This window comes from Bos mutus, chromosome 18 (genome assembly GCF_027580195.1).
Source record: "Bos mutus isolate GX-2022 chromosome 18, NWIPB_WYAK_1.1, whole genome shotgun sequence".
Taxonomy (NCBI): Eukaryota; Metazoa; Chordata; class Mammalia; order Artiodactyla; family Bovidae; genus Bos; species Bos mutus.
The window spans coordinates 8831904-8974317 of record NC_091634.1 but is presented as its reverse complement, the minus strand read 5'-3'; the positions used below and the strand labels follow the sequence as shown (position 1 = coordinate 8974317).

General features: G+C 47.6%; 2 protein-coding genes across 2 annotated transcripts; one reads left to right on the top strand and one right to left on the bottom strand.

The window, feature by feature from the left end:
• Positions 1–1785: 1785 nt before the first annotated feature.
• AP2S1 (adaptor related protein complex 2 subunit sigma 1) lies at positions 1786–11517 on the bottom strand. Its single transcript, XM_005900935.2, has 5 exons — positions 11337–11517; positions 8791–8940; positions 2861–2974; positions 2352–2411; positions 1786–2161 (listed from the first exon to the last, which is right to left on the bottom strand). Exons 1-5 carry the CDS (start codon positions 11337–11339, stop codon positions 2060–2062), a joined length of 429 nt encoding a protein of 142 aa, XP_005900997.1. The 5' UTR covers positions 11340–11517; the 3' UTR covers positions 1786–2059.
• An 11699-nt stretch (positions 11518–23216) lies between these two features.
• ARHGAP35 (Rho GTPase activating protein 35) lies at positions 23217–138327 on the top strand. Its single transcript, XM_070387459.1, has 7 exons — positions 23217–23490; positions 62693–66569; positions 79170–79314; positions 124912–124989; positions 126500–126631; positions 133193–133298; positions 133925–138327. The coding sequence occupies exons 2-7, from the start codon at positions 62886–62888 to the stop codon at positions 134280–134282; spliced, it is 4503 nt and encodes a 1500-aa protein (XP_070243560.1). The 5' UTR covers positions 23217–23490; positions 62693–62885; the 3' UTR covers positions 134283–138327.
• The last annotated feature ends 4087 nt before the right edge of the window (positions 138328–142414 follow it).

Genomic DNA, 142414 nt, shown 5'->3' with positions numbered 1-142414 from the left:
AAGGGGTGATAGCTAAGGGTACGGGTTTCTTTTGGGGGTGATGAAATGTTCTGGAAAATATTTTTATTATTCATTTATGTAGGCTGTGCTGGGTCTTCCGTTGTGGCACGTGGAAATGACCTCACCTCCCACCCTGTATCACCCAGCTGCAGATCCAAGCCTCAGCTGGCTGGCCCCCACCCATGGTCTCACTCCTCACGAGTGATCAGAGTCCTGTTGGTTTAAGCCACTCAGCTTGAGATAACATTACAGCAGCAACAAGAAACAAATACACTGTTGGAACAATTTATCTATAAAAAGAATTCACCTCCCCAAGCCTCAGTGTCCCAAGTTAAATGAGGATGATTATGTGCTCACCGTCCATGTCTACAGGCATCTTGTCTCTCATAGGGCTGTGCACACAGAAGGCACTTAATGTCTGTGCAGTGAATGCATGCCGACCAATGCTAGGTACTACCCAGCATTCATTCATTTACTCCTCAGGGACACTCCATGAGAGTAAAAACTATAGTCGACCCACTTGCTAGATGAAGAAACAGAGGCAAGAGGGCTTAAGTGACTGACCCTGAGGTTGTACAGTGTGCCTCTGACTGAGCTGGGACATGCCCGTCCCCTGCAGGGGGTAGGATGACACGAAGCTGGATCACATTAGTAGGAGCGGATGCCGCATGCCTGGCGTTCTCAGCTCTGCCAAGGGTGCCAGCCAGGGCTGCAGCTGGCGGCCACCACTCTGTTCTCAATGGGCATGGGGGGAGGGGGCACAGCCACTCCAGAGGGCACTAGAAACATGCGCGGGGGATTCCCTGGTGATCCGGTGGTTAGGACTTGGCACTTTCACCGTCACGGTCCTGAGTTTAATTCCTGGTCGGGGAACCAGGATCCTGCAAGCTGAGCGAGGTGGCCAAAAACAAAGAAAACACGCAAGAGTGTTTCCTGTTGCCAGAAGGGCTGAGGGCCACTTGGTGCTGGCACCTGGCAGACGGCAGCGGGCAGGCAGGCCACGCCCGGGACAGCCTCACACAGTGAAGACCTGAGGGCTGGCAGTGCCGCGGCTGGGAACCACTGAACGTGGGGCCCAAGCCTGCACCTCGGGCCTCGTGTCTGAGAACTAGCACTCTGGAGCCGCCTGCCTGGGCTCAAAACCACCCTGGTTCAGGACTTCCCTGGTGGTCTAGTGGTTAAGAATCCACCTGCCAACGCAGGGGACACAGGTTCGATCCCTGGTCTGGGAAGATCCCACGTGCCACGGGGCAACTAACGCTGTATCATGACGACTGAGCCTGAGCCCCACAGCAAGAGAAGCCACTGCAGTGAGAAGCTGGTGCCCCCCCACTCGCTGCAAGTCCCTGCGTAGCCACGAAGACCTAGCACAGCCAAAAATAAACAATTAAAAAAAAAAAAAGAAAAAAAACCTGGTTCAGCTGCAGACTCACTCTGTGACTGTCTGAGCTGAGTGAGCCCCTCTAACCATCCCTTCTGCAACCTCTCGTGAGGGTTAACAAAGGTACATGTCATGGCTTAGAACGGCCTGAGAGATGTCGGCATTGGCTCTGAGTGTCATTATTTTAGGAGTGAGAGCTCAGTGTCTAAATCTGTCACCCTTCCCAGTCCCCTGGGGCCGTCTGCGGGCAGCAGCAGGTATGAATGCCCCTGCCCCCCCATCGCTCCCTCACTCAGCCCGAGGTGTGCTTGTTGACCGACTACCCGATGCACCAACAGCAGGGCCCCTGGAGCTGCCTGTGGTTCCCAGGGAGGACAGGCAGAGGCGCAAGGAGATGAGGCCAGGCGGGGACCACAGGTTTATTGGGGGCTCCACGCACACGCTCACGGCATCACACGAGGACAGCACGGTTACTCGGTACACTCGAGGTGGCCTCCGCCTACAGCTGGGGCCCCGAGGCCGTGGGGTGTGGCCTCCTCCCTGGTGGCCCAGACCCAGCTGGGTGCCTTCCTCCTGGGCAGCTGAGGGAGGGGGCCGCTGGGGTGGACCCTGGGCCCGGAAAGGGGAAGCGAGCAGGCTAGTCCGGGAAGGGACCGGGGTGGGAGGGGCCGGCCGCCCTCACTCCAGGGACTGCAACATCAGCAACTGTTTGAGCACCTTCGTCTGGCTGGTCTCACGGATCTCGCCGGCCAGGAACATCTCATCCACGACCGTGTAAACCTGAGGGAAGGGAGGGCGTGGGGAGACTCTGGGGTGAGCAGTGGAGGGGACCCCCGGGGAGCTGGGAAATTCTGATGCCCAAGAACCAGCAAACAGACCCCAGCGGAGGCACCAGGGTGGCTGTGGGCTTCTGGCCCCTCACAGACCCCCTCCTCTGGCTCCCTCCTCCTCATCTTCCCCAGGAGCCCACCTTGTAGAAGTTGAATACCAGGTCCAGTTCACAGACGTTGTGGAAATATTCATTTAAGACCTAGGAGAAGAAGACAGAGGTGGTGCGAGATGGGCAAGGAGAAACACACACACGCACAGACAGGAGCAGAGGCGTCAGAAAGAGGTGGCACAACATCAAGGCCGAGGGGACTGCCCTGGTCCCGTGGCTAAGACGCCGTGCTCCCAAGGCAGGGGGCCCGGGTTCGATCCCTGGTCAGGGAATCAGCGGCCACACGCCACAACTAGGGATCCTGCGTGCTGCAATGAAGAGCGAAGATCCCAAGCACTGCGACTAGGACCCGGTGCAGGCAAAATAAATAAGTAAATAAAGAAACAAGGCAGAGAGAAACTGAAGGGAAACAGAGACCGGAGGAAACATCAAGGTGGGCAGAGAAAGACAGTGTCCCCTCCCGCAGGCTGAGGGCCCCGCACCCTAACAGAGGGCATCCAGACGGCGCCCGCCGCCCTCCTGGCCCCCGGCCCGCGCACCTCCACAAAGTTGTGGATGGCCTCCAGGTAGGCCAGGTTGTTGTCATTGACGTCCACGCAGATGCAGAAGTAGAGGCCGGCATAGCGTCGGTAAATGATCTTGAAATTCCGGAACTGCGGGGCAGAGAGGCAGGCGGTCAGCCGCAGGGCGTGCCCAGGACCCCGCATACTGGGCAGGATGGCACCAACACGTGCAGTCCTGCGTTCCACACGTGGTCCCGGAGGCCCTGCTCTGTTGCCTGACTCTGCGCTGGGGACAGAGGGGTGGCCTGGCTCTCCCTGCCTCGGGCTCACAGTCCAATGAAGCGTCATCCTTAGTCACCCCCTAAGTGGGCAGCGAGGGGCTGTGGGTGCTCAGAGGGGACAAGAGGCTGACCCACCCTTGCAGTCCGGGAGGGCTTCCTGGAAGAGGGGGCATCTGCACTGAAATCTGGAGGATGAGCAGGAGTGATCAGGCAGGAGTGCTTTAGGCAGAGGGAATAGTATCGGGCAAAAGCCCAGAGCCGAGAGGTGGGGGTGCTCCAGGGTATCCATCTCCCCCTTTCTGTGACTTGCTGTTGCCTCTGGAAGGAGTCAAACTCCTCATCCTGGAACTAAGCTAGCAAATTCTTCCACAAACACTGCCGGAGTACATGCTGTGTGGCAGGCTTTGTGCTGAGCAGTCCAGGCTCACTGCCTCCTGTAACCAAGACAATCCTAGTCCTGCCCTTAACTGAACCGTAATATAAATATTCCTACCATAACACATAAATACAACCCAGGAATAAATATTCATGAGCCAGGGACGCAGACTCTAATTTTACACCATGTGTAAGTAGATAAAGCCATAGACAGAGATCCATGATGTACTAGCTGGCAAAGCAGCTGAAAAATCCAGGCCAGTGTTGTGTGTGTGGCGCCATCTGCTGGCTACTTCAAAAGTCAACTCAAGCCCCTGATTTTTCTTCATTTTTCCCCCACCTAGCTTATCTTTGAGAATGCCTATACTTTTGATCTTCAAGATAATCACAATGGTGTGATCACTCACCTAGAGCCAGACATCCTGGAATGTGAAGTCAAGTGGGCCTTAGAAAGCATCACTACGAACAAAGCTAGTGGAAGTGATGGAATTCCAGTTGAGCTATTTCAAATCTTGAAAGATGATGCTGTGAAAGTGCTGCACTCAATATGCCAGCAAATTTGGAAAACTCAGCAGTGGCCACAGGACTGGAAAACGGCAGTTTTCATTCCAATCCCAAAAAAAGGCAATGCCAAAGAATGCTCAAACTATAGTACAATTGCACTCATCTCACACGCTAGTAAAGTAATGCTCAAAATTCTCCAAGCCAGGCTTCAGCAATATATGAACCATGAACTTCCTGATGTTCAAGCTGGTTTTAGACAAGGCAGAGGAACCAGAGATCAAATTGCCAACATCCGCTGGATCATGGAAAAAGCAAGAGAGTTTCAGAAAAACATCTATTTCTGCTTTATTGACTATGCCAAAGCCTTTGACTGTGTGGATCACAATAAACTGTGGAAAATTCTGAAAGAGATGGGAATACCAGACCACCTGACCTGCCTCTTGAGAAACCTGTATGCAGGTCAGAAGCAACAGTTAGAACTGGACATGGAACAACAGACTGGTTTCAAATAGGAAAAGGAGTTCGTCAAGGCTGTATATTGTCACCCTGCTTATTTAACTTATATGCAGAGTACATCATGAGAAACACTGGGCTGGAAGAAGTACAAGCTGGAATCAAGATTGCTGGGAGAAATATCAATAACCTCAGATGTGCAGATGACACCACCCTTATGGCAGAAAGTGAAGAGGAACTAAAAAGCCTCTTGATGCAAGTGAAAGAGGACAGTGAAAAAGTTGGCTTAAAGCTCAACATTCAGAAAACGAAGATCATGGCATTTGGTCCCATCACTTCATGGGAAATAGATGGGGAAACAGTGGAAACAGTGTCAGACTTTATTTTTGGGGGCTCCAAAATCACTGCAGATGGTGATTTCAGCCATGAAATTAAAAGATGCTTACTCCTTGGAAGGAAAGTTATGACCAACCTAGATAGCATATTCAAAAGTAGAGATATTACTTTGCCAACAAAGGTCCGTCTAGTCAAGGCTATGGTTTTTCTAGTGGTCATGTATGGATGTAAGTTGGACTGTGAAGAAAGCTGAGCGCCAAAGAATTGATACTTTTGAACTGTGGTGTTGGAGAAGACTCTGGAGAGTCCCTTGGACTGCAAGGAGATCCAACCAGTCCATTCTAAAGGAGATCAGTCCTGGGTGTTCATTGGAAGGACTGACGCTAAAGCTGAAACTCCAATACTTTGGCCACCTCATGCGAAGAGTTGACTCATTGGAAAAGACTGATGCTGGAAGGGATTGGAGGTAGGCGAAGGGGACAGAGGATGAGATGGCTAGATGGCATCACCGACTTGATGGACATGAGTTTGAGTGAACTCCAGGAGTTGGTGATGGACAGGGAGGCCTGGTGTGCTGCGATTCATGGAGTCGCAAAGAGTTGGACACGACTGACCGACTGAACTGAACTGACTGAACTGATACTTTTGTGGAGAAGGCAATAGCAACCCACTCCAGTACTCTTGCCTGGAAAATCCCATGGGCGGAGGAGCCTGGTAGGCTGCAGTCCATAGGGGCGGGAAGAGTTGGACACGACTGACTGACTTCCCTTTCACTTTTCACTTTCATGCATTAGAGAAGGAAATGGCAACCCACTCCAGTGTTCTTGCCTGGAGAATCCCGGGGACGGGGAAGCCTGGTGAGCTTCCATCTATGGGGTCGCACAGAGTCAGACACGACTGAAGCGACTTAGCAGCAGCAGCAGCAGCAGCATACTTTTTCGGAGAAGGCAATGGCAACCCACTCCAATACTCTTGCCTGGAAAATCCCAAGGACGGAGGAGCCTGGTAGGCTGCAGTCCATGGGGTCGCTAAGAGTCGGGCACAACTGAGCGACTTCACTTTCACTTTTAACTTTCATGCACTGGAGAAGGAAATGGCAACCCACTCCAGTATTCTTGCCTGGAGAATCCCAGGGACAGAGGAGCCTAGTGGGCTGTCATCTATGGGGTTGCACAGAGTCAGATACGACTGAAGCGACTTAGCAGCAGCAGCAGCATACTTTTGAGCTGTTGTTTAGTCCTTTAGTCCCTAAGTGTGTCCGATTCTTTTGAGACCCCAGGGACTGCAGCCCGCCGGGCTGAATACTGGAGCAGGTTGCCATTTCCTTTTCCAGGGGATATTCTCTGCCCAGCGATCGAACCCACATCTCCTACATTGGCAGGCAGATTCTTTACCGCTGAGTCACCAGGGAAGCCCAATGTTATTACAGTAGCTCCTGCACATAATCCATGGATTAGTAAGAATATATCAGGATGTTAACTCTACTTAAAAAAAAAAAAAAAATACACGATCAAATGATTGAAGGTCCCTGCTCTGGAGGGGCGGGATCGAGACAAGAAGCCACGAGGGCAGAAAGACTTGAGCTGGAGAAGTTACCCACTGACTGTCACCGCCGGTGTGGCCTTGGCTGGCTCTGACCCTGAATGGCGCTCTTCTTTTCTTTCCTGCTGTCGTCTGCCTGGGTCCTTCCTGTCACCGCTGTGTCACCAGTGATGCCCTGCATAGGGCTCCAGTCTGGAGCGGGCCTGGGTCGGGAGGGACCTAAGATGGTCCGGCCGCCCTGTGACATTCTCACCTGGCATCAAACCTTTCTGGCTCCTCGTAATCCGCCTCCCTGCCCACTCCGGGTCCCTCAGCTGCTGTCGTTTCCAGCACTCAGCATGGGGCCGGCCCTGCGCCGGCAGCATGGTGCCCCAGGAGAGCCGACATCCCTTATGCTCCAGCTCCCCTCCCTTCATCATCCCGCCCCCCACATCTCCACTGGGTTGGGAATGGACACCCCACTGCTGATCTTCCCCTCCACCTGTTCTTTGCTAAGTCAGCCCATCTGGAGAAATGACAGCACCCCCTACTGGTGGCTCCATTCTCTTTCCCACACCTCCTCCAATCCTCGGCCCTTCAGTTGGCTCTCCTTTCAAAATGCTTCTCGCCACCCCCACTGTTTCCATGACTGTGAAAGTCACCAGCATCTCTCACCTGGGCCGCAGTGGTCATCTCCTGAGCAGTCCCCTGGTTCTGCTCCTGCCCCTTAGAGAGGGATCCCTAAAGCCTAAGCTAGCCTACCTCCCTCCTCAGCTCAAAAGCCTCATGTAAGGGCCCAAGTCCTCATGACTGGTCACAAGGCCCCGAACCTCCTGCTTCTGTTACATCTTCAATCTCATCTGCTCCCACCTTCCTCCCTGGCTTACCCCACCTCAGATACACTGGCTTTCTTGCTATTTCAGGAATGCCCTTGTACGCCCTGCTGCCTCAGGGTCTTTGCACTTGTTGTTCCCTGGGCTTGGAACATTCCTTTCTCAGATATCATCTCCTTCCACTTCTCCATTCCTTCAGGTCTGGGTTCAAATGTCCCCTGTTCAATGAAGACTTCCTGATCAAACCATTTAAACCTACGTTCCACTCCCCACCCCCCACTGTATACATCCCAGCCATTCCATCCCCCACAGCTGCTTCCTTTTTCTCCCTAGCATCTATCATACCTGATACACTATATCTTCATTATAATAACAACCTCCCATCGACTAAAACTAAAAACTTCAGCGGTCAGCTCTCTGAGAGAAGGGACTGGGTCTGTTTCATTTCCTGCTGTATCACCAGTGCCTAGAACAGTACTCGGCACATAGTGAGCTGCCAATAAATATGTGTTGAACTCTACATGGACAGAGGAGCCTGGCGGGCCACAGTCAACAGGGTCACAGAGAGTCAGACATGACTAAGCGCGCATAAACACACACAGACAGGACAATCAGCCTGGTCTCTTAACAGGCTAATACCGTGGGAATTAAAGCTAGAAGCATCTCAATAAAGAGCCCAAAACCAACGCCAAGATCCTTGACTGGCTCTGGACAATCAGTTTTGATGCTAAGTTGCTTCAGTCGTGTTTGACTCTTTGTGACCCATGGACCGTAGCATGCCAGGCTCCTCAGTCCATGGGATTCTTCAGGCAAGAATGCTGGAGCAGGTTGCCATGCCCTCCTCCAGGGGATCTTCCTCACCTAGGGATCGAGCTTGCATCTCTTATGTCTCCTGCATTGGCAGGTGGGTTCTTTACCACTAGGGCCACCTGGGAAGCCCTCTGATGACCTGGGGGAAATTTAAATATTGATTGGCTTGAGACTAATATTAGTAAGGAAATATGACTCCTTTGATCAGGCCTGATGATACTGTGGTCACGGAAGGCAGTGTCTTTATTTTCTGAGATGTACCCTGTCATATTTAGAGATGTACTGTCATTATCTCTATACCTTTTTTTTGACTGCAATACATGGCTTACGCAATCTTAGTTCCTCAACCAGGGACTGAACCCGCACCTTTGGCAGTGACAGCATGCAATCCTACCCTCCAGACCGCCAGGGGATCCCCCCATGATCTCTCTAGCGTAATTGAAAACACGCCAGCCAGGGATGGTTCGTTATACCATTCTCTATGCTTATGTGTTTGAGCATTTTTGTAGTGAGTTTTTAAAAGGCACCAGGAAAAAAAAAAAAAAGGTTATTTGGCCAAAAAAATAAGAAGAGAGAAAAAGAGAAAAAAAATGCAAACTCTTAATACTGATGAAATCTGGGGGAATTTTCAGTTGACTTCTCATTGTACTAACCTGTATGTCTGAAAATGTTCACCCTGAAAAGTAACCCACCCTCCTCAAAAAGGAAAGAAGACGGCAGGCAAGTTGATAAATGAATGAGGGGGGAGGAAGGAGAGTCTGAGGGGTTATTGCCATCTGAGGCTGGGAAGGGGGCCATCAAAAGAAAGCAGGGGAGTGTGGGAGGCACTGGCAGGGGTGGGGGTAGCTGTCACCTCCACAAAGTTGGTGTGTTTGGCGTCTCGGACAGTGACCACGGCGTGCACCTCCTCGATCAGCTTCTGTTTCTCGTCATCATCGAACTGCATGTACCACTTGGCCAGGCGAGTCTTGCCTGCTCGGTTCTGGATGAGGATGAAGCGGATCTGGGGATGGCAAGAGGAGGAGGCAGGGAGAGAGGTGGGGTGGGCGAGCCAGTGCAGGGCGGCCCTGCCCAACAGCCCCACCCTGCCCCATGGGGAAGATAGGGTCCACGTGTCCCAGCTGCCTGCCTTCCAAGGGTCTCGGCCACTCCCCTGAGCCCAGCCAGGCTGACCTGGCCACATGCTCCGGTCCCAGGTCCCTCCAACACCCCGTGGAGTGATCTCTCGTCCACTGGCCAACTCTGCAGTCGTTTCTAGGGCGCTGAGTCCCAAGCTCCACCAAGTCTTGTCTCCCTGACCTTGGACAAAAGATCCGCCCTTCTACGCCTCAGTTTCCCCATGGTGAAACCAGTTTTCCTTAGAAGACTCACCTTGTCAGGATGTTTTGAAGGTTAAATAAGTTTATAAATTTAGTCAGTGGCTGGCACTAACAGGCAAGCCAGGTATCAGCTGCAATTACCATCAGTGATGTGTGGGAGACCTAAGGTGTTTTTAAGATTTTGAAAAGCCAGCTCAACTGTCACAGGGCTACTGTGAACACCGAACAAGTTGATCTCGGAAGCGTTTTGTAAAGTCCCATTTACATACTGAGTGTTCAATAAAATTAACTATTATGACTGACGCCATTTGACCAAATGCCTAAAAACACAGACTCTAGAGCCCGAATGAATCCTGGCACTGTTGGCTGTGAGTCTGTAGGCAAGTTACTTGACCTCTTTGGACCTCAGTTTCACTGTCCACGCAATGGGCATAATGAGAGCACCTCCCTCATGAGACCACTGCACGAGTTCATGAGCACAACAGGGATAAAACAGTGACTAGCACATACTAAGCGTTATACAAATATCAGTTCTTAGTGATATAATTCATTGTCATTTGACTTTAAGAAAATCATGGGCCAAGTGCATGCAGCTAGGAAGCCTGTCTTTGAGCCCAGTTCTGTGTGCTCATGTCCAGTTTATAGATGAAGAAATCGAGGCTCAGAGAATGGAAGTCTCACAGCCAGAAAGCAGAGCTGGGAATCCAAAGGCTTTGCTCTGAATCCCCTTATCCTGACTTGTGGAAGCCTCCACTGGGTTATGAGAGGCCGCTCTCTTTCGTAAGCCTCATTCTCTACACACTCCATCCCTCCTCCCCCAACTCATCTGAGCTGGACGGGAACAGGATATTACACTCTCCTTCGAAGAACCCCTTCTGCTGAGCCAGGGAAAACCACTTCCTAGCAAGGCAGGGGTCCTGGCAGGCAGGCAAAGGACATGGGGTGGGGGGTGGGGGGTGGGGGTGGGACCCACACCAGGCAGCCACAGCCTGGGGGCCAGAGCCAGAGACAGATGGAGGAGATAGGGAGGAGAGACGGGAGCAGGGCTACAGAACTAAGGGAGAGCTCTGTCTCTGACTCCTGAATTCCCTCATACACCTCTTCCTGTTTCTCCTCCCAACTAGAGTCTCTCCATCTCAGGGAATCCACACTGAGAAGTCCCATCCTTTCTATATCCTCACCCCTCTGATGTCCCCTCTCAGTGCCCGCCCCCCACCCCCAGCCTTCTCTACCTCCAAGTTCCCCGGCCCCGCTGGAGTTGCTCTCTTTTGACTCCTGCTTTCCCAGTTTCAGGGCTCTCTGTCAGGGTGCCCCATCCCTGGGGACTGGTGCCAGCTCCAATGCCCAGTCCTTGTTCCCCAAACCCCCTCCCCACTTCTCACTTCCATGCTTACTCCCTACCCTCTGAGACCCCTCCTCTTGCAGAGACCTGTTCTATTGCTCCCCATTCATGTGTAGTATTCACTGCCTACTCCAAGCCTTCTTCCCTCTTACAGTACACTTTTCCTAACTCTAAAGCCCTATTCCCTACAGTACTTCCTGTCTCCAGGGTCCAGTCTCTTACCCTTGAGACTCTCTCACACCAGCAGTATCCCACCCAGTTCCAACACCCCCTCTCCGCCTGCAACATCAGCTTCCTGCCCCAAGAGACCCCTCTCTCCTATCCCAACGTCTCCCATTCTTCTCCAGCTCTCCTGACGCACTCCCGAAAGCCCTCCGCTTGGGACGCCCCCTCCAGTTCCTTCTCCCCGCTTCTGAGATCCTGCCTCGTGAGCTGTTTCCCCGTTTCAAAACCCTCCAACCATCTCGAATGTCTCCCTCCCGCACAGCCCTCTCCCCTGGCACCTGGTCTTCAAAAGCTCCCCCTAGCCTCGATAACCCCAGTAACACACTCGCGCCCAGAACCACCCCCAGTTGCCTCCTTCGCCGGCCTTTGGATCGACCCCAATCCCGAGAGCCCGCGCCCGGCCCAGACCATCGCACCGCAGCAGAGGTGGCCTGTCAATATCCCACCGAGCCTGGAGTACCTGCACGTGGACCCACCCTTCGCCCTTCCCCAGCGTAGGCGCGCCCTCGTTACCATGGCGACCCCCGTCCGGACCCCAGCGGCCACGGTCCCGCGGCTTCTGGGTGGCTCCGGCTCCGGCAGCTGTTGGGGGACCCAAGGGTAGAGCGGACTTCCGGCAGAAGAACTCACCCGCCCTCTCGCGCACAGCCCGCTGGGAATTGTAGTCCTGAAAAAAATAGGCTTGCTCGTCCGGGAGGCAAGCCGGGAAAAGAGCCTGTCCCGCTTCCCAGCATGCCGCGCGACTGGACTTTTCCTACGGCAAGGTTCAGGCTCCAAATGCATGTTGGGAGCCATGGGTTATTATCTTCTCGGAGGACTACAGTTCCCGACATGCTTGACAGCCAGCGAGACGAGAGTTGCATCCTGGGAAAAGTAGTTCCATCAGCCCTCCCACCACCTCCCAGCCTAGGCGAGAAGGACATGATGGGAATAACTGTCTTAAATAAAACAGCGTTGGGAAATGTAATTATGTTTTCGTGCTTACCTAGTGCTCTGTCTAAAATGTGTTGAGTGTTTTCTCTGGGAGACAGACAGTGATTTAATAGCATCATTTTGGAAGTCAGAACTGTGTGCAAATCCTGCCGTCGCATTCCCTAACTCTGTGACTTTGGGCGAGCAATTTCACCTCTTAACTCAATTTCTTCCTCTGTTAAAGAGAAAGTGATCAAGGGGTCACCTCAGTGGGGTGGTTTTAAAGCTTCGGCCAGTTTCCCAAGTACTTAGCACAGTGCTCGACACATGGTAAGCGTTCAATAAATATGAGTTAAAATCATGAATGTTCACTGTTTATATCAGGTAATAAGGGTCTTCTTGCTTCCTATTCACAGGTACACCTGTCTTCTTATATGGCCCGGCTGTTGGGAACCCCTTACTAGAACACGGTGGCACATAGTAAGCACTCGATAAAGATATTGCTACTGAGGGCAGACTTGCCATAATAAAACCAAAACATACCCTGGATGTAAATTAAAAGTGTGGTTTTAGCAGAAGAACTAACACATAGGTCGGAGAAGGCAATGGCACCCCACTCCAGTACTCTTGTCTGGAAAATCCCATGGACGGAGGAACCTGGTAGGCTGCAGTCCATGGGGTCTCGAAGAGTCGGACACAACTGAGCTACTTCACTTTTACTTTTCACTTTCATGCATTGGAGAAGGAAATGGCAACCCACTCCAGTGTTCTTGCCTGGAGAATCCCAGGGATGGGGGAGCTTGGTGGGCTGCCGTCTATGGGGTCGCACAGAGTCGGACATGACTGAAGTGACTTGGCATTAGCAACACATAGGTGTTGAGTAACTGTAGGGGCAAAAAGAGGTAGATCATTTTCAGTTCTTGCACTCCTCTATCACCTACAGGGTTGGGACCAGGATAAAGTAAGCAATGTGCCCAGGGTACAAAATTTTAAAAGGCACTCAGTCTTAGATGTTGACCCCATCCTTGCAAGAGCCTGAAAGTGAGCAGCTGGCTTGCCTCCCCTTAGTCCCAGGCCTGATCTCTAGCACTCAGCTAAGTGCCTGGCACAAGTCTGGTGTTTGACAAGTTTCCTGAATGAATGAATAGGAATCAGGGAAACAGACACCCTTAAGGCTAAGTAGAAGTTTTACAGGAATGAGTAGTTAGTATGTAATTTGTTTGAATAACCATGAAGACTAAAGTTGGTAAAACTGATCCATGATGTAAAACCAGGAGCAGTGATTATCTCTGTGGACAGGGGGCTAGGAGGCAAGGGTTATGCTGGATTTGGCATAGTAATATTCTATATCTTGAAAGAGGTTTTAGTTACATAGATGTAGATTCACGCCAAAAATCAACAAACAATACACAGGATTTGTGCATTTCATATTACATAAAATTTACCTAAGGGGTTTCCATGGACTGCGCCCCCACCCCAAAATGTTTTTTAACTGAACAAAAAAAGTCAAAAATATTGAACCCTAGTTGATGATATGCATACTGTTTTGTTTTTTGTATTTTGGCTGTGCTGCACAGCATGTGGGATCTTAGTTCTCAGACCAGGAATCGGAACTGTAGACCCCCACAGTGCAAGCGCAGATTCTTAACCACTGAGGGTTGGGGGTCCTAAAAAAAAAAAAAAGATTCTTAACCACTGAACTGCCAGGAAAGTCTCTGAAGTTAACCTTAAAATACATCAGAAAAAGAAGTTAGATTAGTGGATAGAGAGATTAAAAGATAGAGAGGTGAAAAATAACCAAAATTATAGACTCTAGACGCTGAGTATATGGGTATACACTGTGTAAAGCTTCTTGGAAGGAAAGTTATGACCAACCTAGACAGCATATTAAAAAGCAGAGACATTACTTTGTCAACAAAGGTCCACCTAGTCAAGGCTATGGTTTTCCCAGTAGTCATGTATGGATGTGAGAGTTGGACTATAAAGAAAGCTGAGCACAGAAGAATTGATGCTTTTGAACTGTGGTGTTGCAGATGACTCTTGAGAGTCCCTTGGACTGCAAAGAGATCCAACCAGTCCATCCTAAAAGAGATCAGTCCTGGGTGTTCATTGGAGGGACTGATGTTGAAACTGAAACTCCAATACTTTGGCCACCTGATGCAGAGAGCTGACTCATTTGAAAAGACCCTGATGCTGGGAAAGATTGAGGGCAAGAGGAGAAGGGGACAACAGAGGAGGAGATGGTTGGATGGCATCACCGACACAATGGACATAGGTTTGGGTGAACTCTGGGAGGTGGTGATGGACAGGGAGGCCTGGCATGCTGCCGTTCATGGGGTCGCAAAGAGTCGGACGCGACTGAGCAACTGAACTGAACTGAACTGTGTAAGGCTTTCAAACTTTATGCTTGGATATTGCCATAATAAAAGAAAAAAGAAAGAAAAGAAAACAGACACTGTCCCCACCCCAACAGCATTCATGGTCTAGCAGAGGAAATAGACATATGCGATAGACTTATGCATATAGACTTAAATGACATATGCAAATAACAAATTGCTTAGCAAACAACGATAAATATTTCTTATCTTCCATGGATTGGGAATTTGGAAGCTGCTTACCTAGGTGATTCCGGGCGGTGTCTCTCCCAAGGTTGCAGTCACGATGTCAGCTGGGTTTGCAGTCATTTGAAGACTCGATTGGCACTGAAGGATCTCCCTCCCAGGGGCTCCCTAACAGCATTGGCTGATTGATGCTGGCTGTTGGCAGGAGGCCTCAGTTCCTCGCCAGGTGGCCCTCTCCACTAGGACACGTGAGTGTCCTCACGTGACAGTGGTTTTCCGCCAGAGTGAATGAGCCAAGAAGGGGCAGGTCAATAGCTGCCCTATTTTTTATGACCTGGCCTCAAAGTCACACCCTGTGATTTCCACAATATCTTATCAGTACACGGAACTGCCCTATCCAATGTAAAAGGGGACCTGAATACCAGTGAGAATCAGTGGGGTCCGTCTCGGAGGCCCGGCTACCACAGTTGCTTCAAGTAGAAGCACCTGGCCCAGATGAGGCATTAGGGACAAAGCCAGGTAGAGTGTGCAGGCAGGGAACAGACTTTGTCTCTGCTCTCAAGAATCTCATGGCTTGGGTGGTTTGGCATGTGAGTCTGTCTATATCTGTATAATATGTGTGTATGTGTGTATATATATGTATACATACGTATACATTTATATATACATAACAATATATGGGGGCTTCCCTGATGGCTCAGTCAGTAAAGAATCCACCTGCAATGCAGAAGACACCTGAGATTTGGGTTCGATCCCTGGGTCAGGAAGATCCCCTGGAGAAGGAAATGGTAACCTGCTCCAGTATTCTTGCCTGGAAAATCCCATGGACAGAGGGGCCTGGTGGGCTATAGTCCATGGGGTTGCAAAGAGCCGGACACAACTGAATGACTAATCACAAGCACGTAACAATATATATATATATATATATATATGTATATGTTACAATATATATAACAGATATCTGACAATATATCTATGTATTCTATAAATAGAGACAAATCTATCTAGAATATATATCTATATTCTATTTTTTAATCTTTTTTTTTTTGACTGTACCTCACAGCATCTGACATCCTAGTTCCCCAACCAAGGGTTGAACGAGCACCCCCTGCAGTGGAAGCATGCAGTCTTAACCACTGGGCCGCCTGGGAAGTCCCTATCTATTTTCTATAGCCATAGACAGAAAGGGCCAGCCCCAGCACTTCCTCTTTAGAGCCTAGAAGGATCCTCTCCTTTCAATCCCATTACAACATGCTTGTCATAGAGAAAAATTGGAAAGAGACCAAATGGACATTGATGGGGGAGAATCAACTAGTGCATATGTAGTCACAACAAAATACTTGCATTCAGGCAAATATAGAGAGAAGTTGAGAAGAAAACACATTTCGGGAGAGGCAAGAGGATGGGGTTGGGTTGTCCAAGGAGCTTCCATCTTAGCTGGAGTATTTTTTTCAAGGATGAGAAATTCATGTATTATTAGGTATTAAAAATAATTAAGAGTTTACAGCAACAGTAAAACGGGCAACGATTTGAATAGCATTTCACAAAAGCTACTATTAAGAAGGTTCGTGTATATATGAAATGATGTTCATTAATCACTGGGGAAAGACAAATTAAGATCACAATGACATACCACTACACAGTCATTAGAATGGCCAACATTAAAAAGATTGGACAGTATCAAGTGTTTGGGAAAACATGGAGCAGCTGAAGTTTTTCTAAATGTCTCTAGGAATATAAATAACATCCACTTTGGGAAACTGGTTGGAGTACTCATGTATACCCTGTGACTCGAAATTCCACTCTTCGGTACATACCTAGCAGGAATGAGTACACATATTTACCAAAAGATATGTTCTAGACTGTCCATAGTAGCACTATTCATAATAGCCAAAAAGTGGAAACTACTCACCAACAGTAGAATGAGTAAGTACATTTTGTGTGCATGTGTGTGTGTGTGTGTGTGTGTGCGTGCGCGCACACATGTGCTCATGCTCAGTCATGTCTGACTCTGCGACCCCATGGACTGTATGGCCCGCCAGGCACCTCTGCCCATGGAATTTTCCAGTCAAGAATACTGGAGTAGGTTGCCATTTCCTTCTCCAGGAGATCTTCCTGACCCACGGTTTGAACCCATGTCTCTTGTGTCTCCTGCATTGGCAGGTGGATTCTTTACTAGCTGAGCTACCGGGGAAGCAAATACATACTGGAGCCTTCATTCTGTGGAATACTACACAGCACCAAGAACGAACAATCTCCATTTATTTAAAATAGTATGGGTAAACCCAACAAACTATGTTGATCAAAAGAGGGTCACTTAATTCACTTTATGTAAAATATTAAAACAGGCAAAACTAAAAAAAGACATAGAAATCAATGACTGGAGAGGGACATGGAGGGAGGTCTTCTCAGAGATTGGTCATATTCTGTTTCTTTTTACCTGGTTTCTGGTTACAGGGGTGTGTTCTTTTGGAATATTCATTGAACTGTACACTTGTGATTTGTGTTCTTCTTAGTATGCGTGTTATCAGTTCAGTTGCTCAGTCGTGTCCAACTCTGCAAGCCCATGAACTACAGCATGCCAGGACTCCCTGTCCATCACTAACTCCCAGAGTCCACCCAAACTCATGTCCATTGTGTCGGTGATGCCATCCAACCATCTCCTCCTCTGTTGTCCCCTTCTCCTCCTGCCTTCAATCTTTCCCAACATCAGGGTCTTTTCAAATGAGTCAGCTCTTCGCATCAGGTGGCCAAAGTATTGGAGTTTTAGCTTCAACATCAGTCCTTCCAATGAACATCCAGCACTGATTTCCTTTCGGATGGACTGGTTGGATCTCCTTGTAGTCCAAGGGACTCTCAAGTCTTCTGCAACACCACAGTTCAAAAGCATCAATTCTTCTGTGCTCAGCTTTCTTTATAGTCCAACTCTCACATCCGTACATGACCACTGGAAAAACCATAGTCTTGACTAGATGGACCTTTGTTGACAAAGTAATGTCTCTGCTTTTTAATATGCTATCTAGGTTGGTCATAAGTTTCCTTCCAAGGAGTAAGCGTCTTTTAATTTCATGGCTGCAGTCACCATCCGCAGTGATTTTGGAGCCCCCCAAAATAAAGTCAGCCACTGTTTCCACTGTTTCCCCCTCTATTTGCCATGAAGTGATGGGATCGGATGCCATGATGTTAGTTTTCTGAGTGTTGAGCTTTAAGCCAACTTTTTCACTCTCCTCTTTCACTTTCATTGAGAGGCTCTTTAGTTCTTCTTCACTTTCTGCCATAAGGGTGGTGTCATCTGCATATCTGAGGTTATTGATAGTCTCCAGGCAATCTTGATTCCAGGTTGTGCTTCATCTAGCCCAGCGTTTCTCATGATGTACTCTGAGTATAAGTTAAATAAGCAGGGTGACAATATACAGCCTTGACGTATTCCCTTTCCTATTTGGAACCAGTCTGTTGTTCCATACGTGTTATATTTCCATTTTAAAATACAGGATCCATCAGGACTTTCCTGGTAGAGATATCAAGATTTTCCCTGCAGGGTGTGCTGGTCTGGAACATGCTAGGCCTCAGGACTAAAATAAATAAATTAGTTAATTAAAAGAGAAAGACTTTTTAAAAAGAAAAAAATAGGATCAATCTTTTCTTTCTATTTTTTGGCCACGCTGTGTGGCATGTGGTATCTTAGTTCTCTGACCAGAGATCGAACCGGTGCCCCCTGTAGTGAAAGCGTGGAGTCTTAACCACTGGACTGACAGGAAAGTCCAGGATCTGTCTCTTTTTAAATTTATTTTTTTAAGTTTTAAAAACTTATTTTATTTTATTTTTTTGGTCCAGCGGAATGGCTTGTGGGATCTTAGTTCCCTTATTAGGGATTGAGAGCGCCAGGGAATTCCCTCCATTGTAAAGCTGATAGAAATTGGGAGGTTCATCATCGATCTTTCCATCAGACGTTTATCTTGTACCCACCATGCTGGGATTTTGCAGTGATCCCATGCCTCCCCGCTTCCTGATCCTTCCTCGTTATTGGCTGCTCTTCCGGCCAATGGCAGAAGAGTTCACCCCTCTCGGACATCCCCAGAAGCATCAGCTAGCTGCAGCTTCCCCAGTTCGGTTTGTAGGCGGCGCTGTGAGCTCACTGACTATTTGGTCAATCTGAGACCTGGTCCCCGCCCTTTGGTTCTTTCAGACTCGAATGGAGAGAGAATATGCCCTGGCATTTACACCCTCTGCGCAAAATTCTTTTGCAGACTTTTCTATCTGTGCATCTCTTGAATGCGGATCTAGATTCTCAGGTCCTTCTTCTGACCTACTCCAGCTCCACGATTAGTGGGAAATCCAGTCCCAGCTATTTGGGCCTCTAGGGCCATGCTGGGGAAATTTTGACAACTTGACAACGGCCTGCGTTGACAGGCGGCACCTCTGTCAGCTAATTGTTTTCTCACTTACCTATTTATCCCGCAGTGGAGGTTAGCTGGGTGCGCGGGAGGCGGCTGCCCCCAGGGAAACCTGCTTCCGGTGGTTGGCTTGCTCAGCTAACACCCGCTCTCTTGTACATTGGAAAGAAATGCAGAGCTGGGAAGGCCCTCCTTGATGGTTCCCTTCGTTCATCCAGGGAAACACTGCCTGAGCCCCTGCCTTGTGCCTGGACAGGTGCTAGGAACATTAGCATCAATTGAGACAGCCTCAATTGAGTCCCGTCCTCATGGGGCTCACAGTTTGGTGGGAAAGACCTATCAGTATATGGGAAACCCAGGGTGGTCAGGGCTTGGTTGGAGGACCCAAAGGTGCTGTGGAAGCCTAGTTCATTCCCTCAGTCGTGTCTGATTCTTTGCGACCCCATGGACTACATACAGCATGCCAGTTTACCCTGTCCATCACCAACTCCCAGAGACTGCTCAAACTCAGCCACCCAACTATCTCATCCTCTGTCATCCCCTTCTCCTCCTGCCTTCAATATTTCCCAGCATCAGGGTCTTTTCTAATGAGTCAGTTCTTCACATCCAGGGGGCCAAAGTATTGGAGCTTCAGCATCAGCATCAGTCCTTCCAATGAATATTCAAGACTGATTTCCTCTAGGATTGACTGGTTTGATCTCCTTGCAGTCCAAGGGACTCTCAAGAGACTTCTCAAACTAGAGCCTATTATACAGAGTGAAGTAAGCCAGAAAGAAAAACACCAATACAGTATACTAACGCATATATATGGAATTTAGAAAGATGGTAATGATAACCCGGTATGCGAGACAGCAAAAGAGACACAGATGTATAGAACAGTCTTTTGGACTCTGTGGGAGAGGGAGAGGGTGGGATGATGGCATTGAAACATGTATAATATCATATAAGAAACGAATCGCCAGTCCATGTTCGATGCAGGATACAGGATGCTTGGGGCTGGTGCACTAGGATGACCCAGAGGGAAGGTACGGGGAGGGAGGTGGGAGGGGGGTTCAGGATGGGGAAGACATGTACACCCGTGGTGGATTCATGTTGATATATGGCAAAACCAATACAATATTGTAAAGTAATTAGCCTCCAATCAAAATAAATAAATTTATATTAAAAAAAAAAGAAAAAAAAGAGAGACTTCTCCAACACCACAGTTCAAAAGCATCATTATTCGGCGCTCGGCTTTCTTTATGATCCAACTTGCACATCCATACACGACTACTGGAAAAACCATAGCTTTGACTAGATGGACCTTTGTTGGCAAAGTAATATCTCTTTCTTTTTTTTCAGTAAACAACTTAGTCTTTTATTCGCCCAAGGCCAGTTGTTGCAGGCACTGAGGCCCCAAGATTTCCAGGAGGGATGGGGGAGGGGGCGGGCCATCCTGCCTCCCAGGTGCTGCCTGCCCCATCCTGCTTCCTGCAGGAGATGGGAGGGTAGAAAAGTGTACCCTTGCATCATCAAGCATCTCAACTTTGTGTATGTGTCAGTCACTCAGCTGTGTCTGACTCTGTGACCCCATGGACTGTAGCCCACCAGGCTCCTCTGTCCAAGGTATTCTCCAGCCAAGAGTACTGGAGTGGGTTGCCATTTCCTTCTCCAATGTCTCTGCTTTTTAATATGCTGTCAAGGTTTGTCATAGCTTTTCTTCCAAGGAGAAAGCATCTTTTAATTTAATGGCTGCAGTCACCATCTGCAGTGATTTCAGAGCCCAAGAAAATAAAGTCTCTCTCTTCCAGTGTTTCCCCATCTATTTGCCATGAAGTGATGTGACCTGATGCCATGATCTTAGTTTTTTGAATGTTGAGTTTCAAGCCAGCTTTTTCCACTCTCCTCTTTTTCACTTTCATCAAGAGACTCTTCAGTTCCTCTTCGCTTTCTGCCATAAGGGTGGTATCATCTGAATATCTGAGGTTATTGGTATTTCTCCTGCCAATCCTAATTCCAGCTTGTGCTTCATCCAGCCAGCATTTTGCATGATGTAGTCTGCATATAAGTTAAATAAGCAGGGTGACAATATACAACCTTGACTACTCCTTTCCCAATTTGGAAACAGCCTGTGGGAGGGCCTCTTGGAAGAGGGGACATCTGAACTAGTATCTGAAAGAGGATTAGAGTTAGTTATAAAACAAGGATTGTGTCTTGGCTACCATGCCCTCAATGCCAGCCATCACTCCCTTTGTTCACCATTGGATTAATTCATTTATTCATTAGCAAGTATTTAGTGTGGGTCATCTTTCAGACTGAGGATCTAGCCAGAGTTCCTGGCTTCGAAGGGTTCCCACATAATATGGTGATGCCAGTACAGAACTTTAACCCCTGATGGAGTGCTATGAAAAAGAACAAAGTGTGTGACTATCTGACCCCTGTTGTCTGGGTTTAAATCTCACATTTGCCACTCACTAGCTGTGTAACCTCTCTGTGCCTTAGTTTAGTAGAATAATAACAACCCCAACCTACTTGTAAGGTGTGAGGATTAAGTGAGTTAATATGTTTGAAGTGCTTTGGAATGTTGCCTAGCATAAAGTGCCCATTTTTATAAAGTATGAGGGGTCAGGTCAAATCTGGGAGGCCACCCAGAGGAAGTGACCTCAAACAAGACTTGAATAAGGCAGAGTTGATAGGCTCCAAAAGAAGGGGAGAGGGGCATCTGGATCCAGAGTGAGCCCAGGCTTTTCTCTTCTCTAGGTGCTGCCAGTTCAAAAATTTCCCAATATTCAAAGGACCTAGAACACTGCATTGGAGTTATAAGCACATATTAATTTGAGGTAGGGGAATCCGATGTCCCTTCTCCCCAGGTTTTTCTGGTTTTCTCAAGTGATAGATTTCAAAATCGCTTACAAATTAGGGCTTGCAGTGACATGTAGAGAAAATCTGGCCCAGGCACTGGATTTGTTTCGCCCACAATGCTACAAAACAAACTTCCAATAATCAGAAAATCTTTATTTAGTGGGATGCTTTAAAATTTGAGCGCATCTAGCACAACATTGTAAATTAACTATACTTAAATTTTTAAAAAGCAATAAGACCTCCAAAAAAAAAAAAAAAAAAACCCACCAAAAAACAAAATTTGAGCGCATGTAATTTTCAATGTTTATAGGGCAAGGCATGATTTTCAGCGCTTTACAAGTATAATTCATTTAATTCTCCCAACAAATCTTACTAAGAGATAAGATTATCATTCCACTTTTAAGATGAAGAGACTGAGCAAAGAAAACGAAAAATGCAATAAGAAACATAGCTTTTCTTCATGCATTCCTTAAATATTGACTGGGTTCCCAGAACACTCATCTTCCACGATCCGTACTTCCGGAGGGCTCCCAGAGGAACCCCTCTTCAGTTCAGAGGAAGGAACTCAGGGGTTACAGCGGTGCCCCTTCCCATCACTACTATTTCCCCTCTGGGCGCCCAAACTGACATTTGATTTGCAGTCATTGGCACAATGCTGACTTGGAGGCCAGGGATGTATGCGGGACCAGGCCCTCTCCCGTCTCCCGAGATTTGGCGATCACGGAACCCAAAGCAATTTGTAATAATGCGCGCGTTGCCTGCAAATTTTCTTCGCTGCCAGGGAATAGAGCACGCGCTTCGCAGCCCCGCCCCTTCTTCCGGAACGACGAATTTCGAGGCTCCTATTGGGCTGGGGCGGGCCACGCCTCCCCGTGTCCCCCAATCAACTCCCCACTGGGTGCACTCCCTCCTCCTCAGCCCCGCCCCACCGCCCCACGTTACGTCGATCCTTCTCTCCTCCTCCGTTATCCCGGGGGCTGCGCTCGCGCGGCAAACCCACCTCCCCTTGCCTCTTATTGGCTGGTCAGGTCCCGCGCGAGCGGGATCGCGCCCTTCGCCCCCGCCCCCAAAGCCCAGCCATGCCTCTCCCCTCCCGCTTTCTCCGAGAGCCGACGCGAGAAAGGTTTTAGTTGCTTCTTGTGCGCGCAAGGGTGCGCGCGCCTCTCGAGGACCACTCCCTCCGCCTCGCGCGAGTAGCCGCAGAGGCTGGCAGCCCTTCCCGCGCACGCGCTCTTGTTCACCCCAGCCCTCTGCCCAGTCGCAGGTCTCCTCGCGCTCTGTCTGGCGCTGCAGCCACCGCAGTAGCGGCATTTTGTGTGTCTGTGTGTGTGTGTTTCTGTGTGTGTGTGTGTGTGTGTGTGTGTGTGTGTGTGTGTGTGTGGTGGGGGGGGGTGGGTGGGGGGAGAGCGCACGCGCACTGCGCCCTCCGCGCCCGTTCCCTGGACGCGGCCGCTGTGGTGGCAGTGAGTCCCTCGGGCGCGCACGCGCTCTCGCTTCTCCCCGCCACGCGCCGGTTATACCCTCGCGGCGCGCGCTTCAGGGGCCGTTATCCCCCTGCAACGGTCCCCGCGCCACGCACGCGCGGTAGCGAGGGTGAGCGCGCGCGGGAGCGGCGGCCGCAGGAAGGAGGCGCCGCCGCCGCCATTGCGAGGGAGGGAGGGAGGGAGCGAGCGAGCGAGAGAGGCTGGTCCGCCCTCCCCCTGGTTCCCGCCCCTCCCCCCTTCCCCTCCCCGCCCCCCCGCCCCGAGGGAGAGCAGCGGAGCGGCGGGAGGAGGAGGTGGAGGAGGCGGAGGAGGGAGCCCGCGAGGGAGGGTCCGCCCGGCCCCCCGCCGCCGGAGCTGCCGCCGCCGCCGCCGCCTCAGCCGCCGCTGGACGAGGAGCAGCAGAACATGGCGCCGGGGCCGCCGTCGCCGCTGCCGGGATCCCGAAGGCCAGGGCCGCGCTGAGGGCGCCCAGCTGGTGAGTGCGCGAGCTCGCGGGCCCGGGCGGCGAGGCCGGGCGCCGCCCCGCTGCGGGGTCCAGGGGGAGGCGGGGACGGCGGGGCCCGGAGCCCGCGAACAATGGAGGAGCCGGAGGGGGAGGGGAGGGAGCGGCCCCCCAGCCCCCCGGGCTCAGCCGGCCCCGCCGCCTCGCGCTGCGGCCCGGCCCGCCGGGGCCCGCCTGCCCTTCGGACTTGCCCCTGCCGGCCGCAGCCCTGCTGTCGCCGCGTCTGCCCCCACCCTCCAGTCCGTTGAGATCTCCGTGTCTGCCTCGGCTCCCCCCACCCCCCGGCTTCAAGCCACTCTGCTCCCAATTCTGCGCCTCCGCCTTCTCTCTTCCGCCCCTCAGTAATGCCCTTCGCCCCACCCCCCACCCCCCACCCCTAGACTCTGCAGTGCTCTTGGGACCCTTCCGCATCCCTGAATTCGGGACCCCCACGTTCAGATTCGTGACCCTTCTGCCTTCTCCGATTCCGCTCTCACCACCCTGGGTCCGTCCCCTTCTTTGACCATGTCCTGTTCCCCTCCGCTGCTGCACCCCCAGGAGCTGTCCGTCTAGGACCTGCGGTTCCACCTCCTCGGTGATTCATTCGAGACCCTGTTCGTCTTGGCACTACTGCCCCCAGGTCTTCTCCTTGGGCTTAATTCCACGTCCCTCTTGGGCCCTACTGCCCACTGACAAAACCTGCCGCCTCCCCCCGGCCCGCTCCCCACGGGATACCCCTGGACTCTGACCCCTGCCGATCTCGATGCAGTCCCCTGCCCCCTCTTGGACTCCGACGCGCCATGCTCGCCTCCTCCCCTCCGATCTTACTCCATTTTTTGCCATTCAGATCCTTGCCTCTCTTCCAGACCTTTTTGCCTCCCCACTCTGCCCCTCGTCCAGTTTCCGATCTTGCGGTGCCCTCCAGCCTGCTTGCTTTCTGACTTGGCCTTGATTGAAGCAGCCTCCACCCCCTTCTCTGACCCTGCAGCTCTCTCGTTCCTGCCGTTCAGTTCTCTGACCTTTCTCCCTAACTCAGCCTCGCCGCAGCCTGACGCCCTGCAGTCCCCGGTTGAGGTTTCTTCTCTCCCCCACCGCCTTATTGGCCCTCTTCTGAGCCGTTGCATTCATTTGTTCCCGCTTCCTTTGCCCTGTCTCCCCTTCATTTCTTCTTTGCTGAAGACTTGCTTCCAGCCTGTTTCTCCAAGGCCGGTCCTTTCCATTTGGCCCTTACTGGAAGACTGGGAATTTCTCTCTGATCCATCACCCCCCTTCCCTTCCCATTCTGCACCCCAGACCTGCCCCAGATCCTTTTTGCATCTGCTCTTGGCACTTGTTCAATTCCACCCCATCCTCTCTAATGTTTTCCTCCCAGCTCTGCCCCTTTGGGAGCTGTCCACAGTTGTCCACCTATGTTTTGGACCCATTTTAATTTTCCTACTGCTGTCTCCTCTTGGAGTGGTCCTCTTTAACTCTGGTCATCTTATGACTGCCTCGCCTCTCTGTTGCCTCTCAATTCTAAGTTTTCCCCCTGTTCTTCTCCCCCCACCCCATTTTTATTCAACCCTCAATCACAGCTCTCTCCTTTCTTGAATGGGTCCTCCCCCTTTTGCCTTGCCTCTTACCTCCTTTTTTGAGTCTCCTTTCTCTGGGTCTGCTCAGTATAGAGATGTTTCCCCAAGCCTTCCTACATGTCACTCCCCCCAGCCCAGCTTCCTCTTGAAGCTGTCTCAGTTCTTGTCTAGAGTCTCCGTCCCTTTTGTGATCCCTTTCGCAGTTCTGGTCTTCATTGCCTGGTTTTCTCCCTCATCTTTTCTTTCCTGTTGTATCTTGCTAGACTGCTTCTCTTCCCTTGTAGTTCCTATCAGATTTGCTTCTCCCAGCTCCCCTCTTGACCTGCCTATTCCCCACCGGGTTACTTCACCTCTTCAGGTATGCCTTTCTCTAGTCTCCATCTCACAGCTTTGGGGAGGAAGGGACTGGGTTGGGCCTAGGATGCTTATGTTCACATTTAGACTTAAGATTCGCTCAGCACTCTGAGGGTTTTATCTCCAGGGATCCTGTGAGATCTGGGTAAATAGCTGGGGTTGGTTGATTAACTACTGCTCTCTCGAGTCGCGGAGTGTCGCCCCTATTTCCCCCACTTTTACCAAGCGTAGTGATGGTGGAGGTAGTTCTCTTTCCATTGCCCCGCTTTTCTTTCCCACTCCCATTTTGCTTCCCCGCCCCTTTGAGTCCTGAGGCTTTGCAGTTTTGTGTCCTTTGGAAAAGGAGAATGCAGCTGCTCACAGGTCTGTCTTCTCTCTCTCACTTTCCCTCCCTCCTCCTCTCAGCTATCATAAAGAGGCAGTTGTACCCTCTCCCCCTTTCACCTCCAAGCCAGCATCTTTGGGGAGAAATTAGGGGTGTGTTTTTTTGTTTGTTTGTGTTTTCCAGCTGACAAGTCCTATTTTTGTTTCGCCTTTAGCTGGAGAAATGCCAGTTCTCAACTTCTCCCCAGCCCCACAGGGGTTATGGCCACGCTTGGTGTTTACTGTTCTGGGTCTGCAGAAGCTGCCAGTCTTGCTTGGCTTCCTTGATGGCCTTTGGTTTGCTGTGTGACCTTTGGGAAGGGTTGAAGGAAGGTGGGCTTGTTTCTTTTTCACCTCTGCCCCAGGAAGGATTCAGCTTCCTAGTCTTCAAAATGGTGAGGGCCTGGCTTTGGAAAGCTCTTTGCGGTTGTTTGTTGAAACAAAGAGTGCCAAGTGTCACTCAGATTTCTGCCCTCTGGTATTGCAGGCGCTTCCAACTGCAGAAGCTGAATTTCTCTAGGTAGCTCCATGCTTGGGGAGAAGGAGGGAACTCATTGGTGAACCAGGAGTATGTGGGTGGGCCCTGACACTCCCAGGCCTTTTGACTGCCCTGATTTGATAGAGAAATGAGTGCCAGGAACGGGCTGATATGATTGGGTTTTTGGTTTATTACCTGAAAAATGTGCCTTTGCTGCCTTTCCCTGAGCTGTTTTCTCCAGTGATCTTCTGTTGGAGGTGGAATATAGGAAATTCATCCAGAGGAAGAGGTGGTTTCACAGAAAACCGTCCAAGCATTCTCCTTCCTTAACTTGGGAGAGGGAACCTTTTGCATGTTCTAGGTTTATTTATTTTATTTCTTAAGTAGATCAAAAGCCGGATTATTTTTTCCCCCCTGTGGCCTAGGGCAATTGCATATTAAAGCAGCCATCCAGCTGTGAAGGAGCATTTACTGGAAAGACTTTCTTAACTGAGCTATGATCAAACTTTGTTTACTTCACCACTTAAATTTAGAAATAGTTCTGTATGAATACATGTGAAATAAAAACCATTCGTTGTCATCTACAGAATTAGACCACTGACTCATCAAACATTAGGGCATTTGTATATGAGACAGTGAGAGGGAATGAACAGAAGATCCTTATGGCTCCTTTCGCCTAAGTTCTCAGGACTTTAAATTTTGTGACAAGCAGAATCTGGTAAATTATCTTTGACATTTGTTTTCACCATTATTGACTTTAAGGTTTTGGTTCCTTTTTGTTCATTTCTGTTCATTTGATGAAAAGAATTCTGATGAATTCTCTGAATTTATTTGAGTTTTTATGTTGCCTGCTGCTGCCGCTGCTGCTGGTAAGTCGCTTCAGTCGTGTCCGACTGTGTGCGACCCCATAGACAGCAGCCCACCAGGCTCCCCCGTCCCTGGGATTCTCCAGGCAAGAACACTGGAGTGGGTTGCCATTTCCTTCTCCAATGCAGGAAAGTGAAAAGTGAAAGTGAAGTTACTCAGTCGTGTCTGACTCTGTGCGACCCCATAGATGGCAGCCCACCAGGCTTCTCCGTCCATGGGATTTTCCAGGCAAGAGTACTGGAGTGGGGTGCCATCGCCTTCTCTGTTTATGTTGCCTACGTTGGTATAAATAGTTGTTTTGGTTTTTATTCCTAATGTGCAAGTGACAGCTAATTAAGAATAAAAACAACTGTGTATTCAGTACTGCTTAAATTTGTGTTCCAGGTTTTTCACATCACTGGCAGCATAGGAAGTTTCTGCGTGCCCAAAGCCTAAGTTTACATAATAGGAGGAGAGGAGACAGAAGAACAAAGAGCTGTTTTTCTTCTGAGACTGGGAACTGATGTTCCAGAGATTGTCAGATTTCTCTGATGGTGACAGAGGCTCCAACCCCTGTATCAACATTTGTTTTCATGATGGAATTGGGTGCTGCAGAAATCTGAGGTGACAGCCTTGGCCTTCTGGAGCATTTAATGTGCCAGTTGGGGGTGGGGTGTGGAGTAGGGGAAGGCAGTAGATGACTGTTTTCAACCTAGTAATGTGTCTTCAAGGGTTCTTGCCCTGGTTAGAAAATCTTTATTACTGGCCTGATTAGAATTCTGTCTTCATTTTTTATACTAGCCTTTACTTTTGGCTACGTCCGCCCTCCCTTATATGTTGCCCCTTTTTTCTTGCCATGATGAAGGCCAAAGATTTAGGACAATAAAAGGATCAGAAAATAGTCATTCCTGGGATTCCCTGGCAGTCCAGGGGTTGGGATTTGACACTTCCACTGCAGAGGGGTGCAGACCCCTGGTGGGGGTCTAAGATTTCATATGCTGTAAGGCATGTGGCCACATACCAAAAAATAGTCATTTTTCTTGATACTGGACACATGGAAGGAGTTATCCTTGTGCATATCCATGGACCTGAAGGTGACTTTCTGACAAAGGACAGTCTGGGGAGAGTGAGGGTTGTATAGGTGACTGTGACCTACAGCCTCATAGGTGTGGTCAGTCTGTATATAAGGAGGAAATGCATTGGGCCAATACAGTTGGAGATCGAAAAGGTGAGCTTGGTTGTTTCCCTCTAGTCTTGCCTGCTTTCCCCTCCTCCATCTGCTGTGCTGTTCTGAGAGGGGTTGGGCCTCTTGTAGGCCTTTTGGTGGTAATGTGCTCTAACTATTGTCATTCATCCACTGACAGTCTAAACAGTGTGTTAATATACCCAGTCCCTGTGATAGTTCATTGACCATCTAGTTCAGTCACTGAAAATTTCTTTTTCACACTATATGAAATAAACTTGGAGAGTCTCCGTTTGAAGAGGGAAAGTGACCAGCAGAAATCCCTTGGCTTTGAAACAGCAGTTTGAAGATCAGTGCCTAGTCTAGCCTCCTCCGTTATAGTTGGGGGAATGGAAAGCTTGCAAGGGGCATAATGACAAGGCTTCCTGTCGTAGCTGAAAGAGTGTTGGACATACAGGTAGGAGACCTGGTCTAGGCTCTAACCTAATTAGATGGACTCTTGGACAAAATGCTTTACCTCTCTGGGCTTCTCATTCCCAGCCTGAAGTCTTGTGTGCCATCAAGCTCTAATTGTAGATTCTTGTTCTGGATCACAGATGACAGGACACTTGAGATTAGCCACTTGGTACTACTCTTAACCCCCCCCCACCACCCACCCCGTCCTCCCCCCATCAAATCCTGTGACCCAGAATGGGCCAGGCAGTGGTGGGACAGGGGCCTCTTTCCCCAGGGGATGCAGTAAAATGAATTGCATTACCTCTGTTGTATGCTTTTTCTTTTCTTTTTTTTTAAATATTTATTTGTTTTTGTTTATTTATTTGGGTGCATTGGGTCTTAGTCACGACATATGGGATCTAGTTCCCTGACCAGGAATTGAACCTCTGGCCCCCTGCATTCAGAGCTTGGAATCTTAGCCACTGGACCACCAGAGAAGTCCCCTGTTGTATGTTTTTTCAAGTATAAAATAAACACTTGCCTCTTTTTCAGCCATTCACATGAAGATAGTTTATAATTTCGGGAGAAAGGAGCATCCAGATTGTATTAACTACATAACTAAAACCATATACCTCCTAAAAAACAGTATGAAATTTTTCAAGCTGAGTCATTGTTGACCTAGGCTCTCAAATAGCAGTGGTTTGAATAGCACTTGAATTGCTGGTATTAAGAAATGCAAACAAATCTTTCATGTTCATCTTCCCCCAAATTTATTTCTATTTAATTTTTGATACAACACTTTATCAGACTTCGTCTATGAAGAGTTCTTGAAAATAGTATTTGGCATCTGTCAGCCTCACCTTCATTGCTTTGCTTTGCTAATGTTAAGAGACACCATTACTTTGATGTACTAGCAGAGAACCAGCCATGAAGCATCCTCACAGGAAAGTAATATTTGTTTTAGTCAAAAGTGGCCAGACTTGCCTGTCTGCTTTATCTTCCTTTGTTGAAATGGACACATTGTCATCTTATGAAATTTGCAGCAGCTGTGATGTTGCATCTGCATCTATAGGTACTTCAGACTGTTTCTGCTTTCTTAGTGTCTGCATTCTTTTTTGGAAACTGTTCTCTTGCTGGTCACTATTGTAATACTTGTGCTTGGTAATCAAACTTGAATAATTGAGAGACAGCTTCCTATGGTAAAGAATGTTGACTTCATCATGAAGAAACTTGGGTCCTAGCCCTGGCTCTGCTGCTTACCAGCTGTGTGATTGTGGCCAAGTCATTTCACTTCTGGGCTGCAGTTTCTTCATGAGAAAAATGAAGGGATTATATCAGTTGGTTTCCATTATTTCCAGTCATACCTAAATACTTTATGTGTAGTAGGCCCTCACTACTGCTAACTGAAACCACGCTGGTGCCAAAGACTTTTTCCTTTTTTGGGGGGCATGTCTGCTGCTTAAGAGTTTCAAGCCTAAAAGTGGCCGTTATGGTTAGTGCACACATCTCCCCGACGTTTTTGACATGCCCTCCTGCTCAGCATTTAATCCCTATACATACACACACAGCCACACACATGCACACATATCATAAATGTCTTGACCAGGGCTACGCAACTAATATATGAGCTAATTTATGGTAAGCTCATGTTACGAATCCATATCTGTCTGACTGTAAAATCTGTCTTTATTTTATTAGACTGCCTTGCCTCTCTGGGCTATAAGAATAAGCTGTAGTTTAATTCCTTAAGGAATTGTAGTCAGTTATAAACAATTAACTATATATGTAATATGGGGTGTGGTGAGGGAAGTAAATGTTGAATAGACTATTCTTACTAATTTCTGCTGTTCCGGAGGCAGTCCTATAGTAAACTGAAAGATTCTCATATTCAGAGACTCAGCACACATCAGGTTCCATATTCCAGTATTTTAAAAGGAATCCACAGCCACGTGTACCAGCTTATCTTTGTAGTCAGTATTGAAGAAGTTGAGCATTTTATTTCTGACCTGGATTCAAACCTGAGGTAGCAAAACTATAAGTAAATTTATCTAACAGAAATAAGGTAGAAATGTTTGGTTATGGAGTGGCCTTAAATCTGTCTTTTCTTTGGCAAGTAGAAAAGTGTCTGAATAGCTCCTAACTGAGAGATTTTATTCTGAGAAAACTCTCTGTGCAGCTAGAAATGTATAAATAAAAATATACTTTGCCCCTTGACTTATTTGTATGGAGCTCCCTATAATATATTTTTTTAAAAATCGCAGTTCAAAAAGTTCTTAAACAATGTTGGGGTGCAAGAATGTTTCCCAGCTACAGCTAGTAGCCTCCTGAAGTGTAAAATACTATTGTTGTGTGGTACTTCTTCCTATCTCCATTTAGAGATAGAAAGGTCAAAACCAAGGCTTCTGTATTTCGGCCTGCTCTACTTGAGAGTAAGATAAAGGAAAATGATTACTGTTAATTGCCACGGGCAATTAAAAAGGATTCTTTGTTCAGTACCAAATTGATTGTGTACAAATGAAAGTCAGCACTGCATTAATACAAGATTATTAGATTCTTGAAATCAACATCTTCAGCCAGAATGGCTTTCACTTCAAGGGAATTGTTTCACTGGGAATAGTGTACCTAAATGCTTGGTGATTAAAAGTATCACTATGTCTTTAGTTTTCAAAAATGCTTATTAAGTTTGTAGGTGGAAGACTGGTGGGTGCCTCTTTTGTAATACTATTTTAAATGGACTGATAACATTGAATACTTTAATGCTGCTGACATATAGGGAATTTATTCCACTTTGGTCAGCCAGTTGAAGAATGCAGATAAAACCTTTGGTAAATGAGGAAAAGGGCCTCAGCGCTGTGGGAGTGGGCTGCTGGCGTCTGCCTGGTGTCGGTCAGTAGACACAAAGGCTTAAAAATGGCCACTTTAGCTAAAGTAGTTATAGTTTGATGTGTATACAAGGAAGATGTATTTTCTTACATACATGTTATACAGATTCCTTTTTCATATGCTGGGGCATAATTTTCTTTTTCACATATGTTTTTTTCCCCCTATTCAGTTCTTCTTTTTTAATTTTATTTTCTCCCACACAGTTCTTAATAAATTGAAAACTGGTAATAAATTTGAGAGTCTCTATCTATAAGGTACTTCTCAGGATTTCACAAATGTGAATGTGTGGGATCATATTTTTAACTTTTACAAGTTTGTTCAAAGTCACATACCTGATGATGAATGGGTTAATAGTGATCTCATACAAATTACAAGTGTCAGAAGCATCTTATACTTACAGATATTTTCTATTTGTGTTATAATTGCAGATTTTTGGGGTCTCTGTTTACTTGGAATTAAAATAGGTATGGTCACTGCTCTGACTTCATGATGGGACTGTCAGGCAGACTGGGGCAAACTTTCTGGAAAACAGTTTGGCAAGAGATACAGTCCTTGGTCTGGTTATAGGTATCTGTATGGACCAAGAACTGGAGATGAGGACCAGAATTTGATATGAATATGTTAATTATAGTGGTGTGTATTGGGGAAAAAAAGAAACAATCTAAATGTTTTAACTTTATGGGAATGGTCACTTTATGGAAAAGTCTGGAGTCATAAAAAAAGATGATTTTGGAGAATTCTTGACATGGGAAAGTACACACAAAATGAAGTTAAGTATGAGAAAAAAGCAGAATATAGAACTATAAACAGTATGATTCCAGTTATTTTAAAATATATATGGGAAAAAGTGGAAGAAATATGCCTACGTGCTATTAGTATTTGTCTCTGTTGCAGAAATTTGAGTGATTGATTTTTTTCTGAGTTTTCCCAACTTTTCTAAAATGATTTGCTATTTTTGATTCAGAGAAAAAATATTAAAAATATTTTTTTGCAGTGTGGTTGTATTATGTTTGGTTTTTTCTTGAAAACATGAAGGAAAAATTGAGCTGAAAAGCAGGAACTTAGTAATCATGAGATCTGTTGGAGTTTAGTGCCTTTGAAGGTAAAGGCAGTCACACTTCTTAGAGCAGTAGTTGAATTAATGACAGCAGTGTAGCCTTCCTGGGTGGCACTGGTGTTGAAGAACCCACCTGCCAAGGCAAGAGATGCGGGTTTGATCCCCAGGTCAGGAGGATCCCCTGGAGGAGAAAATGGCAACCCACGCCAGTATTCTTGCCTGGGAAATCCTGTGAACAGAGGAGCCTGGCGGACTACGGTCCATAGGGTCACAAAGAGTTGGACATGACTGAAGCAACTCAGCACACATGCATGCATGGCAGTATTACCACGCAATAGCAGCAGTTGCTTCTTGAGTGCCAGGAGATTCCAGTGTGTTCCCTCACATCCTCCTCACCATAATCCTTGCCCTGAGGTGGGTGGTACAGCAGTGCGGGGACTGAGGCTCCCTAAGGGCGCTTAAGGCCACCAGGCTGACAGGTCAGCAGTCTGGTTCAGAGCCTTTGCTTGGAGCCTTTACATTCTAGCACTTTCTCTGGTGTGCCATATACTTTACAGAACTGATTTCACCCCAGAGATGAGAAGAATAAAAGTCTTACTTCCTTACTGATAGCTGTACCCTAGTCACTCAGTCGTGTCCACCTCTTTGCAACCCCATGAACTATAGCCTGCCAGGCTTCTCTGTCCATGGAATTCCCCAGGTAAGAATACTGGAGTGGGTTGCCATTTCCTCCTCCAAGAGATCTTCTTGACCCAAGGAGCTAATCAAGGTCTCCAGCGTTGCAGGCAGACTCTTTACCATCTGAGCCACCAGGGAAGCTCTGTTCTCTTCAGCATGATATCCCCCTGCCCTCAACCGTGCTTATTTTAAAGGAGCCATAGTGTATCGCTTTTTTCTTTCTTGGTCACAATCAGGAATGGACATGGAGCTAGTTATGTCTTCCCTTTTATGGGCCAAAAATCTTTAAGAGTTAAATTATTTCACATTTGATTAACTTTACTATTAAAATAAATTAAGGACTGTACAGCAGAAAAGGAAAAGAAGGGAAACATACTAATTCTTTGTAGCTCCAGAGGATAGAGGTGTAGGGAGAGAAGTGTTTTTCCTTTTTCCTCCACGTTCAGCCAGCGTTCAGGGGAGGATCTATGCCATGTAGAGTACCAGCTGTACAGAACAAGCCTTTTCTCTGAGAGTTGACACACCGTTTATAAAACAAAAGCAGTTTTTCCCTTAGAGGTAACACAAGGAACACCCTGTTTCTGTACCAGAAAGTAAAAAATTTAGAAGACCAGTGGCCTGATTTTTTTTTTTTTTTTTTGATCTTGCCTTAAGGAATTAAGTGTGACTGAACATTCAAACACAAGAATGTGTTGACCAGGGAGGTAGATGTCATCTTATTATGAGAAAGAAAGTGGTCTGAGTTCATGTTTTGTTTTGAATAAGGAATAATTCGGAAATTTAAGTTTTCACCTTCTTTGTATTGTTGTTACCAACAAGACATTTGCACACATGTGTACCTGTTCTTTTACTCGCCCTTCTTTGTTTCACCGGGGAGAGCGCTGAAGACCTGATGTGCGTTTGTAGTAGGGGGTTGACAGGTATCAGGAAGAAATTGGAAAACGGCTCAGAAGCGCCACAGGACTTTTCGTTTTGTTCTCCCATTTATCCTGTGAACCCATCGCTTTTATCCTAGAACAAACACGTCAATAGGAGCACGGTATTTGTTGAATTAAAGATAGGACTAATGAGAGAAACCAGGAGAAATAAAGCCTCTGAAGCCTTTCAGTGCTTAGACTCTTGGGTTTCCTCTAGTGACGTAAAGAACCCTTTCTTTGCGTTTTGCTTCTTAGCAGCTTTTGACCTTGGACGTCATTTATCTCGAGTTCTTATGTGTAAAATGGGCCTCAGTACTGTTCTGCCTGCTGCAGAGGCTTTTTGTGTCCAGATTTTTTCTTTTTTTTTTTTTGAGTGCTAAATGACAGCAGTGGATGTGGACATTCTGTCACATTGGACAGCCTTTCAGTTTTCTGGGAGGATGAAAAGGAGCAGTGTGATTAATGAAGCTGCTTAGGTAAGCCAGCACGTTAGATGCCTCACGAGAGCCTGGAGACGTTTTTGGATTCGTGGAGCAGCAGTGCTGTTGATTGGGCATCTTGTCGTTAACGACGGCAGCAGCCGGTTTTCGGGTCTTCCCAGGGTCTCACCCATCCCGGTGCTGTAGGTCACAGGCTGCAGAGCAGCGTTAGGACTGAAGCTGCGGTTGCTCCCCCCGTGCTGACCCCAGTCCCGCCCCTGCGCCCCAGTCTTGCACCCTACACCCCAGTCCCGCCCCCTGGCAGCTCTGCCCCCTCACGTTGTTGCCTTCAGGCGCCTTGTCCGTAAGAAGGGGGAGCAGTGTCTGCTCACAGGCTCACTGTGCAAGTGAAACAGCGCCTGGCCACGGTAGATGCTTGTAATGTCATTATTTGTGCCGTGCTCTTAACTTTTACAGGTCAGTTGACAATATGGTGGTGGGGCAGAAAAAGTGTTAATTTACCAATTTTTAGTTTCGCCAAGGAGGATATTTTAAAAACGGGGCAGAGGGGAACTACTCACTATATTCTGTTAAAATAAAAGGGTCCACTATCAGAGTAAAAGATTGCCATTTTCCTTTTTTGTCGGGAGGCGCACTTCTGGCTTGCAGGATCTTAGTTCCCCGACCAGGGATCAAACCCTGGTCTCCCTGCAGTGGAAGCGTGGACCTCTATCCACTGGACCACCAAGAATTCCCAAAAGGTAGCCTTTTTCAAGGAAGTTGGCAGCTTTACGCGGACATACATAAGTGTATGTTTCTAATTCTCATTTTTACATAGACTGGGGAAAACTACCACAGGCCAGCACCAGTTGTATGTAGACAGGCATTGAGTAGATTCCTGTCCTAGTTTGTCCATTTATTGTCACCTTAAATAAGCTCTTTGACTTCTCTGAGCCTTCTTTTTCTTGTGTAAAATAAAGATGCTAATTGCTATCTCACAGGGTTGTGAGAAACCAGGGGAACTTAAGAAGAATGTTTGGCATGTAGTAAGTGTTCAGTTGATAGAGACCATCACTCTCAGATGGTTGGTTAAGTATTAAGCCAGGTAAGCGAAATCCCTTGTGCTTTGTGCCACTTGGAATTCCAAGAAGTAGGGTGTCAGGCTCGATTGCAGAAATGTCCTACGGAGGTGTCCGTCTCTCCATTCTTCCCTCGTTTATTCTCAGCAAGCCGCTGGAGACACTAAGCAGAACCTGACTGTCGCTCCCCCTCTTTAAAACTCGAGTGCTTTTCCGTGGCCTGTAAGGTTAAGTCCAGATCACTGGTGTGGTCTTGTGTATTCCTCTATGGTTTGGCCCATCCTGCCTTCCCAGCCTGGTCACTCCTGGTCTCCAGAACACGCTCTGTTCTTTCTCTGCCTCTGATTTTGGTGAAGCTGGTTCCTCTTGAGAGTTCCTTTACCTTTACTCCGATTGGTGAATTTCCTGCTCACCCTTCCACATCCTCTCAAGTGTCCACTATTCTGAGGCCTTTCTTCCAGGGGTTTTCCTCAGCTCTGTTCCTTTAGCACTTTGCTGGTGACGTTAGACACATCCCTTGCTTCGTGTAGTGATATGTTTGTGCAGTTCTGAGTCAGCAGCCACAGAACACCTCTGTTTCCTTATCCCTGCGCCACCCCCCAGCCCAGCCATACAGTTGTTATCTTTGGAGACATCAGTTTTCTACCAGGGTTTTTTTTTCCTTCCAGAGTTGCTTTTTGCACACATAAACAAGCAAATAGAAATGATATATGCATTCCAACAGAAGCATACTGTAATTACTGTTCTGCGTCTTTCTTTTTTTCACTTAATATTTTGGGAGATGGTCAGTGTTAACACAAAGGAAGCTTCCTTGTTCTTTTTCAACAGCTCATGGTACTCCACCATACAGATACACTGTAATTAGCTAATCTCCTAGTGATGGACATTGGATTTGTTTCCAGTTCTTTGTTTTGCAATCAGTGCCGTAGGGGAAACTTGAAAATAATTTGCACAAGTGAGATTATTCCTGGAGGTGAAATTCCTAGAAGTAGAAAAGTTCTTCTTTTTTGGCTGAATGGCTTGTGGGATCTTAGTTCCCTGACCAGTGATTGAACCCGGGCCACCGCAGTGAAAGCGCTGAGTCTTAAACACTAGACCGCCTGGGAATTCCCGTCTCCTACTTCTTCTTTTTTTAAAAAACATCTATTCTTGGCGGTGTCGGGTCCTCGTTGCTGTTGCTGCGCGGGCTTCTCTAGTCGCGGTGAGTGGGGGCTTCTCATTGCGGTTGCTTCTCTTGTTGTGCAGCACGGTCTCTAGGGTAGTTGCTGGTAAGCCAAGATGGGTTTTTGAAAAACATTTTGATACCCTGAGTCCTGATATCAGGGGTCCGTGGCTAGATCCTAAAGCTTGCTGAAGTTCTGGCAGCAGTCCCCCATGGCTTTGGGTATTTTGATGGCCCATAGGACATGGTTGGAAGATGTCTGTGTAGCTCACTCAGCTTGGGACAGATTGGACTTTTCAAAAGCCCCCACCTGACATGACAGTCAGTACAAAATCCCTTTCCCCTGTGAGCTCACTCCTGGGGAAATCCTTTTACCCTTCACCAAGTGAACTAGGTCCTCAGAGACTCCTGCACTAATAATAGCCGTACTTCCTTAGTCTTCTGTATCCTAAGCACTGTCTTATGCATTTTACATGTGTTAACTCAAGGAATCCACCTAACAACTCTCAGAAATAGGTGCTGGTACTATCCCTGTGCCCATTTTACCGATGAGGGAACTGAGGCATCTTGTGTTTAGGTAATGCAGGTAGATTCAGAGAGAAGAGAGGAAAATGCCTGCCTTTTAGAAAGTGCCCAGTTGCACTTCAGTTTTGCTGGACTGGTTTTGTGTGTGTGCTGTTTCCTCTGTCTCTGCAGTTTCACCTTAATTGTTGACCTTGATTATTGGGAAATGTTTCTCCCACTGAAGGGTATTTGGATGAGCATAGTGCGTTCTTTTGTTTGTCCCCTTGATCCCTAGTTTAGCTTACCTGTTAAAGATTTCCAGAATGATCTAGCAGTTAATTTCATTTCTGTTTCCCACTCCTTTTTAGTGAGGTCCTAATTGAACTTTATAATCCAGTTTTTTCACCAAAGCTTCTCTTAGCAAACTACAGCCAAAGCTTGTTATTACTCAATTCTTTCCGTAATGCCGTCTTGAAACACTTTGCTTTTGGTTTTGGGGGAATAGCCCTGGAGATTCTGATATTGCGCGATGCTCAAGGGCAGGGCCAGTGGCATGTGTTGTGTGTCATCAGCCAGCCTGGAGTGCTCACTTCAGTAGCCACGTCAGATGCCTGTCTCCCCAGAAACCTTCCCCGGTCCTTCTCTGCTTCCAAGGTCTGAATTCGCGTCAGGTTGTCGTTTAGATCAGCCCCGTCTAGTCAGCTCAGTCCTTTACAACAGCTACTAGCCCCATGTGTCTACTTGACGTGTAACCAGGGGGACCAGGAAACTGAATTTTTAATTTCACTTAATTTTGATTAAACTTTAAATAGAAAAGTATCAGGGAGTGCAGATGTAGACAGTAGCCTCCACAAGGGAGAGGGTTTTCTTTTTCTACTTTTAATTCTGACACAGGGCCATCCATGCTTATGTGTTTGACGAACGTTTGATCAATAGCCCTCAGTGGCTGAAATACACAAGGGAAGTTAAAATATTCCTTAAATACTACTTCCTAGGGATAGCCATTTTTACAAATTGTGTTTTAGTTGTATAAAAAATTGCCAGTTTTCATTGACATTTCAGTGATTTTTGCACAGGATTCATCCTTCTATGAATTGACATTAATCAGGGTTGTTGTAGGTTTAGGAATTTTAGGAGATGCAGGCTTAGAATAAATGTAATAGAATGGGTCATAAGTTTAATAGAAGTATGACTAACATTGGTCAGGTAGCTTTATGAAGATTATTGTGACATAATGGAATTCTGTCCTCAGAATTCTGTGATTCAGGTCCTTAGTGAAAGTCATAAGAGGATAAATCATCATTCATCTTTCCACTTCCACTTTCCACATGATTTTGCTGGCATTTTGTTTTAAGGATAAATTGGATGTTTAGGTGTTTTGGCTTGGCTACTTGGGGTGGTTGGGCTCTTTAGAGAAAGAGGTTAAAGGATTCATGACTTGGTAGCAAGACTAAAGAAGCAGAAGTGGATCTGCTAGAATTTCTTTGGTCTTTCATAGTGGAAGCAGCACCGTAGGCCAAGTTCTGTTTGTAAAGGCGAGGATGGGATGTGCTTCTTGCCCATGTAAAGCTGTCACTGATTTAGTTTTCATTACATTTCTTTGAATTCCTAATAGTTTTCTCTAAATCATTTGTTTTTGAGAACTTCTGTTCTGAAACGATGTTGTATTTACATTCTAAGTGGGCTGGTGATGTTCTGGCATAGGGAGGCATAGATAAGAGAGAGTGATGAAAAATGGCAAACTGTGGTGCTCAGAAGGAAAGGAAGGAATTTTACAAAAGTCTTTGAATTAATGGAATATGGCATTGAATCCTGGAACAGAAAAGAGAATTAATGGAAAACTGAAATCCAAATAAAGTCTGCAATTTAATTTTTTTGTACCAAAGATGATTTCTTTGTTTTGACACGTGTACCTTGGTTATATTAACATTAGGGGAAGCTGGGCAAGGGCATATGAGAACTCTGTAATATCTGAAGCTTTTCTGTAAGTCTAAAATTATTCCAGACTAAGTTTTTTTGTTTTTTTTTTTAAGAAGCCTGGAAGAGCATGAGCATTTAGGGCTGTGACTTCATTAAGGGGGTGGGGTCTGTATAAATTTAGATTATATAAGGGCCCTCTGGGAGCTCTGCTTCTCTCCCACTTCCCTCCTTAAACTCAGTGTTGCAGCCATGTCGGATGACTGCAGCTCTCCCAGAGATCCTTGCTTCTGACTCTTTATGTACTGTTTTCTCTTTTATGGTATGTTTTCCTGCTACCCCCAACCCAACCAAAAATAAAATAATAAAAACAACTCCTAAAAACAACCCCCCCCCCAAAAACAACCCACATAACTAATTCCTGTTAATTCTTTAGATCTGCCTTAGATTTTACTTTTCTCAGAAAGCTGCCCCTGACCTGCAGTGGTCAGCCTCTTGCCTGAATTTATTCCTAATGTGGTACTTACCATTCTGTATTCTAATTGCCTCTTTTCTTTTCTCTTTATCCAGCTACATTTTAAACACCTTAAAAAGACAGGGGCTGGTATGACCCAGGAATATAGGCATCATTGATGTTCAGGAAATATTTCTTGAATAAATGTCTTTACAGCGAGAAGCAAGACACCTGCCCACACCCCCTCAGACCTCTTCAGTGAGGCAGTTTCCCTCGCTCCCTTAGGGAATGGTGGCTATAGTTGGCTGTATGCTGGCATGTATACCATAGATGGCTAGATCCCTGCCAGAAAGAAAAATCAGGACTATGGAGATGAGAAAGTCCTTGTTTAACAAACTTAGTCTTTTATTTCAAGCTCCCAGGAGTCCAATTTAGGAAAATATTTTGTTCTAAAATCTGCTAGTTATGTACCAAGTTATCTTTTCCTGTAGTACATTAATTTATATCTCACTTTACGATAAATAACGTGTAGGTTATTTTAAATCTGTTCTTTAAGTAAACCATTATCTAGATAGTTAAGACTGTCAGATACGGACCCTGCTCTTGAATTTCTTACATTCTATTTGGAGGAGAATAGCGTGCTTATCTCACAGTTTATTGCTGTGGCGTAATAACGTGACTCGGGTAGTGAGATGAGCAGGGCCCTCCGTCGTGATGGGCAGTGAGACAGTGCCAGTGTAAGCTGTTGCCTCTGTCTTCAGTTGCCTTTATGTTGGTATGACATCTAACGAACAAAAGGTTGATGAATTTAGGTTGCCTCTAGCACAACTTCCCTGGTGGCTTCCCTGGTGGCTCAGACAGTGAAGCGTCTGCCTGCAATTCTGGAGACCTTGGTTTGATCCCTGGGTTGGGAAGATCCCCTGGAGGAGGAAATGGCAACCCACTCCAGTACTCTTGCCTGGAAAATCCCTTGGATGGAGGAGTCTGGTAGGCTACAGTCCATGGGGTCACAAAGAGTCAGACACGACTGAGCAACTTCATTTTTCTAGCACAACAGGGATTAGACATGCAGATTCTAAGGAAAAGTTATGAACTCAAGGGTCTGTGGACCCTTAAGTGATTGAAATGGGGGAGTGGCCATGATAATGTCAAGAGTATGTGCTGAATTTGGTTCTGTTTATTTTCTGTGGAGAGAGGATCTGTAGCTTTCATTTAATTCTCAAAGGAATCCATGACCCAAAAAAGATTAAAACCCTCACTAGTTTAGAGTAACACTGAGACCCATGACCTCATTTTGTCTCTCTTTTGTTTGACCATTTTAGTTGGAGCACTGCATTTTGTTTTTCCCTGATAGTTATTTGGAGGAGTCAACTGTTGAACATCTAAGGGAGGTGTGTGTCAATTTTCTTTTTGGAAGCTTGGCTTATGGCTCTTAAGCCTTCATCTGTTCTCTCATTGTTTAGTAAAAATGGCTTTGTATTTGAAATATGAGCACTACTTTCCCGGGTCTGAGTAGCTGAGCAGTGGTCATATAAAGATGAAAATGATTAGGCTCTGACCTTAACTAGGCTTTCAGAGATACACAGTGTAAGAGCTCTGAAATGGGAGCTGAGAGTCTCAAGGGAACAACTATCACGCAGTGTCAAGGCCACAGTCTTGGAAGATGTGCAGGGTAGAATGGGAACATGGGGAAAGGTTATCTTGGCTTTGTTTCATTGAAATTTCACTGTTGATTTATTTCATTACCTCACTGGTATTTTGCAAACCTTTGCATGCGAGGCTGTAACATAGCTGAGGTGCACAGGCTCATTGACAAGCCGAAGAGGCCCAGCTGGAAATAAAACAGTGACTGAGGTCCATGCTGTAACACACGCATTCATGTGGGACTCAAGTCTGTTGACACCATTTCCCCTTCTGTGGACAGGGTTCTCACTGCCCTTAGTCACTCAGCAGGTGTTTATTGGCCAGCCATAGGGTGTGTAGTACTGGACTGGAGCCTTGGGCTGGGCTATTTACTTACGAGGAGAGGGCAGTGTCTTCCGGTTGCTCCCCATAATCAACATGGTGACAAGGCCCTTTTTGCTGGGAAGCAATATAGATGGACTTTGGAAGTCAAAATGCCAGAGTTCTAAGCCCGATTTTGCCATTTTTCAGTTAAGTAGCCTTGAATCGGGTCAGTTGACCCCTCTGCGCTTCTGTTTCCTCATGTGTATACAGAGATAACTATTATATAGGATTTTTTATTATATACTGCATATCAACTGTTATACAGAAGACCTGTCATATATCTGGGCCCAATAAGTGGAAGATATATTGTTGGCTGATGGGCATTGTAAAACTGGAGAAATTCTCTCATTTTATTTAGTCAGTAAGGAAAATTACTATGTCATTCGAAAGAAAGATTCTGCATATGTGAATAGGGAGAATTGGATACTCCTGGTTAGTATTAGAAACAGTGGTGATGTCCTTTTTTTTTTTTTTTTTTTGGTTGGTCTTGTTTATTCTGTTATTTTTACTAGGGAAAGGTTCTGGATTTGGGTTCCTGAATTTTTTTGTGTTAAGTGCAATTTTCTGAGAAAGGGTCCATATTTTCATCAGATTGTCAAAGAGATCCTTAACTGTCAAATGATTAAGAATTAGTTAATTGACCTAAGTCACAGTTAATACCCTTGATCTGAAATTATCCATTAAAGTAAGAACTGAGAACTTTTCCACATAAAAAGAATGTAATGAGGCTATATAGTGAATATGCAAAAGCTTTTATGTGCTGCTCTTTTTTATTTTTTAGGCTGGGAGGAAGTGGGACAAGTAGGGAGGGAAGAGAGGTGTCAGAGGGAGTAGTGAGGAACCCCCTGAGTAATTAAATGCCAGCTTCTTGCCCGCATATTCCCCAGATTGATTCTAGGTTATCGCTCAGCCTCCTCTCCCTGTACTCTAACTTCCGATCAGACTGGATCACTTGTTTTCTTCTGAACAGGCTTTAAAGTTTTATTATTTTATGCTGGTCCCTCTGTCTAGACTCTCCCTTCTCCTATAATTCGCTGGTCCAGTTCTCTGGGCTTCAGAGCCTCTTTCTGATGCTGCCTTTCTTAATTGTCATCAGCTTATAAATCCCTTAAAAGCACTCACTCACTCATCTTTTGTCCGTCTGAGGCACAGTTCTTTGCCTAGAGTTAGGCACTTAATAAAAGGTTGTGGAACTAAAATGAAGAATGATGCCTAAGATGCAACTAAGTTTGTGACTCCACGGCCTGTAGCCGTGATAGGCTCCTCTGTCCATGGGATTCTCCAGGCAAAAATACTGGAGTGGGTTGCCACTTCCTTCTCCAGGGGATCTTCCCGACACAGGGATCAAACCCGGGTCTCCTGAGATTCTTTACCATCTGAGCCACCAGGGAAGCCCATAGGTTAAAATGATTGAAAACAAACAAACAAAAAATGATCAGATGCCAGTGTGAGTTCTGAGTTCTGGGAGAGAGTTTGGGGAACCTTTTTATAGTTTCAGTGACAGTCTGGCTACCTTGAATTAGGAAGCAGGAGTGTGGGGAACTAGTAGCCAGCATTGTAGCTTGGCCAGGTGGTATTTTTGTACTGGGGTTATCTTCCTGGAAGGTGGGTTGGACTTTTTGAGTATGTAATAGCGATGGTATTGATGAGCATCTGCTGTGTGCCAGGTGCTGTGAGAGTGTCGTAGGGAACAACCAGGCAAGACCCCTGCTTCTATTCCAGTAGGGGATATTGGGTAGGCTATTCCTTCATCAGCCTTTAAATTCTGTGATCTGGAGAATGGGGCACCAGTCCCTGTTTGGGATTGTTGTGAGGATTAAACGAGAAAGTGCTTTGAAGATTATATAAAGTGCTCTTATTTATTTTGAGTACCCTCCACCCCCCCATCTTTGAGTTATAACTTAAACAGATTAAAAATGTTTAAAATGTGTATGAAGGTCACTGGCAGCATTTTTGCATTCGCCAATCCCCAGTGAGGTTTTCATGCCATATTGTAAGCACATTAGCATAGGAAGATTGGTAGAAGCTTCTTGCACCAGTAGGAGTATGAACTAATGATCCCAGGGTTTAAGTAGATTCAGGCACTTAATTCTTTCCGTTATAAGTGAATCCCTTAACAGGATTGGGGCATAGATTTGTAATACCATCTTCCCCCAACTCTGAGGAGTACATTTATTTATGAATGTTTTTGGCTGTCTCTTAAATTCTTAAATGCAGTTTCATGCTGGTGAAGGCTGCATGTTGGGGAAAACCGAACTTCTTTACTGATTTGGGGCTTTTTTTGACCATAAATGGGAGATACAGTTATTCTGCTTCCATTTTGTGATTAGGATGAAAATTTTAAAATACACCTCCCTTGTCCCCAGAACCCTTATAACAAAGAGCAAATGATGCAATTAGGATGCAATCCATTGCCTGTGGATTTCAAGGGAAATTATTTTTCTACATAACTCGGAAGCTCATGGGTAAAGTCACGCTTCCTTTTAGATCTGGTGAGTTTTGTCAAAACTGACCTGATAAGGTGAGATTCCTACCTTGAGGTTAGAGTTTTTGAGTGTTAAGCAGTGCTGTGAAATTCCTAAGGTAGCTTTGATTTATGAATAAAGTGTCACTTCTGATTCCTTCTTTGAATTATTTTTATTCTTTTTTCCTTGAAACTATAAATGGAATTGACTTTGTTCACACTGTATTCTGGTGTTTTTCGTTTTCGGTAAAAGCAAAGACTTCGCTCCCTTCTGCCTGTCTCCTGTGTTAGGTCTACTCTGCTGTTCTGTGAGTTCTTGGGATTGAGATAAAAGATGAATTTTTACCTACCCACTCATTTTTAGTACAGGTATTTTAATTTCTTTAAATTTGAGACTGACTTTCTTTCCATAGAATTTAATTTGATGATTGTCTCTATTTGTGGCCAAACCCCTCAGGATCCATATGAACACTCCTCTCTGATCAGTAAGAGATACTTTTTCCAGAGTCTTGAAGGAGTATTTCTGTAATAGTGGAGTCACAATATTACTTTTTTTGGTGATTTTTCAGGTGTATTTTCTGTATGAGTAGAATTGAATTTTTGCAGTGGGTTGAGGGAAAAAATGAGGTTAAATTTAAGGGCAGAAACTTAAAGCATCTTCTTCCTTCTATTGTTTGAGAACTGGAGAAAGGTAGAAATTTGTGTTTTTTCACAATTTAATACTCAGTTTACTGAAGTCATAGTAATTCTTAATTGCAAATTACTTAAGTTTTAAAGACAACCATTTTCCATCAAATTTCATTTTGGAAATGGTCTTTGTGGTTAAAACCAAAGGAGACACTCTGTTTCTGCTGTGTCTTGGGTGACATCTATGTGCCCTTTAAGGAGACAGCATATTGAATCCTGACCTACTTCCCCTTCCCAGGTGGGTTTGAAAAGCTTCAAGACAAGATATGTAATAGTACTTTGAGCAGCATAAGGCACACACACATTTTTATGGGGAGTGTATTATTAAAGTTTTGCCTTTAGGCAAATAAGTGACTGCCCCCCTTACAATGGCGAGCTCTGCTGAAAGAGGCCTGGGATTATAGGGCGAGTCGCTTCTGTTTTCTCCAGAAAACCCATGCTGCACCACTGGTTTTGTTCATTCTGTCTTTGCTGAGGGCAGAATTGGGGTTAAGCCATGGGCTTAGGTTTTAGAAGCAGGCAGCTAGGGCCACATGAAGCCTGGGTGATCTAGAATGAGTCACTTGGCCTCTCAGAGCCTGTTTTTTTCCTTATCTATAAAATGAGGATTATAATAATACCTGACTTGGGTTATTGTGAAAAATGAAATGAAATCACATATGCATATTGTTTATTTGGTACCGTGCCTGACTCATGAATATTTGCTATTATTACTTACATAAAAGAGATGACTAAATGGGAAAACAGCTAGTGTAGGCGTGTGTGTGTGTGTGTGTGTGTGTTTAAAGCCAGTTCTAGGGCATCTTCTGTCCGGTCATTTACTTACTGTGCGGTGGGAAGACTTTACGTTGGCATGGAACTCCTGCTCTGATGGTCCTCTCATTTCTCATCTGGCCCCAAGAAGGCCTTCAGTAAATGTTAAATAAGGGATATACTTGAAGCCCTTCATTGAAAAGTGCTGGCTTATTTATCAGAGAAAGGTGTGGTTTTCTATGCTAAGTGCTAGATATATTTTTGTTTATTCCGGTTTGTTGAGAGTTGATTATCTATGAAGCATTCAGCAAACCCCATCTTACCAGACCTTTTCATTTTGCAGTCTCTGAATTTATTGTGCCTGACACTTGGAAATGCTTCGCTTGGGTTGTACAGCATGGTTTCCTGTGGTAGCGTTGTGAGAAGTAGGAATGGACTAGCTAACAGTGTTCAAGCACTTACCTGTGAGGTATGTTGGCAGATGCAGAATGAAAATGACAACAGCTGGATGGCCCAGTTGCATCAGGCAGCCTGGAAATCAGTGAGAATCAAGCTTCTCTGTGCTCTGGTTGGAGGTTATATCTTCTCTAAGGTTTCCATTTCATGGAACATTTTTTTGTTGTTGTTAATGGAAATCTGGGTCCCCAGATGATGTGATGAAGCGCCATAGGTATGGTTTTCGTAATTGTTAACCTCTGGAGTTACTGGGTTTTTCTTTAGCCTTTTAAAAAGTTTATACTCTCCAGCCCTTCTTAGCCTTATTTAGGTTTAAAATAATACCTGAATTTGAATTTAAGAGAAGACTTAGAGATGTTTAAGTGATCTCTGAGCAGGTTGGAAACACACACACTTTCAGGAGCCAGAGATTTGCATCTGTTCTAGATTGATTCAGTTCTTCTTCTTTCTAAGAAAGGTGTTTTCAGGATAGATGTTTAACCAAAAAAAAAAATAGAGACCCTCATCAGAAATATAGGTTCAAGGGTGGCTTCAGCAAGGAAGAGGTGAAAAATCCTGCCTCATCTGCTAGTTGAATTCCTCACCTCCCCTCCTTAGTGGCTACATTTCAGGACTTGAAAGAGCTTTGGAATCCTTTGTTGAGTGCTTCAGATGAGATTTGCATTCAAGTTGCTTCTTAGAACTAGGCTGACTGTTTGCTTGGCCTTCATCCCCAGTCTCTATGAATTCCAACACTACATAACAGACATCAGTTTTAGACACCAGATACCTAATAAGTACCTCCTGTGTGCGAGGTTCTGGGAAAACAGAAGCAAACACACAGAATAATTCTATTCCCTAGAAACTCAATGAGTCAAAGAGAAGCAATACTGACTTCCTTTAAAAAAAAAAAAAGGCACAGCTAAACTACACTATAAATATACACCTGAATAAACTAGCATGTTAATCTTGAGAACTCAAAAATGATGTTGTGTAATACCCCTTAGGACACATTTTCTAGGGTTTCATTTTATGAAATTAAAAAAAAATGGTGGTCTTCATTCTTCTGCTGTTTTATACTTTGATTTTTGTTTAGTTGCTATTACCATTATTATTTCCTCATTATCTGCTGTTGTATCAGCTGTTGTCCAGTCAGGTGCACAGTAATTGGTGGTCCAAGCAGAAATCACTCTAGATACTTCAAGGAGAGAGGGATTTAAATGCAAGAGATTTGTGCAGAAATAGAGACACAGACAAACGTATGGATACCAAGGGGGAAAGGAGGGGTGGAAGGAATTGGAAGATTGGGATTGACATATATACACTATTGATACTGTGTATAAAATAGATAATTAATGAGAGCCTGTTGTATAGCATGGGAAATTCTGTGGTTCTCGGTTCTCTGTGGTGACCTAAATAGGAAGGAGATCCAAAAAAGAGGGGATGTATGTATATGTATGCTGCTGCTACTGCTGCTAAGTCGCTTCAGTCGTGTCCGACTCTGTGTGAGCCCATGGACTGCAGGCCACCAGGCTCCCCCGTCCCTGGGATTCTCTAGGCAAGAACACTGCAGTGGGTCGCCATTTCCTTCTCCAATGCATGAAAGTGGAAAGTGAAAGTGAAGTCGCTCAGTCGTGTCGGACTCTTAGCGACCCCGTGGACTGCAGCCTACCAGGCTCCTCCATCCATGGGATTTTCCAGGCAATAGTACCGGAGTGGGTTGCCATTGCCTTCTCCGATGTATATGTATAGCTAATACATATACTTCACTTTGCTGAGCGGTTGAAACTAACACAACATTGTAAAGCAACTGTATGCCAATAAAATTTTTTTAAAAATTAAAAAAATGCAAGGGATATGTTATAGAGGTGGTAGGAGGGCTGAAGGAGCGAAAAGAGGAAAGGAGCTATGTGTGGAGGAGCACAAGGGAGCAGGGGGTTCCTAGCCAGAGATCAGAAAGCTGCCTTGGGGCTGAGTCCAGGCGTCTGCGCTCACAGATGCGCTGGGAGCCATGTTGCCACAGCTCAGCAGGAACCCGGAGGCTGTGCTCCACCAGTGCCGCCAGGGCCTGTGGCGTGTGCAGTTGCCTGCAGTCCTCTGCAGTTGCTGACAGCTGCTGCAGATATGCCAGAAGCAGGAAAAACAATGTTGCATCCCTCTTCCAGCAGTCCAGCCTCGGGCAGAATCTTACCTGGAAGCTAGCTAGCAAAGGAGTGTGGGAAATGTATTTTGCAGGCTTTCAGTTCTGGTGATACAGAGAACAGTATAGGAAGTGCCAGGTGTGGCCAGTGAGTAGGGATGCACTGCTTGGGGATGATGAATGTCATGTGGGCCTGAGCGGAGAAGGCATTATTTTAATTAAACTGATGACATTCAGACAGATGGAGAAGTGGAATGGCATTCCATTTAATGGGTATAGCCTGGGTAGAGGTGTGAAAGCGGGAATGCATACGACATGTTCAGGGAACAGTTTCTCTGGAGCTTGAAATTCTTATTGAAGGACAGTTGGAAACAAGGTTGGAAAGGTCGGTTAGAGTCAAATTGGGGAGGAAGTATTCTGACAGAATTGTCTTAAAATTAACATGGAGCAATGATTTAGCCTCGGAGAGACCACTGAGGAAACGCACGGGATAGTTCCAAGCTTTGTGATGAAAAGGATACAACTAAGGCCACAGTAGTGGTGTTGGAGAGGAAAATGCAGTCCAAGGTAGGTAAACTTTTAACTGGTATATATATCAGGGGATTGGAGTCAGCCATGGGAGTAAAAAATGAATTCTGATTGTCTCTGAGTTTTTCCACATAAATTGACTGTGTTAATTACTTCATGATCATTGAAGGTCTCTGTTCTCTACTTTATATGCTTTTCCCTCTGGGATGATCCTTTAGTGAGTAAGGTTCTCCATAACTTGTATCAGTTCAGTTCAGTTCAGTCGCTTAGTTGTGTCTGACTCTTTGCGACCTCATGAATTGCAGCACGCCAGGCCTCCCTGTCCATCACCAACTCCCGGAGTTCACTCAGACTCACATCCATTGACTCAGTGATGCCATCCAGCCATCTCATCCTCTGTCATCCCCTTCTCCTCCTGCCCCGAATCCCTCCCAACATCAGAGTCTTTTCCAATGAGTCAACTCTTTGCATGAGGTGGCCAAAGTACTGGAGTTTCAGCTTTAGCATCATTCCTTCCAAAGAAATCCCAGGGCTGATCTCCTTCAGAATGGACTGGTTGGATCTCCTTGCAGTCCAAGGGACTCTCAAGAGTCTTCTCCACCACCACAGTTCAAAAGCATCAATTCTTCAGTGCTCAGCTTTCTTCACAGTCCAACTCTCACATCCATACATGACCACTGGAAAAACCATAGCCTTGACTAGACGGACCTTTGTTGGCAAAGTAATGTCTCTGCTTTTCAGTATGCTATCTAGGTTGGTCTGGATCTCTGTCAAAGTGGCACTTCATTAATCATCATCAAAAACTGTATTAGTAAATCTGCAACCTGTGTAACCTCTGCAGGGGCCTGGATAACTTGAGGTGACACTTTTTGGCCTTTTCTTAAGACAGGAATTCACTTATCCCATTTAGCCAGTAATTATTGAACCCTCTACTATATGCGGTGCTGAAATTGAATGAGGAGTGGGATGGATAGGACGCTGGTCCCCCTCTTCTTGGAGTTAACAATTTTAACACACACTTTAAAGGGAAAATATTGCTCAGCCTTAGAGGCTTTGCATTTCCTGTTCACTCTGCCTGGAGCCCTCTCCTCTCAGCCTCCCACCTTATTAACTCCCTCACTTTTTTGTTCTGTGATCTTTTTTCCCTTAGTTAGAATATGAACTCCATGAGGGCAAGGATCTTCGGCTCTTTTGTTCATTGCTATATCCCTAGTGCCTAGTGTAGTGCCTGGCACAATAGTAGGTAATTGACAAAGGCTCAGTATTTTTTTTTTAATTTATTTATTTTAATTGGAGGCTAATTACTTTACAATATTGTGGTGGTTTTTGCCATACATTCACATGAATCAGCCATGGGTGTACATGTGTTCCCCATCCTGAACCCCCCTCCCACCTCCTTTCCCATCCCATCCCTCAGGGTCATCCCAGTACACCAGCCCTGAGTGCCCTGTCTCATGCATCAAATCTGGACAAGGCTCAGTATTTTTTGTTGAGTGGTTGAAGAAGTAAATAGGGGCATCTCGGGAACTAAATAAAGGCCACAGTAGAGTCTAGTGAGAAAGAACTAGAATGGTGGGGATGAGATCCCACAGGGATGGGTAAGACTGGGGTTTTATTAGAAGGGGGGAGGGACGTTCTGAGGGGTTGTAAGCAGGAGGTCAGCAGGGACAGATCTGTACTCTTAAAAAGGTAATCTGCCCCTCTACAGAGTACTGGGTTGCAGAGAGCAGAGTGGGAAGGGCACTTGAGGCTGTGGGGATCTAGCTTCCCTGCCCGCGGGTATGTTTTCTTTCTCAGCTGTTGAATTCGAGTGTCTGTTCCAAGGGTAGGAATTGATTGTTATCAGTCTGATTATAATTGCATGCACTCAGGTTATCATTTGCCCCAAGAGACCTACCTGTCTCCTTGAAGAACATCACTGTCCAGTGAGCCTGCTGACAGACAAAAGCTGTCAAGATAGCTTGGTTGTGAGATGCCATTTAACTAGTTTGTATCTGCGTGCGCCTCCCCTCCCTTCTGTGAGATTTAATGACCTAGTTGGGGAGAAAGTCCAGGCCTCTTGGCTACTCTCCAAGTGTTCTACCACTAAAATGTTGATATTACCTTTCTCAGATTTCTTCTGAATCATTTGTAGGCATGGTAAGTGGTTTTCTAAACTGATTTTGCCACTTTAAAGACTGTGTGTACTAGTACTTCTCAGTGTAGGAATTTGAGTTTCTTTGGTTACTGGAAGAAGGCCTTTTCACTTGCCTCTGCTGTTTAGAATGGAGTTGAGTAGCCCGTGATAGGTAGGAATGTTTCTGCCTCCTGACATGGTAGTTGGCAAAGTAGGAGAGGCAGCTCTTTATAAAGGTCACTTTGGAAGAGTATTATTTAGGTACTTAGCATTCCTGGCATTCTTGTGGAATGATATAGGTTTATGGCCTTTTTATTAAGTTCTTAAAATTGAATGATCTTTAATTAGAAGCAAGCACATATAAAACTTTGTGACTCCAGACAACACTGGCCTTACTGTATTAGCTTATAGAGTGAGGTTTGCGCCTGTAGAAATACAGGCTTTGGAGGAGGAATCAGAAGGGGTGTGAGAAGGCTGTATTGAACACATCCTAGCCCTGTCCAGGCCATCAGCTCACTACAGCCTTGACTGTGTGGAATGTGGAACATACGCCTTTATAGCTCAATTGCCTTTTGATTGCTTCTGACTAGACTGTTAGTGCTCATGATTCAGCTGGTTGAGTTGAGCTTTTGTTAATACTATGGAAAATGGCATTCAGTAGCTTAAAAAATTTTTCTTTTAAACTCGTTACTATAAGACTTAACAAACCATGATACATAGATTTGAATCATCATCTTTGAAATGGTCTGCTCTTATGTTTTAAATAAGACATTGGAGGAATATATAAATTCAAGGACTAAGTTATTACAACCCCCTTCCCACTGCCAGCGCCCCCCTCCCCCCGCCCCCCCAAAAAAGGGAGACAACAGCAAGAGAAGTCCCACCATACTCTTGTATACGATTCTTCACTGGACAAAAGGGACTCAGAAAAGTGTGTATCATCGCTTCATCTGAGTGTAACTCAGGATGGTCCTTAATGAGGAAAACTGACCGGTCAGTGTATTTGGCAGAGCATTTTGGTATAAACAAGCTGTATATAAGTTTACCTACTGATTCCTGTGTTCTTTAGGGGAGTTGGTAGTCAGAGGGATCATCCTGTTGTGGACAACAAAATTAAGCCTTTGATAAGCTCTTTTAATGGTGGGTTTTCTGAGCAGAAAGTCGTAATAACAGTTGGATTGCAGGAGCAAGTGAGTGGTCTTGAGGATTTGGGAAGAAAGCCCCCTGAATGCTGAAAGCGAAGGAGCTGAGCTGAGTCACATCTATTCACCACCACACCCTCTCTTCTTTCTACCGATTGTAGTAGTCACATAGCCATGTCATAAACGTTTTCATTTAAACATAGCTGGTGCTGTAGATAGTTAAAGTCAGTCTACTGATAGGATTGTAAAATGTTGCTATATTTTTCTATTTGTTTTTTTCAAGTGTGAGTTAAAAATCAGTAACTATTTGTTGTACATCGATTTTAAGACTTTTCCAAAGAAAGTAGCTGTGCTGTGTTCCCAGGGCCACGTGTAACCTGGGGAGTGGGAGGTGAAGTCAGGGAGAGGGGCACTCAGCAGGTTTACATTGGGATGGAGCAATGTGAGCTTTCTGTGCACAGGCAACTGAGAAGGGTATAGTGTCACCTAATGTGAGTATAGTTTTGATAATTTGAACTCAGAGACATGGTTTTCTGAGTAGCAGGTGATTTCCTCTTGTAGGTAAGACAGCCGTCATGGAAGAGTAGGCAGGACCTGTTTTCCTTCTGAAGTCCGAAGGCTGCAGCGCTGGTTAGAGATGACTCATTGGCTCTCATGAAAGTTACTGGCCAAAGGCTTTCAAGGAATGGTGGTTGATAAGGAGGAACTAGGTACTCTTCTGGTGTGTTATCTAAGGGGAACTCACGAAGCTAGCATTTTATAGAAAATGCCGTTTATTAAATTCCTCACATGACCACAGTGTTTTCTTAGTTATTTTTGAACTCCCCACAGGACATGTTACTTTGAGAGTTTGACGTTTATCTTGAAGTAATAGGTGCCATGTGGAACGTCCAGCAGAAGCTCATGAAAATAGAGCTACGGTGAGGGACAAAGGTTGTAGCTGTGATAAGCGGTGCTGACTAGAGGACGCTCCTTTTTGTCCCCTTCCTGATCATCTTGATTCTAGGATTTGATTAACCCGCCCCTGGCAGACAGCAGAGTGTAGAAACAGCCCTGGGCTGGGGGTGAGGTCCGGGAGGCCTCGCCTGGAGCTGGGCTGACCGCAGCCTCTGCGGCTTCTCTTTTCTTCTTCAGCTTCTGCGTCTTACCTGAAGGAGTCAGCTGCCAGCTGTCCGCAGCTCTGCGCAGATCAGTTCATCTAGACGAACTCTTAGTTGTTAATCCCAAGAAGAATCTTAGGAATTTTTTTTGGCCAGTTTTTTTCAGATTTTGCTTCTTATTTATCTGCCCTTTCCCCTTGGCCAGCTTCCTTGACAGTGAGACACAGGGTCATCGGCTTAAGTATGGGAAGGAAATTATGGCCTTGAGCACAGTCAGAAAGAATCTGGCTCTCAGGCACTTCCTGTGAGCCACCACTAAATTACAAAGACTGGGCCCTGACAAGGTTTTTCAAAGGGGCGTCTTACACCGCCACTGTGTCAGCAATTCCATCGTGAGCAGTTGTTTTTCATGGTGCTTATTACGACCAGGTTTGAAGTGGCCTTTACACGGAAAGCATTTACCCAGTAGGGTGAGTGACGGTAAAATAGCAGAGGGAGATATGGAGGGAGGCGGAGAGTACAAAGATTGCTTTCAGAATTCCCTCTTTCAACCTGCACTGACTGTGCCATTCTTGCTCAGAATCCTGGGGCTTCCTCAGAGGATGAAGTCCAGACTCTCCTTATTGTGACAGGGCCTACCACACAGGTTTGCCCCCCACCTCTCCCACCATCCATGCCTTATGCTCTCCGTTCCAGTTCTTCGGCCAGGACAGTGTGGTGGAGTGGGGAGACAGGCCTGGGCGTAGGGATTTAGGGGTGGGGGAGGTGGCAGACCTGGGCCTGTCAGATGAGGCTGCATCCCTTACTAGCCACGTTATTTCCTTTCTCTGTGTGTCGGTAGTCGTTCCTCTGCCTAAGTTTCCTGAATGAGTTTCACAAAAGGAGCCTTTGGGGACAGGCAAGAGACTCTTTTTGACCCTTGTTCCTTTGGTAGAATCTTGGGAATTAGACCACCAAATGTCTGATCATTAGATTGGTTTTTGAACCATGAAGTTTTTTGAGCTTTAAAAATGTTTTTTGAACTTTTTTTTTTTAATAACTATGGAAGTTGAAATTTTTTTTTCTTTTTATGTGGAATCTTAGCATATAAAGTAGATCAAATTGAGCTGCTCTGCTTAAATGCTGGGAGGTCTGATGTTCCACCTGTTCAGCCTTCTCCATGGCCCTGAAGAACTGCCAGTTGCATCTGGGGCCCTCCAGGGCACTGCTCCTCAACCCTTCTTCTCACTGATGCGTGAGGATTAGAGTCACCTGTTTGACAGGACCCCAGGAGAGGCCTAGTATAGATGGGGGAGGATGCATCCTGGTGGTGGAGAGAGGGCCGGGTTCACGTTCCAGCTCTACTTGCTAGCTCTGTGAACCTGTGTTTCTTCATTTCTCCAAACTATATCCTTTTGTAAAAAAAACTGTGAAGAAAACTATATAAAGCACGTGCACTTTGAACAGTTATGAAGTGAATGCCCTACCCATGCAACCAACCCAGGTCAGGAAATAGAGGCTCCATTCGTGTCCTTTTTCTCTCACACCTCCTTTCCTAGCCTCAAATAGTTAGGTGAAAAATATTCAAATAAGAAATAATGTTTTTCATAATGCCTGTTTGTTAATAGTGCCTACATGTAACATTTTTTCATTCAAAAAATCATTTTGTGTTATATTAATTCGTAAGTCCATCACCTCTAGAAGATTGGGATAAACACCTCAATTTAGAAGATTTTCAAAAATGATGAATTTAAGCCTAAGGCATGATTTTTGTGCTAATTCCAGGCTCCTTCCCATGTTCTGTCTTGTAACTATTCATTTTCCATTTCTCTCAGACCTCTTCTTTTAACTGTGTTTTGAAACAAGGCAAGTATAGAAGTAACTGAAGCTTCTAGAAAATTGGAAGGAGAAATATAAGTACTGGTTTTGTTAGTGTGAGTCCTAAATAAGTTTTTTTAAGCTGTGAATTCTGATTGTTCTCTACTAAAATTTAGTGGATTTAGAAGTTCTTTTCTGTTTCTGTATGACCATTGTTCTTCAGTACAGAAGATAAATAACAATAATAAAACCAACTGTTCTTATTTAAAAAGTTTATACATGTGCATAACTTATTACTAGCAGTGGTCTGTTTTAGGACTGGCAGTTTATAGAAGCATGCAAATAAGTAGCGAGGAATAATTAGGAATAATGGGCTGAAATCCTCCTGTCATCTTAAACTGCCACCAGGGGTATTGAATAGTGAGGCTTACTGTTGGGCTTGGATAATTCGACCTATTTTCCCCAAATGAAGAAATGCCTGTTTCTCCCTCAGCAAGACACATTTGGCTGGACGGTGCCCCAACTCTTGTATATTCAGATAAGTTTTTATGGAGAATGTTCCTTCAAAAAACTTTTCTTTTTTCCTGCTGAGTTTTTTTTTTTTTTTAACTGAATAGATCAGAAGCAACTGCTGAGATAAATTTATAGCTTTACCGTTTCAAAATCTAAATGTAAAATTGACCTGAATGCCAGGGGATTCAAAGGTAAGACATGGCTGTGTTTTTGTGTCTTGGTTTGGTAAGAATCTCAGCTCACTCTATTATGGTAGATAGGCTGTCATACCAAGGCAGATTTGAGTGACCTCAGTTTCCATTTGGTCTCGGTGTTACATTTCCTTCGGCATGGAGTATATTTGCAGGTTATTAGAAGTTGTATGTTGTTGTTTGTGTAGGTAACTGGGAGAAACTGTGCTGCATCAGAGAGAAGGGTTTCTCAGCCTTTGGTTTTGTCTTTGTTTATAGTGGCTTTGATCAGAGCCTGATCAGAACTCCAGAATTACCTGAGAAAAAGCTGCTGAGGATAAAGTTTAAGGAAGTGCTTTTGCTGAAAGCAACTCCCTTCATTCATCAGGGGAATTTGATTTCATCCTGTGAATAACTTGGCTTAGAAATTTTGTTTCTTTGGGGACCGGCTTGTAGAGTTCTGCATGAGAACTGTGTCATGGTGGAAAATGGGCTATTTGCTTTATTCTATGTGGGCCGGCTCTGATGGTAAGATAGCATACCCTAGAACGTGGAGGTATCTTTACCAGGGTTTGTGGGGGGAAATGAGTCAAGAGGAGCATTAAGGCACATTGGTAAAAAATTATGTATGTAACATCAGAGAATCTTTCATAGCTGTTCTTTTAAAAAATTAACTTTGGGCCAGATTATTTTCAGAACAGACATCTGAATCATCAGTCCTTGAAAACTGTTTTTGATCCCTTTGTTTTCTGCATTGTGCTCTCTGGAGGGTGCTGTCCGTTGCGTTTGCGGGGGGCATAGTAAGAGCTAAGCCCCTGTGCATACCCAGTTTCCAAGAATAGCCCATCTTTTGTATGAGATTACATGTTTCAAGACCAGATTGTTGAGACACTTAGTCTTTCCAAAGACGCAGATGACCCATTTCAGAGATTGCCTGTACCCGGAGCCCTGGGGTAGGTGGGTTGTGGTGGCCGTGAGGAAACCCCTCACTGACCAGGTGCAGCGCCTGTCGCCAGTGCGGCCCGAGGCCTGTGGAGCACTGTAGGGTGGGAGCACCACTGAGCTGTTCTGGGCTAATGTGTGCTCTCTGCTTCCTTTGTAAATCTGGCTTTCTGCGCCTTCCCCATCATACTATTTTAATTTGCATTGGCCTGAACGGTAGAAATATAATGCTGAATTCAAATGGTGTTTTCTTTCATGTATTGATAAGATGATCAGTTCCTTAGACTGTGTTGATTTGTTGGGTGAGGAGTCGAGGTAACAGTGTTACCAACAATAAATCACACTGGTGGAATAAAAGATTATTTTCACGTGAGAGGCTCACAGGTGAAAATACAGTCTGTCGTTGTCTGAGCCCTGCTGCCCTCTTCTACTTTCCGTGCTTGGAGACCTCTTTGCCAAACGGTATGTCCATTTTGGTCACCATCATTCATGCCTTTCACGTCTGTAGAACACCTGGGCCGTCTCTCCAAGCCCGGCCAGTCTTTTCTCTACCAGTTCAGATTTTACTTCTGCTCTGACACCATTCCCAGTCTAACCCAGATCTGAATGATTTCTTCTTTTTCTGGAGCCGCAGAAGTGCTCTATGCCATTTATTGTCTGTGGTCTAGTTATTTAAGTTTAAAATATTGTGTCTCTAATAAATTATTAGATTCCCACCAGCAAGTGCAGTGCCCTCTTTCTACTTTGTTCCATCACATTTCTTAGATGCAAGTATGTATTTGATTTGGTTGGTAGACAGTTAGGTTCTCAATTCTAAGAACTAGAGACTAGAGTAATAAAAAAAAATGGTGACGGTCTCTGAATATTATGAAGGAAGGAGAGAATTCAGCGCTCTGTAATGGGCCGTCAAGTGGCCTACCTTTCTCTTGCATTCAGCCTTAAAGACTGTGTTGTGCTTATTGAGTTTGATGAAGTCATTTCAAAAGACACTTCTGCAGTAAAGAAAAGGGCATTACTTCAGGTGTTGACAGAAATCACACAGAGGAAGTGAAGATTCACTCTGGTGGTCTGCATTTTGTTGTCAGGTTCATAGGATGATAATTCCTATTTATAGTTAAATACTCTGATACATTATTTGTGCACTTCACTAGCTTTAAGGTTCTGTAAATTTATCTGGATTTCACAGATGAATATTCATTCACTCTTTTAGTTTCTTTTTGTAAAGAAAAACCCAACTAAAACATTAAGAAATTTTACTTTAACATTTAATAATATGAAAATAGAAACACTGGGTTTTTAAAGACTACTTTGTTTCAATTCAGTGGCTCAGTGAACCAGAGAGTAGTGTTTTCTTGTTACTGGAGCTTTTATAGCACATCCTTTCTGGCCTGATTGGAAAGTAAATTCCTCTGAAAAATTCTCCTTGAGGAATTTCTCTTACAGGGAAAATGCTTCCTGGTTAGATCCCCTCTTTTTGTTCTCCGTCTCCCCTCTGTCCATGTATCTCCTTAATACAGACATTTTAACCAGCTGCTGATGGTAATTCATAGCTTTGAAAATCCATTCAGAAATTTAATGTGGTGAGAAGTATGCGGTATTGAGGACATTTAGAAAATGCTCTGCTTTCTGTTAGATTACAGTGTGTATTTCCAATCCTTTCTCCTGTTGGAACTAAGAAGACTTATGGTAACAAGCCACTTTGCTAGTGGCTCACTATGAAATTATTTCCTTATATTATCGTATAACGTATAATTATTATACAGTGTTGTATTATTAGTTTTGGTGGTGTTCAATATATGGTTGTTTGAAACGAAATGCCTTTATTCTTTTCATAAGTAGAGAGAGTAGTTTGGGTTGTGAATAGTGGTGGTAGATCTGTGTTTTACAGGGCATTCCAGATTAGAGCAAGAAGCATTTCTTCTTGGGTGGGGGGTAGGGAGTGTGAGGTCGGGGATGGGAGGGTGAAGCGCACGCCGACGGAGCTGTTGACAGTGTGAACTGGAGCAGTCACGGTAATGCTGGATCACTGGCATTTCTGTGTCCTGTGAAATATGTGGTATCTTGGGAATGTTACCACTTCTTGCCCTGGGTGTTTTGTAGAGATGTTAAAAACGAGAACACCTCCTCTTACCTTCCAGTTGAGGTGCTCTTTGGGGAGCTAGTGTCTTGGTTAAACAAATCGCATAAACAGCGCCGGAAGCTTGGTGATGGGCTCTAAGAGTTCTTAGGAGTTGGCATTCTGTTTTAGTTCAGCATATATTCGTGACAGAGAATTGGAAATACTTTGGAGTGTTTTCCTTTCTGAAGTAGTTGACCTATGTGAAGCTAAATGTCAGGTTCTGTGTTTTTATCTTTCCAATACAAGTAGCTCAGTAAAGCTTAAAGATAAAAGGAGTTACTATTTAAAGGAATATTTTTTTCTTCCTCTGCCATTAACTCTTCAGTTTTGAAAGGATTAGTATTGGCAAATTATTACAAGGGGTGTTCAGATTGTGCTGTTTGAGTAGCTTAGTTGCCCACAAAGAACACTGGTTCCCAGATTTAAACTCTGAAGACATTGTGAAGTCTTGAGCATACCCTGTCTTCTACTTTCTCTTTCTTTGTGGCCTTCAGATCATTAAATTTAGTGACTCAGCTAATTCTTTTTACCCACCTCTTAGAAAAGTTGAACGTGTTTGTGACCAGGCACTTAAGGTTATTTCCTTTAAACCAAGTGTTGAGACGTTTTTAGATTTATAACAGTCTTTGTTTACCGTGTAATTCAGTCCAATTGAGGAACTAGTAAAACTGTATTATTCAGACATCAAAGACAGACGTGTAAGAAGAGTATACTTGGACCAGGGAAACTATTAGGTTTCTAACAAGTGGAAAGTTACCAGATGTCCAAAAATTAACCACTCCTGTGCCAGCTAATTCTCACTTCTTACAGCTTTTTTAGTTTAGCCAGCAGTATTCTGGGTTTAAAATAGCAGTTGCTACATTCTTGAGAGTTGAGAGTGTTTTCTTTAGCATCATTCAGATAACTGAGACTTTGACTTGAATGGGCTAAATAGAAATCCTGCCATTAAAAAATGGTTAAGTGACAGGGCGTTGAATGGACTATAGTTTTTAATTTAGTTCAGGACTGAGCCACTGTCTTTATTTCTTGAGGTTTACAAGCAGGTTGTGGTTTGTTTTCCTGTGATTATTCAGCCCACTTTCCAGAGCGTAAGTGGGATGACTGGCCAGCTGCATGTAGCATTTGCTTGAAGTAGGACCCGTGTCGCCAAGTTGAATTTCAAGACTGGTCAAGTGGGTGACCTTGAGTCCTGCCAGACCCTGAGATGAGGGATTATAGAGAAAGGCTCTGGTAGGGGAGCACCCTTGACTTCTTTAAACTTCCGTCAGCATTCCTACCTGAGGCTCTATTGAACCTGAGTCTCCTCATTATGTGTGCTACTGAGTGATGTGCAAAAAGCAGTTTGATTTTGTACAAATCTTTCCTTTTCAGGTATTTCAGAGATGTATGTAAACATGCGTTAGATATTCATAAGCATCTTATAATTTTACTTATGTAAACAATCACCTAGGGAAGTGGAGGGTGGGGAGCCTGGGTTTTTCTCTTTCCCAAAGATACTATGCTTGTTCCTGCTGAAGTCTGGAGCTTAGCTCTTATAGGAGCAGGCCATTAGGTTATCTGGAGGCTGTTGCTTGCAGGCTCTGAGATTTCCCTTTTGAAAATGGTCAGTTTTTACATGCCATCTAGCAACATTTTGTCTCCAATAGAGGGCTTGACTTTCTGGTTTATCAAAGGAAGACATAGATGTTTGGGAAAGGTCTTTGACCTTTCAAAGTTATCATCACAGGGGTGCTGTCCCATTTGTTACCCGCTTGTATCAGTCAGAGTAACATGGGGTGGTCTGACTTCCTGTGGCATTTCTTGTGAGACAGGTTCACAGAAGTATATTAAGGTTCTAGAAATGCTGGGTTCCTACCAACCATAAATGAGATTCAAAAGAAAATTGCTCTGTTTATTTTAAGATATTCTCTTTGGGAATGTCTCAGGAGCCTGTTTCTTTGGCTACAGGTTCGGCAGTTACAAGGTCATATTTACCTGTGTAAGTAGACTGCGGTGCAGTGTAAACTGTAGCAGCCAGAAGACCATTTATGTAGAGGCGGCCAGAGATTACGCGGTTTCCTTATTTGAGCTGGAAGGTTGCTGAAGACTTCGTAAGACATTATCATAACTTTTCATGACTTCAACTCTTCAGACTTCAGGTCCTTTAAGGTGGCACTTCTCAGCCAAGCTCTGTGGCTCCCTGTAGCCTTTGGGGAGGAATCGGAGCTCTTTGAAAGTGGCTTCATCTGGTCCCTGCTCTTACCTGCTAATGCATCTCACCTGTCTCCCCCCACATGCTCTGTTTCAGTTGATCCTCCCATGGCCTGCGCCCTTTCCTGGGGAGAGAGGAGTCTTTGCACATCTCATCCCCTCTACATCTCATCTGAGGTGGAACTTCCTACAGCAAGACTTTCCTAAATCTAAAAGGCTGAGTTTGGGGACTCTTTAATATGCTCTAAGAGTCATTTATTAATTCATTCCTTCAGTAAATATTTGTGTCAAACGTGGCATCATAGCCTGAAGACACAGAAGTGAGCAGGTGGGGTGACGGGCTCCGTCCTCACAGAGTTTATGTTCTTGTCAGGGAGACAAGCCCCATATTCACACTACCCCCCCCCATTTGTTTTTTTAAAAAGCTTTTTACTTGGAAGTAATTACAAACTTTAAAAAATGAAAACAATACAAAGGAATATCCTGTGCATTTTACCCAGGTTCACCTATTGTTAATATTTTACTTCATTTGCATTATTCTTTCTCAATATATAGATGTAATTTTTTTTTGAACCAGTCATGTCCATTATGGTCTTTTCTCTCTTAATACTTAAGTGTGCATTTCCTAAGAAAAGGGCTCTTCTCTCACGTGATAGTTATAAACTTCATAAATTGACACTGATAAAATACTTTTAATCATATCCAGTCATAGTATAGTGTCACCAATTGATCTAATGATGTGCCATGTAGCCTTCCTCCTGCAGCCCCTCCACCCCCACCCCATATAGAATTCAGTCTAGGATCTGATAATCGCACCTACTTATAATGTCTCTGTAGCCTCCTGTTGTCTGGAATATTTCTTTACAAAGCCATTCTTTGTCTAGTATGACACTGAATTTTTTTTTTTTTTTTTTTAAACAGGACTCCCCCCTGACCCCACCACCATCACCTTAATGGAATCTTGCTCATTTTGTGTTTGGCGTTTCCTGTGGTTAGGCTGAGGTGTAAGGCATTCCAGGCCACCACACTGCGCGGGGATGTTGTGTTCTCCAGGGCGTCGCATCTGGAGGCCCCTGGTGTCCTTCTGGCCTCTTTGATGGTGGTCGTTTTTCATTACTCAGAGTGTTGTCCAGTATCTCCAGTGTATAATTAGCATTTGTTTTTCATCTTCCCTTTGCGTCTATTAAATAGTCTGTCAGGAGAAACCTCACTTCTGTACAAAATCCTGCTCCTAATCAAAATTCCCCCCCTAGATTAGCGTTAAGTGATAATTGTCTGATGCAGTAGTATGAACCCAGGTTCCTGTTTTTTGCAGTGGATTGTAATTCATTTTTGTACTTAATCATTTTGGTGTCCAGAGTGTCCCATATTTGACCAGTCGGTACCCCTTGAAACCAGTTCCTGCGTCCTCATGAGGTGCCCTGTCATCCTTTCAAGGCATCCTTCCCTTCTGTTACAACACGTTGTTCCAGGCTCATGCTGTGCCACTCCTGCCCTAGCCCCAGAGTCAGCTGTCCCTCCGCGGAGCATGCAGGCCCTTGTTTTACTCCTCAGCACGCTGCTTCCTGAGGCGTCTTCCTCCAGTAGATGATACTGTACCTCTCGAAGGCACACAGATGTCAGTCTTTACTTGCTCTTATGGCTTTACCTAGCTTAAGGCCTGGTATACTTGATGTTTACTGTAATTATTTGTTTGTTGAAGAACGAAATTGGATTTTGCTCGTTTGGTGATTAAAATTGGGTTCAAAATTATGACACTGATTGGTTTTCTTTTTTTCTCTCCCCCCATCTAGGAGGAAATGTTGGCTATTCGGCGATGAGAGGTGGCAAAAACTGACCTCGTACTGGTATACAAACACTATGAGATCTGACACTTTTGCTTCGTGGGCAGCCAGCCCCCACTGATAATGTGGGGAAGCCTTTGGGTCCACGGGAAAACACTAATCTGATCTTGGAAGTGGCAGATTGTGGCAGGATGTGTCGACGATGATGATGGCAAGAAAGCAAGATGTCCGCATTCCCACCTACAACATCAGCGTGGTGGGATTGTCTGGGACGGAGAAGGAGAAGGGCCAGTGCGGCATTGGGAAGTCCTGTTTGTGCAACCGCTTCGTGCGCCCGAGCGCAGATGAGTTTCATTTGGACCATACCTCTGTCCTTAGCACCAGTGACTTTGGTGGGCGAGTGGTCAATAATGACCACTTTCTCTACTGGGGAGAAGTCGGCCGTTCCCTGGAGGATTGTGTGGAATGTAAAATGCACGTTGTGGAGCAGACTGAATTCATTGATGATCAGACTTTTCAGCCTCATCGGAGCACGACCCTGCAGCCGTATATCAAGAGAGCCGCTGCAACCAAGCTTGCATCAGCTGAAAAACTCATGTACTTTTGCACTGACCAGCTGGGGCTGGAGCAGGACTTTGAGCAGAAGCAAATGCCAGATGGAAAGCTGCTGATTGATGGTTTTCTTCTTGGTATTGATGTTAGCAGGGGCATGAATAGGAACTTTGATGACCAGCTCAAGTTCGTCTCTAATCTCTACAATCAGCTCGCAAAAACAAAAAAGCCCATAGTGGTTGTCCTGACAAAGTGTGATGAGGGTGTTGAGCGGTACATTAGAGATGCGCATACTTTTGCCTTAAGCAAAAAGAACCTCCAGGTTGTGGAAACCTCAGCAAGATCCAATGTAAATGTGGACTTAGCTTTCAGCACCTTAGTGCAACTCATTGACAAGAGTCGGGGAAAGACAAAAATCATTCCGTACTTTGAAGCTCTCAAGCAGCAGAGCCAACAGATAGCTACAGCAAAAGACAAATATGAGTGGCTGGTGAGTCGCATCGTGAAAAACCACAACGAGAACTGGTTGAGCGTCAGCCGAAAGATGCAGGCCTCTCCTGAGTACCAGGACTATGTCTACCTGGAAGGGACTCAGAAAGCCAAGAAGCTGTTTCTCCAGCACATCCATCGCCTCAAGCATGAGCACATTGAGCGCAGGAGGAAGCTGTACCTGGCAGCCCTGCCCTTAGCTTTTGAAGCTCTTATCCCCAACCTAGATGAAATAGACCACCTAAGCTGCATAAAAGCCAAAAAGCTGCTGGAGACCAAGCCAGAATTCTTGAAGTGGTTTGTTGTGCTTGAGGAGACGCCGTGGGATGCCACCAGCCACATTGACAACATGGAGAATGAGCGGATTCCCTTTGACTTAATGGACACCGTCCCCGCAGAGCAGCTGTACGAGGCCCACTTAGAGAAGCTACGGAACGAGAGGAAACGAGCTGAGATGAGAAGGGCGTTTAAAGAAAACCTGGAGACCTCTCCTTTCATCACTCCTGGCAAGCCTTGGGAAGAGGCCCGCAGTTTTATTATGAACGAAGATTTCTACCAGTGGCTAGAGGAATCTGTATACATGGATATTTATGGCAAACACCAAAAGCAGATTATAGACAAAGCGAAGGAAGAGTTTCAGGAGCTGCTGCTGGAATATTCAGAGTTGTTTTATGAGCTGGAGCTGGATGCTAAGCCCAGCAAGGAGAAGATGGGTGTCATCCAGGATGTGCTTGGGGAGGAACAGCGGTTTAAAGCGTTGCAGAAGCTCCAAGCGGAGCGGGATGCCCTCATTCTGAAGCACATTCATTTCGTGTACCACCCAACCAAGGAGACGTGTCCTAGCTGCCCCTCCTGCGTGGACGCTAAGATTGAGCACTTGGTTAGTTCTCGGTTTATCCGACCGTCTGACCGGAATCAGAAGAATTCACTCTCTGACCCCAACATTGATAGAATCAACTTGGTGATCTTGGGCAAGGACGGCCTTGCCCGAGAGCTGGCCAATGAGATTCGAGCTCTTTGTACAAATGATGACAAGTATGTAATAGACGGGAAAATGTATGAGCTCTCCCTGAGGCCAATAGAAGGGAACGTCAGGCTTCCTGTGAACTCTTTCCAAACACCAACGTTTCAGCCCCATGGTTGTCTCTGCCTTTACAATTCAAAGGAGTCTCTGTCGTATGTGGTAGAAAGTATAGAGAAGAGCAGAGAGTCCACGCTTGGCCGGCGAGATAATCATTTAGCCCATCTCCCCCTGACTTTAATTTTGGTTAACAAAAGAGGAGACACCAGTGGAGAGACCCTGCACAGCTTAATACAGCAGGGTCAGCAGATTGCTAGCAAACTTCAGTGTGTCTTTCTTGACCCTGCTTCCGCCGGCATCGGTTACGGGCGCAACATCAACGAGAAGCAGATCAGTCAGGTTTTGAAAGGTCTCCTGGACTCCAAGCGCAACTTAAACCTGGTCAGTTCTACCGCTAGCATCAAAGACCTGGCTGACGTCGACCTGCGGATCGTCATGTGTCTGATGTGTGGGGATCCTTTTAGTGCAGACGACATACTCTTTCCTGTCCTTCAGTCCCAAACCTGTAAATCTTCCCACTGTGGAAGCAACAACTCTGTTTTACTTGAACTCCCAATCGGACTACACAAGAAGCGCATCGAACTGTCTATTCTTTCATACCATTCCTCATTTAGCGTCCGAAAAAGCCGATTGGTCCATGGGTACATTGTTTTTTACTCAGCCAAACGTAAGGCCTCCTTGGCTATGTTACGTGCCTTTCTCTGTGAAGTGCAGGATATTATCCCTGTTCAGCTGGTTGCACTCACTGACGGCGCTATAGATGTCCTGGATAATGACTTAAGTCGGGAGCAGCTGACCGAAGGGGAGGAGATCGCTCAAGAAATTGATGGGAGGTTCACGAGTATCCCCTGTAGCCAACCCCAGCATAAACTGGAGATCTTCCACCCCTTTTTTAAAGATGTGGTGGACAAAAAGAACATCATTGAGGCTACGCATATGTACGACAATGCTGCCGAGGCCTGCAGCACCACCGAAGAGGTGTTTAACTCCCCCCGGGCAGGCTCCCCACTCTGCAACTCCAACCTGCAGGACTCAGAGGAGGACATCGAGACCCCATCGTACAGCATGTTTCGAGAAGACACACCATTGCCCTCTCTGTCCAAAGACCATTCCAAGCTCTCTATGGAACTGGAGGGAAATGATGGGCTGTCCTTCATCATGAGCAACTTTGAGAGTAAACTGAACAACAAGGTGCCTCCGCCAGTCAGACCAAAGCCTCCTGTGCATTTTGAGATCACCAAGGGGGACCTGTCTTACCTGGACCAGGGCCACAGAGATGCACAGAGGAAGTCCGTCTCGTCGAGCACCTGGCTACCTCCAGACGGGTTCGATCCTTCTGATTATGCTGAACCCATGGACGCTGTGGTCAAGCCAAGGAATGAAGAAGAAAACATATACTCGGTGCCCCACGACAGCACACAGGGCAAGATCATCACCATTCGGAACATCAACAAAGCCCAGTCCAACGGCAGCGGGAACGGTTCCGACAGCGAAATGGACACCAGCTCCTTGGAGCGGGGCCGCAAGGTATCCATGGTGAGCAAGCCAGTGCTGTACAGGACGAGATGCAGCCGGCTGGGGAGGTTTGCTAGTTACCGAACCAGCTTCAGCGTGGGGAGCGATGACGAGCTTGGGCCCATCCGAAAGAAAGAGGAGGATCAGGCATCCCAGGGTTATAAAGGAGACAACGCTGTCATTCCATATGAGACCGATGAAGACCCGAGGAGGAGGAATATTCTTCGCAGTCTAAGAAGAAACACTAAGGTAAGACACGACTTTAGAGCTCTTGGAGTGACTTGTACAGCATCTTGGGGAGAGTTCATTGATGATGACAGAGATTTTCAAGGACAGCTTACCCTGGCTAAAAACCGCTGTGTGTGTGTTTCCTCCTTGACTTGCCTTAAAAAGTAAGCAGTGTTGAAATGATACAAATGAACTTACAAAACAGAAAGAGACAGACTTAGGGAAGGAACTTACGGTTGGAGGATAGAAGGGATATTTAGGGAGTTTGGGATCTACACCTGCACACGGCTGTATTTAACACGGATCACCAATAAGGACTCCGGTGCAGCTCATGGAACTCCGCTCAAGGTCGTGTGGCAGCCTGGATGGAAGGGGAGTTTGGGGGAGAATGGATGCATGTGTATGTGCCTGAGTTTCTTCCTTGTTCACCTGAAACTGTCACAACGTTGCTAATTGGCTATACCCTAATACAAAATAAAAAGTTGGAAAAAAGTAAACAGCGTCTCAGAAAGCTACTACTGGTAGCTCTCAAGTGGTAAGGACTTTTGGAGGGATAACCTGAGAAGTCTTTGTCCAAAACAGTAGTTAGGTAATTACTGAAATGAGCAGATCACGTAGAACTTGTCAGTATCCGGACAAGCAGCGAGCTGGTGACGACATGCTTGGCCTTTCTTCACTGAAACACCAGAATCCAGCATCATGGTCCTTAGTCTTTGACTGAGAAAGGAACGTTTCATCCATACATCTCTTAAATACTCCTTTTTCCCCTTGATGATCTGTAAAGGTTGCTGCGTTTTAGGTAGGGAAAAATTGGATGATTATTTTACTTGAACACGTAAATCATTGAAGGGTCTTCAGTTACATAAATGAAAAATAATCTTGCCTCTGCAGGTTATAAACCTGTCCCATGTTTGTAAAATGGAAGTGCCCTCCAGCTCTTTTAAGTGAGTTGCTACTGCTTGCAGATTTGATTCAGGGACCACAGGTGGGGTGGGAAGGGGGAAAGGCCGACTGTGTGTAGGAATGCCAGGCCTGCTGCCAGACGCAGGGGACACAGCCCAGCGCAGCGGCAGGCGGAGTGCCGTGTAAAGGGCAGTGCGCTCTGTCCTTGTGGACTTAGACCTTGAGATCTAAAAGACGTTTCCCAACTTTATTTCCCCTAGTTAGAGTAGGGGAAACACCCTTTATTTCTCAGAGGAGGTGTCAGTGAGACACCACGACAGAACGCTTAGACACAGGCCGTCCCCCAGCATTGTGTATGCAGGGGGCCCCAGGGTCCAGGCTGCCAGCTGGTACCTCCTGTCAGATCTGCGGCGACATTAGATTAGAAACAAAGTGCACCCTGACTGTACTGAGCGTGAATCATCTGGAAACCACCCCACCTCCTTCCCAGTATCGCTCCCTGGTGCCAAAAAGGTTGGGGACCGCTGGTGTACAGGATGGTTTCTCTTCATTGAAAGTTTTTGCTCCTTTCCCTGCTGTGAAATGGCAGAGAACAAAGTCATGTATCTCAAAGTGTTTCAGGGAACTTTGGAAGAAAGGTTGTCCCAAGCTTTCATCATTGCAAGATATACCAAACCAGAGGGCTCTTGAGTCCAGGCTGTTTTGAGAGCTGACAATTCTGATGTAGAATGCTATCTGGAGGCCAGTTCTATGGCTCATATTGGCTGAGAGGGCCCTTGGAGATGGAGGACCTTGTGCCGTGGCCCTCACAGGGAAAGCCTGTTCACACCCTGCCTGTCCCCGGACGGCATACAGCCTGCCCCTCTGCCGCCATGGCCAGAGCGTCCAGAGCTCTGACCTATGGCGTGTCAGAAGGGGCAGGGCAGTATCACTGTGTATTCTGTTCCCCTCCCATTCTGAGCTCAAGGTTGATAAACAGCGTGGACAGTCTTCTGTTTGCTCTCCCCATGTTTGGTTTTACTTTTGTCAACCTTCATCTGCCATCAGTATTTTGTTCTCTAAAAGCTAGTGGTGGGCAGGCCAGTGGAAAGCAGTTCTTATGTCAGAAGCCAGAAAGTAGCCTGACTAGCCTGCCAGTGTTTCCCCGGAGCTCTCCTGTTTGATGATCCTGGAATCCAAACATTTTGAACACTGTGACTTTCCTCTCCTCCTCCAAGTGAAGACTGTTGCAGGCACAGCTTATCGAAATGCTGACAGTCTTCTAATTGTGGGGGTGTTTGCACACCTGGGAATTAGGGAGGTGGCATAATACCACACTGTGAATTAGAACTGTTTTTCTGACTTCTAGCTACATTTATAATACTGTTGAAAATAATGCTTGTAAAACGCATCCCCAAACAAGCTGTGCTCTAAAGAGTAGGCTCTGCAGAGAACCGCTGGCTACAGGGACCTCTGAGATAGCCGCCTCCATGCTGGTCACGTGCATCTCCTCACCTAGAATTGCCTCATATGGGTCAGCGTGCAAGGAGTGACCGGCTTCCCGTCCCTCCTGGTTATCTGGGCCCCACCTCTTCAAGTCAAACAGAAACGATTACCTCTGGCCCCAGAGCAATAGCGTGCCAGAAGTCATTTAGGAGTATCCTTTGGAAAGAGTGAGTAAAAGGTGAAAATGTCTTTTCCTGCCTTGGAAAATGGTGCCTTAAAAGGAGCCTCGCTGCTTTGTCATCCTAATGCAGAGAGAAGCGGAGTCTTGATTCTGTTCCTGATGGACACAAACCTTCTATTAAAATCTGTTGTTGTTAAGGAATCAGACTGACACTTGTTCTACTGGAAAAGCAAGATCCCATGGGGCAGAGAGTGCCAAATCCCCCTACACAGGGGCATCTGGTCTCTGACTTTTATTGGCATGACAGAGCAGTACAGTATTTATTTGAAGTGAGGGGAGAGCCAGGTGGTAGTGGGAAACAACACGCTTAGTCCCTCCCACTCGCCAGACACCACTGGGGAAATGGCACAGGTCGCTCTCACCCACGCCGCAGCACCCAGGGGAGGCAGCGAGACGCGCACAGCTTCTGAAAATAGGTGGTCTGCCTCGAAGGGCAAGGGCGCAGGCATCCTGTGCTGGGGCTGGTTAAGGTCATGCAGTGTGCGGTGGTGGGGAGCCGGGCTCTGGGAGCCGGGGGCCTCCATCAGATGCCAGTTCCTCCAGTTCCTCCTCGTCCTTGCTGGGGCTTTGGGGACGAGATTCACCTCCCATGTCCCTTCAGCAAGAGGAGCCAACGCAGTAGCACTTCTCTCATAGGGTGCGAGAAATGGAATGAGACTGTGCATGAAAACACAGTGAACTGCGGGCTGGATGAGCATTCATCGTTATTTAACTTGACCTTGAAGAATGAGTAGAATTGAAGAAGTGCTGTGAGGAAAGGAAAGACTTAACGGTGAAAATGCGCATGTTGAATTCAAGGACAGGAGAACGCTGGTCTGGTCTAGCTGAGAGCTTTAGGGACCCAACACTGTCCCTCCCTTTTCTCTAAGTTTTAACCCTATATGTCACTTAGCTGCTTTCTCAGCCCTTACCTTATCAACAAGCCTAACAACAGCCAAAAAAGCTATGCTCCGAGTAGCTGTGTCATGTGGAGAAAGAAAAATTGCTCAGTGCCCTTGGCTGATATTCTGGATTAGCTCTTTACTGTAAAACTGGAGTTGGAGTTCAGGGAATGGCTTTCGTTTCTAATAATGAAGTGCAGACTCTGAAGCTCACTCTCATTCCGGGTCCTTTTCCCAGCTGAACCATTTAGCAACCCACCCTCATAGTGGGAGCCTTCCGCACTCAGCTGAATGAAATTGAAAATCTACGATTGCACTTCAGTGGGGTCCATGAATAGATGCTTTGTCCGTAGAGAGTTGTCGTTGCACATGGTCTCTGTCTCCCAGCACCGTGCGTTTGCAAAGATGAGATCAGGAGCAGCAGGGTCTTATTTTAAAGCCAAAGAACAGGCTGGAGCGCCTTGGTCCACAAAATGTACTGTTTGGGCAGGCTCACATTGCTGAATTCAGTGTGCTTGACCACGGATTTAAAGAGAAGACGCTATTGGCTGTTTACCCTTCTATCTGGTGTGCTCTTATTTTGTGTTTTAAAAAAATAGACAAAACAGAATCATAAAGAAAATCTTTGAGTCACTCTAGCTACCACATGACAAGACAACCTATTGAAAAGCAAACCAATTCAATCACGCATTGTTTGGTCTATAAGGCACCAAGTAACCAGTTTGACAGTTTGTGTCCCCCCCGGTGAATTGGCTTATTTCATCGGATTCAGTGAATTGGCTGGTTGTTGTGGCTTTGTGTGGACACAGCTCTCATTTTGTGAGGCCTAGAACGGAGTTAAAGTTTCTAGTGTGAATAAAAACCAGCTGGGGAGTTGGACTGCTCCCTCACCGGGAGGGATGCTGCATTTTGACAGGCTGAATGGTGTGAAACATGAGCTCTTTGTAACCTACCCGGGAAGGACTCCCAGTGTGCGCTCCAGAAGAGGCTGGCCCTATCTGAGCTCTCTAAGGCCAGATGAATACCTTGATCTTAAAAATGGTGTTGGGATGCCGACTGGACCTTGGATTTTCTGATTCCTGAAAGAATTTTTTCTTTGAAAAGAAATGCTCTTGCTCCAAGGGCCTCCCACATGCCGCTAGTGGTAAAAAAAACCCCGCCTGCCAATGCATGAGATATAAGCGATGCAGATTTGATTCCTGGGTCAGGAAGATCCCCTGGAGAAGGGCATAGCAACCCACTCCAGTATTCTTGCCTAGAGAATTCCATGGACAGAGGGGCCTGATGGGCTGTAGTCCACAGGGTTGCAAAGAGTTGGACACGACTGAAGCGACTTAGCACTCTTGCACGCTTGCTCCAAAGCACATGTCCATTCACTCTTTCAGGAAAGAAACGTTCAGCTCCATGCACGGGCGTTCCCTGAGCACTTGTATGCCTGGCCTTGTGCTGAGTGTCACACAGGTGGTAGTTGTGCTTGTGTTCATCTAGTTTACCATAACAGAGAAAGACAGATTTTTATCCATGTGTTTACATACATTTTGAATGTGGCCAGAGTGACGGTACAGGGTGCTAAGGGATTGTATAGCAAGGAGTTTTACCCTCAACTAGGGTAAGCTATCCAGGAAAGCTCCCTGAGGAAACGATACATAAAGCTGAGACTTTTTTTTGGTAATCATTTATTTTTGGCTGTACTGGGTCTTGCTTGGCGCATGCAGGGCTTTTTCTAGTTGCAGCAGGAGGGGGCTCCTCTTCATTGTGGTGTGTGGGCTTCTCGTGGTGGTGGCTTCTCTTGTTGCAGACCACGGGCTCCAGGTGCGTGGGCTCAGTAGCTGTGTTGCACAGGCTTGGTGGCTCCCAGGCATGTGGAATCTTCGTGGACCGGGGATCAAACCTATGTCCCCTGCACTGGCTGACAGATTCTTAACCACTGGACCACCAGGGGAGTCCTAAAACTGAGATTTAAGGGGTAAAGCAGGCAAAAGTCAGTGAACATGGAGGCTTCTTGGGGTAAAGTTTTGAGAAAAAGGTGTGGGACTTGGAGCTGAGAAAATGTGGCATGTGCAGAGAGTGAGGGAGAAGCAGGCAGAAAATCAGAGACTGTGGATCCCTGTGATAGGCTCTGCAGACACTTCCCTATACTTGCTGGACACTGCCTGTATGCCAGGCCCAGTGCCAGGCATTCTCACACCATTTTTTTTGTTTGTTTAATTTTATTTTATTTTTTAACTTTACAATATTGTATTGGTTTTGCCATATATCAAAATGAATCTGCCACAGGTATACATGTGTTCCCCATCCTGAACCCTCCTCCCCCATACCATCCCTCTGGGTCGTCCCAGTGCACCAGCCCCAAGCATCCAGTATCATGCATCGAACCTGGACTGGCGACTCGTTTCATATATGATATTATACATGTTTCAATGCCATTCTCCCAAATCATCCCACCCTCTCCCTCTCCCACAGAGTCCAAAAGACTGTTCTATACATCAGTGTCTCTTTTGCTGTCTCGTATACACAGTTATTGTTACCATCTTTCTAAATTCCATATATATGCGTTAGTATACTGTATTGGTGTTTTTCTTTCTGGCTTACTTCACTCTGTATAATAGGCTCCAGTTTCATCCACCTCATTAGAACTGATTCAAATGTATTCTTTTTAATGGCTGAGTAATACTCCATTGTGTATATGTACCACAGCTTTCTTATCCATTCATCTGCTGATGGATATCTAGGTTGCTTCCATGTCCTGGCTATTATAAACAGTGCTGTGATGAATATTGGGGTACATCTTCATCATCTGTTTCTCTTGCCAGTCTTAAGGGAGTGATTTTTTAAAATCCAGGTGTTAGAGATGAGGACACTGAGGCTCATTTGGTGCCCCCAGGTTAGTATGGTTACTAAGTGGAGGAGTTGAGATTTGGGAACCCCAGTCTTCTGACTTCTGTTTTCTGTGGGTTTTTAGAGTCCAGCCTCCGAGAAAGATGGTAATATTCAGTAGCCAGGCACACATTTGGAGCACTCAGTCAGCCCAGTCAACTTGTTCATTTCAGACAAAGGACTCTGGTTATTATCTAGAAACATCTATTTCCCCACACTGCCCCCTAAGAACAGCGTGATGGTTTGTTTCTAGCTTCAGTGTCTGCTTGAATAGAGGACAAAAAAGGCATGGAGACGCTGAAATAGCAACTGGAACTTTGAGAAATTGTTTTGAACTGGTGTCACTGGGTTCTCAGTTTATTTTAAGCCCAAAGAACTGCTGTAGTTTGTTTTTGGTGACAAAAATAGGCTATCTTTAACTATCTGCTTTAGCTTAGCACACCTGTTCTTTAAAAAAAAAATGACAATAGGCAACCTCAATCTATTTTTCAAAGAACAGAAGATTGCTCTGACTTTCACTGAGCCAACTTGTTCTCCTCTACTGCCTGGTGATACTGATACATCATTGTAGAAATTCATGTTATTTCAGCTCGAGTCAGGGAATCACCTCTACTTCCATAGAGAAAGGCCTTCTAAATACTTTTTATCCAGTATTTGAGAGGAGGCTAGCAGGTAAAAACTGAGCCCCACAACTCTGAGAAGTCTAGATTCAGTGAGTGGTGAAGTGGGCAGGAATGTTTATGAACATTTCCGGAAACTAGTGGGCCCTCCTCTCTGCTTAGCCTCCTGTTGCATTGGCTGTTCAGCAGGGATTGACCCAGATTCATGCCCATGTGGCGCAAAAAGCTATGGTCTATAAGTTTGTCTGGGGCCTTTGAGGGGATGGCGTGCCTTTCTTTCCTTCCCCTTCTTGCAAGAGGGAGGGCTGGGGCTGCTGGGAGACTTCATGCTGCTCTGTGGTTCATCCCTAAGTGAAGGTGCTCCAAGTTTGAAGGAGATAAGGCTAAGCATTTGGGCTTTCATAATAGGGTTTGCCAGTAAGAACAATTCCATCCTTGGGTTTTCTGTTAAACTTGGGCTTAGATTTTTTTCAGAGCCAGAAGCGGGAGCAGCAGAGCCAAAAATACATTTGGGGCATGAACGAATAACTTAATTGAAAAAATCCTTTGGAAGCTGTGTTGGAAATATGCAAGAATCATCACCAGTCAGAAAGCTGTAATGTTGGATGTGGAATGCAAGAGAACACTTGGGAAAACCTGGAGTAACGTAATTTACAGCATCTCTAGGTTTTCCTAAGATTTCGCCCACTTCACAGTCAGTTCAGGGTGGGCCATTGTACAGCTTGGCAAACCATATGGGTGATCCTCTCGGGCTTTGCTTATTGTATCACTTTCACTCTCAAGGGGGAGAATTGCTCCATTCAGAGGACACTGTCCCTGTTCCAGACTATGTTCTGTATATGACATTCCTCCTCAAAAATAAAAAACACAGGCTGGATTCTGTTTTTTATTTACTTTCGTAGGTAGGTTACCAAGCATTTAGAAGGCTGTGTTAGGTGTTACAACTCCAGTGACCATATTTTCTGACCTTAAAATCTGGATAAGTAATTTGACATGGATAAGGATATTTATTGGAGAAGAAAATGGCAGCCCACTCCAGTATTCTTGCCTGGAGAATCCCAGGGGTGGGGGAGCCTGTTGGGCTGCCGTCTCTGGGGTCGCACAGAGTCGGACACGATTGAAACGACTTAGCAGCAGCAGCAGCAAGGGTATTTATGGAGACCAGGAGAGAATATTTGAAGTTGACAGTTTCGGATCACTATATAGCTGTTCCTGCACCTCTGCTTGCTCTGGATACATATCTTCTCTGATACCAATTAGATTATAAATTCATCGAGGGTGAGAGAAGGACTTTGGTCTTAGTGTTAGCTCTGCTGCTAGTGACGTTGGGTATAATTCATTTAGAAGGAAAGACGGGCTTCCCTGGTGGTGCAGTGGATAAGAATCTGCCTGCCAGTGCAGGAGACATGGGCTTGATCCCTCGTCTGGGAAGATTCCACGTGCCGCGGAGGAATTAAACCATGCACTGCAGCTGCTGAGCCTGAGCTCTAGAGCCCGTGCTCTGCAGCACAAGAGGCCGCTACAGTGAGAGGAGCTCGTGCACCGCAACGAAGGGCAACCCCTGCGCCCGCAGCCAGAGAGCCCCAGTGCAGCAGTGAAGGCCCAGCACAGCTGAAGAGAAATTAAATAAGTTTCTTTGAGAAAAGGAGAATCACGTGGATTCCTGTGTACTAGGAACTTAGCCTGTTAGGAAGCCAGCCCTGTGTGCATATGGATGCCTGTTCCTTGTCCAGTGCCCATAGGGTGACACAGGGAATTGATTCCCTCATGTGTTTCTTGAAAGGGAGTCTGTGATGCAGTACTGTCAGTATGAACAAGACTCTCTGAACCTCAGTTCCTCACATCCTAGGAAGAGCAGCACGATGTCAGAAGAAGAAAAATACTCTGCCCACGGAGAGGGTCCTCATCTCAACTAAACTGAAAAGCTATGAAGAAACACTGGCCTTGCACTTCATTGGACACGGTTTTTATTCAAGTGTCAGCTGCGCACGTGGCTCTAGAACCCAGCATCTTACAGACAGATAGAGGGCTCCTCTCTTGGCTTTTCCTTGCTGTGTGGCGGGCATTCTAATCTTCTTGCCCTGTGAACTTGGAGGAGCTGTGGGCTGGGCTTAGTGTCCCATAAGCAGGAGTTTCCCCTTTATGCACTTGTTTCGGAAAGGCCAGAAGCCGGGGGCAGATTCCAACCACTGTTTCTCCCCAGTGCGACACTGGCAGAAACTGTTGGTTTATTTCTTTCTTTGCTACTTGGTTAGTATCAGGCCTAAGAATCAGGCATTAAGGAAACTTAAGGAAAAAAGTTTTTTCCTTAAAAAAAAAAAAACTTCACAGGTTTTTTTAAGGAAACTGTGAAATGAAGAACAATGGACTGTGTTATTTATTCAAAAAGTGCTTGTCCATAGGACAAAGTGAAGAGGTTTTGAGCTGACCCAGTCCCTTGTTTATGTCTGTGGCGTTTCATCATGGAGCTAGGTCACAAAGGAGACAGGACAGGAGGCTTTGACGTTCGCAGGTCACTGGCCTCTGAACCCTGGCTGTCTCAGTGCTGCTGCTCTCTGAGCCTCTGATTTCACATCTGTAGAAAGGGGCTAATAACCCTTACCTTGAAGGGTGGTTGTGAGCTTTCACATAAGTGCAGAGCACCTAATACAGAGTGTCTAACACACGGCCACTCCTGATAAATTCCTCTTATTTTTCCATTTTGCACCCAGTCAGACTCTAAACTTAGACACGCAGATGTGTAGCTTATTCTCAGGGCTTGGTTTCCTCTAGCTGGCTGCTTTTTTCAGTCCAGCCCACTAATGAACAAGCCCAGAGGAAGATAGCTGTTGGGATGGCGTTATTTTCTTCTCTCCAAGGACCTGCTGCTGAGAGCACTCTGCCGACGCCCTAATGAGTGACACATGTCTGACCTGGGACTGAGACATCTGGCAGGCCACTCAGAAGAATGGCATTTCCATCTCGACATGTGCCCAGTAACCCTTCAGATGCCTGCGGTGTTGCCTGCCATAGCAACGGTCCTGCCCGACTCTTGGCCTGGACCGCAGTCTTGATTTCCTTCCTCAGAAGGTTTGGAATTAGTTGCGTAAGAATCCCTGCCTGGTTTTGTGACACTCTAGAGAGCCTTCAGTTATTTCAAGGGACTATTTTGGCGTTCTGTAAAGTTTGTAAAGTTTGGAGTTTGTTTAAGTCTTAGAATGAGAGTGAACATCCGGGTCACTCAACAAGGGGAGCTGACACTGTGGCCAGAGCTCAAGCTCCATTTGTAAGCTGAGCACTGAGCTTGATTAGATCTCATTAGACTCTGAGGTGAGAGGGTATGAGCAGCGCTCTAGCCTTCCATCTGACGGCAGGGTCTCCTCGACAGTGAGTGTTGCCCGTTGGTTGCAGCCTCTGCTTTGAACATTGACAGAGCAGTCCTGTCCTTTTTAAACAGCTGGGGCGGGGGGGTTGTTTGTTTTTTAAATTCCTCTGGCCAAAATTGCCTCTTTGTCTTTGTCTAATCTCTCCCAACATGACTGTACAAAGATAATCTGCTCTCTTTCCATGAAATAGTCCTGGTAACTGTTTGAATAGCTGTCATCATGCCCCATTCTTTCTTTGAGCAGCTTAAACATCCCTGGTATATTTTATGTGAGACTTTATTACCTTTAGAAGTTCAGATTGTCAGTGTACCCTCAGTCATTTATTTAATCATCTGTTTGTTCTCCATATCCCAAGAACTTTCCGGGGAAGGTAATGAACCATAGTGGTTAAGAGGGCAGGTTTTGTAGTCAGAACTGACTGGGGCAAATAACTGAATTGTTCTGGGATTCAGCTTCTTCATCTGTGAAATGGAGTTTTAAACACCCATACCCACAGATCTATTGTGAATCTGGAATGAAATATACATATAAAGAATTTAAGCCAGAATTTGGTACTTAGAAGTGTTCAGGTGATGGAAGTTAAATTTTCTAGCTAACTTAAACTGTTAGAACACACTTCATCAGCTCGAGCATTGAGAGGGTGGAGGAAGTGTGACATTAACATTTACTGTCTGTTTACTAGAACTGTGGTCAGAGGCGTTACAGTGATTAGAAATAGCTTCCTGGCAGCTCTCTTAGAGTTTTTTTTTTTTCCATTCCATAACAACAGTTTATTTGGAAGCCTCAAGGTTTTACTGAAGAACAATGGTATTGTTACGGTAGTTTTGACTGGCAGGTTCTGCCTGATTGGGGTTGGCCGAAAGAACGCCACTTAAATCCAGGTGGTCTTCCTTGTGTGTCAGATTCTGCAGCTTATAGTTTAAATGCTGCGGCCTTAAGAGAGAGCCTCAGTTGACTCCTTGTTGTCCGGTTGCTGCTGTGTGTAATGATGGAAAACGCTCAGTCCTTCTCTTTGAGTAACAGCTCACGCTCTTGGGCGACTGTGTCCTCTGGGCACCGAGCCACTTCCAGTGCATCATATCACGTCACCCTCAGGACCACCTTGTGAGGAGGGTACTGTCCCCCGGGTGCTAAGCAACTTGACCACATAGAACCTGTCACTTGGGATTCAAACCCAAATTCTGTTAGATTTGGAAGCTTAAATCCTTTATGTTATGTTGTACTTCATGTAAGTAGAAGATGCTGGAGAGAGGCTAGGTTGGTTAAATTATTTCACGTGAAGATAAATTGTAAGTCACTTTCTTTTCCATACTTCTTTGATAAAAAGTGTGAAGTCAGGGCCTGTTTGCCTCAGGCAGTCTCTACGGGGAGATAGCAGCAGCCACTTAATAACAGGCCAAAATTTCAGGTAGCTTTAGAAAACTGAGCATTGGTCTAGAGCATTTTTTTTTCCCTCATGTGATCTTCAAAATAAAAGGTTTGAATAATTTTGGAGCAAAATATCTCAGTAATGTTTGTGAGCACAGACTTTGCAGACAGAGCCTCCTGAGTTTGAACCCTCGCACTGTCGGTTCCGCGCTGTGTCTGTGAGACATTTTCCTTGGTGAGATGGAGTGCCGTAAGGTTGAAGAGCAACGGTATCCGGAACTTCCTTGGTACATAGTAAGCTCTCCAGTAGCTGTCGCTGCTTCTGCTACTCTTCCTACATGAGGGAGGTGACTTCTAGGAAGGAACGAAGAGTTACCTTATTTGTCATGTCTCATTAGTTGGTTTTACCCTCTCCCAGTGCAGAAGCCATTGGGAGGTAACCCCAGACGGATGCATCAGAGCGGGTTCTTCCTGGGAACTTGCAGTAGAATGTGTGCGCTCTTGTCTGGAAGAAGGAAATTACTAGTTTTCAATTCCACTTTTTAATCTTTTAAAAAGATTTTAGCCATCTTTTGAGTGTATAGTATCTATTATCTGTGTGGAATGTTTGGAATATTTCCTGTTTACTCCATTGCACGCCTGATAAAGGATGTTGGCCAGTCCTTTCATTGTTATTAAATAAACACGGCCTGCTTCTTATAAACACCTTTGTTCTGATAATGCAGTTTCGTACTCAAGGTGTGACTACCTGGCAGCTTGCCAGCGTCTTGTGTGATACTTGGAGGAATGAGATGAGTAGGTGAGTCTCTTTATCCCGCTTGAAGTCTTTCTTCTAACCGTTTCCGTACCACTGTGAGTTCCCCTCTGGAACTTACTGATGTTTGGGTTGTGTGTTGAGGCTCACTTTGTTTTTGTGTGGTTTTTCCCTCTTCCCTGGACAGAAACCAAAGCCCAAACCCCGGCCATCGATCACAAAGGCAACCTGGGAGAGTACCTATTTTGGGGTGCCCTTGACAACCGTGGTGACTCCGGAGAAGCCGATTCCTGTGTTTATCGAGCGATGTATCGAGTACATTGAAGCCACAGGTAAGTGTCGCCTCAGAGAAGCTACAGTTTTCACTGTCTGCAGGCTGCTTTCTAGAGGGTAAGCCATCTGGAGATTCTGGAATCATGTCTCGTTTCCGTGAGACGCTTTCTGAGAAGGTGCTGAGTAATCCCGACAGCTGTCGGACTTATGGCTCCTGCGTCTTGGTGTAGCTGTGAGGCCTTTGGGTGCGTGGGAGGAGAGTGGCCGTGGCGTCAGGACCGCCGTTGAAGCTGATTAGAATACCCTCTCGGTGCCCCCAGCCCCCTGTCATGGCGTGCGGCCTGTCTGTCCCTCTAGGTCTCTCAGCAGGGAAAGGGGCTCATTTATCAGTGACCTTGACGCTGTTCTGGACACAAATAGTAACACATTTTGGTTGAACAAAAGGAATGTGTAGTTGGCCATCAGTCAGGTGCCTGAAATTCATATATTGATAGAGTTTTTTTCCTGCAGTAAAAAAATGAATCCTTATATACCATCTTATCAAGCAGCTGCATTTCCAATTCCTTTGACACCTTGGTGTTATCACAAATGCTGACTGTCTTAAGATTTTCTGTGTTGCTCTTGAAGTGATAAAATTTTACCTGTGTTAAAAACATTTATTTTGTTCATTTAGAGCTCCTCTAACATAACGTGTCTCCTTGGTGTTTCTCCCTTCCTCCCCCCACACGCTTTTTTTTTCTTTTCTTTTTGGCCATGTCGCATGACTTATGAGATCTTAGTTCCCTGACCAGGGATTGAACTCGGTCCCCAGCAGTGAAAGCACAGAGCCCTAACCATTGGACCTCCAGGGAGCTCCCATCCTTGGCATTTCTTTTGTAACCCCTGGAGCTTCCTTGTTTCCCTTGATTTTCTCCTGGATACTGTGAAAGCTGATGAGCTTTTGAGGAGAAGTATAGTGGGTACATGGTTATGTGGATTCTTGAGCTTTAGGAGTTGAGCTCAAGAATATTATAGGCTTATACTAATTTGAAACCAAGGTAGGGATTATAATCTCCCTATGTGTTCTTTCTAATTTCGATATTACCTGTAATGATATTAAGTATTGTGTGGTATGGACAGCCTACTGATAATTTCAGTAGCATATTAAGCTGAACGATGGTGTTAATATTTACTCAGGTTGTGCCAAATCAGGGGAATTGGATTTCAAATTAAGTGCTCTGTAGACTTTGAGTTGTTACCAGGGTTTCCTTAGTCACCCCAGGATTGACCTTGCATAATTATGACAGATCTGCAGTTTCGTCCTTCTGTACCCAGAGCCTTTTGTCAGGGTCTCTCTTCTTGACCTTGGTTTTACATCAGCTTCTTCCTGCACCTCTGCCTTGGGCAGGAGGAAGTGTGCAGGAAGCAGGTTTGGGTAATTCAAGCCTTTCCTTGTTGACCCAACACTTGAGAGAGATAGTTTGTATCATTTAGAGGGGTTGTTCCCTGACTTTATTTTGAAGTAATTTCAGATCTATAAGAAAGTTACCAAAATTTAAGCTGTAAGAAGTTTAAAAGTTACAATTCCAGGTTCCTTAAATGTTAACATTTTACCACACTGCCTGTATCATAGGTCCCTGCCCTGCATGACTGTGTATCTTTTTCCTAAAATGGTTGAAAGCTACAGACATGATACACCTTTACACTAAACACTTCAGTGGGTGTTTCCTAAAAGCATTCTCTTTATGTACTGCAGTTATCAAAATTATGACATTAATACCCAGTACTAACCTATCTAACCTATAAATGTTTCATTTCATTAGTTGCCACATTAACATCCTTTAATAGCAAAAGATAAAACCTTTTTTGGTCCAAAAGCTAATCTCAGATCACATAGTACATTTAATTATGGAGTCTCTTTAGTCTCCTTTAATCTAGAACAGTTCAGTTGATCTGTTTTTCATGGTCTTACTGCTACTACTAAGTCACTTCAGTCGTGTCCGACTGTGTGCGACCCCATAGACGGCAGCCCACCAACCTCCCCCGTCCCTGGGATTCTCCAGGCAAGAACACTGGAGTGGGTTGCCATTTCCTTCTCCAATGCGTGAAAGTGAAAAGTGAAACTGAAGTCGCTCAGTCCTGTCCGACCCTCAGCGACCCCATGGACTGCAGCCCACCAGGCTTCTCCATCCATGGGATTTTCCAGGCAAGAGTACTGGAGTGGGGTGCCATTGCCTTCTCTGTTTCATGGTGTTGATGATTTTTTTTTTTTGATGATTTTAAAAAACACAGATTGGTCATTTGGAGGAGCTTCCTCAACTTGGATTTTTTTTTTTTGGATGTTTCCTTATGATTAGGTTCATGCTTACCCTTTTGGAAGAAACATCAGGGAAGCGAGGCTGTGTCCTTCTTGGGGCCTCGTACCAAGTGGCCTGTGCTGTCAGTGTGTCCCGTCACTGGAGATCTTCTCTTGGATCCCTTGGTTAAGGTGGTGCTGTCTGCTGAGCTTCTCCACTGTAACGCTACTCTTTCTCCCGTTACCTGAATAAGTACTTTGTAGGGAGATGCTTTGAGACTGTGTTTTCTCCTCTTGTTTTCACCTTTCTTGGTGGCTCAGATGGTAAAGAATCCACCTGTCATTGCAGGAAACCCGGGTTCAGTCCCTGAGTCGGGAAGATCCCCTGGAGGAGGCCATGGCAACGCACTCCAATATTCTCGCTTGGAGAATCCCGTGGACAGAGGAGCCTGGGGTCCTCTGCAGTCCGTGGGGTCGCAAAGAGTCAGACACGACTGAGCGACTAACACATGCACATAGTTTTAGCATCCATTGATGCTTCTTCCCTGAGACAACGATCGCTCTAATTCCTTCTTCACTTATTGGTTAGGATTCTCCTGTCAGCTTCCCTTTTCAGGGGAGCCTCTTAGGACTGGGCTCCTTGACTGGCTTGCCTGTGGTAGCAACAAATGCTTGAAGTCGTCCGCTAGGGTAGCACCCCCTAGCTCAGCACCTCAGTGGGCTTGATTTGTCATTCCCATCTTGCTTCTCCCGACTCTTAGACTGGGCTTAGCTTTTCTTCCATCCACCGCTTCTCAGTACTCTTTCTTACCCGAGAGTCCTTTCAGGTGTGACCTCTTCCGCCCTGTCCCCAGGTCACCAGCAGCCCCCACTGAGCCTCTGCTTCTCTTAAAGCTCCATTAGATGCCCCATTGCTCACTCTGACACCCTAGAGCTTGGAACTTCAGCGTCCTCTCGGACTCATTGCATCAGTTCCCAAGTATGTCGCTCCCCTTCCGTCACCTCTTGGCTCTGTCTCCTCCACTTCATTTCTCCTGCTCCACCATCACCCTCCTCGGTCCATCCCAATTCTGTGACAGTCCCTCTCCTGTAAACCTCTTCTTGCTTCCTCATTGCCTCCCAGATGCTGACTCCTCCCTCCTGCACACAGTCCTGCCGTGGTTGTCTGCCTGCCTTCTTCCCTCAGTCCTTTCCTCTTTCCCTCCCTCCCTCCCCCTTCTTTGTTTTATACCACTGCAGGCATTGATTTTAAAATTGTTTCACAAGAATACACAGTGTATTAGAAGGGTATGGCCAGAGCAGAATTTCTTTGCATTTCTCTGCCCTGCATATGTCCTTTGTGTGGTTTGAAATGTGTCCCACATTCCTCCTTGCCTCTGGAACTTGTCCTCATTCCTCAAGACTCTTCCACCCCCAGTAGCCCTTGGAGTGTAACCTCCCTGGTAGCTTTTCTCAGCATGTTTCAGTCCTGAGAACAGGATTCTCTGTTCCTCCGGACTCCGAGAGCCCGGCACACAATGTCCATTAGTTGTTGATGGAGTGATTGGTTTTTGGCCTAGAATACCGTAATTCCATTGTTTTCTTCTTTCTTACCTTCTCCCCTTAAATTCTAGTCACATGCTTCCCTTCATTAGCATTAATTTCTATTTTTATAGAATTTCAAGAAAAAATTTAGATGTGGTATCTGTGAGCTTAATGTGTGTTGGAAGCAGATGTCTTTTGAGTACTCAGTTTCCTAAAAGAACTTGTTTTTGACTCTCTAAAATTTAAGCGTGTTTGTTGTAAAAATTCAACAGAAGGCAGAAACTGTGAAAAAGAATTTGAAGATTCATTGATTTTCCATTTAATGAAAACCACTGCAGGTGTTTTGTTGTATTGCCTTATAGTCTTGTTTCTCTGCATGGGTGTGTGTGCTTAGTCGCTCAGGCGTCTCTGACCCTTTGTGACCCGTGGACTGTAGCTCTCCAGACTCCTCTGTCCATGGCGATTCTCCAGATAAGAATGTTGGAGTGGGTTGCCATGCCCCTGTCCAGGAGATCGTCTCAACCCAGGGATCAAACCCAAGTCTCCCACATCGCAAGCAGATTCTTTACCGTCTCAGCTACCAGAGAAGCCCAAGAATACTGGAGTGGGTAGCCTATCCCTTCTCCAGGAGATCTTCCCGACCCAGGAATCGAACCAGGGTCTCCCGCATTGCAGGCAGATTCTTTACCAGCTGAGCTAGCAGGGAATCATGTGGCGTGTGTATAGGTGTTTGATTTTACATAATTCAGGTTATGTGGTATTATAGTTCCCAAAAACTGTGTAGCGTAACTCAGATGACGCTGAAGAGCCCTGAGTTTACCAGCCTACCTACTCCTGTTTTCCTGCAGAAAAAAGGACTCAGTAACTAAGAGTTATATCACAGGACCATTTTTTGAGATGCATTGTTTTTTAAACCAGACATTGTTTTGTGAGCATGTTCCCCTGTCATTAAACACCCTGTGAAAATACGACTTTTAATTGCTGTACAGTGTTCCATTAAATGGCTGTATCACTGATAATTCAGCCATTCCTCTGTTGTCCGGCCCCTGTAGCATTTTCCCCTGATGTACTTAAAACAGATTGGCTAGGAGAGGCATTTGGGAAGAGTGATACATCGCTTCAGATCTGCAGTTAGATAGAATTTAGATCTCCGCTCTGCCGCCCACTCATCTGTAACCTGAAGGCGATGGCGGGACCGGCCCCCTGGCTGCCGGGGCTCAGGGGGTCTTGTGCATCGGGCAGCGCGTGTGGCACCGGCCCACGGAGTGCTCGGTGCAGGCTGCTCGCCATGCTCAGCTTCACCTGGAGTGTTTGGTCTTCCTGTTGCTGGTCAGCTGTACCAAGTTATGACTTCTCTTTTCTCCCTAACTTTTACATTTGAACATGGTAAAACCCATGGAAAGAATAGTAATCTCCCAGTATTCACCAGTGGGTACCATTTTGCCACTTTTTCCCTTTCTCCCCACAATTGTATGTTGTTAAGTCATTTGAAAGTGAGCTGCAGACACCATGTCACTTGGCTCCCAGAAAATCTCAGGATATATCCCTAAGCTTAAGAACTTTTTCCCCCATAACTGGAATAATATTATCAATTTTAAGAATTGTTCAGTCAGTCGTGTCTGACTGTGACCCCATGGACTGCAGCACCCTAGGCTTCCCTGTCCGTCACCAACTCCCAGAGCTTGCTCAAACTCATGTCCATCAAGTCGGTGATGCCATCCAACCATCTCGTCCTCTGTTGTCCCCTTCTCTTCCTGCCTTCAGTCTTTCCCAGCATCGGTCTTTTCCAATGAATGAGCTCTTCGCATCAGGTGGCCAAAGTATTGGAGCTTCAGCTTCATCATTAGTCCTTCCAATGAGTATTCAGGATTGATTTTCTTTAGGATTGACTGGTTTGATCTCCTTGCAATCCAGGGGACTCAAGACTCTTCTCCGATACCACAGTTCAAAAGCATCACTTCTTTGGCGCTAGGACTTCTCTAAGAATATTAGCATTAATTCAGGAGCATTTCTTACACTGTCTGTGTTGACTCAGATGTACTCAGTTGACTTAAAACTGCCTCTTAGAGCTGAAATTTTTGTGCTAGAATCCTATCAGTATTCACAGTGCATTTATCGATTGCCTCCTTAGTCCCTTCTAGTTGAGAACAGTTCTCACTGCCTTCCTTTTTTAATGCTGAGTCTTTCTGAAGAGTCTAGACAGTTGCCATGTGGACTGCCCCCTTCTGTGGTGTGCTGTCTGTGGTTCTCCGGTGTCCTCGGCCCCCTTCTGACACCACGGGCCACCGCCTCATCGTCACGTGGCTCCTGCGTGAGCCGAGGGCCAGACCACAGACAGGGTGGCGGGCAGCAGCACTGCCCCCTCCCTCCCTGGACAGAGCGCAGCTGTAAAGTGGGCGCAGGGACTCGCTTACATTTTGGTGAATGAATAAACTATGGATCAGGTTTTTCCCCCAGCTTGGACTGATTTATACTGAACTTATACTTTTTCTTTTAACTTTTTGTTTTATATTAGAGTATAGCTAATTACCTATGTTGTGATAGTTTCAGCCAGACAGCAAAGGGACTCAGCTGTATCCATTCTCCCACAAACTCCCCTCCCATCCAGGCTGCCATATAACATCGAGCAGAGTTCCCTGTGCTGTACAGTAGGTCCTTGTTGGTTATCCATTTTAAATACAGCACTGTGTAAATGTCCATCCCAAACTCCCTAACTATCCTTCCCCCATCCTTCCCCTGGCAGCCATGTCTGTAAGTCTTGAACTTGCACTTCCTTAGGGGAGGTCTGTGCTGCCACCTGACCACGCCCCACCCCGCCTTACTCATGGTAGATATTACTACCATACGACCCCATTTCCACATGGGATACCAGGCAGTCACTTGCAGCCGATTCAGATGATATTCCAGATGAAGCTTGTTTGTCAGGCTGGCCCGTGCGGTTCAGAGTCAGACGTCATTGTGTCCCGTTTCTGTGTCCATCTCCTGCGTCTCGACACTGTGCTCATCCAGGCAAATAAAATACCGCATTGTGATTTTCAGGGGCAGTGCCTGGGAGCTGGTGTTCCACCAGCCACAGGGAGGCCTTCCGTACCCCAGAGTCTCTGTTGCTACTCACTTGCCGCGTCACAGCCAGCGTCACAGTGGGAACCCAGGCAGAGCCTTGCACTGGAGGAACTGGTGTGACCGTTATGAGTTGGGACCACTTCACCTTAACAGTATTTTTTTTGGGTCTTCCCTGGCGGTTCAATGGTTAAGATTCTACACTTCCAAGGCAGGGGGCTTGGGTTCATTCCCTGGTCAGGGAACTAAGATCCTGCAAGCTGTGTAGCACAGCCAAAATTAAAAAAAAAAAAAGTATTATGAGAGCAATACACTTGCTCACTATAAAAAAATTATTATAAACATAGATACTGTGTAGGTATGTAACAGAAAGTCCCTTATAATCCCAGCTCTCCAGAAGTAATCTGCATTAATAGTTGGATTATATTTTCTGCTAATACTGTCCCCCAAATGTTTAAAAGCATGAGGTCACATTGCTGTTCCACAGCTTGTTTTTTGGTTTAACACTGTGTTTCTTGTGCATCATCTTTTAAGATTTCATCTCCAAGCTGACTGTGTTTTAACCTTTGACTGGAGAAAGGGTGGCAAGAGTTGGGCCCACGCGGGTCCCTGGGAATATGGGGGGAGGAGCTTTGCAGCCAGTTTCATCTTCCTGGGACTGCTGGGCCGAGATCCCGCACTGTGTGAGAAAATTGGCTGCTCTTGCTAGATGCGAACCAGGAAGAAAGGGCTGCTGCCTTCTCGCCTCCAGGTGCGCTGCCCCTGCGTTCCCAGGGTTCTGTTGGAGCGCCTCCTCCGTATCCTTAGGTCAGCTTGTAATGTGGGTGGAGATTGGTCCTGGTTTGCACCTGTTTTTTTCCCTGAGCTTTCTGACCAGTTCATTTATCTTTGTTCCATATTTTCTAAAATTGGAACGTGTTCAAGAAAGGGCCAGGGGGTAGAAGAGTGTTCAGATGACCTGCAGGTGCCTTTAGCCCAGCCCAGCCCAGGGCCAGCCCCTGTCCGTGCTTGTGGGATGTTAGGCTCTGTCTCCCGGCTCTGGTCGCATCGAGGGCTGGGAAAGGTGCCTTCTCCTGCAGCCTTTCTGGGGTCCGCCTGGCAGTGGGCAGAGGTGCTGGCTGCGGGTCGGACTGACTTTATGTTTCTGGCTTTTTTTTTTTTTTGTAGGGAACTTTTTCTTCCAGTTTTCACCCATGTGAGAAATTGGTCGGGGCTGTGGGGTCCCCGCTTCCCTTCCATAGCAGTGTGACTTCTCGGTGCAGGGGCGCGTCGGCCCAGCTGACCTCAGGTCTCTGTGCCGGGCAGGGAGTGGGAATATTCACTTCTGGACAGTTTATCTCCCTGGAGTTGGGGTGAGAACTCACTTGGAGAGCCTGCTCACCATCCTGAGACTAGTTTCTGCGGATAAGAATGCTGTCTTTATATCTCACGGTGGTCACAAAACTGAGGTTTTAAATCCTGAGTCTCTGGGCCAGTTTTGAGTCAAGGCTCCCTTCCCCAAGTTGGGAGAAACAGCCCCGTCGCACAGCACAGATGCTCCCCAAGGGAGCTTCCAGGGGTCACCCCTCCCCGTCCCGGAAGGGCTAGTGCACTGCAGACTGAGAGCCGCGTGCCTGCTCATCCGTGCTCTGCAGCACGGACTCCCCAGGCCCTCAGCCTCATGTGTCGGCCGTTTCACTAAAAATAGCATTCTCTAGGAATGAGTTCTTTGAATAATGTGTAAGATCACATCTTCTTGCCCTGTCTGTGACTTTTAATCTTTTTCTTTTGGCAGTGGGAGAAGGGGCAGGGTGACAGTGGCAAAAGTTTCTTGGCATCCAGCAGTCCTTTTCTTCATCGCTTTCTTACTGAGAGGTGAGCACTCCAGCACCTGTAGCAAGTTCCACAGGCAGCTGAGAAGAATCGTTCTGAGGGAGAAGCGGTTTCATTTGGACAGAAGGCCCCTCCCTTTTTTGCATCTTGAATTATAATGTATTCAGACTGAACCATGTAAATAATTGGTAGGCCCTGGTATGGTTAATGCATCTTAATTTCTCTTGATCTGTATGGAGGGAAACTCCATATAGTCAAGGAAGCCTGCAGCTGTGTAAAATAATAATGCCAAAGATGGTCTGCCATCGTGTTAACTCTCCCCGTCTTCTGTTCCTGACGCATTTATTCATTGAGTGCTTGCTGTGATCCAGGTGCTGTACTGGGCACTTGGCATCCGTGATCTCATCTCACTCGAGATTGTTTTCTTGCTGTAAGAACCCAGATGAGGGAAGGTGACTCTTGGGAAGTACAGTCAGGGGCCAGCACGGTCTTTTATCATTGCAGAGAGGACCTCAGGATCAATAAAGTGCAGGGTTAGCTTGGCTGGAGAGAAGGCGGCAGCATTTATATTCTCTTCCCCTGCTCTCTGGGAGGAGTCCTACCCCAAATCTGGTAAGAGCACCGGGACACTGCCTTTCAAGGCAGCACCTGCCTGGGCACAACATTGCCCCTGAAATTCACATTTATTTTTAAAAGCTCTTTGTGGGAAGTTCTGGCATTGAGCCACACTACCCTGCGTTGGGGTTTCAGTTCCTGCACGTAGCAGGCTGTGTAATGCAAAAGGCTTTTTTCCTGTCTGACTTCCAGGGGCACTCCTTGATAGTCAAGCTTGACATTTCTGATGGAGTGGAAAAATCCAGATACAGTCCCAAGTGGTTGTAGAAAGACAGAAATGTCCTGATAATTCATTAATAGGTTTAAAAGTGTTTAGCTTACCATCTTGTGGTGGTGGTGGTGGTGGTGGAGGATGGCAGATTCCCTTCAGTCAGCAGATGTTTATTGGATTAATCCATTACTATATTAATTAATGCTAGGCACTGTGTTGAACTAAAGTTGCTGTCATGATATCCAGGGGTGGAGGAGATAGGCATAATTACACGACTGAATAATTAATTCAGGCAAGGAACATGATTGGGTTTTAAAGTCACTGGAGACTAACACACTGACAGGACCAAGTGACGACAGGGAGCAGCTAGAACCCTCACCGCTGCCGTTCAGGTGGATGAACAAACCGGTTCATCCACCCCCTGGAATACTACTCGGAGGCCAAAAGGGATGAATTACTGCCACACCCGGCTACACTGTCAGGCCTCAGGATCATTATATGCTGAGAGGGATGGAAGCCAGACCAAAGATGACAGATTATAGTTCCATTTCTATACGGCTCTGGAAAATGCACGCTAATCTATAGTGACAGGGGGCGGATCCGGGTTGCCTGGGAGCTGGGGGTGACAAGAACAACTGATTGCCAAGGGCCATGGGAAACCTTCTGGGGGTGACGGAACCGTTGCATATCTGGATTGTGGTGCTGATTTTACTCACGTATGTGAATTTCAGAATTAGCAAACTGTATGCTTTGGGCTGCATCGGGTCCTGGTTGTGGCGCTTCATTGCAGCACGCGGGCTCTCTAGCTGTGGTGTGGGTCTAGTTGCCCTACCACACGTGGAATCTTAGTTCCCCAACCAGGGATCGAACCCGTGTCCCCTGCATCAGAAGGCAGATTCTTAGCCACTGTACCACCAGGGAAGTCCCTTAAGCTGTACACTTTTAATGTATACAGTTTATTATATATAAATTATGCCTCAATGGTTAATCACTGAGAAAAAGTACAGAGGGAACTTGATGTTTGCATGGTCTCAAAATACCACCCAATGCATTACTAATTGTGAAGGGAAAATGTACCTTTATAATGGAGAGATGTGGGGGGTTACCACTTAATCAAAAGGTGGTCAGGGCTGGCACCCCCAGTAGCAGTTCATCCTAACATCGTATGCCTCCTTGCCAGAAACACTTAGTCTGAATCTTAACATGAGGAAATAATCAGACAAAATCTGAGTGTGATACATTTTACAAGACAGTTGGCCTGGACTCAATAAAAAGGTTAGTGTCATGAAAAAGAAAAATGGGGGCATAGTGCAGTTTCTGTGTTTATAATGTGAACCCCTTTCCCATTCATGTAGCCAAGTGTTAAGTCCGTGAGCTTTTGAGTCACCTCTGGTGTCCTGACTTTCCCAAGCAGTAGCTGACCTTAAGCTGTCTAAGCCTCATTCCAGTTCCTTCAAATTGGGAGTAAAAATAATAGCTCTTTGAAAGGGAATTTTTTAGAATGAAATGAACTTCTGATTGTGATGTTCTTAGCATAGTGCCTGGTACGCGGTTCTCAGTCCATGCTGGCCATCATTTTGTGGCTCCTGTTACTGAGCTCCTGTGGTTGTGGAAAGCCCAACAGTACACTTCCCCAAACAGTAATGGATGAGGTTAGACAGTGGCTATATGCAGTTGTGGTTTTTTTCTTTTTTGTTTTTAATTTGTAATTTTTTTAATGGGAAAGGAGGAGGTGGCAGAATCAAGTGTTTTTATTTAGTTGTTTGTTTATTTACTAGCCACATAGACTTGTGGGATCTTAGTTCCCAAACCAGGGATTGAACCCTTGCCCTCTGCAGTAGCAGCATGGAGTCCTAATCACCGAACCACCAGGGAATTCCCCATAAGCAGTTTTTAAAAAACTTTTCGTTAAAGTATATATCACTGACTCAATGGACATGAGCTTGAGCAAACTCCAGGAGATAGTGAAGGACAGGGAAGCCTGGCATGCAGCAGTCCATGGGGTTGCAAAGAGTTGGATACAACTTAGCAACTGAACAGCAACAAACAGCACAGTATAGTATCCATTAAGAAAAGGGCACTCCTGTTAAGTACAGCTCAATGAATAACCACTAACTGCATACACCCGTATAACCAGTACCCGGTACTGAAGATGACCAACTCCCTCCAAAACTTAGCAGGGTCACCACTACCCTGGCTTCTGACGGTTACAGAGTCATTCTGCCTGCTTTTATACTTTACTGATGGCCTCATCCCAGATGCATCGCTGTGGCCTAGCTTCTTTGACTCAGCATTATGTCTGCAATTTATCTGTGGGTGGATCTCTAAACTCACCCATGACTGCGTGACTCACTCATTCTCATTGCTGTATACTGTTCCATCATGTGACTCATCCACTACTGACTTATTCATTCTGTTCTTCATGGATATCTGGGCACTTGCCAGTTGGGGCTGTTATGAATAGTGCTGCCGTGAAAATTCTTGTCTGTGAAATTTGGTGCATGTATGTACACTCATGTACTGCAATTGTATCCCCAGGGGTGAGGCATTTTTAATCGTTACTTTTAGCACGTTGAACACGTTGGTTTAAAATCTGTCTTGACGCACATATCAGTTCTTGAAGAGGCAATAAGTCAATGAGGCTGAGAGCTACAGCCGTAAGGGGATCTCTGCTACCCATTTATGGCTTTGTGTTTCCCATCTTCTAAGGGGTAGGGGGTAGTTCTGGCAGGGGTGGGTGTGGGTACACAAAGCTGTGTCATACATTGCTTTAGCAGCTAGATCACTCCTATTGCAGAGTGTGCCTGGCTGGAAGAATCTTGAATTCTTCCAGTGCCTTGTGGTGTAGCTCCTTGCTGGGGCTCTCCTTGTGGTTCTGAGTTGAGACTGTGGTTAGCGCAGATCCTGATAACCCCGTGGGTTTTACTTGACAGGCCATCACAGGGCATTGCTCAGATTCAGTTTTAGCCATTTGTGGCACAGATAAGTAGGTGTTCTTGTTGACACCTTCCAGTGAATCTCTGAGATGAAAGGTTGAACCCCGAGGGCAGTTTGTGAGGGGGGGAAGGGTGAAGCAGAGTCTGAAAGTGAGGCTCTTCCCCCAGGGTCTCTGGGGGTGAGCGTGGAGCCCTGCAGCCAGGGCTGAAGATCAGCTTGTCTGCTTTGTTTGCAGGTCAGAGGTGGTCCATGGCTCCTCTGTGCAAATGGAAGTCCTCTGTAAAATGCTCTTTGACAAATACTTAGAGCTGTGACCTTCCTCCTTATTGAGCTCGTTTGCCTGGATAAATGAGCAGAGTGCTGTCTGCATGGCAGATTTAAATTTCACCACTAATTGAGGGGAGCATCTTTGGGGAGAAACGCTTGCCATTAGATCAGAGGCCTTTGGGAAACAGCCTGGCAACAAGCGCATCAGGGCAGATGAAGGCAGGGGGTGGAGCTGGGGAGAGGACAGATTGCAACTGTTACTAGTAACTGGGGGCGGGCCATGGAGAAGCCGGGAGAACTTGCCATGTGCCTGTGGGGACTGTGCGCATGTGCACGTGCATGGTGCGTGTGCTTTGATGGCCTTCTCCCCCTTTGTTCTTTCTGCTGACTAATCTGTACAGTAAGAACCTGGAGCCGGGCTGCCTGGGTCCAAATCTCTGTTTTGCTGCTTGTGAACTAGTGTTTAACCTCTCTGTGACTCAGTTTCCTTGACTGTAAGATGAGGATAATGATATTACTTTGAATCACTGAGGCCATTCAGTACGTTAAAAAACCTTACAACAGTCCCTGGCAGGCTGTACGTGGTCAGATAGCTTTTGTCGCTGCTGCTCTTAGTTCTGACGCTGCAGTGTGTCCTCGCTCCCACTGGGCCTCTCAGCTTGCCAAACCCTCTCCTTCACCGGGCTTTGTTCCCCTCCCCTCTGCAGAGGTACCTCACTTCCGGGTCCAGCCCAGGCCTCTCCCTCCAGGAAGAGCAGCCCCTTGACTCACTCCCCTTTCTGAGTTTCAAAGGGCTTACGAGCCAAGCGGTCAAGCAGGGACTTTGGAACTGGTCACACCTGGTTCGCAAGCCCAGCTCAGCTGCATTTCTTAGTTAAACCGCTTCACATCTCTGAGCTCTGTGCTCCCTCCGTCAAATGCAGCTAATGCACCTTATTAGGGTTATAAGGACTGAATGAGATCATGTGTGTAAGGCACTTGGCCTGGCACAACCTAAACACTCAGAAAAGGGGAGACCTCGTCATTTTGTGGAGAAATTTTCAGTAGTGACTTCTTGCTTGGCCTTCAGTCGTTTCTGGGTGGGTTTTTAATCCCTCTGTAGGTGTTCACCCCTTACAGTCAGGACGTCTGTTACGTGTACTTGGGGATCTTTTTTTCTGCAGAGCTGTCTTCAGCTCTGTATTACCTCACTTGTTAGATAACTGTGCATTTATTACTCTGCCTGGTTCCAGAGAGCCAGAGGACTGGAGTGCGTGAGGATCCTGTCCTTTCTCGTTCGTTCAGCACATTGATACCGAGCACCGTCTGTACTGTGTGCCGTGTGCTGTTGAAGATGCTGATGATACAGTATTGGGCAAAAGAGATAGGAGATCCTTGCCCTCGTGCAACATGCAGTGCATTCTGGTGGGGGAGACAGTGACTGACAAAATATAAAGAATCTTCGTGACTAGTGCTTGAGAGGAAAAAAATGAAGCAGGAGAGTGGTATGTGAAATGTCCGGGTTGAGTGTTAAAATTTTAGATAGGGGGGCTGGGTGAGAGTGCCTTTTCATGAGAGCCTGAAGTCAGTGAGGAAAGGAGACATGCAGTTACCCAGGGAAGAACCTTCCAGACAGAACATCAAGTATAAAATTCCCGAGACTGAAGCATTCCTGGTTAAGGACCTTGGCTTTTATTCTGAGTGAGGTAAGAAGCCATTGGAGGGTTTTAAGTGAAGGGACAGTAATTGGCCTTTGTTTAATAAAACAATCTTGGGTACTGTGTGGAGACCAGTTCTGACCCTTGAAGACTTAAAAGCACTTGATCTTAAAAAGTTGCAGTTGATCTAGCTGCCTTTCTGCAAATCTTCCTCCATTCTGGGCTTCCTTTCTCTGCATATGTGCCCAGTCTCTCATAATGCTGATGGGTTCCTCTAAACCTTTAGACCTGAAAGGGTGGAGGTGTGTATGTAATTCGCATGTAGGGGGGCCTGGGGCAGGGAGGTTGGATTAAGGCCAGAACTGGAAGAATGCCAGAAATGGCGTGCAGATGGGTCACTTGCTGGTCCCAGCAGGCCATTCCAACCTCATCTCTCTTTCTGCTGTGCAATTCCATGCCTCCAGGCCTCCCCTCATCACTGTTCCTGCTGCGTCATATGTTGTCTCCCCTCCCACATGACAGATCCCCGGTCTTTCTTAAGCTTCCCTCTCTAGACATGCCTCTGCTACGGCTGGTTTTCCCTGTATTGAGGTTAATTGAAGTCATTGGGTGGGGCCCTGGTCTAAGAGGATTCGTGTCCTTACAAGAGGAGGCTTGAGAGATCTCTCACCAGAAACCAGGTTGGCCAGCACCTTGGTCGTGCACTGTCTAGGCTGAGACGTTTTGTCGTGGTAGCCTAAGCAGAAGACCAGAGGTGGCAGGGTGATTGATGCAGACGTCACGGCCCCTGAGGTCCTTAAGGGCTGGCTTTCTTCATTTATGCCTCCCCTTGGGGCCTAGCTCTCCAGAGACCACGGGCAGGGATCTTTGTGTTCACTTGACCAAAGCAGAGCAGTTGGGTCAGTAGGAGTGGGAACTGAGGCCACAGAAAGTCAGGAGGACTGAAGCTGGTGGAAGAAGACATGGAAGAGCATCACTTGAGAATCCTGGTCTAAAAAGATCAGTTCACTCTTTTGTATTGAATCAGGTGCTCAGGTGGTTTGTTTGTTTGAAATGTAAGATTACTTGGGTATCAGACAATTGAATCCACTTTTTCAAACAGAGATGGTACAAGGCCTTGTGATTTCACCCCAGTTTGCATTCTTTCCCTCTTGGCTGGACTCCTTTGTCTATTTAAATTCGGTGGCCTCCCAGCAGTGTAAAAACAAACTCATACAATTTATCTTTTCAGGTGAGCTGCAGTTTGTTTGAAACGAGACATTTCTAGTGTGTAGCTTCTGATAACTGCACCTACAGTGTTTCTGTTTTGTGTTTCAAAAACCACAACAAAAAACTCTTTCTTCTTTTGTGGTTGTCAGGAGCCGGCATTTGGGTTGTGGCAGCCAGAGACTGTTTTTGTGGAAACTTAATCTGTAATGAGGTATTTCACTTCCTATCCTGGGCTTTCTGTGAAAAGCGTGTGTTCCTTCATCACCCATGAAGGGGGTGAAGGACCCCCAAATCTGAGTAAATTCAGAATTCCTCTGAGCTTTGAAAAATGTAGGTCATGTAGTTGTTGTGGTTGTTTTAATGTCTGAGACTCGGGGAAGAAAAACAAGGTGAAAACAGCCAATCTGAATTGAATTGAATATAAGGATTTGGGTTCTAAGAAGCCCCTCAGTTCTAAGCTGCCCCCATCTGTGTGGTAACAGCTAGTGGGGGAAGGATTGTGGGGCAGTACAGAAAGTGTGGGTGTTAGTGGTCAGGTGGCCTCGTGTGGCAGACGTGAAAATGGGCCGAGGGAGGGAATGTGGTAGTGGCTATTGTAACAGCAGTTGTGATGAGGGTAGTTAACATTGAGGGGGCCCAGTCCTAGGCTCTTCATCAGCATCATTTCCCTCCATCCTCATTGTGAAGAGTTGTCCTTTCCCTGCACACAGCTAGCCTTTAACAGCCTTCTTGGCGGCAGTTATGTAAGGCTGACGGTATCTTCCTAATCTGAACATCACTATTTCATATTTCCTGTGTTTGGGGTAAGGAAGCCCTATCTTTAGCGTGATCTTTGAAGAGAAGGACTGACACAGCATTTAAATAATATAAGCAAGATTATCAGGGAACCCCTTAAACCATTTAGGGAAAAAGCAGTTGTCCTTTTTACAAAATGGAAATTGCTTTATTACTGTCATAATTTTATCCTCGAAGGATCTAAAGAAGAAAGTATAAATGAGCCTTAGTGCTGCCACCCACTTATAATCCTCGTTTAACAGGAGAGAGAACACAGCAGAGTGGTTAAGAACAACCCCCTGGAGTCTGCCCGCTTGGGTGCCAGGCTTGGTCCTGCCACCTCGCTGGATCTGTGATCTGGGGCGGGTTACTTCCCCAGGCCCAGCCCTAGTTGCCTCATCTGTTAAATGCAGGCGCTGATGAAAACACTTATTTTGATATATTCAAAATTTTCTTAGATTTAACCAACTATATCTGAGCATTTGAGAAGTACTTTCTTATAGCTCTCAACATACTAATCATAGATGACTTTTGGTTATTCTGGAAACAGGCCTTCTAATACTGCTGTTCAGATGGTACCATCCTTCATCTTTCCCCCCACCCCGCCCCAAAGTCTGACTTAAACTATTAAATTTGTAGCTTAGGTGTTTTATTCATCCAAGTAGGCTTTCTCAATTACTTCAGATTTCTGAAGTCGGGCATGGTGGCCATTTTTGTATGATGACAAGGTGACAGATGGCAGGCATCAGAACATCTGACTCAAGTTCTGGATCTGCTGCTCACTCATTCAGGCCATGAGGGTGTTTGGTGAGCATCTTCAGGAATCCAGAAGACAATGAACAGAACATGAGTTAGGAAATGAGGGGTACGCCCACGTTCAAGACCACGAGCCCGCAGAGCCAGGCTGGAGTCCTCTCTCCTCTCTCTCCCTTCATTTCTCCGGTGCAGAATGGAGGTAGTATCTGCCTTGCCTGTGCTGCATGGTGCGATGGAAGATCAAAGAAGAGACACACAGAAGTGTTTTTAAATGATGAAACTTTGCAACTATCCTTGCCTTGAGGCATGTTGGTCTCAATTTGAAAGGTAGCAGTAAGACCTTCTGTTCCTCTTGAAGAGGCATGTGCTGGGTGCCGTATCTCATCTCATCTTTACAGCAGCCATGTGAGGTGGACCGTCTGATAATGCCATAAAAGTTAGAGATAATTGGCAGCTGTGCCTTCCCAAAGGTAGGGAGCAGACTCACCACAACTTCGGTCTGACAGCTTTTCCAGTCCAGCCGCTCGGTCGTGTCTGCTAAGAGGTGGTCGGTTTAGTCGCGGCTGCTCCTGCAGCAGCGCCCAGACTCTGATTCGGTGGACTAGTGCTCTCGCCCGCAGCGTGCTGGGGGGACAGAGCGTGCCAGCCAGCTTTGGCTTCAGTCCACTGTAGCTTTTCCCTGCTGTTTATGGTTTTATCTGAAATGTGTTTTGTGGAGGATGCAGCGTTATTTATTGCATCTTCTGTCTTCTACTGATTTGAAAGCCACTTGTATATATTACATACACACTACTAGAATGTACTGGAGTATCTTTTTGAACCCTCTCATCTCACTGATCTAGCTAGCTAGACATGCATTTTGTCCCAGAGCTATACTGTTTTAGTGTCTGAGTTTTCTAGGTAGCCACTTTGGAATTATCTTGGCTTTTTTTTGCTTGTTTAATTTTCTGTATGAACTTCAGAATCTGTTTAATTTTTAAAATAACCCTTTTGTAATCCTGCTGGGATCATATTAAATCATACATTAACTGTTGACATGTTTATGATGTTATTTTTATGATGGGTTTTTTTTTGTCTCTCAGTAGTATTTTAAACTTCATGTAGCTCTTGACTTTTCTTTCGGGGGAGCACACGTATAAAAAGGGACTAATATATGTGTTTATATAGATAAAGACTTTTGATTTCTGCATATTAACTTTGTATTCAGACTCCTTACTGAATATTTTATTGCTCTTAATGGTGTTTCAAATGATTCGTTCGGGTTTATTGAGATATGATTTACATATAATAAAACTCACCAATTTTAAGTTTACACCCAATGAATTTTGATGAATGTGTATAGTTTTGTAATGCTCACCACAGTCAAGACATAGAACTTCCTGGGGTTTTTTTAGGTAAATAAGTAATAGCACTTGTAAATAATTATCATTTGACTTCTTTTCCTCATGTTTATTCCTCTGATTTTACCCTCCTTTGAACTAATTATATTGGCCAATAGTACCTCCAGGACTATATCACATAATGCCAGTTAGTAATAGTGGATATTCTTGCCTTCTTCCTTGTTGCCTTTGGGATGAAATAATCTTTTTTTTTTTTTCCTAAAAACTTACCATCCATCCTTTTTCACTAAGAGTTTTTGTTTATTTTTAGGTTTTATAAAGATGCAGTCATAATTTTTCACTTTTGATCTATTTGGGATACATTAATAATTTTCTACTGTTGACCCACTCCAGCAGTCCTAGAATGAATCATACTTGGTGTGATATACTGGGAAATAGATTATTTGGTCTTTGTTCTCAGGTTCTGACTCACAGGATCTCTGGACAGGTGAGTGTCTTTTATCGGCTAATGAAATGACTGGTGACTTAGGGTCCCTAGAGAGCTTCAGGATGGGACTGGTCACCGGAAAGACCAAGGCATGATTAGAAGGTTGGACGTTTTAGCCCCACCACCCCCGCCAACCTCTGGGGAGAGGCAAGTGGCTGGAGACTGAGTTCATTCACCAGTGGCCAGTGCTTTAAGCCGTCATACCTATGTAATGAAGCCTCTATAAAAACCCCTAAATGATGGAGTTCAAAGAGCTTTCTGGTTGAGGTGTTGGAAGGGTGCTCGGAGAGGACATAGAGGCTCCGTGCCTCTTTCCCCACACCTTGCCTTGCGCATCTTCCCACTTGCCTGTTGCTGAGTTGTTTCCTTCATGTCCTTACATGCTGTCACTTCAGTGGTGTCCAACTCTTTGCCACCCGAACTGTAGCCCACCAGGTTCCTCTGACCATGGGATTCTCTAAGCAAGAATACTGGAGTGGGTTGCTGTGTCCTACTCCAGGGACCTTCCTGACCCAGGGATCAAACTGACATCTCTTCCGTCTCCCGCATTGGCAGGCGAGTTCTTTACCATTGGTGCCACCTGGGACTCCTTGTATCCTTCTATATATATATATTATATATATAATATAGCTAATAAACCAGCTATATTATTAAACAAAAATGTGTTCTTGAATTTGCCAGCTGTTTTGGCAAGTTATCAAACCTGAAAAGGGGATCATGGAACTCCTGACTTGCAGTCTGTCGGCCAGAAGTACAGGACGCCCGGGACTTGTGACTGGTGCCCAAAGTGGGGGCCGGTCCTATGGGACCGAACCCTTAACCTGGGGATCTGCCCTGACTCCAGACATAGTTAGTGTCAGAACTCAGTTGTTTTGGACATCCAGCTGGTCTCCGGAGAGCTGGAGAATTAGTCGGTGTGAAAAAACCCACACACGTTTGGTGTCAGAAGTGAGAGTAAAAACAGATGCCTTGATTATAGAGTATTATTTTTAAATGTGCTGCTGATTGCTAGTTTTTACATTAGTGTGCATAAATGCGGTTATTCTGTAGAGATTTGTTTTTCCTCTTGAACATTGAGAGATGTTTATTGTCTTTATATTTAAATGGCAGTCTTGCTGTGTATAAAATGGGGTTAGCCTTTCTTTCCTCGAGGCCTTTCTAGGCGTGCTTTGCTATCTTCTAGTGTGGGCTCTGTGGCGGAGCAGTCTGAAGCCAGCCTGTGTTTCGCCTCAGTGCCTTGAAGATTGCCTTTCTTCACTGTCTCTTTTTAAAGTTTAATAACTTTACCAGGACATACCTTGTTAATTGAATTAAGTCAGTTTTTCCTGGAGCAGAGTGAGCCACTTTAATCTGTAGATTGAAGCTGTCCTGACTTCTGTGCATCCCTTCCAGCTTTTTCAGCAGTGTCCTTCCTTTTCCGTGTGATTTTGGTTTCTATAATGGAAAAAGATTTATTTTTCTCTCCTACTTCCCTAGCTCTGTGCTTAAATGTTTTATCTACTTTTTGTTGTCTCATATCTTTTCTAAGTATATCTCTGCTTTACACATTGTTTCACAGAGGAGATTGCATTGTTTCTTTGTCTTTTATTTCATGGGAATATGTTTTTATTTACTAGTGGCAGCATTTTTGGATGAATGTTCTTTGCAATTGGTTTTTCTTGCGGGTTTTCTTGTTTTGTTTGATTTTTGCTAGTAGTCTTGTGCTGGTTCCTTGTTTAAAATTGTGATTAAAATATGCATAACAAAGTTTACCATCAACCATTTTTGAAATGGTTCAGTATGTGCTAGATCCTTTTATAAAATTGTCCTCCATCCTTGAATGGGGTGATTCCTTCCAGTCTAGCAATCTGTAGAAAATTCCTTTGGGAAGGGGCTAGCCTAGCAGGGGGTTTTCTTGAATACCCTCCCAGCCTTCCTTGCCCCCAGACGTCTGGAAATGGCAGCTGTGATGCCCCAGGCAGTCTCGCTCTTGTCACCCTGCCCCCGACAGACTGCTTCCTGGAGGTTTGACTTGTGTGTGTGATTCTTCGGGCTGGACTGGGCCTGAGGAAGCCTCAGTCACCAATCCCTGAGCCAGTTCCCACTGTTAGAAACAATGGCTTGCTGGTCTTGCCCGCCTTAGAAAGAAGCGTTTACTTTTTAGAAAAGGACTTGCCCGCTTTGTCCGACATCTGTAACAACAAGCGTCCTCTCTCATCGCTTTCCCACACCCTTATTTGACCTTCACAGCATTTGATGGTTCTTACTCGTGTATTGGGGTTTGGGGTCACAGAGTCTCTAGTTTTGTCAAAGACGTGCTATTTCTGTTTCTCATTCTTCTGGTTGCTTTTGTGTGGTTCTTTAGTGGAGAAAGGGGTCAAGTCTCTATTCTGCCATTTGAAAACCAAGTACAGTCTTCTAACTTTAGTAAATTTAGCATTCTGAAAAACTCACTTTTTTACAGTCTTTAGTTTTGCTTACTGATGAGAACTTCCACTAGCATTGGTAGGGACTTGGCTGCTTCTGTCACTTAAAGATAACCTGATCTTGTTCAGGGAGCCGCTTGAGGGTTTAGAGAGAAGGATGTGTTTAGACCCTTTCCTGCCTTCCCTCCATTGCCCATTTCTGTCTCCCTCTGATTTTATTAGCATTTCAGTTAGGTCTCTGTCCACAGTTATCCGTGTGTGTGTGTGTGTTTATCACTCTGCCAGGAAACTTAAGAAGGATATGTCTCCCGTATGATCCAACAGTGTGTGGGGCAGGAGTAAATGCAGACCAGTCGATCACCGAAACAGGAAGCTTTTTGTGAGTCTGTGGATAAGAGCTGCACAGACCCCCGTGGCTTCCTTAGGTCAATGGAGAATTTCACAGGTTTTCATTCTTTAATTTACATAAAGAAAGATCCTTTCTAGAGAACAGATTTTATTTTTCACCCCAACCTTAATTATTACTGTAATTTCTTTAGCTAAATTTTTCTTTTCCGCTGGCCACAATGTATCATTCAGATGTGGCCAGATTAAAATTTCAATGCCTTAAAAGAGCAAAGATTCCCCCATTCATAATGTTTTTTCTGGCTCCTGTGCTTTGCCTTGTCATCACTCAAGGACCCAGCCGATGGAGCAGGCACCCTCTTGAATGATGCTAGGTGCAAAGGGAAAGAAACTTCTGGAGAGATTGATTCTAGCAATTAAATGTTTCAGCCTCACCTCACTTGTACTCAGAAGTCATTGGTCAGAACTGGTCACGTGGCCTTACCCAACCACAGTAGAGCAAAGGAGCTTATTCTTCCTTGTTCCCAGGAAAGGAGAGTGGGGCACGGGAGAAGCACTGAGGACGCCCATGCTGCCTGTCAGTTGTCAGCAGAGTTGGCAAGTATTCCGTTTAGAATTCCTGGTGTTTGTGCATTTTTCTTTTAGCATCCCAGTGGATCAGAATGTCTGTGCCCAGCTCTGCAGAGAACTTCCTGAGTGGTTTTACAGAGGAAGAAGGTTCTGAGCTCTTTTCTCTTCTGCATGGTCTTACTTAATCCCCACGCAGTCTTATGAGGCAGAGGCTATTAGTTTCCTGTTGCAATGATGCGCTAGTATTGAGAAAAATTAAGTCATTTGCCTAAAAGTAGCTTAAACTTAAAAGTAGCAGATTCAGCTCAAATGTAGATCTATCTAATTCCAGAACTCAAGCTCTTAATCTTCATTATTTATATCTTAAGACCCGAGTATCCCCAGCTTTTAAATGGAAGGCTTGTTAGACCAGCCTGTGTATGACGATGGCCTTGCTGACTTAAAAATCTGCCTACCTTCCTATAACTAGCATAACAGCCCTGGTTGTCTGTGCTTTGAAATGCTAGCCCTTAACAACATTTGGCATTTCCTAGCAGCAGGGAGCCAAAACCCAAATCATTTTAAAAGGAAGTCTTGACAGGGCAGAGAAACACAATTCATGGCAACACAAACAGTACTTCTTTTGTCTGATTGTCGCATGGACCTCGGCAGCCAGCAAGTGTGGTGGCCTGATGGCTTCTGATCATAATGTCCAGGGCCAGCGTTCTTTGTGGGTGGGGATATATGCGTAGTAGTAAGTTAGGTGCTTTCTTTGGCCTTCTAAGTAAATCTGGCAGGTGGGAGACCAGCTTTTAAAACAGGTTACACTTAAGACTTATTTTTTTTTGCTAGATCCTAAACCTAAAGGTTTCTATTCCTTTTTATTATGGCACTTGTTGTTGTTGTTGTAAGATAGGTACTCCTTGTTAAAAATATAATCAAAGGAAGAATGTTTAGAATTTGGTGTACTTGTGTGCTGTTGGTGGGAATATAAATAGTCATAACCTTTTAAAAAGATAATTTGGCACCATCTGTTAAAATTTTAGAACTGTTACTTTCTTTACCCCAGTCATGGGCCCTTCTGGGAATTTGTCCTGTGGAACTGGTTGCATGTGTCCTCAAAGATATGTACAAGGATGTCTGTTAATAGAATAACGCATCTGTACAGGGGAGCTCTAGGCAGATGTTAAAAAGATGAGGTTTATCTAACCAGTATGGGATTGTGTGTCCAAGATTGATTGTAAGGTGGGAAAAGCAAGTTGCAAAATAGAGTGTGTAGTATGATCTCATGATCAGGTAGAGTGAACCTATGTGTATATGCTTGTGACTTGATGTGAAACTGTTTGAAAATAGCAGCGGTTTCAGGAGTTCCTCCCAGACAGCTCTGGGTGAGGAGAGAGATTTTCAATAGGGGTAGTGCTGAAAAATTAGGCTTTTTATCTATTTACTTCGGTATGTAATTGCTATATTGTATGAAAAGAAGTTAAACAACACATGTGCTGCTGCTAAGTCGCTTCAGTCGTGTCCGACTCTGTGCGACCCCATAGACGGCAGCCCACCAGGCTCCCCCGTCCCTGGGATTCTCCAGGCAAGAGCACTGGAGTGGGGTGCCATTGCCTTCTCCAAACAACACATGTATATTACTTTAAAAAACTAAATTATATAGAAACTGTTTGAAATGGAAAAGTTAAAGTTGCCTCTCACTCCTCATAGTTACCTGCTATTAGGAGTTTGAGAGGTCGTCTTGCAGAGAGTTATTTTGTGCACACACACACACACACACACACACTTAACAAACATCCCGTGCACAATGTGTTTATACAGAGTTGCAGCAGCACAAAACGTGCTGCTCTGTAACTTACTTTTTCCACCTGAAGAGTATGTTGGGCACACCCCATACTGGTGAGTACCAATTGCTGCTGCGACTGGCTTTCCTCTTCCACTTGTGCTCCCCCTCATCCTCCCTTTCACTGCACAGGGTCTCTCGGCCTGGGTGTATCATAATTTATTTGCTGTTGAGGGACATTTCAACAGCACTTCAGTGGATATCTGTCTATAGGCAGGTGTATTCAGACACATACAGGTGTACAAATACATCTGAAGGAGAAATACACTTAGTAAAACGTCCGCTAAGTGGACGTTTTATGTTTCGATGGGTATTGCCAAAATACTGTTCAGTGTGTAAGGGCAGCACAGTGTGTTTAAAATGGTAATACATTAGAACTGCAAGATGCCTTAAAAATCATCTTATTCAGCTCTCCTCAATATTGGTGAGTTTCATGAACATATAAGATGCCAGAGACAAAAGAATACATACTCTATGATTCTGTTTATACAAAGAAAAAAACAGGAGAAACTTACCTATGCTCTTGTAAGGCAGCACAGTGGTTATCCTTGGTGAGGAATAGAGACGACGAGGGGGCTTCTGGAAGACTGGAAATGCTCTGTGTCTTGGTCTGGATGCTGTTCCACACGTTCATGAACTTCACCAACATTGTAGGCAGTTGAACAAGATGATTTTTTTTGAATCATTTTATCATTTACGTTTATCATTGTACATTTCTCTATAAATTTTCAAATGTGTATTATGAGAGTTTTAATGTATAAAAGAGAGTTTTTTGGGTTTTTAGGCATCTGGCCCAACTCTTTGGTTCTATAAACCAAAGAGACCCCAAGAGTTGAAGAGTTTCCTTCCTCTCCTGCCAGATGCAGCCAAGGCTTCTGAGAGCTTCTCCCTGGAAGCCGGAGCCCTAGCCTGTCTTGCCAAGATTGGACTAGCGATGCTGTTAGCACTCAGGAAGGCTGTGAGCGTGTGACAGCGTCTCTCACCTCCAGGCCCTTGAAGAATAATGGTGTGTCTGAGAGCCAACGGAGGTGTCAAATGGGAGTTTCTGATCTTACAGCTTACATCGCTTTGTTTGGGAAAACCCTAGCGCAGGCCTCACACACCCAGTCGATAAGCTCAAAAGGTCTGTAGTTCTCTGTCCTCCCGCCGGCCCCTCATTTCTTTTCCTTGAGGCCTCTCACTGCATCCTAATCTGTTCCTTGAGGCCTCTCACTGCATCCTACTCTGCCCTTTCCACTGCTTATTTTTGGTTGTTTTCGGGCCAGTCCCTATTTCAGATAGTTGTATCTTTTTCAGTAAAATTGTTTGTTCAGAGTAAAAAGGAAACAGATTTCTGTATTATCCTTCCTGGCCTGCTTTAGGAGAGTGGTGGATTCCAAGGAATTGTTTGCATGCTGTGTGACTCCCAAGATGGGTGATTTTCAGCATCCAGGAGTCCTTTATTTTGCTGTGGAGATTGTATCTGGAAACCTTCTGTGAGTCAAAGCATAGCTGGTTATTCAAGCATTTCCTGTGGTCAGAAATTTTCCTTGTGGTCGAGACATTGATCGGAGATTAAGATGCATTCTGGCATGAACACACCTACTGACTTTGCTAGTGCTAGCAGTACATCTGTGTCGGATGTCCCATTCGATCATGAGTTAGAAATAGTGGCTAAATTACACAGCCCTCTTAATATAAGACAGCCTTATCATGGTCTAGGCCATGTCCTGACAATACCAAGAGATTTGTGCAAACTTTAGCGAAGTCCAGACTGGCCACCTCTTAAATCTTAAACATCCGTGACACGTGGAGGAAGTGTTAAAGACAGTTCCTGATCTATTCTAAAGAGGCACTGGTAAATACAGAGCTGCGGGAAGACATTCTGGGTATGAAACTGAAGAGACGCCAAATTGAAAAGCCCTGATTTTGAACCAGAGGGGGCCTTCTGTAAGTGGGCACTCTGAGTAGAAAATTCCCACGTGGGACCTCACTCCAGGCCCCTAGCCCACCTTGTTGCTTTCAGCCCTTTTGTTTGCCTTCACCCTCTGCCCTCCTCCACTCTGGCCTCAGCAAGTCAGTCTGTTACCAGAGATGAAGTTTGCATCACGCCTTCTCACTGACTGGTCCTCCTGACTCCTGCTGGCCTCCCTCTCTCTCTTCTGGGCTTCTCTGCCGATGTTGTCTGTGTGCTCTGCCTCGCAGGCACTGTGTTGCACCTTATTTGTTGTTACTCACTCGCCCAATCGTGTCTGACTCTTTGCGACCCCATGGACTGCAGCACGCCAGGCTTCCCTGTCCTTCATCATCTCCCAGAGTTTGCTCAAACTCATGTCCATTCAGTTGGTGGTGCCATCCAACCATCTCACCCTCTGCCATCCCCTTTCCCTCCTGCCTTCAATCTTTCCTGGCGTCAGGGTCTTTTCCGGTGAGTTGGCTCTTCGCATCAGGTGCCCAAAGGATTGGAACTTCAGTGTCAGTCCTTCCAATGAATATTTAGGATTGGTTTCCTTTAGGGTTGACTGGTTTACTCTCCTTGCAGTCCAAGGGACTCTCGAGAGTCTTCTCCAACACCACAGTTCAAAAGCATCGATTCTTTGGCGTTCAGCCTTCTTTGTGGTCCAGCTCACATCCATACATGACTACTGAAAAAACCATAGCTTTGACTGTGTGGACCTTTGGCAGCAAAGTAATGTCTCTGCTTTTTAATACGCTGTCTAGGTTCGTCATAGCTTTTCTTCCAAGGAGCAGGCGTCTTTTCATTTCATGGCTGCAGTCACTGTCCTCAGATCTGCCTTATAGCTTATCTTGTAGTGTCTTTAATTTGATTACACTTTTCACATCTTTACCTTGTCTTCCTGGATTGTTACTTTCTGAAAGGATATGACGGTGTTGGTGATTTTCCTGTCCCCACTGTACATGGAATTTAGTGTGCTGTCACCCAGGTGGTGTGATTTCAAATAGTGATTTGTTGCTCTGATACCCTGTTGCCCAGATACTGCCGCGTGTCATATCATCAGAGATGAGATTACTATAAATAGAAGATTCAATTGCTAATTTATTTTGCGAACTTGCACGGGTGGCATCTTTCTTTGTCTTCCTTTGCACCATCGGTCAATCTCTATTGAAGAAGTGTGCCAGAATTATTTTCAAGTTCTGTCTGACTTAACTGATCCTCTGGATTTAGGGTAATATATGACTGTCAGGGCAGTTTCCATTCAGCACAAGAGTTGACATGGCTTGTTGGAATTTAGTGGAAGAAGATTTTACCCATATTTATTCAATATGTGAATTCTTTGAAAGGAATGAATAGGCAGGCATAAGCAACATGAGCCCAAGGTGAGACTTTAAAAGACTCACAGACTTTTTGCAGAAATGCGTAGTCCTGGTAAGTCTTTGGTAGCCTGTTCGAATCTGAAGCATTGAGCTAAATTTTTATTCAGTTATCGTAGTACTACCTTTTAATCCTTCCCCTGTACCTTGTGACAATTACTTTATCAACTGTGAAATCCTAAAAATTGGTTCTTTTCTAAGTTTTTGTTTGTTTTTTACAGATTTCACTTTCTTGTTTTTATACCAGAATCATATGTCCTAAATTCTTATTTTATCATGTGTTCTAATAACTGGTAGAATTCATCATTTTCAGCTCTTTACCAGAATATTCTGTAGCCTCACACTGTCCTAAAAATTAAAAAACTTTTTATGTGCCAGTTCCCCCTTAGGTGCTGCAGGTTCAGAGATCATAAGGCAGTTGATGTTGCCCCACGGGGGTCTCAGTGAGGAAAGTCCTCGGCGGCAAAGCTTCCACTTTTCTCCAGCCCCAGTGCCCGGCTCCGTCTGCATGCCTGACAACCGCCAGGGTCTACAGGGCAACCTTCCAACCAGCCTCTATGTGGTGTTTTTCTATTGGATCTTTTAAAGTTAGTTTTGCTATTAGTTTTTTCTTTTGGCAAAGTGTCTTAAGTGATTTTTTGAATTATTTTTCTTTAGTGTATTTAGCCATTCCATTGAGATTTTAATTTGGTTTATGTTTGATATGTAGTTGAACATCTTTGAGCATCTAGTAAATGCTCTTTGAATCCAAGATCATGACATCTCTATTTTTTCTCTTCATTTTACTCATAGTCTTTGTATTTGTTTGTCTTCACTTTCTAAGGTTGATGAGGTGGTTTGAGTATAATAAATTAGTTTGTCAGCCTGTATCTGAGCCTAATGAGTAATTTCAGTGCTGAGGAGATCCTGAGCCTGAGGCCAAGTCCCATCGAAAACAGCTACATGGAAAAGGAAATCAATAGTTTAAGGCGTGAACGTGAAGTCTCTAAGTCGTGTCTGACTCTTTGCGACCCCATGGACTGTAGCCTACCGGGCTCCTCAGTCCATGGAATTTTCCAGGCAAGAGTACTGCAGTGGGGTGCCGTTTGCTTTTCCAGGGGATCTTCCCAACCCAGGAATTGAACTCATGTTCAAGGTATGAGTTTGCCTCAAGTCTGTGATGCTTAAGCTTTAGGTGGAGTCTGGGTTGAAAGAAAATCCCTTGAGATGGCTTGTTAGTGTCAAGGCTGGGGGCTTGGCCTGAGAGAAAGTTGGATTCTGTAACAAAGAAAGGATGGGAAAGAACCTTCTGGGTAGGGACGGTGGCCTGAAGGAGATTCAGGTGTAGAGGGGAAAGGTGCCGTTGGCCGCATAGCTGTGTTGCCTAGAAGCTTTGAACATCAGGCTCAGCGTTCAGGCTTGGCCCGGGGTTTTCAGACGCGCTGTCCTGGTTCCCTGGGATTCTAAGGATGTGCTTCTGTGTGGAAACCAGAGGGCAGGCCATTAGGACTTCTGGGTCCTTCACCCATAAGGTGCAGTTTAAAATTTTATTGGGAAAAAAATATTTTGATGCCCCTGAGAAGGTTTATTAGACCTTGTTCTCATCAGTGGGAAGGCAGGGTTCAGAGGTTTTCATCTGAAGAATTTGCGGGAACTCTGAGAGGTCGTTCCCTTGTAACCTCCCACATCACTCAGCCTAAGTAGTCGACCCTGTTGTTGTCCCCACTTAAGTGGTCTTGAATCCGGCCTCTGCTGCTGCTGCTATTAGTCTCATTCTCTTCCTGGTTTATGATCATAGCCTCTTGGTAATTGGGCTTTCTCCTGGTCTCAGGTCTGCTCAGCCCTTTATCCACACTGCTGCGAATATCTTCCTAAAATGAATGGGATCACGCCACCTCCCTTGTCTCAAGTTCTTCGGTGGCTCTCCATTACCTTCAGGGTAAAATGGAATACCATTGCCAGCAGAATCTGGTATCTAGCCTCACCTCTTGCCATTTTCATCCCCAGTGATAAACTTCAGCCGCACAGGTGGGAACAGCCCTCAGCTGGTGTGCTGTTTCTCACCCGCAGTGCCTTTACTTGCTGGTGCCTTCCAAGAGTCCCCTCTGGAGTCCTTCTCTGGCCTGTCCTCTGAGCCAGTGCCCAGCACCCCGTGCCCTGCAGTGGTCTGTGAGCACGTCCACACTGGACCCTGACTGTCCTCCTTCCTCAATAGAGCCTAAGTTCCTTGAGGCAGTGGACTGGGTCTTCATCATTGTATCCTCCAAACCAAGGACACAGGGCTCTCATAAATGATTCTGAATGCATGGATAGTGTCGAGACATTCAGAAGACCTCTTTCCTCAAAAGTGCCATTCAGTGGAAACATGGGATTGTGTCTAAAGAAAGGGAGAAATAAAAAGATGCATAAAATAGTAGGGTCTTGAGCACAGTGGCAGCCTCTCGGTGGGAACTAGTTTCCCTGCGTCCTTAGTGTGAAAGGTAGAGGTGTATTGCTAACAGTCCGGGTTTCCCTGCGTCCTTAGTGTGAAGGGTAGAGGTGTATTGCTAACAGTCCGGGAACCTGTGAAACTTCTCAGGTGGGGTGTTTAAACAGAGGGGCTCCGAAGGAAGGGAGGTGTGCGCCAGCAGAGCAGGGGAGGGAGAGCCAGCAGCCGGGGCTGGTGGGAGACATGGTGTCCCGAGGGTGCAGCTCGCCATGAAGGTTCAGGGGCACCTTTCCTGAGTTGGGGGACATGTGTGTAAATGACTAGAATTTAGAGTTCAAAAGTAAGGGACTAGCCTAGAAGTCCAGCAGTTAAGACTCCATGCTCCCAATGCAGGAGACATGGGTTCAGTCTGTGGTCTGGGAACTGGAATCCCGCCTGCTGCACAAGTGTGGCCAGAATAGTAATAACAGCAGCAGTAATAACCATAATAACGTGGAGACACAGCTTTATTCATTATAGGCAAAGAGAGTGGTGACGGCCCAAATGCCCAGCAGGTGAGTGGGTAAACAAACTGTGGTCTGTCCGTACAGTAGAATGTTATTCCACCATAAAAAAGAATGATGTACGTATGCGTATTACAACAGGGATGACCTTTGAAAACAGTATACTGCGTGAAAGAAGCCAGTCACGAAAGACCAAATATTTTAGGATCCCATTTATATGAAATGTCCAGGGTAGACAGATGTACAGAGACAGAAAGTAGATTAGTGGTTGCCAGGGGCTTACAGGTGGGAGAATCTGAAGTTTCTTTTGGGGTTGATGAAAATGTTCTAAAAGTGATTGTGGATAATGGTTACACAGTTCTGTAAAATTTACAAACAATCATTGAATTGTATACTTTCAGTGGGCGACATGTGGTGTGTGAATTATATTTCAGTAAAGCTTGTTGTAGGAACTCCCTGGCAGCCCAGTGCTCAGGGCTCAGTGCTTTCACTGCCGTGACCAGGTCCCTGGCCAGGAAACTTAAGATTCTGCGAGCCATGTGGCATGTCCCCCCCCCCCACCCCCGCCCAAAAAAAGCTGTTATAATAATAATGCTGATGATAATAAATGGAGGCTAGGCAGATAGATGTTTTATCCCCGGCGATTTGGTGCTTAAAATTTTTCAGTCCCCTGCAGTCTATCTGAATTCAGAGGTTCTTAGAGAAGAGACCTGCTCTGACAAAGACTCCTCATTCCCTGGTGATGTCTCTTCTCCCGGATGCACTCTGGGAGGTGGTGTCCAACCACCTGGAGCAAGCGGAGACAGCCTTGGAGGCTCCATGACTAAGTGAACATTTACATCCAGGCTAATCTGAGCAGCAACAGGCAGATGGTTAGGGAAGACTCCCTTCAAGGGTGTAAAGAAAGACAGGACAGAGAGCTTGACCATCCTGTCCTAACTAACAGCTGAATGAATTGTCTGTGGGGTGTTGTCAGCCTCAAAAAAAGCAATCCATTTTCTCTCCTTGCCCTCTGAAAAAGATGTGCTCACGCCATTGTTAGATCTCTTTGCTACAAGTCCTCTTGGGTTGGGTTGGGTTGGGTTAGGCTTCTGAGGTTACCTCCATTGTCAGGAATCCTCCCCTGAATGCCCACCCTCGCAGCTGCCCCAGGGGAGGGAGGTGTGGCTGCTGTCACCACGCTGCGTCGTCCTTGTCACCGTCTTTCCTGCAATGCTGAGATCAGAGGGTGGGGAAGTAGACCTGTTAGGACTTAAAGGGTGAGCAGCACTGAAGTGATCAAGACTAGCTCACGTCGTTTTCACAGCTCTCCACTGAGGACCTCAAGAGCAGAGACTGTCTCTTCTTTGCCATCACCTGGCACAGCACCTGACGTACTGTGGCACCTGGTGTCTGTTGAAGGAATAAGTGACATCTTTTGCCCTGTGATAGATTAGGGGAGATAACGAAATAATCAGTAGATACAAGATGAATTCTTGAGGCTTGATCCTTAAAGATTTCTCACTGGTGAGTCTGTCTACACTGCTGCTTTTTTCACTGCTCTTTTTCTTTGCCCATGTGAAACAAAACGCAGAAGGTTTTGCTGCTGCCACAGGAGCCATCTTTGGAGTTTGCTTAAGCATTTGTTGTCTGAGGGACAGTTGGAGCAGGGAGCTTGGGGGAGAGCAGATTCTCAAACCCCTGAACAACTGTGCAGGCTTATTTTTACTTAGAGGTGCATAACCTGGAGACTATGGGTAGGCTTCTTGGAGGTCTGTGAACCCCTGAAATTCAGTGTAGAGATTGCACGTGTGTGCGTGCATGTGTAGTGGGGCTGGACCACAAGCTACAGTCTTCATCAAGTGATCAAAGTGAGAGGCGTTTCCTCCTCCCAAAAGGTTAAAGGCTGTGCAGCCCAGTGGAATACCTCTGTAGCAGCCATAGTATATTCAGTTCAGTTCAGTTGCTCAGTCGTGTCCCACTCTTTGCGACCCTTTTGACTGCAGTGCACCGGGCCTCTCTGTCCATCACCAGCTCCCAGAGCTTGCTCAAACTCATGTCCATTTAGTCGGTGTTGTCATCCAACCATATCATCCTCTGTCTTCCCCTTCTCCCACCTTCAATCTTTCCCTGCATCAATCAGGGTCTTTTCAAATGAGTCAGTTGTTCGCATCAGGTGGCCAAAGTATTGGAGTTTCAGCTTTAGCATCAGTCCTTCCAATGAATATTCAGGACTGATTTCCTTTAGGATGGACTGGTTGGATCTCCTCAATCTCCAAGGGACTCTCTCAAGAGTCTTCTCCAACACCACAGTTCAAAAGCACCAATTCTTCTGCACTCAGCTTTCTCTATAGTCCAACTCTCACATCCATACATGACCACTAGAACAACCATAGCTTTCACTAGACGGACCTTTGTTGGCAAAGTAATGTCACTGCTTTTTAATATGCTGTCTAGGTTGGTCATAACTTTTCTTCCAAGGAGTAAGCGTCTTTTAATTTCATGGTTGCAGTCACCATCTGCAGTGATTTTGGAGCCCCCAAAAATAGTCAGCCACTGTTTCCACTGTTTCCCCATCTATTTGCCATGAAGTGATGGGACCAGATGTCATGATCTTTGTTTTCTGCATGTTGAGTTTTAAGCCAACTTTCTCACTGTCCTCTTTCACTTTCATCAAGAGGCTCTTTAGTTCTTCTTCACTTTCTGCCATAAGGGTGGTGTCATCTGTATATCTGAGGTTATTGATATTTCTCCCGGCAATCTTGATCCCAGCTTGTGCTTCATCCAGCCCAGTGTTTCTCATGATGTACTCTGCATGTAAGTTAAACAGCAGGGTGACAGAATACAGCCTCAACATCCTCTTTTCATGATTCCGAACTAGTCTGTTGTTCCATGTCCAGTTCTAACTGTTGCTTCTTGACCTGCATACAGATTTCTCAAGAGGCAGGTCAGGTGGTCTGGTATTCCCATCTGTTTAAGAATTTTCCACAGTTTGTTGTGATCCACACAGTCAAAGGCTTTGGCGTAGTCAGTAAAGCAGAAGTACATGCTTTTCTGGAACACTCTTGCTTTTTTGATGATCCAACGGATGTTGGCAATTTGATCTTTGGTTCCCCTGCCTTTTCTAAATCCAAGTTGAACATCTGGAAGTTCACAGTTCATGTACTGTTGAAGCCTGGCTTGGAGAATTTTAAGCATCCCTTTGCTAGTGTGTGAGATGAGTGCAGTTGTGAGGTAGCTTGAGCATTCTTTGGCATTGCTTTTCCTTGGGATTGGAGTGAACACTGACCTTTTCCAGTCCTGTGGCCACTGCTGAGTTTTCCAAGTTGGCTGGCATATTGAGTGCAGCACTTTCACAGCATCATCTTTTAGAATTTGAAATGGCTCAGTTGGAATTCCATCACCTCCTCTAGTTTGTTCGTAGTGATGCTTCCTGAGGCCCACTTGACCTCACATTCCAGGATGTCTGGCTCTAGGTGAGTGATCACGTTTTCAGCGTCTCACCTCCATATTATGGATTGAAAATAGACAACCCTCCTGGGTACTGGAGTTTAATAACTCCCCCGGATTTGCCTGTCCCCTCAGGGAGATGGCGTAGCACTCATCTGTCCCCCCTGTGCCCGCTAGGCCCAGACACCTGTGTCAGGGTGCACTTGCCTGGGTGGAGCACAGTCCCTCAGAAGACACCACCCGGGCTTTCCTGGAGCTGCCTCCAAAACCCCACCAAACAGTAAACAGAAAATGGCTGCTAAGTGTTCTAGATAAGTCCTGGGCATATATTTTCAGCTTTATAGCTAACTCAGAGCAGCTTACAGTGCTGCCCTGACAGGAGACAGCAGGACAAAAGGCCAAACTCTTACTGGAGCTGATTTCCTACAGCTGCTGGGGAACTCCCAGGTTGCTTAATCTAATTGGGAAATGGTCTTTATTTAGCCCTGGCCTTTGGCACAGAGCCTTGCACAGAGAGGGGCCAAAGCGGCACCTGTGGGCCGCGGGGCAGGTGTGGCCCTGAGCGCCTCCCTTCACTTCTCAGAGTCCCCGTTTCCGCGGCGGTGAGATGGAGATGCAGATTGCTTCCTTGCAGAGTTGTTGTGCGTGGGCATGCCACCCCCCCAGCACCTCGGTGTGTTCACCAGCCTGGAAGCTCTCCAAACCCTGCTTAGGGTTTATGTAGAGGTTCCGTTACAGAGGCATGATTGATTCCTTATTGACCTTTGGTGATTGAGTTCAATCTCCAGCCCCAGTACCCTGCTGGAGGTGGGGGGTGGGGCTGAAAGTTCTAACTCTTATAATCAAGGTTTGGTCTTTCTGGTGACTAGCCCCCATCCTGAAGCCATATAGGTTCCCCCCCTCAAAAGTCACCTCATTATGATAAACTCAGGTTTCAGGTAACAAGGGGCTTGTTATGGATAGCAGAAAACACTCAGGAAATTCCAAGGGTTTTAGGAGCTCTGTATCAGGAACCGGGGACAGAGACCAAATAGGTGCTTCTTGTGGGGTTTCTCGGGCTGCACTGGGTCTTTGTTGCTTTTTGCTCCACTTTCTCTGGCTGCAGCGAGCAGGGGCTGCTCTTTGTTACAATGCTCAGTTGCAGAGCACAGGCTCTAGGCACTCGGGCTTAGTTGCTCCGCAGCATGTGGGATCTTCCAAGACCAGGAATTGAACTGTGTTCTCTGCACTGGCAGACAGATTCTTACCCACTGTACCACCTGGGAAGTTGCATTTCGTTTTATACCACACTGCCGCTGCTCTCGCCTCCCCACAGGGTTCCTGCGTTTAAGACCTTGCCGGTGGATTTCCTCTGCACTCTGTGGACGCTGAGGGCTAGCCTGGCCAGTGACCTCAGGCTGGGAAGGAGCAGGAGGAGGGGCCAGCCCCGGGCCAGTGCCTCTCGTCTGGGTGGGGAGCACTCTGCTCTTTGTCTCCCTAGGGCACCTTACTCTCTCAGCTTTTCTCCCGTGACTTAGAGGACAGTGTTTGTCTCACAGAAGAGAGGAAACAGAAACCCTGGAGGCCTCTGGGCAGAGGCCACCCAGAGCCATCATTGGAAAGGACCCACGTTCCAGCCCTTCCGTCTGTGCTCAGGCAGGTAAAGCTGTGAGCTTTATAGCATCAGACTGAACAGATTCACATTTTACCAAGTTCCTTCCCACTTGGGAAACAGCTGCCCTAAAAAAGCCTCCATATTTCCCTCCATATTTATCACAGACACTTTCTCCAGCTCTCGTGGAAGAGAATTGGCGAGTCTAGAGCTGTTAAATCTAGTTGTTTCCCTAAAGTCAGCCTGGATCTCTGTAATTCTGTCTTGGAGAAAAGGCGGCTAATCTCAGTAGAGAGCCTCCCATCTATCGCTGTAACAGTTTGATAGGTGCAGTTACAGCTTGAACACACCAGCAGGCTTTATGTGAGTAATTGCCATATTTATGCTGCTTTGAATTGATGAGAAAGTGCTAAAATATGAGGTATGTGGTTTCATATGCTGTGATTTTATGGGGGTTCTGTATTACTTAATCCCTTCCCTCCCCCGATAATTCTGGGTTTGTTAGCTAGCTGCTTTCTCATTATCCAGATAGTTTTAAAACAAAGCTTTCTCCACCTTTTTTGACTATTTCCCATGTGCCCGTGTCTCACCACCCTCCTGTTTTCTCCTTGCTTATAAGTTAAACACAAGTCATTTGCATTCCAAAAATGCCTCCTTGCCATAAAGGCAGGCAGTCAGCTCCACTTTGGGCTCTTCCAGATAAGCAGAGTTCACGTGGCTGTGACTCGGCAGTGCTTGCGGATTTCCTCGGGACCCAGTGCCCTGATCGGAACAGCATGCCCTGGCAAGCTGCCTGGGGAGCCAAGCAGCCAAAGAGAAGCAAAGCCTGTTTCACAGAGTAGTCCTGCCCTTCCATCCAAGACAGAATTGATCTGGGTGGAAGCCCAGCTCCCCGAGACAGTTCCAGCAGGCCTGCCTTGCCTGGCTGTTCCCACCACCCTTTCCCTCCATTCAGCTGTGCGCCTCGGTGGACAGGCCCCTCTGCCCTTCACTGAGAGACGACGGGACGAGTCGAGGCCTTGTGTGCCAGCAGATCGTGCGGAGGGCCGCCCTGGGAGCAGCACCTGCTCTCTCGCTCCCCCTTCTCCCCCTAGTGGTGCGCGTGTGTGCATGGCGGGGGGCCGGGGGTTCTGTCTAGCTTCCAGGAAGAGGTGCAGCCCTCTTGTGGGGGTCCCAGCCAAAGCCATGCCACTGACCTGATCTGTAAAAGTGAGCGGCCAGGTGGGGAAACCACACCCAGAACAGCCGACGGCTTACACTGGAGAGCGCGGGAATCACTCAGCTCCTCGGCTTCTCTAGGCAGTGGTAGAGGCAGAAGGGCCCGTCCACAAAGGCAGGCAGGAGCTGGGTACCCTGGTTTATGACGCACCTTCTCCGTGCTGGCCAGGCCTCAGACTTTCTCTTTCCTGTATTCCATGAGCAAGGAGGGCCTGCCCGGATGCCTTGAAGCTCGAGGCTGGTCGAGAACAAACAACTTCAGTCCACTTCCTCCCTCTGTTCAGCCAGAGAAACTGCTCTTTTATTATCAGGCATGTATCCCTCCTTCCCTCCTTTCTTTGGATAGTTACTGAATGCCTTCTCCAGGCACGAGTTCCTGTGCCGAGTCCAGGTACATAGAAGGGTAACTGAAAAACATGCCCCTTCTCCCCTCAGGGGGCTGACACTCAGCACTGTGTACATTGTATGTACACAGCTGGCCAGTGACTTTCAGGTTGTACCCAGTGCTATGTAGAGAAAGTATGCGGGTAGTGGGTGCAGTGGTTAGACCCGGGCTCTGAGCCCCTATGGGAGTAGTCGTAATAGGAGGATACAGCCCACAGGGCCACCGTGAGGGTTGCAGAGATCATGTGTGTGAAATGCTAATCACTGGGCCTGGCCCAGTATGTGTGTTGCATAAGTATAAGCAGTTTTATTCTCCTAACTGACTTAATCTGGGGGTCAGGGGAGGCTTCTGAGGGAACAGGGTTTAGCCAGTCAAAAAAGTGGAGGCAGAAGTGAGGAAGTCTCCAAGGCAGTTGGGGGGGATCACACTAGGAGGCCTTGAATGGCCAGCATGATTGGAGTTGGGGGGCGGGCAGCAGAGTCAGGTGTGGTGCGGGCCCCCCAGGCCACGTGTGGACAGCCTTGTATCGTATCCTGGACACAGAGTGCAGGGATTGTAGGAGGGCAGGGACCGCGATCAGATTTTCTGCCAGTGTTATAGGCTTCTAACCTAAGGAGGGCCGCTGGGCTGTGATGGGTGCCATCTTTGAACCTTTCATGACTTGGTGAGAATCAGGAACCCGAAAGAAGTTCACCTGTGCCCTCGTTGGTGCTTGCGAGGAGTCTGCCAGGGCCCTGCTGTGGCGTGGACGCTGGCACTGTTTGCATGGAGGGGGTGGTGGTGGTGGTGTGTTGTGTGTGCCTGTATGTTAGTGCAACTGTTTCTTTGCTGGTAGCTCAGTGTTCAGTCGGTGAGGACCCCCACTTCACCCTCAGCCCAGCTCTGCACTGTGGTGGCACTAGTTTGCCTCCGAGTCACACTGCCGTCCCGCATGCCACTGGGCTTGAGTGTGCTGGCAGAGCCACACTTGGAGCCTGAAGGAGGCTCACGTTCTTAGTTGGGGCTCCCAGCTGCTCCTGGCTTTGAATATCGGTGGCTGCCTTGCCGAGTCCACTCTGCTCCCCTCAATTCTAGGTCACACTCCTCTCCCCCTCCATCCTAGGCTGCCCAGAACCAGCAGTATCCACTCTGGGCTGGCCTAAGGCTGACCCCGTCACGGTGGTTTTCTGAAACACATCTATTGGGGTATAGGGACCAAGCCCCTTGGCGGGCTCGGAGCAGGGCCCAGAGGCCCTCCTTCACAGTGACTGGCAGTAAGTGCCCGGGCAGCTTACAAAGGATCAGCCAGATGCTAGAGCCATATGATGCCCCAGACCTGGTGTGATATTTTCATCTTTTCCCCTCCAGGTCTCTTCTCTCCCGTCTTCCTCAGCCTCGAGATTAATGACACGGCTGTGTGTACATACGACGGCGTTGGAAATTCATAACGCCACAGTGCCCGGTTGTGGGGCTGACACCCGGTCAGACTGTCATAACAGAGTGCTAGTGACATTCTGTCGGGGAAAAAGGAGGGGAAAAAGGAGGGGTGGCGTTGCCAGAAACAGATCTTGATTGACGAGGGAATTACCCAGGGAAGGCAGCTAACAAAGGGGCACTGGAGGGGCCAGAGTGACCTTAGTGTTCAAGGAATAGAAGAGCCAGAGAATCATTCCAGGCACATCTAAAACAGGAAGGCAGCAGGGGACCTCGTGGGGCTGCTCTACTGTGATCAATAGTAGAACTTCATCGTAGGGAGAAAGCGCGGACACTGTCCATTGGCTGCTGTCGGTCAGAGAGGAGGCAGCTCTTCTCTGGCTCTCTCTGCTTCTCCAGCTGACAGATGAGAGCACTGAGTGGGTGTGAGTGAGGAGATGAATGCGCGTGAGTAAACAAGGGAGGAACAGAAAAACCTTCTAGCACTTACAGGATAAAGCCAACATGTGATATTTAAAGAATAAGGGAATAGGGAGTTAACATGGGAGGGAGGAGCCCAGTATTTAAATGCACAGTCAGCCAAGACTGAGTGAGCCAGTGCAGAGCTGACACCCTCCACACACCCAGCTCTCTGGCCTTGGACTTGGCCTCTCTGAGCTGCTATCTGCTCTCTGTAAAATGGGGATAAAAATAATACTATTTACCTCAAAGAATTACTGGGTGGATTCACCGTGATGATTCTAGTGAAGAGCTAAAGAAAGTGCCTGGCACATAGTAAGCCCTCAGCAAAAATATTGTTTTATTATCATCATCATTATTTCAGTATGCCAGCCATTTGTATTACTTGCTCTTCATACGTGTGATCTGAGTATGCACAACATCTCAATTCAGTTCAGTTCAGTTCAGTCGCTCAGTCGTATCCAACTCTTTGCGACCCCATGAATAGCAGCACGCCAGGCCTCCCTGTCCATCACCAACTCCCAGAGTTCACCCAGACTCAAGTCCATCGAGTCTGTGATGCCATCCAGCCATCTCATCCTCTGTCATCCCTGTCTCCTCCTGCCCCCAATCCCTCCCAGCATCAGGGTCTTTTCCAGTGAGTCAACTCTTCGCAAGAGGTGGCCAAAGTACTGGCGTTTCAGCTTCAGCATCAGTCCTTCCAAAGAAATCCCAGGGCTGATCTCCTTCAGAATGGACTGGTTGGATCTCCTTGCAGTCCAAGGGACTCTCAAGAGTCTTCTTCAACACCACAGTTCAAAAGCATCAATTCTTCGGCACTCAGCTTTCTTCACAGTCCAACTTTCACATCCATACATGACCACTGGAAAAACCACAGCCTTGACTAGACGGACCTTTGTTGACAAAGTAATGTCTCTGCTTTTGAATATGCTGTCTAGGTTGGTCATAACTTTGCTTCCAAGGAATAAGCGTCTTTTAATTTCATGGCTGCAGTCACCATCTGCAGTGATTTTGGAGCCCAAAAAAATGAAATGTGACACCGTTTCCACTGGTTCCCCATCTGTTTGCCATGAAGCATAGTCATTCGTAAACAGCCCCATTTTTGATGAGGAACCCGAGGCTTAGAGAGGTCGAATGGTTTTTCCCAGTCGCCCAGCAGCTATGAGAGAGCCAGGATCAAAACGGAGATCACATGCATAGAGACTGTTACGCAGAATGAAGTAAACCAGGAAGACAAAAACAAATGTCGCATATTAATGCATATATTGAATCTAGAAAAATGGTACGGATGAACCTATTTGCACAGTAGAAACAGAGACACAGATGTAAAGAACAAATGTATGGATACCAAGGGGGAGGAGAGACTGAGATGAACTGGGAGATCGGGACTGACATGCATACAACTACTGTGTATAAAATAGATGATTAATAAAAAATACTAGACATTGAAACTTCAGCTAAAAATCTTAATTTCTCTATTAAAAAAAATTGTAACATATAGTGAAACTACGTGTAACTTTATGCTATTAAAAAAATTCTATTTAAGTATTTAAAGGAAAAATATTTGAAGTAAAAAAGAAGCCAACGCGTGTTTTTATTTTTTGTCTGCCAGCTGCGTCCTTAGAGCAGGCCATGCCTACAGACGGGTGCTGCTGTTGCAGCTTGTTAAAACGTAAAGGAAAAAAAAAGCAAGCATTATACAGTGGGCTTTAAATAAGTTATCTTATTTATTCCTTGCAGTAGTCTCCGAAGGTGAGGTTAATCTGTCATAGAGGAGCAGAAGTTAAGAGTCGGCATCCGGGATCTCCCCGATGGCGCAACTCAGGTGTCCTCCACTTGCCAGCTTGCTTTTCCACTTAGATCGTTAGGACCATAGCTCCTCCCTTAGCCCTGTGCCAAGACTTCATTACACTCAGCTGTACGGTGCAGAGAAGGCGATGGAAGCATAGTCACCCAGGGGCTCACCGCTAGTAAGTGGCTCCCAACCGAGATGCTCAGCCTCCCCGCAGCCCTTTCATCCTCCACCGTGGTGGGGGTGCTGCAGTGGGGCCTCAAAAGGAGACAGGCTGTGTAGGGGTGCTGTTGGCTTTTGACCCAGAGTGGGGGCTTCTTACTCTTGTTAGAGAGGTCGGCCCTCTTCAAGGCAGTTTGGACTTGATGCTCGAGGGGGGTTCCTTTCTCTCCCTGAGTTCTCAGCAGCCCTCTGGTCTTGAAATGTAGCCTGCCCGAGGCTCACCTCTTGGACACGTGGAAGAAAAGGAGAATGGTCTATTAGCCGCATTTCCTTAAAAGTCGACTTGTCCTCTAGTAGTTAAAGCCTGTCTGCTGTGGGATATTTTAGAGCATTGGCAACACCGATTAATTTTTTTTTTTTTTTTTAAGGACTAAAGTGCTGAGTTTTATATCTAAATATAGAAAGTGAAAAATAAACAACTCAAGAGTTTGTCTTGGAGGAAGTATTGATTTGTTGCTAGAAAGGAAACTCAGGAGGAACTGAGTCCTGGGGTGTGTGAGCAGGGCTGAAAGCCTGGCCCGGGGGAGTATGGTAAGACTTGAGGCCCAGAGCGCCGGTGCTGAGCAGAAGTACTTGGGATCCAGGAATGAAGAGTTGTTTGCCCATTTCAGAAAATGGGACACATACCAGAGCAGAAGGTGGAGTCTCCCCGCCGTCTCCAAGCTCTTGCAAGTCCCTTGTCCGCTTTCCTGGTGCCTCTAGCGTGCCACAGGCACCTCAGCCGCTGGGACGGGGAGGTCAGGAGTGAAAGAGGCCAGTTTTTAGCCCGTGGGGAACGCCTCATGGGTGGGTCCTCTGGAAGGTTGTGTAGCATCACCGACTCTGACATGAGTTTGTGTAGGATCCAGGAGTTGGTGATGGACAGGGAAGCCTGGTGTGCAGCAGTCCACGGGGTCACAAAGAGTTGGACACGACTGAGCGACTGAACTGAACTAGCCTTTTGTCAGTGAAATACTTTTGAGGAGGACCACGGCTTGCAGCTCTGTAAAGGAGCTCATCTGCCAGATTGGGTGCTCAGTAAATATTGAAAGAAAAAAATAAGGCCTCTGCTTTTTTTTCCTTTACTTTTTTAATACTCTTTTGAAAAATCACACGTGGCCATGGTTTAAATAATGTGTAAAAACCTTGCTTACGAATAAAAGGCGCTAATTTTAATACTTTTTGGAAATGCTTCATTCCTAAAGTCTCTGGTATTTATTTTTCCTTGTGTATCCCCCCCCCCAAATATTCTTGAATCATAGATTTTTTTTAAGAGTCAGGGGTACTTGGAGACCTGTCCCATCTTCTAGAGCGACAGGGGTCCTTAGAGCACGATTCCCTGACCAGCAGCAGCAGCATCACCTGGGAACATGTCAGCAGTGCAGATTCTTGGGTCCTGCCCCCAACCAACAGAATCTGAAACCCCAGAGGTGCAGCAGCCTTGTAATCTAGATTATAACGAGCCCTGATTCTGCTGCATGCTCAAGTTTGAAAGTGCGTGATTTAAAACACCGCAGTAAAAGAACTCAGGCTCCAGAAGCAGGTGGGCTTCAGATTGCAATTCACTAGCTCTCTAACTTTGCGAGTATGACTTTACCTCTTAGCCTCTGTATTGCCATCTGTAAAATGAGATTAGTAATAGTCTCTCTGAAGGGGATGTTGTGAGAACCCATGTAGAAGTGCACGGTAAGGACTCGGCATTATGTGCCTCACATATAGTAAGCACTGAGTAAATGGTTGGTCATTATTGACTGTCTTCTTAGACCAGGTATTAATCTTTCTAAAAAAAAAGCAGCATCCCAAACAGATGGCTGTCCAATGAGGGAGTTCAAAAGCTCTGGCCCTTCATAATGAATGGCAGCTGTAGCTAAGATTATGTGTTGAGAGACGGTTTGCCTTCCTGTCATTCCCATTCTAGTCGTAGCTCTCTTCTCTAGAGTCATTAGAACAAGACTGTTCTTCATAGAAATTGTTAGATTTTTGAAGACAGCAACCTCTGTGGTTCTGAACTTTCTCTTGTTTTATTCACACAAGATTAAAAGATTCCCTAAGAAACCAGTGGAGCTCAGTTAAAAAAGAAGAAGGAAGCAGGGCATGTTCCCGAGACACTGGGTATTTGGAGATGCCTGGTATGTAGAGATGCCTCAGAGCTTACAGCTGAAGCTTTCTGAGTTGGACCTCTGGCCGCGGACCAGACCTGTGGCGAGGAGGCACTACTCTCTGCCGGCAGGTGTGAGCCGGAGCCAGCCCCGGAGCGTCTCTGGGTGGGTCTCTGGGTCCTGGGTGCACCTGCTCAGGATCCAGCATCTCTGTAGGGGTCTGCTCCAGGCCCTAGGCCTTCTCCTGCTCTGGCCTTGGGTCCCCCGCGAGCTGCCTCACTCTACCCAGCCTCCAGGCTCTCACCCGTGTCGCTTGCCCTGTTTCACTGGCAGTTGGCCGTCTGCTCTAAGGTTTCTGTTTTTATTTTATTGATGTCTAATGAATAGCTGCGAACAATTGTTCTGGCCAAGCAAATGATACCTTTCCTCAATTATGCCATGTTGTTGTATAGGTCAGTGGCAGAATTGCTGTTTTAAAGGGGGTTTCGTAACAGAAGCACGTGTCCAGATGACAGGAGATGCTAAGGTGTTGACTAGCTGGTGCTGAGGAGCTGGCCTCGTGCTTCGGGTGCTCCCGTCTTTCTGATCACCCATCCAGTGGCCTTGCAGCGGGCCTGCACCTCAGATGGTCTCCAGTGGCTAATTTGCAGTGTTTCCAGCCCTGTGATACCAGGCAGCTGGCCGTTAGGAGACAGCGCTGAGGATTCCTGTGCGCAGGTTGCCAGAGATTGCAAGTGGACTGAGGCTATCAGGATCTTATCTCTGCCGTTCAGAGAGCCCCTCTCCACGCTGGGGCGCAGGCGCTGTGGACATGTCCGTCAGGACTTTTGAGGCTCCCGCTTTTGTACCGTTGTTTTCTTTGTATTCAAGAGGGCTGATATTCAGATAAAGGGAAAAGTATAGTGATTTCTTGTCAACCTAGAAGGTGAAGATTTGAATCTGTTGACACATACCCAGGGCTTGTCAAAATGTGGATGATTTCATGTTGAAGCATGTGACGTGGGTTACCTGAGATGTGCAATAGGTAGAAAGTTTAAGTATCTGAGAATAGTGTAGAAAAGTCCCCGAGGAAAGAGAATTACTGTAGAATTACTAACTGTGGATGCTGGGCAGGGGCCATGCTGACCTCTGACCTCTGACCTCTGAAGGGCATGGACCATCTCAAAAGCTGCCCAGAATACTGAGGGCCTGTGGGCTTCATGGAGATGTGGTGTTTCTCCGGGGGTGGGGGCAGAGGGGGCTGTGGTCTGGACGCCAGCCTGATGGGGGTTAAACGGGAAGCCCCTTCTGAATAGTGTGGGGGCCCTGGACTGAGACCATACTGCCACCTCTTACCAGCTGTGCAGTTTAGGGCAAGGACTTCCCCTTTCCGAACCCCACTTCCCTCATCTGTGTTCTCTCTTCATCCAGTAGCTCCCACAATAAAGGGTTGAGGATTCGATGGCATCATCATTAAATGAGTGGTAGATTCGGGGAGCGTGTAGCCCAGTGCACAGCATGGCGACCACACCAGAAATGTTAACTCCCAGAGGGAGGCGTGCAGTGATGGGGCTTCTTGGTAGCAAGTCGTTGCACCGTAGGGTGTCCTTGAGGCTGGTCCGTTAATGCCCTTGTCTCTGGGGTGAAAGGGCCCATGTGCAGTTAACAGCTTTTAGGCCAAGGAATGATGACTTTTGTTTCAATGATCTTCAGAGTTCACCTGCCACCAATCTAGGGCCCCAGAAACTGACTGACTGCTTTCATCTCGCCCAGCGGGTGCCTCTCCAGTGGCGTCAGTCACAGCGATAACTGACTTCGAGGCCTGGTCCGCTCTGCACTGCCCGCTGGCGTGCCGCCCTGGCTCTAGGATGCTTCCACAGCGCCCCGCCAGCTCGTCAGGGTTGCTCAAAGCCATGAGCTCCAGAAAGGACCCCAGGCTGGTTTGACCATTGCCCTTTAGACCACGGTCTCAGGGGTGCAGAGTGGACTTTCCTCCCTGGAGAGAGAGAGCCCGGTTGACCGACAGCCTGGAGTCCGCTGCAAGCTGCACAGCGCTTCCTGTGCGGAGGGTGGAGAGGGCCGATCTCCCTTGGAGCTGTATCTCCTCTTACATTGTTATTTAGTTGAAGTTTACTGATCCTTTTTTTTTTCTCTTACCTAACACTGTGCACCAAGTAAGTTCCAGAAGGAACAGGAAAACCCACTCTAACCATAAAAACAAATGAAGACATCATAAAGAAGCAGATTGGTCTTGAAAACCTAACATTTTTGAATTATGTACGTCAAAGAAAATTCAATACACAAAATTAGAAGACAGATAATGAAAGGGAAACAATATAAAGCTATATAACATTAACATAGTTAATTTTATTAATATTAAGTACAAAATGAGGAGAACCACTCCGTTTGAAAGTGAACAAAAACATGAATAGAAAATTCACAAAGTAAGAAAATTATGTTATAAAAGAATATTTAATGGTTAGGTTCACAATATAGTTTGTAAGTGAAAAGGGTGGGTTAAAACGTAGTATTATCTCTGTTTTATTAAAATTAAAATTCCAAGGTATATATCAAAATGTGGGCAGATGTTACCTTTGTCTGATGTGTTTCTGTATTATTTTAGTTTTTACAAAAAACAAGTATTTGTAAACTTCAAAGTGAGAAAGAAAAAGGGCAGGAGTGGGCTGAGGCACCGAGGCAAGACAAGTGCCCTCGCGCCAGGGGGGCCTCATGGACCCCTGCTTCTCCCCTCAAGCCCATCCCCCTCCTGCTCTGCTCTCCACTTGCTGCTCCTAAGGCTCCTGCCTGTTTCTCCCCAGGGCTGAGCACTGAAGGTATCTACCGGGTCAGCGGGAACAAGTCAGAGATGGAGAGTCTGCAGAGACAGTTTGATCAAGGTAAGGCCACAGCCATTCAAGGCAGACGACACTGCCATTGGAGCCCCCTGGGGTGCTCCTGCCACACAGCCCCAAAGCCAAGGGTGCTGGCTAGGTGGCTGAGGAGGAGAGAGTGTTTGGCCCCTGTCAGCAAACAGAAGCATCCACCCCACAAACCTGCTTCAGCCAGGCTGCTCCCCTCTCCACCATCTACAGGCACTGTCGCAGCCCCCGGCATGGGCCTCATTCACTGAGACCCAGGCCTTGCTTCCCTAGGGCTGGGCCATGCAGAGGTCATGGCGGGCGCGTGACTCAAGGTTGGGTTGAGATGACAGTCCTGTGTTGGCAGGGCCTCTCAACCGTAACTGCGCTTCTCACAGAGTCCTGCAGGAGAGAAATAAAGCAAGGGGGGGCATCTTGTGATGCACTGAGCCTTGGGCCCGGGGCTCCCCAAGCTGAACGCTCTGCCTGCTAAGCTAGGTCAGATCTGAGAGGCTGAGGGCCACATGGCCACATCCGTTCCACCCTAACCCAGTTCAGTTAGGGCTGCACACACTGGGATGAGAGGTCACACCCACCAGTGTCAGACGCAAAGGAGCCAAAGAGTAAAACTTGACAGATGCCACTGGCCAAAAAGGAAGGTAAGCAGAAGATCAAAGTGGGGTCCGACTTAGCATGTGACTGGGCCTCGAGAGATCCAGCCCGGCGGCCTGTGCAAGCCTGCAGGCCCAAGCCACTGCCCAGTGCGTGGTGGGAGCAGACACCGCCCCCACCCCCAGCACCCAGCACCCAGCTCCACAGTCTCCACTAGCTGCCAGCGGGAAGGGAAACGTGTGAGTCTTGAAGGATTGGAAGCACAAGGTCAGGATGAGGGCAGACCCACACTAGGTTAGACACTTGTGTATATGCCAGGATCTGCAGCCCAGGGTATACTCCCAAGCGGAAACAGTCAAGATCTATTGGTAGATGATTTGCTACAAATCAGAAATGCAGTCAAGTATGGAAAGAAAAATTAGAGACAGGAGTTGGTGGTATCATAAGCTGGACAGGACCAGCAGGAGGAAAGTGAGTCTGGTTGCCTGACCACCACAAGGAGCAGAGTGGAGACAGCAGTCAGGGTTGCTGGTACCATTTCTGTAACCTTCCAGGAAAAGTGACATGGCCTTAGGGGGACGCCTCCTCCCGTCTCCCCAAGTGGGGATGTGGGGAAAGGCAGCAGCATGTCCAGGGCAGACGAAGGGGCTTCGGCCGCAAAATGGAGGCGCAGCTCCTCTGCTCAGAGGCTGATCTGGGCAGGTTGGGTGTCAGCGTGTCTGTGAGTCTCAGAACTTTTTTTTTTTTTTTTAGCAGTACCAGGGGTGCTACCTTCTGTCCAGTCTGTGATGCCCCTGAGTCCCTGCCCAGGCTCCAGGCCAGCCCCCGGCAGCACCCCTGCTTCTCCAGGTTTCTCTTGCTTGTTCCCACTGCCAAGTGTTCCTTGCTTTGGCACAGCCTCGATTGGCCTGGCCTCACTCTCCCAACTTCCTTTCAGATCACAACCTGGATTTGGCAGAGAAGGACTTCACGGTGAACACCGTGGCGGGGGCCATGAAGAGCTTTTTCTCAGAACTGCCAGACCCCCTGGTCCCGTACAACATGCAGATTGACCTGGTGGAGGCCCACAGTGAGTACCAGCAGCCTGCCTGGCTCGTGGGCCCCTGGCGGTGCCCCAGGCTGACTCTGTTGGGCAAATGGCGGGGGCGTGGGGTGGCGGTGCAGCAACTCGAGAACGGGTCCTGCCCTCAGGGAGCTGACGCTCTGGCTCTTGGAACTGAGACTGAAGGATATAGGAAAGAGAACTAGCAAGATGACACCCGAGGGGCTCACAAATTAGACCCCGGCCTTGTCGACCAGAGGTGCTTCGTTCTGTCAGGACAATTGCAGACTGCCCCAAAGCGCCATGGTTGAGAGCCTGGTTTTTATGCCGGACTTGGGGCAGAGCCTCGCTCCTTTGCCTGTTCACACTGGACCTGCCTGGCCCTGAGGGTCCTAGGTTGCCATCCCTGCCTGCATGTATGAAGTGAGACTCGGAGAGGCCTGGAGGCACGGCTGAGTCACGGACCTGTTCGGTGGAAGGCTGCACTGGCCTCTCCCTCCTGACTCTGTCTCCTCCCAGCTCTCCTGAAAAGAAGTGCACACGTGGTCTGGGCCAGAGAGCCTCTGGAGGGACGGGGACAGCTGCAGTGGACGCTCGGGGCTGCAGAGGAGCGCCTCTGCTTTCAGTGGTCCTGCCCGCTCCAGGGACTCTCTCTGCCCTGGCCTGCCCCTCTCTGGGGGCCTCTCCCACTGTGGGAACCCTGCCCTTGGCCGTCCTTCCCTGGACTTCATGTGGTGCTGCAGGGGGCCTGACCTCTCAGTTTTTCACGGACTGACAATTCTAGACTTTTTTAGCCAGAGGCAGCTGCTGCTATGCAGCCGCGGGAGGGAGCTGTGTCCCTCAGACCCGAGGGCCTTAGTCTTACCCTGCTGCTGCCCAACTCCAAAGACGGAGCTCTAAGCACACACGGTCTACTCACAAAGCTGATGGGGTGGACAAAAACTGAGGGGAGGCCACAGACGTGCAGGACTTCAAGTCAGGGTCGTAGACTCTTGGCGGCTTGGGAAACACAGGTGCTGGTAGAAGCCCAGCCCTGAATGGTGGGAGGGTCCCCGTCAGACTCTGGCTGCTGCAGGGCTGAGGGCCCCAGAGTCGCTGTGCTGTGATCTGCCTTCCCCGTGATGTTTGTTTCCGCAGTCTCTTCGTAGTTTATGCACACCATTCTTAGCTGCTTGAGATGCTTCACAGCCACCATCTTACCCAGGCCCACAGGCAGAAGCCCTGGCAGAACAGTCATGGTGTCCCCTGGCCTGCTCGCCCATCTGCCCGCTCAGGACAGGGGCTGGGTCTCCCAGATGAGTTAGGGCGTGGGGACGGGTGCCAGCTTCTGCCCTGGTTTTGCCTTCCAGAGATGGAGGTCCTCCCAGCACTCACTTCTCTAGCAGGCTCCGGGCTGGCTCAGATGTGAGGCGCATGGGAGGCCTCTGTCCAGAGCCAGCTTTCTTTGCCCCTCAGCCAAGCCTCCCTGGACCGCAGGTAGGAAGAGAAGGTGTAGGCTGGCACCCAGCTTGCGGGGCGCCTGGAGGTTGCCAGCAGCGTTTGTCTTGACTTGGCGCCATCTAGAGGCTCGTGGCATCCTAGCACCCTGCAGAAAGAATTCCATTGTTTGTGCGGGAATTGCTGACATGGCATCTTTTTGTTTTTGGAGGGTCGCAGGGGGCAGGAGAGGAAGGTGTCACTGATGGGGAATCAGCTGCCTTCCTCCAGCAGCTTCCGCCGGCATCCACTCTGAGGAAGGGCGCTGCTTGCTGCTCCTGCAGCCTGGAAGAGGGTGGAGATTTTCCGCTTCCTCTTCCCATTGTGTGTTTCCTGTGCCCCACGCTAGTCAGCTGGAGCTCGGTTATCTTGAACCTGGTGGAGAGGAGCGTCTCTCACTGACATGGCACCTCACAGCCAGAGTTGAGTGAGCAGTGGGGCTGTGTGTATCAGAGCTTAACACCAACCGGGCAGTGCTAGAGTTCATGGTGAGGGACATGCGGGAACAAAGATTCTCAGCCCCTAGAGTAGCTCGGCTCAGCCTGGCTGGGTATCCATGGCAACATCAACTTGACCAGCTCTTTCCACTTCCTGCCTCAGCGCTGTCGTGTCCGTGTGCGTTCAGGGCTTGGAGATGGTTTCAGATCCTGTCATAGCAAATACCAAGGTCACTATCACATTGTTGTGTACACTCCAGGATTTCCCAGCAGTGTGAGTAGCGCTGGAATTGTGGCTACAAATACGAGACTTTTGTAATTATTCACCAGTTATCTTCCTGCCACATACAAGATGCCATGTGGGAGATTGAGAAGTGACTAGCAGCCACAGCCCGCACTGCCAGGGAGTGGCAAGCCGGGTGTGACCTTCTGTGCCAAGACATTTTTCCTGCCTCCCCAGTGCTCATTTAAGTTCTCTGCCAGACGGCGAGAAGCAAGCCAAGTTGGAAGGGCAGAAAGCGCAGAGAGGAGGGAGGAAGGAATTGGGTCATAGTGGAAGAGATGGCCGCTGAGCTTGGCTTCAGAGAGGACCAAGATTTTAGGAGGCAGCGAGAGGGGCCTTGAATTCTCCGTTCTATCTCGTCCTCACAGTTCAGCCCAGCCTTCAAGAACCAGTATCACTTATTCCTGCCCCACAGTCTCTCCTTTTTGTCTCACGACCACCCCCACACCCCTGTCCTCTGTCTTCTTGTGCTGGCAGAGACCCTCATCCTGACTCTGTCTCAGGCCAAGAGGCTCTGAGCTTAAGGATCCTTGCCCTCCGGGCCTCATTATCCCACATAACTTGTGAGTTCTGTGTGCACATTATAGTCTACGGAGACCAGTATTCTTCATCAATCGTCCAAGGGACGAGGGCTCTCTAGCGGTCCAGTGGTTAGGACTCCACGCCTTCTCTGCCAAGGGCCCGGGTATGATCCCTGCTCAGGGAAATAAGAGTCCACCAAGGGAAAAGAAAAAGAGATGGTCAAAATATACGACCCCAGAGGGTTCCGGGTGCCGGCGTGCCGTCTCACTCTTTCCAGCTGCAGACGGACAGCTGAGGGCTGGAGATGCATAAACGCCGGCCTTGCGCAGTCGCTGGGCGGGCCAGCCTGGCTGCTCATCAGGCCGGTGTTCACGCGCTGCCTCGTGGTCGTGCTGACGCCGGGGTCCTGCTTCCGCTTGTCTGTGCAGATAGCGGCTTAAGAGCCTGGGCGCTCTCACCCCAGTGTGTGCCGGGCCCTGTGTGAGGCAGGGACAGGCGGCAGCAGGCAGACACGGGTGCCCTGCCCTCATCTGATGGGTCAGAGACCACTGGACAGGTTATTGGACAGGCAGGGTCAACCTCCAGGAGAAGGGCACCCTGACGCTTCCATTCTGGGCCCAGCAGAGAGTTCGGCCCAAGTGGTTTGGTGCCGGGGGTGCCAGCTTGTGTCACAGAGGGGGACCCAAGCCAGTGGTTTGCCTTCTTGATGGTGTGGATGTGCCAGGTGGTCAGAATCCATCGGGGGTTTTCCTCGAGGACTGAGCTGAGATTCCAGCCAGGAGCCTGGCTGACAGCCAGAGGTGGCGGTGGGGTGACACAGCCAGGGCGCCAACGGTGTCTGGGATTGGGCCCCTGCCACCAGTTCGTGCGACCTTGGACCTACTGTTCTTATTTCTTGGAGCCTGGGTTTATCTGTACACCGTGAAGGGGGTGGCCCCTGGCTCTGCCCTCCTCTTCCTCCTGAGTTATTGGGGCCTGAGTTCCGCATTGCCTGGTCTCTGTCCAGACTTTGTCTTGATTCAACTGACCTCAGAACGCCTCTCCTGATGCCGTCTCAGTTGACAGACACCTAATTTCAGAACTATGATGTGTTAGCTGAGGAGGCCTGAGCCCTGCAGAGCCCCTCACCCCTCTCGAAGAGGATTGCTGAGGTTGGCGAGGGCTCCCAGCCTGGGGGCAGGCAGCTGATCAGAGCAGGGGTGCTGAACTTGGAGATGGAACTGGGTGCCCCCTCCCCCCCACCAGCCCCGTGGCCTGGCTGTCACCTCTTGAGCGGGCTTTCTCAGGCAGTGTGTCGGGCACACCGGCGCCACCTGCCCTCGGGTGGGAGCTGCCCAGAGAGCACCCGTAGAACGTTGCCCCGCCGACATTGCAGCCTCGGGCGACACGCCGCTGGCGCTGTGGAAAGACCGCCAGGTGGCGCCCCCGGCGGGCCCCCAGCACTGCTGGGCTTCGCTTGCACGCGGGAAGCAAGTCAGGACAGGCCAGAAGGCCGTCCTCGGGGGCCGTGTTCCGCGGGGCAGACACAGGGCCCGGCCCTGCGCTGGGAGGCCCCCCCATGGCTCCCCTTGCTGTCCTCCCCACCTCCTGCCAGGGTCTCAGTGCTCCCCAGCTCTCAGAGCACCTGCCCCGAGCGGCCAGCGGGGAGAGCAAGACGGTCCGTCTCCCTCCACGCTCCCAGGGTGCGCGGCCATCTGGGTCCTGCATAGGCACCTTGCTGAGGCACTGCGCCAGGAGGCGAAGGGAGGCTGGTATGCCTGAGGGTGGTCCTTGAATTTCCATCTGATCAGGCGCTGTAATATCCACTTCCCCCACCCCTGCGAGGAAGAGAAAGAAGGGGCGGCCGTCCTGTTGCCCAGTGGATAGGAAGGAGAGGGGACATCCTGGGCAGGCAGTGACATTATCGGCCCCGTTTCCTGCTTCCAGCCGGAAGGACGGATGAGGCCGGGCTCTTACATGAAGGTGCTGCTGCTCAAGTGCTTGATTAAAACAAACACAGCTGTGTGTTTGTCGTGCAGGCACCTAGGAGTGGCCTGTGCCAAGCTCGCATATGGAAGAGGGCACAGTCGGTTTATTAAGTGAGCCTCCGCGCCATCCGCACACTTCTCATGTTCTCGGGACAGTTGTTCATCCTCCCAGCCCCGCTCCCACCCTGAGCAGTTTACTTCTTTCCTTTTTATTGAAACTTAATAGTGAAGGATTTTGGAACTCAAGGCCAGACAAAAAACGTGTGCCCTTGACGTTGAGCTTTTAAAATAAATCTTGGGTTCAGAGAAATGAAGCTGATAATGGCAGCACATAATTAGTTCCTGTGGGTTTTAGATTACCAAAACACTGTTTTTATCAAGCCACACTCAAGTCTAAACATTTGCCTGTTTCCTGCTCTCAGTGGCTGTCCTGGCCGTCTTTACAGCCCCTCTCCCACTGGCTCCCCGAGTCTCAGCCTTGCTCCCAGGTTCTGAGTGTGTGTCTGGCTGTGAGCGCTGCATTGCAGGGTGTGGTGTCGCCAAGTGAAGGAGGCGCTGTCCTGAGCCTCTTAGAGACAAGGAGACGGCCACTCAGAGTCATGTCCCCGAGTCTCACAGCTGGCTGGTGTCACAGACAGGACCCAGACGGCATGACCCTTCCTCCAGCTGCTCCCGCCACCGTTGACGTTCCATCTGTCCTTCCTAGTCTAGCTTGAGGCTCCTCATACCTGCTTGCCTAGGCAGTGACCCTCTGGGGCATGTCACTTTCTACCGGAGTCCTTCACAGGCTTCCTGAAGAGCAAATGGGTTTGGAGAGTCTGGGAAGCTCCAGGGATGTAGGCAGCCCTGTACACGGTGTATCTGTGGAAGAGGATCCGGAGCGTTCATCCACCCACAGGAGCCTGTGCCCCAAAGCAGTTAGGTGCCACTGTATTTGTTAATGAACGCCTTGTCCCCCCACCCACCTGCACCATCTCTTCACGGGGTCCTCCTGTGATCTTCACGAGCCCTGGGGTCCTAGAGATGAGCCTCAGCTCTGACAAGTGGCCGCACTCAGATCTTGACCCGGTCGGCCCCGGACCATTCTCGTCTTGCTAGCCCAGGCTGACTCTCGCCTCCAGGGCAGGCCAGGTCCACTCAGGAAGGGGGCGCCAGGACCCCGGGAAGCACGGTGGTCCCCACCCAGACTCTGCAGCCATTTGGGCAGGGTCTGATTCCTAGACCGAAAGGCTGATTGCTGCCACCTCCCTGAGCCTCAGATTCCTTATCCTGGAAGCGAGGTGATAAGAGCCCCAGCCTCCTAGGATCGTGAGGACTTGCTGAAGCACCTGGCTTGAATGAAGCGTTTCATTTGGGCTAGCTTTTCCCTGTCTCAGGACACTAGGGGACATGTAGTCCTTTTGATGAACTCTAAGAATTCCCCACCGTTGCCACCAGCTCTTCCAAAGGGCAGATGCGCGGAGGGTCCCTGACTCTAGGGAAAGGACAGAGCCCTGGTCTCGTGACTCCCCCCTTCCCGAGACTGTTGGTGCGGGTAGGCGGCGGCGCCCACCCGTCTGCTCAGGAGGCAGCAGGCGCTCTGCATCGGGATGCCCGTCTCCAGGGGCAACCAGATGAGCAAAGAATGGTGCCCTTCATGGAAGAGTCTCTGGATGGTGGGGGCCAGGAAGCTCTGGGCGTACAGTGTCCCCCTTCAGGAGCAGGGGCCTGGGGCGTGGAGGTGGGCTGGCCCTGGCCCCATGCCACTGCCAGGTGTGCCCGCCCGGGGCACGGCTTGTGGGGCGAGGATGGGGTTGGGCTGCCTTCAGAGCAGGCAGCACGGCCCTTCCCCCACTGCCCAGGACCAGCAGCTAGTCTGAGCCCCAGGCCCACCAGCCTTGGTCTTGGTTTTCTCTTTCCTCAGAAATCAATGACCGGGAGCAGAAGTTACACGCCCTTAAGGAGGTACTCAAGAAGTTTCCAAAAGAGAACCATGAAGTCTTCAAATATGTCATCTCTCACCTGAACAAGTACGTTGCAGGGCTTGCTGTTTGTCTTCCCCTCCTTGGAAACCCTCCAGTCAGGGCCAGTCGGCTGCGAGAAGAAGCTGAGCGGGGCTCTGTCCTCAGCTTGTTGGGTGCTGGCTCCTCCTCCTCAGGCTCTGTCCTGCTTCCGTCTGAGAGAGGCCTGTACGGCCCCCAGCCCACCCGAAGCTCGCTCCCCAGGATCCATGCTCCCTGACCGGTGTGACCACGTGCTGGGCCCAGACAGGTGTCCTGTGGGAAAGAATGAACGGGAGCCAGGGAAGCACGTGGCTGTGGTCCGTTCCCACCTTTACTCCCACAGAGTAGGGTTGTTTTCAGCCAGACCTGTTCCTCTCCTGACAGGGTGTTGTTACGTGAACCCTGCTGTGGGACAGACACGCTGCCTTTCCGCACAGCCAGAGCAGTGTCCCCCACTTCGGGGGCCTCAGAGGACGGGGCCAGGGGAGCTCGGGCCTCAAGTCCCAGACCTAGGGCCTCTTCGGTTCTCAGCTTGCAGGGCGGGGGTGGAGGCAGGAGAACAGCCGGGGAGGCGGAGCCCGAGAGCACAGGTGGCGGGAGCCTCGGCCAGGCCCGCGCTGGAGCTCTGACCCCCAGTCTGGTGTCGCCCGCAGAGTCAGCCACAACAACAAGGTGAACCTCATGACCAGTGAGAACCTGTCCATCTGCTTCTGGCCCACCCTGATGCGGCCGGACTTCAGCACCATGGACGCCCTCACGGCCACACGCACCTACCAGACAATCATCGAGCTCTTCATCCAGCAGTGCCCCTTCTTCTTCCACAACCGGCCAATCAGCGAGCCCCCTGGTGCCACGCCCAGCTCCCCCTCTGCCCTGGCCTCCACCGTGCCCTTCCTCACCTCCACGCCCATCACAAGTCAGCCATCGCCGCCCCAGTCGCCTCCGCCCACCCCCCAGTCCCCAATGCAGCCGCTGCTCCCCTCCCAACTTCAAGCTGAACACACGCTGTGAGCCCCCGAGGCCTCGGGCTGAAGGAGACGAGGTCTTCTCTCTTGACGGGGTGGCACTGGGCCTTGAACAGAACCAGGCCTGCGGGGCGGGGCAGGGCGGGGCGGGGAGGGTCCCCTCTCCTCTCGCCTTCTCCAGCCCGCAGCACTAGCAGCCGCCAACAGAAGGCGCGGGCTGGGCCGGCCAGTGCCCTGAGCCCAGCACTGCAGACCTGGGGTTGGCCGCAGGCCGTGGCGGGAGCCCTACCCTGTGGCATGAACCCTTTTGTGGACTGAACGAGGCAGGCAGGGGCCCTCCACACCCTCACTACTCCCTGGACCCTCCCCACCATCTGTGCACACCAGCCTCAAGGCCACCGCCCGCTGGGCAGAGCCTGGCACTGGCCGGGAGGAGAAGATCCTGAGGTCCGGCTGCCCCAGGGCAGGGCCAGCAGCCCCTCACGAGGACACGTCCCTCTGCTGCACCCAGCGCTCCCCACCCTTGGGGGGTGCGGCCTGCCCGGCAGCCTCCTTGGGAACATGTAGGCCGGCTCTGCCACCCTAAGGTACAGTCCCGTCTGGGGGCGTTGGCCCGGCAGGTCAGGACAGGGAGGGCAGCTTCGCCTGGACCAGGGAGCGTGGGCAGCGTCCGCCCCCATGCAGCCTGCCCCACTTCACGGGCTTTGGGGATCCATTCCCTTTAAAACAAAGGAACACTGGAAGAAAAATGGGAGGACGTCCCTCCCCCAATAGTTTTTAAAAAGGAAGAAAACTACAGACCTCAAGATGAAGCTCTCTCCCCACCTCTGCCAAGAGGCACACACGTGGAGGGCAGCCTGTCTGACAGCAAGACCGGGGTGCCCAGGGGTGGCAGCCTGAGAGCCCGTTGGGGTCCCACTTACGTCCCGTCACCAGACCCCCCTCCCCCGCCCCAGGTGTACGGCTCGAGCCCCTTGGCAGAAAGAGCTGGGGGCCCGCCTGGCACCTGTCTGCCTTGGAGCACTGCGGTGCTGCGGGGACACTGCCCCGCCTGCACGGGGCGGGGGTGGGGTGGCGGGAGGTGCCTGCAGGCACGTGGGGGTTGGTTCCATGTGTTTGGTGTTGAAGTAGAATCATTTTCCTCCTGGGCCAATAGGGCTGTCCGTGGGAAGTGAGCCATGTCAGGGGACTCCGAGGGTGTGACGGCTGCCAGTGCGGGCAGGGCCGGCCTTCCTGCTCCCCAGCCATCAGCGCCCAGAGGAGCTGCCAGTACAGAGGCGGTCAGTCAGGACAAGGCAGCGTGCCTGCCTGTCACCATCCTCCATGGCCTCCCCCGCCCTTCCTGGCCTTTCCACTGGCCCCTGGGAGAAGCTTCCTCATCGTGCCCCCCTTTGCCCCAACCCACCCCCAAACAGCGACCCTGCTAAGGCTGCTACAGATACGGCTGCCCCCATCCCGTGGCTGGGCCATGCCTCCGCAGTGAAGAAGCCTGACTAAGGTACCCTGGGCATGGGGGCGTGGGGTGGAGGCCCGCCCGCCGCACAGTCCTCCGGGGGTCTCTTTGCACTTTAAGAAGCAGCACCTGTGGTATGTTTGAGGGCGCCTGACAAAGTAAGAGATGCCTCAGAACAGTCTTGGCCACCCCTGGCCCCAGACGCTTCCCACTGGCTGTTGGAGGGCGGGCCAGGCCCTGTGCTCACCGACTCTTCCTCTGGATAAGCTGGATGTCGCACTGTCTCTAGTTCTTGTACGGCAAAATAAGGTGCTTGGAAAAACTACATGTCCCCTGCGCGTCTTACCACCTCCTTAAGGACACAAGTCAGAAAACCTAAGGTACATGAACGTCTTACGTAAATGTCGGATGCCAGACCTTCTCTTTTGGCAGATCTGTGTCTGATGCTTTCTCGCTCGGGGCTTGGCTGGAGGGGGACGTTGCTTAGTTTTGACTTGAGGTCAGCAGACTCCTGCTTCTCTAGCCCTGCAGCTGCCCCAGTGCTGAGTCCCAGGCAGGTGTCCATGTTACTCCATTGATTAACCTCAGGCTTTTCCTAGGTCATGCTCGCTTATTCCCAGGCAGCCCGTCAAGGTATTGGGTGGGGGTAGAAGGGAAGCCTTGAGAGTGGCCTGGGACCACTGTCCCGTGTGTCAGCTAAAGCAGAAGAGGCTGCTTCCCTCCCACTGCCCAGCCTACGCGGCCACCTCTGTGTGGGCACCCTGCACCACCCCGCCGCCTGCAACCTTGGCTCTGCACCAGGAACTCCACAAGCCCCAGCTGCCCTGCCTTCCCACCACCCCCCCGAGACTGCAGTTCTCTAAGTGGTAGTGACTTCTGGAAGAAGAAAGGGCACCGTAACGGTGGACACCTGTGCTTTGCACCCTTAACCCTTGTGGGAGTAGTGGAGACCAGGCTTCCGCAGCTCCACGGGGTCGCCTCCGGTCCCACAGTGCCCCCTGCTCCAGCCCGGGCGGCTGCAGGGGCCCCTCGGGCCTGCACCCGGAATCCTGCCAGGGCTTTAAGCGCAGGTGGGGACTGGTGGCTCGTTCCCCAGAGAGCCACAATTGAACAGGAAGTTCCAGGGGTTCCTCTCTGTTTCCTTTGCTAACTTCTCATTTTCTGCTTCTCAGGCTGGCTTGGGCCTGGAGGACATTTCTCGATCGTTGCGAGTTGGCATTCCCACCAGCGCAGTGCTAGTTGGGGGGGCAGGAAGTGGTTGGTATTCGGACCAAATGGGCACTCGGAAGGGGACCCATGAAGGAGAGTGGGTGTGTGCGGGGGCAGGCCGACCTTAACTGGAACTCTGCCCACCCCACCCATTTATCTAGTGTGCTAAGCTCTAGAAAGTTCTCTCACAGGTCATTCTCATGTGAGTGGCACCACAATGCTAGGAATTGAGGGAGGGGCGGATGTTAATTAGCCTTGGCCAAAATGGGAAAGCCTGTTGGTGGAGTTACGGGACTTGTTCGCTGCCTCGCAGGAAATAGTGGGGCGCCTGGAAGCTCTTCCCCATCCAGTGTTCTTTAGACCCCAAAGGTGCAGACTCGAGGCCAGAAGGAAACAGCCCTGACTGAGTGTTCGGCTGGCTCTGGAGGGCGGCTTCACGGAAGGACGTGGCCCAGGGTTGGGCCGCGGCCTGTGAGTTTGCCGTCAGTTCTTGGCTGTGTTGCATGTGGTTATCACAGTGCATTTGTTCCTGCATTCTGTGAGTTCTTCCCAACACTTGACCTTTCGAGGATGAATGCTAAAATGCTGATTCCCAGGTTTTCCTCCAGGCTGAACGCATGCTGCAGGTGAGGTTCTTCTGGTAGGCTGTATCTTGGCCAGGGTAGGCAGAGGGTGACCTCCTCGGACCAGCACGCTGGCCAGAAGGGGCTGGAGAGCACGCCTCCGCTCGTCCCTACGCCTCAGTTGCCTGTGGAGGGGGCGGCCCTGGCGGGCTGCCTGTCCCCAGGCTGGGAGGTCAAGCCAGGTCGCCGCAGCACTTGTGATGCGAGCTCCTCTCCACCCACGCCCTCCCCCGTCCCCTCCTGCAGGGAGATCCACACTGCCTGGGGGCTGTCTCAGGTGTCGGCTCTGTTCTGCTCGGCCAGTGGTTGCCTTCCCAGGAGGAGGAGGAGGCTCCAGGGACTTGGGCTGGCCGCTGGGGACAGCCACGGCACTCACCCCCAGGGCCTCCAGGTCCCGCAGACGCTGGACGCAGGTCTTGCCCTCCTGTTGCTTGGCAGGTTCAAGCCACGCGTTCATGCTTAGGTGAAAGGACGACTCGTGTGTGCTGGAAACCTAGGTCACGTCTGCTGGTGGTCCCATGGCAGAAGGCCTGGGGCGGGGAGGGGCCTACACCACGTCCTGTCATCTCCTCCCGGAGCCGTCTTTCCACCGGCTGCTGGCTGCGGACTCCTCGAGGCTCCGAGGTGACTGTCCGCGCCTCCTGCCCAAGAGCCTGCCTCGGCCAGCTCCAACAGCAGTGATGTTACCCCTCAGTGTAGTCGAGACAGGGCGTAAATTATTGTTTGCATTAAGAAGAATCATGTTCCCTGTGTACATTAAAAAAAAGTCTGAATTGTATGGGAATAAACTTGTTTGAAAATTTGGAGCAGTGCTGCCGCCAGCTCATTTTTCTGGTACTTGTGTTTCACGTTAAACAACCTTTATATGTGTTGGATTAACATATTTTGAGTTTCTTGAGGGTGGGGAGGGGGAACATTAATGGTATTGAAATGTGTTAGTAGTCTGGCTGTATGCCCAAAATTCTGTTTCGCAGCAAAAGTGGAGAACTGTATGTAAAGAAAGTATAACAATTATTTCTCTGTATTTTAGGGGCTTTAACCAGGACATCCTCTAGTTGGCGTTAGGAATGTTTGCTTAATTTCCAGACTTTTTTTTTTTAAACACATCGTGGGTTTTTTGAGGCTCCAACCTGATTAGTGCATGGTCAGCCATCAACAGAGGCTGAGCATCTCCGACTGAGGTGTTCTCCGTCTGGCTTTGTTTTTTAAAATCATGTATTTGCTACAAAGTATTGTACTTGTCTCAATGGGAATGGTGTACAAAACTGAAAAGGCCTTACGTGATCTGTATCATAGTTAATAAATCAATCTTGTAAAAAACCAAACCTGAGAGAGATGAAGGCGGCCCCTTCCCCGGCCCCTGGGCGCACGTCCACCAGGCAGGCCCCGTGGGGACACTGGCTGCAGCCTCAGCCCATCAGGAGGAGCGCGGGGGCCTCGGGACCACGGGGCACGAGGGTTCCCCCAGCGCCCCGGGGAGAAGGCATCTCTAGCAGAGCCAAGGCCCGTGTGAGCTTCAGGCACCTTCCCCCTCCACCCCCAGGACCGCTGCCAGGAGCCCCCGCCAGCTCTGGCCTCCTTGCCTTGCCTTTCCAGCACAGTGGTCCAGGCTTCCCTCATGGCACAGCGGTAAAGAGCTCGCCTTCCCTGAGTCGTGAAGATTCCGTGGAGGAGGGAATGGCAGCCTACTCTAGTATTCTTGCCTGGAGAATCCATGGACGGAAGAGCCTGGTGGGCCCCAATCCGTGGGATCATAAAGAGCTGGATACAACTTGAGCACAAGCTCAGGGATCTGCTTTCCCCAGGTCTTCTTGCCCCTGGTTGCTCCCGCAGTTTATTCTAGGTCATCAGGCCAAGCACCACCCACAGAGTCCTGCGGCCACGGGGTCGCCCAGCAGGCCAGGCACCAGCGTCTGCAGCAGATGCCTTTCCCTGTCGTCTGAGCCGAGGCCACGCCAGTGGCTCTGGGATGGGATCCAGGGTTTACTCCCAGGTGACCCAGGGAAGTTAACCTCTCAGGACAGTGCCTCAGAGATGCCTCAGCCACTCAGGCTCGCTCTGCCCCATGCTGTCCCCTCCTCGCCCCGTCCTCCACGGCCCCCTCGGTCACCTCCCAGATGCCACCACTTCAGCTACCACGTCTGTTCTGGCCCAGATCCTAATTCTGGCTCCCCTGGCCTCTGACGGACACTCTCACACCTTAATGGCCTCCCAGCCCTCAGTCTTTAAACCAAGAAGTTATCCCAGAACACCTGGCTCTGCTTTACCTATGGCAGTAGTGGGGACTAGGCACCCTGAGAGATGCCTCTCCCCTCCCCTGCCTGAGGCAGGCACGGTCCTGGATCACAACTCCTGCCCCGGCGCTCCGGCCCCACGCTGCCAGTCAGCAGGAGCCAGCAGGCACCTGAGCACAGGCCAGCCAGGGGCCCCGCCCTCTGGCCCCAGCCCACCTCCTCTCCCTGTCCTCCAGACTCCAGCCTCTGAGTCATTCCCGTTCTCCCGATGCACTTGATTGCTTCTGACTTCCAAGGCTTTGTTTGCACTGTTTGCTCTGCCTGAAATGCCTTCTGTACCTCACGCCCCCAAATCTCAGTGCTGCCCATCACATCCTCACCTGTCCTTCAAAGCCAGTCTTCCTCTAGAAGTTCTTCCCAGGCCCTTTTTTACCCATTGATGGACCCAACAACTACTGACCTGCTATGGCGATTTATGTGATTCCCAGAAAGTCTTCAACATTTGATCTTTATTTTTTTGGCCACACCAGACAGCAGGCGAGATTTTAGCTCCCCCACTGGGGATCGAACCTGTGTCCCCTGCAGGGGAAGCATGGTCCCCAGCATTTGCTTTAAAAAAAAAAGTTTCTACAGTATACCGTTAGCACTCAATATGTGCACTGATGTCATAAGCCCGTCTTTGTCTCTAGTTTTTGATGTTCAAGTGCCATGTACTCGAATATTTAACACCTCGCAGCCACTATCCACCCAAAGTGGAGAGCTTTGGGGGGCAGGGCCTGTGGCTTCCCAATATGCCTCTCAGCATCGAGCGTGACAGGACTTCCGTCTGCAGAATTCAATGGTCGGTTTCAACCTTGCCTTTGCTTATGCTTGTGCGCACTCAGTCGTGTCCGACTCTGTGACCCGATGGACTGTATGTAGCCTGCCAGTCTCTGTGGGATTTTTCAGGCAAGAATACCGGAGTGGGTTGCTATTTCCTCCTCCACAGTATGTTCCAAACCGAGGGACAGAACCCATGTCTCCTGCATTGGCAGGCAGATTCTTTACCACTGGTGCCACCTGGGAAGCCTTGCCCTTGGTCTCTCTAAGCCAGCCTCTCCTACGTGGTGGTGGTGTTCAGTCGTGTCCAAGTCTGTGACCCCATGGACTGCAACACACCGGGCCTCCCTGTCCTTCACCATCTCCTGGAGCTTGCTCAAATTTATGTCCATCGAGTCAGTGATGCCATCCAACCATCTCATCCTTCTTCTTCAATCTTCTGCCTTCGTCATCCCCTTCTGCCTTCAATCGTTCCCAACATCAGGGTCTTTTCCTATGAGTTGGCTCTTCGCATCAGGTAGCCAAAGTCCTTGCAGTCCAAGGGACTCTCAAGAGTCTTCTCCAACACCACAGTTCAAAAGCATCAATTCTTTGGTGCTCAGCCAACTGCAGTGCAAACCTCTGCTCTGAGAACCACATTCCTGCCCACTTGCCTGTGACACTCTGCTTGCTGACTCTGCTGTGCATAACCACAGCCAGACTCCCAATCCCTTTCTCCAAATCTATCCATCCCCGCCCCCGCTCCCCCTACAAGCCAGAGACCCTGGAGACCTCCACAGGGTATTACTGTCTCCCATCAAGCCGCCCCAAGTTCTGTTTCACCTTCCACGTGGCTCTCACCCCTACCACTTGCCTCCTCGTTTCCTGCCACCATCCTGATTGAATCTCACTAGCCCCCTCCTTGACCTTCTCCCTGGTCTCCCAGCCTCCAGTTTCACCCCCTCCCTTCCATCTCTCTGTGGCAGCCAGAGTGAGCTTTTCAAAACATATCTGTCCCTGCCACCCTTCTCTTGACACCTGGGGCTCCCCAGCACCGTCAGAAGCCAACTCTCCAGCAGGTCAGGTCCTGGGAGGGCCCTCGCCGGACGCTCAGGGAGGCTCCCCCTGCAGGCTGCAGTCCAGCCTTCTGACTCCTCAGGGGCCTGCCTACCACAGGTGCTATTTCCTCTAGACACTCTGTGCACCCTTCCTTGCTAACTCCCTCCGTAACCTTTAGATTTCAGTTCCCTGGACTCTTCCTTGGGAAAGTCACCCCTCCCCCACCCAGACCAAGATGAACTCCTTTGCTTTCAAAGAAAAAAGCGTTCTCCTCTTCAGCAGCGTTTTCCCGTCTTACTCCTTTACGTTGTATTTGCCCATTTAACACACGTTTCCTGAGTGTTTATTTACTCCGTGCCAGTCCCCCAAGGACAAAGCTGGGATCCGACCCCTAGTGGAACAGACACAGAAAACAGTCCAAGAAATGAATGTATGCCTTAATGTCAGGCACGGATAAGATATTAAGGAGGATGTGAATTTGGGGGAGCAGAGCTGTTACTTGGGATGGTCGGGAAGACCTCCCTGGGGACGTGACATCAAGAAACCAGGATGAGGTGAGTCAGGCATTTGCCTCAGATACAAAACCTAAAGGGACAAGAAATCAGAGATCAAGATAAAAAATTATTTCAATTCATGTTTTAAAAATCAAAGTCAGCCTCCCAAAATCCATGATGACCAAAATTTTAAGTAAAAAAAAGGACTTTCCTGGTAGTCCAGGGGTTAAGATTCTGCCTTTCTAATGCAGGAGGCATAGGTTCAATCCCTCGTTGGGAAAGTTCCGCAGGCAGTGCGGCCAAAAATA

Bases quoted from the DNA above. Each gene is read 5' to 3' on its own strand.
- ARHGAP35 (XM_070387459.1), top strand. From the start codon at position 62,886: ATGATGATGGCAAGAAAGCAAGATGTCCGCATTCCCACCTACAACATC. The intron at 79,315-124,911 runs GTAAGTGTCGCC...GTTTCTCCCCAG, and splicing joins CGAGTACATTGAAGCCACAG to GGCTGAGCACTGAAGGTATC. The intron at 124,990-126,499 runs GTAAGGCCACAG...ACTTCCTTTCAG, and splicing joins GCAGAGACAGTTTGATCAAG to ATCACAACCTGGATTTGGCA.
- AP2S1 (XM_005900935.2), bottom strand. The intron at 2,975-8,790 runs GTGACAGCTACC...TCTGCCCCGCAG, and splicing joins AACACACCAACTTTGTGGAG to TTCCGGAATTTCAAGATCAT. The intron at 2,412-2,860 runs GTGCGCGGGCCG...TTCTTCTCCTAG, and splicing joins CCATCCACAACTTTGTGGAG to GTCTTAAATGAATATTTCCA.